Source organism: Gouania willdenowi, chromosome 1, assembly GCF_900634775.1.
Source record: "Gouania willdenowi chromosome 1, fGouWil2.1, whole genome shotgun sequence".
NCBI classification, from domain to species: domain Eukaryota; kingdom Metazoa; phylum Chordata; class Actinopteri; order Blenniiformes; family Gobiesocidae; genus Gouania; species Gouania willdenowi.
This window is the reverse complement of record NC_041044.1, coordinates 31,450,728-31,572,623: the sequence shown is the minus strand read 5'-3', so window position 1 is coordinate 31,572,623 and position 121,896 is coordinate 31,450,728. Positions and strand designations below refer to the sequence as shown.

General features: G+C 37.0%; 12 protein-coding genes, 2 long non-coding RNA genes and 1 other non-coding gene across 21 annotated transcripts in view; 11 read left to right on the top strand and 4 right to left on the bottom strand.

Annotated features, from left to right (window-relative positions):
* The first annotated feature begins 407 nt into the window (after positions 1-407).
* LOC114473448 (WD40 repeat-containing protein SMU1-like) lies at positions 408-10,739 on the top strand. The gene is made up of 12 exons (XM_028463124.1): positions 408-789; positions 2,025-2,235; positions 2,323-2,475; positions 2,570-2,686; positions 3,659-3,787; positions 5,042-5,161; positions 5,305-5,421; positions 5,557-5,684; positions 7,467-7,593; positions 8,282-8,443; positions 9,543-9,695; positions 9,847-10,739. The coding sequence occupies exons 1-12, from the start codon at positions 482-484 to the stop codon at positions 9,943-9,945; spliced, it is 1,824 nt and encodes a 607-aa protein (XP_028318925.1). The 5' UTR covers positions 408-481; the 3' UTR covers positions 9,946-10,739.
* Positions 10,740-12,928: 2,189 nt separating this feature from the next.
* On the bottom strand, positions 12,929-21,724 carry dnaja1 (DnaJ heat shock protein family (Hsp40) member A1). 2 transcript variants are annotated; one of them, XM_028463246.1, is made up of 9 exons: positions 21,605-21,724; positions 19,345-19,498; positions 19,060-19,243; positions 18,663-18,767; positions 17,201-17,428; positions 16,962-17,076; positions 16,033-16,148; positions 14,929-15,029; positions 12,929-14,644 (listed from the first exon to the last, which is right to left on the bottom strand). In XM_028463246.1, the coding sequence occupies exons 2-9, from the start codon at positions 19,474-19,476 to the stop codon at positions 14,408-14,410; spliced, it is 1,218 nt and encodes a 405-aa protein (XP_028319047.1). In that variant the 5' UTR covers positions 19,477-19,498; positions 21,605-21,724; the 3' UTR covers positions 12,929-14,407. The 2 variants fall into 2 exon arrangements, with proteins under 2 accessions (XP_028319047.1, XP_028319127.1); XM_028463326.1 differs by having other exon boundaries at positions 21,611-21,717.
* On the top strand, positions 21,440-25,579 carry aptx (aprataxin). The gene is made up of 7 exons (XM_028463437.1): positions 21,440-21,918; positions 22,497-22,543; positions 22,750-23,016; positions 24,073-24,132; positions 24,813-25,039; positions 25,181-25,284; positions 25,408-25,579. Exons 1-7 carry the CDS (start codon positions 21,780-21,782, stop codon positions 25,560-25,562), a joined length of 999 nt encoding a protein of 332 aa, XP_028319238.1. The 5' UTR covers positions 21,440-21,779; the 3' UTR covers positions 25,563-25,579.
* Positions 25,580-26,556: 977 nt separating this feature from the next.
* scpp1 (secretory calcium-binding phosphoprotein 1) lies at positions 26,557-31,899 on the bottom strand. The gene is made up of 10 exons (XM_028463536.1): positions 31,812-31,899; positions 31,571-31,625; positions 31,393-31,440; positions 30,232-30,285; positions 30,108-30,134; positions 29,972-30,010; positions 29,830-29,871; positions 29,614-29,655; positions 29,467-29,526; positions 26,557-27,334 (listed from the first exon to the last, which is right to left on the bottom strand). The coding sequence occupies exons 2-10, from the start codon at positions 31,622-31,624 to the stop codon at positions 27,059-27,061; spliced, it is 642 nt and encodes a 213-aa protein (XP_028319337.1). The 5' UTR covers position 31,625; positions 31,812-31,899; the 3' UTR covers positions 26,557-27,058.
* trnai-aau (transfer RNA isoleucine (anticodon AAU)) lies at positions 26,911-26,984 on the bottom strand. The gene has a single exon. It is a non-coding gene; the product is annotated as a tRNA-Ile (tRNA).
* A 4,229-nt stretch (positions 31,900-36,128) lies between the features above and the next one.
* On the top strand, positions 36,129-40,891 carry sparcl1 (SPARC-like 1). Its single transcript, XM_028440364.1, has 10 exons — positions 36,129-36,182; positions 36,276-36,335; positions 36,422-37,390; positions 37,763-37,871; positions 38,526-38,647; positions 38,741-38,861; positions 38,941-39,077; positions 40,039-40,187; positions 40,388-40,536; positions 40,642-40,891. The coding sequence occupies exons 1-10, from the start codon at positions 36,129-36,131 to the stop codon at positions 40,668-40,670; spliced, it is 1,899 nt and encodes a 632-aa protein (XP_028296165.1). The 3' UTR covers positions 40,671-40,891.
* Positions 40,892-42,959: 2,068 nt separating this feature from the next.
* Positions 42,960-50,185, top strand: scpp9 (secretory calcium-binding phosphoprotein 9). Of its 2 annotated transcripts, none has more exons than XM_028453646.1 (8): positions 42,960-43,235; positions 48,773-48,787; positions 48,884-49,186; positions 49,285-49,359; positions 49,434-49,493; positions 49,566-49,631; positions 49,718-49,768; positions 49,973-50,185. In XM_028453646.1, the coding sequence occupies exons 1-8, from the start codon at positions 43,224-43,226 to the stop codon at positions 50,048-50,050; spliced, it is 660 nt and encodes a 219-aa protein (XP_028309447.1). In that variant the 5' UTR covers positions 42,960-43,223; the 3' UTR covers positions 50,051-50,185. The 2 variants fall into 2 exon arrangements, with proteins under 2 accessions (XP_028309447.1, XP_028309437.1); XM_028453636.1 differs by lacking the exon at positions 42,960-43,235 and adding an exon at positions 48,550-48,694.
* A 2,210-nt stretch (positions 50,186-52,395) lies between these two features.
* On the top strand, positions 52,396-54,744 carry odam (odontogenic, ameloblast associated). Its single transcript, XM_028455745.1, has 10 exons — positions 52,396-52,427; positions 52,518-52,583; positions 52,672-52,707; positions 52,814-52,861; positions 52,985-53,230; positions 53,627-53,671; positions 53,740-53,862; positions 54,231-54,263; positions 54,365-54,448; positions 54,589-54,744. Exons 1-10 carry the CDS (start codon positions 52,425-52,427, stop codon positions 54,622-54,624), a joined length of 720 nt encoding a protein of 239 aa, XP_028311546.1. The 5' UTR covers positions 52,396-52,424; the 3' UTR covers positions 54,625-54,744.
* Positions 54,745-67,479: 12,735 nt separating this feature from the next.
* Positions 67,480-68,913, top strand: LOC114471532 (anaphase-promoting complex subunit cdh1-like). Its single transcript, XM_028460374.1, has 4 exons — positions 67,480-67,520; positions 67,605-67,678; positions 68,391-68,453; positions 68,575-68,913. The coding sequence occupies exons 2-4, from the start codon at positions 67,622-67,624 to the stop codon at positions 68,752-68,754; spliced, it is 300 nt and encodes a 99-aa protein (XP_028316175.1). The 5' UTR covers positions 67,480-67,520; positions 67,605-67,621; the 3' UTR covers positions 68,755-68,913.
* A 14,648-nt stretch (positions 68,914-83,561) lies between these two features.
* LOC114469899 (uncharacterized) lies at positions 83,562-85,307 on the bottom strand. Of its 2 annotated transcripts, none has more exons than XR_003674808.1 (5): positions 85,204-85,307; positions 85,063-85,131; positions 84,921-84,977; positions 84,753-84,845; positions 83,562-83,797 (listed from the first exon to the last, which is right to left on the bottom strand). It is a non-coding gene; the product is annotated as an uncharacterized LOC114469899 (long non-coding RNA). The 2 variants fall into 2 exon arrangements; XR_003674809.1 differs by having other exon boundaries at positions 85,063-85,134; positions 85,204-85,288.
* Positions 85,308-96,270: 10,963 nt separating this feature from the next.
* LOC114471150 (uncharacterized) lies at positions 96,271-97,389 on the top strand. Its single transcript, XR_003674949.1, has 3 exons — positions 96,271-96,420; positions 96,518-96,574; positions 96,676-97,389. It is a non-coding gene; the product is annotated as an uncharacterized LOC114471150 (long non-coding RNA).
* A 914-nt stretch (positions 97,390-98,303) lies between these two features.
* Positions 98,304-101,782, top strand: LOC114469928 (mediator of RNA polymerase II transcription subunit 15-like). Of its 2 annotated transcripts, none has more exons than XM_028457837.1 (7): positions 98,304-98,428; positions 99,160-99,489; positions 99,590-99,646; positions 99,996-100,220; positions 100,318-100,356; positions 101,454-101,492; positions 101,591-101,782. In XM_028457837.1, the coding sequence occupies exons 1-7, from the start codon at positions 98,375-98,377 to the stop codon at positions 101,765-101,767; spliced, it is 921 nt and encodes a 306-aa protein (XP_028313638.1). In that variant the 5' UTR covers positions 98,304-98,374; the 3' UTR covers positions 101,768-101,782. The 2 variants fall into 2 exon arrangements, with proteins under 2 accessions (XP_028313638.1, XP_028313647.1); XM_028457846.1 differs by having other exon boundaries at positions 98,328-98,428; positions 99,184-99,489.
* A 5,693-nt stretch (positions 101,783-107,475) lies between these two features.
* Positions 107,476-109,932, top strand: LOC114469360 (circumsporozoite protein-like). The gene is made up of 11 exons (XM_028456815.1): positions 107,476-107,555; positions 107,672-107,732; positions 107,809-107,862; positions 108,554-108,685; positions 108,799-108,846; positions 108,930-108,998; positions 109,117-109,146; positions 109,229-109,276; positions 109,381-109,431; positions 109,522-109,605; positions 109,722-109,932. The coding sequence occupies exons 2-11, from the start codon at positions 107,679-107,681 to the stop codon at positions 109,737-109,739; spliced, it is 588 nt and encodes a 195-aa protein (XP_028312616.1). The 5' UTR covers positions 107,476-107,555; positions 107,672-107,678; the 3' UTR covers positions 109,740-109,932.
* Positions 109,933-113,626: 3,694 nt separating this feature from the next.
* enam (enamelin) lies at positions 113,627-117,706 on the top strand. 3 transcript variants are annotated; one of them, XM_028456840.1, is made up of 8 exons: positions 113,627-113,741; positions 113,905-113,963; positions 114,074-114,097; positions 114,279-114,341; positions 115,249-115,287; positions 115,375-115,398; positions 115,486-115,569; positions 116,834-117,706. In XM_028456840.1, exons 2-8 carry the CDS (start codon positions 113,910-113,912, stop codon positions 117,188-117,190), a joined length of 645 nt encoding a protein of 214 aa, XP_028312641.1. In that variant the 5' UTR covers positions 113,627-113,741; positions 113,905-113,909; the 3' UTR covers positions 117,191-117,706. The 3 variants fall into 3 exon arrangements, with proteins under 3 accessions (XP_028312641.1, XP_028312630.1, XP_028312652.1); XM_028456829.1 differs by having other exon boundaries at positions 114,276-114,341; XM_028456851.1 differs by lacking the exons at positions 114,279-114,341; positions 115,249-115,287; positions 115,375-115,398.
* A 3,977-nt stretch (positions 117,707-121,683) lies between these two features.
* The window catches only part of cnga1a (cyclic nucleotide gated channel subunit alpha 1a), a 4,860-nt gene continuing 4,647 nt past the window's right edge, over positions 121,684-121,896 (top strand). The window contains exons 1-2 of the mRNA XM_028440255.1: positions 121,684-121,781; positions 121,883-121,896. The exon at positions 121,883-121,896 is cut by the window's right edge and continues 49 nt beyond it. Of these exons, the coding sequence (XP_028296056.1) occupies positions 121,684-121,781; positions 121,883-121,896 (112 nt within the window). The remainder of the gene's footprint in view (positions 121,782-121,882) is intronic.

Genomic DNA, 121,896 nt, shown 5'->3' with positions numbered 1-121,896 from the left:
TTTCAAGCAAGTAACAGTATTTCCACTTGAGTATGATATATTAGTACTCTTTACACCTCTGTTGTTTAGCACACAATCTCCATGATCTCATTTTGTTAACAACTCGCTAATGATTCACTTTCTATTTATGAGCAGCTTCATTTTGCAGGTTTATAATGAAGCCTAGTGTGAGTTAAGTGGCTGATTATCAAACAGGAATGAGTTCAGATGTAATTATACAGACATGCTGTAATAATGGCTGTGAATACTTATGAGCTCAGGGACTGAAACATAGTCAAATATGTTCAACAGCCTGCTGTCTGCATTATAGTGGGCAGGGGGGGGGGGGGGGGGGGGGGGGGAGGGCAGGGGGTGGTGTTAGAGGACGACTGGAGATGTTTTGGGGTTTGGGAACAAGGAGTCCCTGGTGGAGGAGCTGCACGCTCTGAGACACGAGGATGTCAGTGGTGCTGATGTTGCTGTTGTGGATGATGCGCCAAAGATGCTACGTCATCGCAAAGGCCTGGTGCACAGCGCACACAACGTGAACATCTCTCCCCCCTTTTGGGTCCTGAGGAGGAAGACTATGGGAGGAGGAGGGGGTGATGAAGACTTTCGGTGTGGCATCGGCAGACAAAAGAGAAGCACGTGTAGTGGGCGGTCCCCAGCACGCGGGGTTCACGTGGCTGCGGTGAGGGCAGAGCTGGAGCTTCATGAGAAACCGCGACAGTCTGGAGCAACCTCAGCTGGACGAGACACCTTCATCACCACCACCACCACCACCATGGCCATGGAGATGGAGCGCTCAGAGTAAGTGTAGTCTCTGCTTTTATTTTGTATTAGCGTCTATACATGAACTTTAATCAACAGTTTACAATTTAAAGTCGATTACTGACGTTTGCTCTCCTTATTAGAACACGTGTGACAATGTTTTTTTATTTTTTAAATTGATAAACATCTCGAACATTGAGGTGGTTTTACACCCTGTTAACAGCCAAACGCTTAGTATTTCAGACAGACTTTGTTTATCGTAGCATCTGAATTTATGATGTACTTTGTGTACATTTTGTGCTCGTGGACCCTCCCACTCTAAACGCACATGTTGAATAATTGTCACTAATTGCTATAAAGGTTACAGCTGGGGTTCTGACAGTTTTTACACTCACCCATAATCCTCACGTCTATGAAATGCACTTAACTTTTCTGCCATTTGTAGCCCAAAATGCCATAGGAAGAAAGGATCTGTTTTTTGGAATTTTCAATTTAAATGTTTTTTTTTTTTTTTTTTTTTTTTTTTTTTAAATGTTTGCAGTAGAGTTTAACCTGTACTAGTCTTTTAAATAACAGTGTGTTTATTGTGTGTATATAAGTTTGTACTTTTAAAAAAATTTTTTAAGTACTTTTCTCCCCACAATTGTACAGCTATTGGGACAACCACTTCAGTGAAATCATGTACATTTAATTGTTGCACATATGTTGTTATACATTAATGATGCCATATGAATAATAATAGTTTTTGATTTAAAATAAATAAATAAATTTTTTTTTTAATGGAACCACAAGCTACAGCTTAAAGACGCTACACATTTTAAATGTTCTTAAGTGAAAATGTTTACTTCCACATGAGAATGTGGACACTTATCTTAAAGTTTTTTTTTATTAAATTTTTTATTTATCTCCATGTGTTTTTGGATTCTACAAGCTTTCCAATTTGTTTTCCACATCGTTTATTTTGCAGTGGTTGTATTGTTCCAGCCTGGAGGACCCTGATCTATTTATGAAGAGCTAATGTAATGCTTGCATTTTTCTGCTGACTGTAATGTTGCTCTCACCTACTTATCTTAAATCATGCATCATCATCATCAAATAAACCCCAGTGAAATTGTGTCTGTAAATTTGATCAACAGAGTTAATGCATGTGTTTGTGTGTGGTTTGGAAAGGGAATAAAAAAAAGACCAAACGAGAAGATTAACAGTCGATGTGGGAAAAGTTTTGATCGTTAATTTGAATAAAGGATTATTGTGCTTCACTGTCCTCTCTGTAGCGTGATCCGCCTGATAATGCAGTACCTCAAGGAGAACAACCTGCACCGAACGCTGTCCACCTTACAGGAGGAAACCACTGTCTCGCTGAACACAGTGGAAAGCATTGATAGCTTCATTGCAGACGTAAACAAAGGCCATTGGGACTCCGTCCTGTTGGCCATTGAGTCTTTAAAGTTACCTGACAACACGCTGATTGACCTTTATGAGCAGGTAAGTGTTTATAACTGGTCAGTCATTTAAAACAATATATTTTTTAATGATTAATTCAATTGAAAAGCATTGATTTCTTCTTAACAGGTTGTAATGGAGCTGATTGAAATGCGGGAGGTGGGTGCAGCTCGTTCACTCCTGAGGCAGACTGACCCCATGATTATGCTGAAACAGACCCAGCCAGAAAGATACATTCATTTGGAGAGCCTACTAAAGTGCTCCTCCTTTAACCCACGGAAGGTAAAAAAAAAAAATGAGCCGTTTGTACATTTAAAAACGCTAGCTCGTACTGGACTCAACCAATGTTTTTTTTTTTTTTTGCTTGTGATTGCAGGCGTACGCCAACGGCAGCAGCAAGGAGAAGCGACGCAGGGCTATAGCAGAGTCTCTAGCGAGGGAGGTCAGTGTGGTTCCTCCGTCCCGCCTCGTTGGGCTCCTGGAGGAAGTTGGTGTGAGTACGCTCGTCAATATCCCGCTCAGTCCTCTCTGTAATTACATGGTAAAAGAAGTAGGGATGTCCCGATACAACTTTTTCATTTCCGATATGAGACCGATATTGTAGCCTTGCGTATCGGCCGATACTGATATTTATCTGATATCAGCTGGAATCATACATACTTTTCTTTTTTTTCCTTCTTCTTTAATTAAAAAAAAAAAAAATACTTATTTTGTAGTGTGGAATGTTAGAAAAGGCTTGATCATGTGATGTTACTCAAACAGAGAACAATAGGCAACAACAGTAGGTATGAGAAAAACTGACCCATTTTTTATTAACAAATTGGTTACACGAATTTTAACCTTCAACATAATATCTACAGTATTCTACAATTGAATAAAATAAATAGAAAATTGGAACTTCGGAAATTTGAATATGATATTCGTTTTCAGGCTGATATCGGACCAATATCGAGACACCCCTAAAAAAAAAAAAGCCATTCAGTTGATGCTCAGAACTCAAGCCTATGAACCAGATGCACTTAACCCTTTGTCTTCCAGCTGTATATCTCCTCCTTTTTTTGTGCAAACAAACAGTTTGTAAACTTTTTAAAGGCCCTCAAAAGTCCCTCACATCATATCTACAATTAAAAATGCTACAGCTTCCAAAAGATTGATACATTTAGTTTAGTTAAGCAGGGTACACATAAGGACTTTCTAAATCTCAAGAGATTTTTCAAAGATCAAATGCTGGTTTAAGTTGATTATTTTTATAACAAACTAAACACCTTCAACAGATCAGATATACAGTTGCGACACAACTATAATTCATATTTCTTCTTATTCCATGTTTGGTTTCTCAAATGTGACGGAATAGGAGAGCGACACAATCATCCTCATTTGCTAAACTGTTGATTTCTTCTGTCATGTAAAGCACATTGAATTGCCTTGTGTATAAAATAAAGCTTGCTTTTCCTGTTGGTTGCAGTCGATGAGACTGGAGCAGTTTTCAGATAATCTCTCCCCCGACATGGCCAGCGACAGTTCAGACAGCTCAGACAGACTCATGGAGAAGGAGAAGGAAAGCTTTCCAACACAACTGTATCGCCACATCAAGGTGCTCAACACTCATTGTACCTCCATGTAACCAGTGCACCTATTTGTTTAAAGGGCGTTTCTTGTCACAATACCATATTAATAGTTATTACTATAGGTGTGTATTGTCTGGGATCTGGCGATACAATTATTACGATTTATATATATATATATATATGACTTAAGAAACAACTAATCTGTCTTAATGATAACATTATGTATGAAATATATTGGAACATTTTACACTCAAAATATTGGCTTTAACATGCCACGTGCCAACAACTTCAAATAACACACAATCTGCCTGTGGCTTTTAAACCAACTTTGACTTTAGTGCAACATGACTTTAGTGCAACTTAACTGAGGTTTATGCCTAGAACAATAAATAAATGCAGAAAGTTAGTACTTTCTTTTTAGATTTTATTGAAAAAACACAAGCTGGTCAACGTGCCCAGGTTTCAGAGCACTTCTTTGTGCAGTTACAATGTCTCCTGCAGTGGAAAACACTTTCCTGGTTAAATAAAGGTAAAAATAAATAAATAAATGTGAAAAAAATCGATATGGGTGCATTTTGAATCGATCCGAGAATCGCGCGACGTAATATCGCGATATATTGCCAAATCGATTTTTTTTCAACACTCCTAGTTATCGCTATCTTTTTGGTTCATGAAGCCAAACTTTATTTTAGTGGATTCTATGCTAATATTAAATAAATCACTCTTTTTATTTAGCCTATGATTTATTCATTAAAACATATCCCAAGTAAAGCTTTATAGTTTTTCATTGTATATGTATAGTTTATTAAAAAAAAACATTAAAAAAAATGTATTATTGGTTTATTCAATTTAAATAAGTGTTTTTAAAAAAATGTTTAAAATGGACCTATATAGTTGTTTCCTTCAAGAGTTGGAAATACACAGAATTCTAGTTGGCTGCCAAATTGCTTGTTGTTGTTCTTTGTTTTTCAGTGAAGTAATATAACTAACAGCAGCATGTGTTTAAAATGAATGAAGAAAAAAAAACGCAATCAATGTGATGCGTTTGTGTTTAAATTGAACTGTTTGAAAAACTTTGCTGTGTAGTGGACTAATCCATAAGGAAACATCAGTGTAGTCAATATAGAAAAAACATTCCTACACATTATTCAAAGTGTTCTGACTCCCACAGATTACCAGATTAGAGGGGTTTTATTTCATTTTAGTTACAACTTCTCACAAGATAAACAGGAATGCTGATTGTTTAGAAGTTTATGAGCGTGTGCCACTTCATTCTACAGTTTGGACGACGATCACATGTAGAATGCGCTCGTTTCTCACCCGATGGCAAGTATTTAGTGACCGGATCAGTGGATGGACTCATTGAGGTCTGGAACTTCTACACTGGAAAAATTAGCAAGGTAAATATTAACAATTTCAATGTTTTTTTGTCTTAAGTGTCTTTTTTGAAAAAGAGTTTAGACTTGTGCATCTGAAAAGAAATTTGAAGTGTTTTCCAATGTACCATTTTGATTTCTCTCTGCGTGTTACCACTATGTAACAGGATTTAAAGTATCAGGCCCAGGACAGCTTCATGATGATGGATGAAACCGTGCTGTCAATGTGCTTCAGTAAGGATTCAGACCTGCTCACCACTGGAGCTCAGAATGGAAAAATAAAGGTTTTTTTTCTTCTTCTATGCATTTTATTATATCGTCAGTATATGTGCAGCCTTTGTGGCCTGGACCAGACGATAAGTTAGACTTCTATGTTTCTGCATTAATATGTTTTTAACTCCTTGTGTGTGTTTTTATAGGTGTGGAAGATCCAGAGTGGTTTGTGCCTGCGCAGGTTTGAACATGCCCACACAAAAGGCGTGACTTCACTGAGCTTCTCCGCAGACAACAACCAGATCCTCAGTGCCTCCTTTGACCAGACGATCCGGTGGGATGTGATGATGTTATGTGTCCTCTGATTAAAACATAGCCTGAATAGCATCTCTGTGCTCGTGGAGGCTGTGTGGGAGTGCTGCACATTATCATTTTATTGACTTCATAAATCCCTGCGTGGGTCAATCTTGAAAACACAAGGGAAAACAAAATAATGACGAAAACAATTCACTAACTTTACCTTCAGAAAAAAAAAAATCTGACTCAAAGGCGGTTTCTGGCATAAACATAGAACTATATATCTAAACCTTTAATGAGAGCCCTTATTCTCTAAGTTAATGACAACCAACTTTTCTTTTGATTAATGTTTGACAAGTACATAAGTACAAATAGTTTATTATGCAATGAATTAGAAATAATATAAATATATTTATTAATCTTTACCCAGATAGCACACACACATCTCGCCGACGTCGGCACGATGAATAAAGCTCTATCAGCGTTTGATCATTGGGCAGACGACGTCGCACAGACATTGACGTTTGGACGATGGATTAAAGATGCTCAGCGCGGCCTCTCTACAGCTTATATTAACCTTTATTTAGCTCAGATCATTCAATTAGTATAAATATCTCCATATCCATAGTCGAGTATTTACTTAAATCTGATAGGAATATGGCAATATTGCAACACCAACAACAACAAAAAACAATATATTACGACTAAATAGCATATTATGTGTGAACAAAATAGCGTCACAGTTTATGATCATACATGTATTTTCAGCAGCATAGCCAAAAGAGCCCCAGCACAAAAACAGATTCATGGACATGACATTTTACAGTTCTACAGTTTTATAAGTGGTATCACCAATTTTGGGGGAAAAACACACACAAAATGATGCATTAGGAGTAGAATATGCTGAGGCCGACATGAGGCGAGACGTATGCGTGCAATCTAGGAACCATGCTTAAAATATATATTTATTTTTTTTAAATTTTGGCTCATTGGTACAAAATGAACCAGAATATCTCTAGAATTGAATAACAAGAAACCTTTTTTTGTATTATTTGATTATTTTAAAACCACTTTCTGTTGCTTTATACAACAGAAAACTATAATCAAATCAGAGCAAAAAAAAAAAAAATCCCCCAAAACCCTCCAAAACAAAGCCATATCCATGCTATATATCTATGTACAACACTAGATGGGAGCTCACTACATCTATATCTTTAGCTAACCCTTAAACCCTCTATCATTTGACATTTTCAGTCATTACTTATGATATAAAAACATGGCTTTTTAATCAATTATTTTTTTAAAAAAATACCAAAAAGAAGATTCATGACATTAGCAAACATCACATCCATGCAATTCTGTCTAATGTGGGTGGATGTCTGACTACGTCTCATGTGTACCACAAGTTTTCTTCCTCGTGAAGGCGTCTCAGGATATTTCAGAGTGCTGGAGGGTGTGGGCTGAGCTTCTGCTGTGTTGTGAGAGCATGTGCTGTGTGGGTGTAGCAGAGATACCATGTGCTCAGGCACAAAGCTGCAACGTGTTCCTCTGCTGCAGTTCCTCTGCTCACAGAATTGCTTTTTTTTAATGCTAATTCCTTCTGCTGGGAGACCATGTGAATCAGTGCGCATTAGACCTTTTTGTCATGGTTTTTAGCTAAGCCTGTCACTCACTTGGAGCTAAAAAAATAACACAGTTTCTACTCAAATTCCTCCTACGAGTTACACTGCAGATTTTTTTATTTTTTATTTTTTTTGATGCAATGCAACTTGTACCAGTGCGGCTTTATTTATTAATTGCTCAATTTTGTCATTTTCAGAATTCATGAACTGAGATCAGGCAAGACCTTAAAGGAGTTAAGTGGCCATTCATCATTTGTAAATGATGCATCTTTTACTTCAGATGGAAAACACATCATCAGTGCTTCATCCGATGGCTCTGTTAAGGTACATATAGTTGTGGTGCAACAGTTATATAAATCTATTGAAACATAATCATACCATTTTTAAAGTCTATGATTATCGAGATAGATTTGTGTCTATTGAAAAAAATCACTTCAATCAAAAAAATAAAATAAATCACTTCAATCAAAAAATAAAATAAAATAAATCACTTCAATCAAAAAAATAAAATAAATCACTTCAATCAAAAAAAAAAAAAAATAAATAAATAAATAAATCACTTCAATCCAAAAAAATCACTTCAATTAAAAAACCCTTTTCAATCAAAAAAAGTTCAATCAAAAACATATTTTCAATCAAAGAAAAAAGTGTTAAAATGCAAAAAAAAAGATGTACTACCTACTGTATAATATGGCCCAAATACAAAAACGATGACTTCAACAAAAAAACCAAAAAACATTTTCAATTAAAAAAAAAAGTGTTCAAATGCAATTATTTGAGTCTCAATGTTTTTGTTTGGTTTTTTTTTTTGCATTTCAACACTTTTTTTTCTATGATTGAAAATGTTGTTTTTGATTGAAGTGATTTTTGTTTTGTTTTTTTTCATTAAAAAGTTTTAAATTGATTGAATAATGAAGACAAAAATCTACCTCCACATATGATGAACCATCTTTAGCATTCAACTGTGTTGTCATACACATAAATCTAGTATTATTTATTGTGTACTTCTCAGATTTGGGACACAAAATCCTGCAAGTGCATCCACACATTCCGATCGCTGTCTGCGACTTCAGAAGTCCCTGTAAACAACGTAATCCCTGTCCCTGGAAACCCGGAGCAGTTTGTCGTCTGTAATCACTCCAGCACAGTCTTCATCCTGAGCATTCACGGGGAGGTGAGAGCTCTTCATCTAATCTAAAAACACTGTGATCTTCCACAAAATTAACCTTTTCCTAGAACAGCCTTGCAGCCACAGCGCTGTCACCCAGCAACAACGTAAGGGATGAAAACCACATCAGGATGAGGAAGATTCTGTGTGTTTTCTGCCAAGATCAAAACAAACCTAAAAGTGTCATGAGTCAAGGCTGCACACTGTTGATATAATGACACCTGAAGGTCAAACAAAACACCAATGAATTCATTAAATCAGATCGTTTTCATCTTACATCCTGCAGTGACATGAATACATCATCCATAATGGCATTCACATTACCTACCATCATTTTCATCCATTTTAATAAGCCCACTTCACTGTGCAAAAGTGAAATCTTAATAAAATGAAATATATTTTAATTAAGGCAATATATGTCTATTTTTTTTTAATGCCTGATTCGATATTTTTTTTACCAGTTAGATTTTGTGTAAGAGTATTTAGAGTATTTAGACTTTTCTGTGCTTTTAACATGATAAAAGTGGGGTTCATACACATGCCCAAAGTGTTTTTATCATTGATTCCCTCAATCGTGAGTTAGAGGGTGATTTGTCTTAACTGATTTTTAATAACTTCAAACTTGTTTTTATGTCTCTGTTTTTTTAACGGTTTTAATCTCTGACCACAACTTTTTATCTTTTATTTTCTAATGTATAGCTGCCTTTGGAAAGCACTTTGTAACATGTCTTGAAAAGTGCTATATAAATAAAGTGTATTATTATTATTAGCGTGACATGGGACCTTTAAGTAGTATAGCCGTGATTTTACTGGAAATAAGCTAAATTTATCTCCCAACAGAAAAGGAAAATTTGGCCATACCAAGATTTTATTTTAAAACAAGTAAAATGTACAAAAATGTTAAAGTAAACTAACTGGTAAGAAGAAATATGTTGAAAGGAGCATATATTGTCCTAATTTAGAATATTTCATTGAATAAGAGTTGACCTTTTGCAGTGTTGGATTGAGGGATGGATAAAGACATGTCATGTAAAGCTTGACGTGTTTACTTCTTCTTTTTGTGCTTTGCTGCAGTATAATCTGTCTTCTTTTGTGTTCTCTACAGACGGTGAAATCGTTCAGCTCAGATAGTAAGGAGGGAGCAAACTTTGTGTGCTGCACCCTGTCCCCCCGTGGGGAGTGGATTTACTGTGTGGGGGAGGACTTAGTGCTATACTGCTTCAACTATACGACGGGAAGGCTGGAGAAAACGCTGACTGTAAGCTCTACGTCTAGTCTGTGGGGGGGGGCTTAATGTTAGACCATTCTAACAAGATTAAAAATTAGGAGCTGGAAATCTTCTGGTGGGGGGTCATTGAGGAGTTGAGGGTAATTTGTATAACTAAGTATGTGGTTATTTGTGTCCACAGATTCACGAGAAAGAAGTTATTGGCATAACTCACCATCCACACCAGAATCTGATCGCTACGCACAGCGAGGATGGTCTGCTGAGGCTGTGGAAGCCCTGAGATATCACCACACGTTACTCACTGAGGACCAAGAGAGACGTCCACATGGAGAAAAAGCATTTTGTGCAATATTGTGTTTTTTTTTTTTTATTATTGACCAAATTATAGACAGACAACAATAGAAATGTCAATTGTAATCAACCCCCTCCAAAGTCCAAATGTTAAGTTGATTTAAGAACAGGGTAAAGGATCTGGTAATTAGGTGTATCTACAGTATCAGTGTCATGGATAGAAGTTACTGTTGCCCAACGGACCCTCGTAGAGCCAAAATATTTAACATTAAAGCAACTTTAGAGTGCAGCTACAGTATATTATTCTTTAAGAATCATTTTTTCCCACCAAGGCAAGTTTATTTATGTAGCATTTCATACACAAGACAATTCAATGTGCTTTACACAAAAAGTGAAACACAAAACATTAAACAAGAGTTTAAAACCAATAAATCCTATACTTTAATTATGTTATTGATGCGAGTTTACTGTGCACACAAGTTGGTGTGGGACTGATACTGCCACAGAAATAATGAGGTACTAACAAATGACATGATCTACATTACAAGGATGTTTGTTATTCAAAAGTACTGAACTGATTTTGACACATTTTAACCAGAAGAAGACCTTATGACATGGAAGATTCCATTACATTTAGAAGGTGATTTAGATCAATTACCTGAATCTGAATCTGGATCAGGTTGATATCTAGGTTTTTAAGTGACTCCGTTTTGTCAGGTTGGTTCCTCAACTACCCCACAGTTTTATAAATGTGTTTATAAACTAAACATTCCATTGGGTTTTTAAAAAAATAACTGGGGTGCCCATACATTTTGACCTACTGTGTCATTAATGGGAATATGAATTTCTTCTAAGGCTTTTAAGTGTGAATGATAATGGTACCATGATAAATATCATTGATCCAGATAACTGCTAATATCTTGTAAATAGGATATTTGGCGCTGGGTGGAAGTTTGTTCTTGTCAATTGATCATTTACTTACCCAATAATCTCTCTTTGTAATGTATGTTTATTATTTGGATGGATTATTTTCCATCCAAAGTCATTGGAGCTGAGCTGGACTGAGCTGTCGCATTAAGTGCAGGAAAAAAGTTGATATTAAAAATAGATTTACAGGATTTATGTTGGGGTGGAGGTGAAAACGAGCAAAAAGAATTGTGGTTCATGGGTTTTCCTATTATTTAGTACACACAGCCCTGTACCCTAGTTAGACCAACATTCCTAATCTAGATTTAAAAAAAGTACAGTAAATGCTTTAATAATTCAGATTCACAATATTTGTGTTAAATCTGTTTTATGATCTTTCTCTCCATTCGTGTCCCATGTTATGCACTTTCACTTGTAATATCAACAGTGCAGTTTGAATCCCCATTTTCATCTCTTCTATCTTTGTTAGAAATGAAAATGCATGATAGTAAACTGTTGTGGAAATATGAATAATATGAGCCTTTTTTGGGGGCATTAAACAGTATCAGGTATATGACTTGACTGATTTGTTTTGTAATAGTTTTTTTGTAATTTGTTTTTCACTAATTTTGAATCAGGTGTAAGCATTGCTTTGTTTCTCTGCATGCTACCTCAGTGAATTACGTATATATAAATGATGTCACAGTATTTAAAGGACATTTTGTAAAATATGCATGATTATAAACCTCACTAACCCGTTGTGCATTCCTAAGTGCATATAATGAACGTGGTCACACTGTCATCCTGTGTGTGCATCAGTAGAACATGCTAGCAAAGTAGTGAGCCATTAACATGAAATCACGTACAGGATATGTGGTCGTGTCTGTTCTAGTGTATTTTTACTCATGCTTTGACACACAAATTTATTAATAAAATTCAAACTCTGAACATAACTGTTTTTGTCATATTTTCGAAACCTAAAGCATAGAGGGAATCCAATCCAACAACACGCTGTATAATATATTTAATTACATTTACGATTTATAGGCCAGGCTACTGGACTCAAAACACCACTTTGTTCTTCTTGTTGTTGTGTACATGAGTTAAAATCTCTACTGCTCTGTTATTCATCAACGGATCTGGCTGAAATTTGGTAGATATAATCTCTGGATGTGTACGCATCGACGCTTGGAGCCCGATTTCTCTTTTTTAAATTGACTTTAAAAAAATTAAAGTCAATTTCTCATTTATTTGCGAGTAAAATATTACTTTATATCGGTTGATGGTACTAAATCATTGGCACATATCAATATATAAATGGGGCCCATTACCCTGGGGCCCCATTTTTCAAACGACTACTTCTCTGTTAGTTCTTGTTAGATTGGAATGCAGTTTGGTATGAATATGTGACGACGCTCGGAGCCCTTTTTGTGAAATAGGGTAGGGGGCCCAGGTTCCACCCCCCATTTCCGGTAATTTCCAAATTTATGGGAGCATAGTCGTGTGATATATCCTTTCAAAGACAATTCAACGTAGATTACGATTTGACGTCGCACAATTTCATTTGTTTTACTCGGTGGAGTAATGTACTACCTTCCCGAATTCTCGGGAAGGCGGTACATGCTATTCGGCGTGGAGACGTTCTGCGGGCCTGGCCATAGTTCATCAGAACTTGTCCTTGTTAAGAAATTACTTAAAAATGTCCTGATTGTGGCATGAAATCTTTCACATTTCTTTTTGTCCCTTTCCTCTTCTTTCTTACTTTTTAAAAACATTTGTCTAATTATATGATCAGATCAAATCCTATGACTTAGATTAGATATAATCATAATTAAACATCCTCATACAAAATTAAATGCATTTTTTCTTCCACCTTCAAACCCCAATAACGTATATTTCTTATTAAAGCATTAACTTACAACTAAAACCTTGACTTTAATGTATTTACAGCATTAATAGATAAAGGAGGAGGATCTAGTGATGGAGGAACTTCACAGGAACTCTTTCACGTTTCAATTAATGATATTTATTACAGGAGGGGAATATGATTACAAATGACTCAGATATAGTCAGTAAGGACAGATGCACTTTATTTTAACAATTACTTTCACACCAGCACACATCGAATATACATTTCCTCATCCAATTATGAATCAATAAATTTTGTTGCATAAAAATCGCACTAAGAAAGGGTAATTTAAAAAAAAAAACAAAAAACGTGGATATTGAAGAAATCTGGGATTAGTATGAAAAGAAAAACCCTGGAGTCATTTGGCAAAATGTATCTCCTTTACTCATATTTTCAAGGTTGCTAGTTATTAAAGATAAAATACTCTAGGATCCCTATTGGTTTCAAAAAAGACCTTCAAACATTAATTTAAAAACACAGTAACACACAATAAATTCAGGCTGACATGCAACAAATGAAATTAAGACCTTACAAATCCTTATCAAAGTAGTTTGCATTAAAATCCTTTTTTTGTTTTGAATAAATACTTGAGTATTGCATCAGTTTGACAAAGACTTCTGTCTTGTAAAGGAAACACTTGATGGTGAAGAAACCTGTTGTACACAATTTAAGACAAAAAAATAATCATAATGAAGTGTTAAAGTTATAAGGCTTTTACATAGGCAGACACTTTCAGTTCTCCTGATTATAACCTAAAATGACCAGTTTCACAATAAATCAACATGTATTAAAAAAGCCAAACAGAACAAGGAAAACCTACAGGTTAAGGTTGCTACCTTGATTTCTCAATTAAATAAGATATTAATAAAAAAAATGACCCTGGAATGCTAATAAAGTAAGAAAAATTAAAACACCTTTATCATCAAAACACACACCAAGTAATAGAACTCTCTCTGCAACCCTATCCTCATAAATTGTAGGTAACACTTGGCAAATCATTTTAACCTTAAAAATGCAGTAGCTCACGTTAAAATTAGTTACACCCAAGCAGTAATGTTGAGATGAATTTGAATTGTGCATCCAAATATTATCTAAGAATTATCCAGTGGCATTGGTGGGCATCAGTTACCAATGATAACAGTAGAACACAAAAAATGTAATCATTCTCTGTTGTTCACAGTGGCATGAACCCAAAAAGAATCCCTGCAGAGATCCTCGTCTTAAAAACATTAGCCCTTTGAAGGGTAGAACACAGATGTTGAGGTTCCACCAACAGCTGTAATCTGCTCCTCACACAGATTCCATAAGTCCGTCGCCAGAGGCTTTAGAAACAAATTGGGATTGGCTTTTTCACACAGCTCTGTGATGAAATAGATGTGTCTGCCAGAGAACAGGGGACTCCACTTTCAAAACGATCTCATTTCAAGTGCCCCACATTTAACAGACTTTACGATCTGAGAAATATCACGATAAATCAGCTGAAAACATGAACTCAAGCTGTGTGATTTCAAGTGAAATAACGACATTGATTTAGGACATTGTAAGCAAAACAAAAAGGTGCTCGTAAATCCTAAGGAAGGTGCGTTTGAAATCAGGATCGGAGTTCATGGTGGGAGGAGAAGTTGAGACTATCATTTTAAGAAGTTTGGCACTGAACTCCACCGGTGCTCTCGTGCTCGTCATCGTCCACAAAGTGGTATTGATGACGCCTGTGTCTTCTCCTCGTCTGTGGGTCAAAGTCTTCCAGGTCAGCGTAGATGTAGAGGTCCTCGTCCATGCTTTCCGACTGCTCTGCATCCGTCTTCTCTGGGAAGTAGCGCTCCAGCTCCTTCAGCTTGTTCTCAGGGAGGAAATTGGCTTGTGGGAATAGAATCTGAGAGGAACAGCCACATGTGTTAATTTGATTTATCACAGTAGTTATTATTAGGTGATTTTTTTTACAAACAGAACTTAAATATGGTGTAAAAAAAATGTTACTCTACTGCAAGGCTTGGAACAAAAATGTCAAAATAAATCCCAAGGTTAATAAAGGGTTTCCTACTGTACAAAAATATCTGTTTTTTATATTGTTTTTTGTAATTATGTACGTTTACATTTTTTTGTTGCACCATTATCCTATGTTAATATTTAATATACAAAAAAAAAAAAAAGTCTTACCGAGAAGTGGATGATGAGACGTCCCTTCTCATAAGGTCTGCGATACGTGGGCATCCCTTCATTTAAGACACATTTGGTGTCACCGGGTTTGATCAACTCCCCTGAGATTAGGAAAAATAAGAAATATCAAGTCTTTAAGACATGCTCAATAGTGTGAGTGTGCTTTGGATGTAAATATCCGCACATTCGCAAGAGTTGAAAATATTGAACTCATGCGACTGTTTCGCATGACGAAAGCCAATCAGAGTCTTTGTTGACGATGACATCAGTCCGTCAACACAGACACTGGTCTGTTCACCCATTCAACCATGGAGTAGAAGCTGTGTGTGTGACCACCTGGAGCTGTATGACACGGCTTTTATAACCGGGACCGGACTAGGAAGGATTAGGCGTGGAGGAGAATCAGTGAGGAGGTGGTAGTAGCAGGTAAAAGTTCTCTCTGTAGTTTTACTGAGCTAGGATAGCATTAGCCGCTAATCACACCAGCTTTTTTCACTGGTGATTTATGTTTATGAGGAGAAAAAAAAGAGCGCAGCTCCTCGCTTTAGTAGACATTAGGTTTTCCAAAATAGTTAAACTTTTGCTTCTACAACTGATTCTGTTTTAATTTTTTATCTTTTTTTTTTTAAAGTAACCACATACATCCAGTGCCCATCATGTTTTATGAAAATGAAGTGCAAACAACTTTTAAGCTAAAATGCAATGAGGAGTTAGTTTAACAAGGTCTGATGTGGTTCATTGACACATAGTGACCGGGTATTTACGTGCTAAGCATATGTTAGCGCAATTATGTTTTGTTTTCGTAACAAAACGTGATTAAAAAACGTGATTTGAAAATTTTTTGGATCGATACGACAATCACACTGTGAAATATCGCGATATATAGCCGAATCAAATTTTTCTTACACCCTTAGATTACATGGAGATAGAGGAGAAGTGACGGTCAATCGAGGAACAGAGAAACACTCTAATGAATGAAGTGGTTTAATATATCTGTGGTATCCTCATTAAAGAAAGACTAAACTTGGATTCCTGATGTTTATCATAAGTGTAACCCTGACAGGAAGCTTTTAAGCCATGATTGGACGTTTCTGTCTGACTCACCTGGATGAGATGTGATTATTAGAGTTCTGTTGTCCAGAGTTTTGACAGGTTTCTTGAAGCCACACAAAGCTTCAACGAGCTGCAACTCCATGGACATGATGAGGTCCTGTGATCTCCTGTGGACGGTGGAAACCAGTTCAATACAAAGCGTGTATCAGAAGTTAAATACAAATAATGACAATAATATTAATCTATAGCTCAATGTGACAAAGACTAAGGAGCTGATTGTGGACCTGAAGAGAACCAAGAGGCCAGTCAGCCCTGTCTCCATCCAGGGGGTCAGTGTGGACATTGTGGAGTACATAACGCTGCATTCGATTGCACTCGGAACTCGGATAAATTCGACAGAACGAATCGGAAAAGTGCAATAAAACGGCCCTTGACCTCGGAACCCCAACTCGGGAACTCGGGCAGGATCAAAGCACCCCGGGTCAGTTGGAATTACTTTTATGTGCCGTTTAATTTGCCATGTGTGTTACTAAAAATGCAGAATGACTCTGTTGTGGTATTTCCATCCCTACTTTGTTCATTTGAACGCCACTCTGCGTAGGTAATGATACCAGTTTAATTCAATGCACTCTCTACAGTCCATGGTTCCATGAATTATGCAGGATCCACCCCGCTGGTGCGTTCAAGTCTTACTTAAAGTGTAGGACGTTTCTCTCTCTCTTTCTCTCTTACCCAAGGAGGTAATATATTTCCCCATCAAGTATTCTTGCTCCTCAAAAAATATAAAAACAACATCAGCTTGCTGTAGCCAGCCATGTTTTCCGAGCTTACTGAATAAAACACACCTACCTCAGAGGTCGGAACTAACGACCCGGATCATTCCGGGTTCCGAGTGCAATCAAACGCAGCATTAGTACGCGATTTGGAAAACAGTCCTAATGTTTATCCACACTCTTGTTTAAAATTGAAACTTTTCCTACCTTTTGAATTGATGATGTTCTCGCTGATCCAGCACAAATATAATATCACCTGGTTCAAGGCCTGGGTCCTGGTCTCCCTCGCCATGAAAAACTATCTTCTGGCCATCTTTCATTCCTGTAGCACGTGACCCAAATGTATGCATGAAACCACTTATGCAATACACAAGTTTAGTTTTTCTTTCTCTTGTTATTTAAAGTATGCAGCACAAACTTGATAACGTCTATCGCTCGCCTCTCACCCTTGTCGATGTGCACATCCAGGACTTTCTTCTGTCGAATAATCTTGCGGCCTCCGCAGCATTTGCAGCGGTCCTTGGGGTTGATTCGCTGCCCTTGTCCCTGGCAGGCCTGGCACACTGTGGACATTTGATGCACCAATCCCAGAACCAACTGCTGCACACGGATTTGCACTCCTGTGCCTTGGCACGACATGCACATCTGAGTGGCTCCCTTACGGCAGCCATGACCTGTTGTCAGGGGAAAAACAACAGTCAGCACTCTGGACAAATTCAATCTGAGGAGTGTGAAGATGAACATTTGTGAAAAGTCACCCAAAACAATAGATAAAACTAGAGTAGTGGTTCTAGTACCCCCTCTCTCTTTTTTCTGAATCCAAGTACCCCCTTGTGTCCGACTGCATGGGGTTTTATTTTGTAGGGCAGGCAAGAACTCTTGGCCTTCCTCCCAGCAGCTTTCTCCTGCTGGGCACCAGCTGCTGGTGATTGGTCACCAGCTGCAATTAACTGCACTGTGTATAAATGAGGAGGCTTTGCCTTAGTTCAGTGCTGGGATATTATTACGTTTCTCACTGAGCTGAGCTTGGTTTCATGCCAGTAATTCCTGGATTCTACAACAAGTGTTTCTTCTGTGCTTTTGGACATTATTCTTGTTTACCCTCGCTTCGTGTTCTTAGTTTTGCCTTTTTGGATACCTCGGCCTCCCTGGACTGACCACCGGTGTGCCGAATCCCTGCTTATCTGACCATGTCTCAAAAAACAACAAATATTGGTTTATTGCACCTGAGCTCCGCCTTAGTCCCTGCATTTGGGTCTGCACCTGCACGTGACACATTTTGCACAGAATTCTGTGAAAAACTATAGAGCACAATGGTGGAATAAGTGAGTGATAACACACATTTTTAAGAATCTCATTTTGTAAGTAGAATGAAACAGTATTTAGTGCCGCCTAATTAGATTTCTTTCTTCAGTTTTTAATATTTCTGGTCATTTCCAACCTGATGTGGGACCAACACTGACCGTTAATGTTTTAACGTAATGTTTCATATTATTTTTCAGTATGTTTTTCTTATTTTGTGTTTTTGGTGTTGTATGTTTCTCTGTTAGTTTCATGTATGTTGTGGTGATGTGTATTTTTCCCTCATTTATTGTCTCTGTTGTCGTTTCGTGTTGTTGGTAATAATTGGTAATTTTTGTGTCTTAGTGCGTGTGTTTTTGCTGTCATTTTGTGGTTGTTTGTTTTTTATTATTCAGTAATATGTTTCTCTTTTTTTGTGTTATTGTTTTGTGAGTTGCTGGTAATATTTAGTATGATTAACATTTTTAACTAAAAATAAACATTTCAAAAGCCCATATTTTTTATTCTTTCAATTGTTAATTTTCCTCTCTCTCAAGTACCCCCTGTAGAGCCATCGTGTACCTTATTTGAGAAACACTGAACTACAGCATATGTAGCGAGACTGACCTTGACATTTTTCACAAATGGCATTCTTTTGGACAGCAAGTTTTCTGGTTGCACCATTATAAAGATCCTCCAGTGTCACTGTGATTTGATGAACAATGTTCTTCCCTGCGGAGAAACATAGTATTGAAAACATCAGACACTGAATCCAGGAAAAAAGAAGCCAGCCAGATAACTATTCAGTCACAAAGGTATGTATCACAATTATTTCAACAGGGGAACTTATTATCCTTCAGTATGTGACTTGACTTTGTGTATTTTTTTTTTCAAGAGCAGGAAATGAAATATAATACAGAAGCTGAAGTATCTCTGTGAAATGTTCACAGCAGAACAAAAACAATTAGGAAATTCCACTTCCTTTATTTCATAGGGTCAATCTTTTGATCCATGTTGTGCATACCTTTCCGCTCTCTGTGCATCCGAGTACCGCCAAAGAACAGGTCAAATATATCCATTGGCGACGCAAAGCTTCCACCACTACCACCCGTTCCTCCTTCTTTAATGGCCTTTTCACCTCCACGGTCATAAACCTCTCTTTTCTTTGCATCTGACAACACCTCGTAGGCCTGGGAAATCTGCTTAAACTTCGAAACAAACAACAAAAACATACGAGTCTTCGGTCTGTGTTGTGGTATGCTGGAAAAGCTTTAAAAAGTAGCAAAATCAGTCGTGTTCTTAACTCTACCTTCTCCCCCTCTGTGGGATTTTTGTCAGGATGATATTTCAGAGCTAGTTTGCGATAAGCTCTTTTCAGCTCATCTGGAGTCGCACATGGTTTTACACCCAAAGTGTCATAAAAGCCTGTTTCCTTCACCATGTTTATCTTTGGCTGATAATATCTGCAAACAAAGAAAAAGATTTAACATGTGTGATCAAATTATTCACAAACAAAAAAGCAACTGGCTTCCAAACAATCTTACGGAGACAGGAATGTGTTACGTGACTGTCACTTCCAACAAAAGAATGTATTACATGACCGCCATCAAGATATGAATAGACAAAACCAACAAGTAGGCACAGAATGTCCCTTTGATTCCAAACATACGGTTAATATGCGTCACTCAACCATGAAGAAAACATTCTGACCATATATTGAAGGAAGAAAACTCTATAGTTCAGGTTTTACAGCGTCATATGTTCAATTATATAACACCCTATCATTTTAAAGTCATTACACAAGAGTTACAACATATGAACCTACAATGTAAAAATAATAAAGATAGTGCTGGGCAGTGAAACCAATAGTTCCAGCAAGATAGTTTCGGTCTTCTATTTAAGGATGTTTCAAAGTGTTGCATAACATTTGTAACATTGTGTTATGAATATAAAGTAAAATCAATTTTCAAGCTAAAATGCATTGAGGTAGTTTAACAAGGTCGTATTGGCTAACTCTGGCTCATTTACAGCATGTCTGTTTATTAATGTGCATTGTCTGCTTCTCTGGCTGATATCGGACTGCATCTAAAATTTCCGATATATATCATATTTATTCAATTGTAGAATACTGTAGATAATATGTAAAAATGTATGTAACCAATTGGTTAATAAATGGGTCAGTTTTTCTCATATCTACTGTTGCTGACTATTGTTCTGTTTGAGTAACATCACTTGATCGAGCCTTTTGTAACATTCCACATTACAAAATAAGTAATAAAAGTATGTATGACTCGTGCTGGGGTCGGATCGATAACGGCATCAGCCAACATGCAAAGCTGCAATATCGGTATCGCACCGGAAGTGAAAAGTTGTATCGAGTCATCCCGACTTTTAAATATTCAAATGTGGTGACAGGGCGTTTTTACGTGCTATGCATATGTTAATAAAATGGTGTTTAATTTTTCTAAACCATGATAAAAAAAAAAATAGATTTGGACATTTTTGGATCGATACGATAATCGAGCGGTGAAATATTGTGAGGTATCGCCGAATCGTTTTTTTTTTTTTTTTTTACGCCTTTAATAAAAACAAAAGCTTTTGATGCAAAAGCCATGCAAAAAAAACATAATACTCACATTAACAACATTTGTCTCATTGCAAGGCAAATATCAATGTTACATTATTCAAGGCTGTGAACTTGGGGATTGTTAGATAACACTGGACCGACTTCATTGTTTTTGCACATGTTTACATTAATCATCACCACATCCCATTGTTTTATTTTATAATTTCCATTTAATCATCATGAGTGACCTTGTTCATGGAATGTGGTAAAAAATAACAGATCAAAACAATCTTGCCTTCCATCCTTGGTATTTGACACTCTGTTTACTTAGAAACGAAAGTAAAAAAAATGTGATTTTTTTTTTTTTTTTTTTTTGCCAGCCACGACGCCTGTGATGAGCAGTTTCGTTTAAATCATTTGAACTTACAATAATAATAAAAAAAGTAGTGTCTATTTTACGTAATGCGCTTAGAAACCAGGTATGATAGCACGGTGTTATGGTTTAATCGGTAAGCACATTAAATGGTGACCCACTTCCGATCAGCTGGGCAACACGAGTGTCTTAATATTTAATCGTGTCCATTGTTGCCTGGTTGGAAAACGTGGGATCATGTGGTGATAACCGTGACACAGTGTCTTCATCTCCACAGTGACATGTCAAAATAATCTCCTTAACATTGTGTTGATAACAGCAGAGTTTGAGTTGGTCAGAAAATGCGACAGAAAGTAATAGATTTAAGAGGAAAAACTCTACTGTTATATTCAAACATGGACCAACATGTTGTGTCAAGATTTTTTTTTAAAAAAATGCTACAATAATTAAACATAAGCATGAGTTACGTGGTCTGTCACCAGCTAAACCAGTCTCCAGTTCAAACGAAAACTGGAGCTAAAGGTAGCTACGTAGCGTAGACGAAATGTTAAACATTTACGTTTTTAAAAACAAGCTTTGACACAAAACACGAGTTAAACATTAAATACACATATAAATACAGAACAATACCTTTACCGGAGGGCACAGTTGTAGACCTAACTGGGTTCAGACAAACACTTGTTTATTTAGCAATAGCCACCTCCGCCAGTCCACGCCAAAGCGGTCGCACACAATGACGTCAGAGCTAAGGCGACAAGAAACAGCTCATCAAAAACAAACGCATGTGTGAACAAAGATCCGTGGGATGTTAAAAATGTTTACATGTTGGTTTGTTAGAGAGGATGGCGCACACAAACCGATCCAGCTGCATCATTTGCAGACACTAGTCCTGGGCCGAGGACCACAAACTACCATTAAAGACAAGAAATGCTCCCGAGAGCAAGGTAAACACTTCCATTTGGTTAGCAAACTAGTTTAGATTCAAGAAACGTGACCTAATGAACTGTTAAGCATTTAATGGATGTCTTTTCCTAGAACTTGTGTTCATGTACAGTATATATCCTGTGTATATCACTGTTCTTATTTAATATATTGGCCATCGATTGATATCGGTTATCAGCAGATACATCGGATATCCGCTTTTATTAACCCTCAATGAGTGTATCGGCGTTGGCCTTAAATATCCTATATCAGTGAGGCTTTGTCCTCATAATTATGTCTTTTTAAAAGGAAAACATACTTCAAACCATTTAATGAATGTTGCAATAGTTGTTTTTCCTTTCCCATTGACTCACTCTAGTTTATCCTAAAGACTTTACCTTGTGCGTATGCTGTGTTGTGCATTGTCATCAGTTTAACACAGTTGTTTATTCTTATTTTCTCCATCATATGCTACAGACTTGTCCATGTTTTGTTTTTTTTCTTGTTTCATGCAGTTTAATTCTATTATTATGGTGATGAATAGCCGAGTGACATTAATCAGCTTTAACCTGTAAAAATGTGTGTTTTTTTTACTCACCAGTTGAACTGAAAGCAGATTGCAACAAAGGTTATGTCAAAGTTAAACAGGTAGGATATTATGGTTTGATTCATATCTTATTAATTCATTTTAATAATAATTCTGAAAGTCATACGTCAGATAAGCGTCATCAGTCACTTTGGCAGCGTTGTTACCGGCATGCTATTATATAACCTGTTGCTATCATTATCCTTTAATCATATGATTAATATGTTTGTGAATAATATCCTCTTTTCTTTTGTCACTAATTCCTCAGCTGGGCCTGAACCCTACCTCTGTTAACTCTGTGGTGGTGGGAAAAGGAAATGAAGTCAAAATAAAACCTGGTCAGCTTCTACATATTGTCAATGAGATGTACTCGTACACTGTGAGGTTCAGAGAAGATCCCATGGGTAACAACAACAACAATAGCAGCACAAAGCTGCAAACACAGGCTTCATCAGACCACAGGAGTTTACCTGCAGACAAAGACGATGATGGTCTCTGTCAGACAGTGAAACATGAAGAGAAAAACACAAAAGAGGTGGGTGGTAACTGTTGTCGGGGTTGGGAACAATTACATTTTTCAGTTTCAATTACGTTTTCAATTACGATTGCAGTGACCAGTATTTTTTCCAATTACAATTAAACAATATTTTTTTGTCCTCGTAAAGTCAATTACAACCATGTTCTCAATTACTAAAGTTCAATTACAATTAATCACAATTACTGAGCATGAAATAAATAAGCTAATAAAACATAACCATACTCTTGTGTTAGCTTTCTGTTAGCATCTCTTATGAGAACAGGCCCTGAATCAACTGTAAAATACACTAAAAAAATGTCTGTCATTTAATTTCCTATCTATTGGTTCCCTTATTTATTTTTAATGAAAGAATTAAAAAAATGAATGAAAATGAAAAAACAAAACAAATCACAACAAAAATCTCTATAAAACAAAAAAGGAAATTTCAATATAATACTCCCATTATTCACCATCAACAACTGCACAATCCAATAAATTAAACTATATTGACAATACTAATAAATGCTCCAATCGAGCTATTAAGAAAAACAGAACAAAAACAAACAAAACGTGTAGGTTTCAATAATTTTGGTGTGTTGGGCTGGACATTTTTTGTGTCAGTGACTCTCTCGGTTTCAATTGTTTTTAAAATGGTAAAATGTGGAAAAGTTTGATATGAAACATTTTAATAATTATTTACTACACGTGTAGAAATGTGCATAGAACTGTAACGTGGTTCCCCAGTTTTGCATTAAGTTATAGTTGACAATTTTTTTATAGAATTTTCATGGCAATTACAAAGTCACTTATCTAAACTCAATTAAAATTGAATTACGACAACAATAGAATTTTAAAATTACAATTCTAATTAAGCCATGATTGTTATTAATTGTCAATTACGTGATTACAATTATAATTGACCCCAACCCTGCCAGTAGAAATATGTCTATTTTAATTATTTTACTAGATGTTGGTCATTTATTAGTCATTTGTGTAGAATAAATTAATCAAGGAACAATATATATATATATATATATATATATATATATATATTTTTTTTTTTTTTTTTTTAAGGAACGGTTTGGACATTGGAGCCAAGGCCTCAAGAGTTCAATGCAAGATCCTAAGCTGCAGGTAACCAAAATATTATTTTTTAAACTATGTGATGTATTAAAGCAAGGTACGAGGGTAAATTGTGTATTTTGAGAATTAGTAATACTTTATTGATCCCAGGGGGGGAAATTATTTTATTCCAGAGGCTTGAAAAATATTACAAATGAAAAGAGGAAACAATAAACAAAGAAAAAAAAATGTACATAAGTAGGCAAAAGACTATTTATTAAATATGAATTAAATACAAGTGCACTGTCACATTAAATACAAGTGCGATTTTTGAAGTCATCTTGTGATTTTGATTATTTTAGTCTGTTTTTTTGTGTGTTTATTTTGGGGGGCCGCCAGTTGCACATCTGCACTAGACACTAGAAGAAAATTACCCTAACACTGTGATTAATGTGGTGGGTTTTTTCCCCCAATTGTTTATTGTGAAGTTGGTCTTAAATTTAATTTCAAATAGCAATAAAAAGTCTTGACTTTAATTGGACTAAAGCTGTAGTAGGAACCCTGAATAATAAAATGTACAAATATAATGTGGATTAATTCAGGAATCAATAAGCTGTCAGGTTAAAGTGAGTCTCTTTGCTATTCTTAGTTTAGTTTTATCTCTTTACTGCTGTAACAAAGTGATTTTTCCCGTTGTGGGGTTAATAAAGTACAATCTGCTCTAATCTAAAGGCCTTTGTTGCTACTTTTAGGTTTACAAAGATGACAAAGTGGTGGTCATAAAAGACAAATATCCCAAAGCTCGCCACCACTGGCTCGTCCTCCCATGGCAGTCGATAACCAGCCTGAAGGCTTTGCACAAAGACCACTGTGATCTGGTGAAGCACATGCACCAAGTCGCTGAGCAGATGATTGAACAGTGTCCCGACTCAAGATCACTACCTTTTCGGATGGGATACCATGCCATTCCAAGTATGAGGTACAAAACGGGGGAATTGGCTCCTGTGTCATGTTTGCCATAACTATACAAAGTAATATGATGAATAAAAAGTGATTGGGGTCATTGACGAGGTATGTCCCATTTTTCACGTTATTTAGTAGCTTATTTTCTTTCTCACAGCCACGTCCACCTTCACGTGATCAGCCAAGACTTTGACTCGTCATGTTTAAAAAACAAAAAGCACTGGAACTCATTCACTACTGACTACTTCATTGAGTCTCCTGGTAAGAGCTGCGTTAGTGAAGTCCTTTGCCTGGTTATTAATACCAAGTTATTATCAGCTGTGGTGAATTGTGGTCACTCTTAGACATTTGATGGTTGTCTGTTTCTTTTTCTGCTGCACACAGATGTCATTGAGATGCTTGAAACGAATGGGAAGGTGACAGTAAAAGAAGGCATCTGTGACCTGTTGAAGCTTCCTCTCCGCTGCCACAAGTGTCGCAAAGAGCTTCCCACTATACCAGCTCTAAAGGAGCACCTCAAGTCTCATTTTCCAAAATAAAATAAGTCACAAACATTTTTGTTGGATTTTCTGTTTTTTTTTTTTGTTGTCAATTCTACTTTATATTATGTTATGCTAAATTTATTTTACTATCTTTAATCATAGTGATTGTAAAGGAGTGACATACCTTTAGTACAGGTCCCTTGCTGCAGTGGTTCTTAAACTTTTTTAGCTCAAGTACCCACTATTTCTGAATTGAAGTACCCCCTTTATCTGTCTAGTGTCATTGCTAAAAGCCAAAATATATAAAAAAAACACAATAGTTCTTACTCCACTCATTTCACAAAAGTTTTAGTTGTGTAGCATAAGTCGTCTGATTTTCTCATTTGCTTGTTTTACAACAACTTAAAAAACTTAAAATCACCAGCACTATTTACGCTGATTCCTGAATAAGGAGGAAGGAGCTTTGCCGCCCTCTGCTGCTGTAATTTATGTAGTTCACTTTATTTTATTCTGAGATATTTATATGTACAAGTCAATACTGTACAGCACAAATTCGGCCTTGTCTTATCATTATCCAGAATCAACTTGATAGTTTCTAATGGAAATATTGTGAAAAAAAAGAAAGAAAAAAAAAATTTTAATAACCATCCTTACTGAATATTCCACCAACCAAAACCATTGGGAAATAGGAAATATAGATGCATCACAAAAAATATTGCACAATGTAAACAATGTTTTTTTCTGACCAAATTAAAGCTGCTACCCCTGATTATGTATTTTTTTATTAGATTCAATCCTAGTGTATGCCCCATAATGAAATCAAAAGCAGGGAAGAGAATTAGGGACAATTTTGATGGAGAGAATTATTTTAATAAAGTCAAAATTTAGACTTTAATCTCGACATTATATTCTAACTTTAATAACGAATTTTCAACTTTTTCTTGATCTGCCCAAAAATATTTTCTCCATCAAAATTGGCCCTAATCCTCTTCCATAAAAAAAAAAAAAGAAGTGTCTATTGATACGGAAACGTAACAATTGCCCTCGGGATTATGGATACGATTTCCGGACCTTTTCTGCATAAGCGTAATGTGCCTGTGTTTCATTTTAACAGATTTAACACGGCAAATTCCACCTTTAAAAATACACATACGAAAAAATAAACATTTTAGGGTGTTTCCTGGGTTAGGGCTGAAAATAAACGGGTTAGTGGGCTAGCTAAAAATAAATATGAGCTAACATAAAACTGACGGAACTTTAAGTTACGTGGTGCACCTATCGCGTCACCTAAACTGGCCAATGAGGTGACTGCGTATGAATAGACTGGCATCTATTGATCAATAGTTATGGCCTAAAAAAAATGTGTCAGGAGAAGGAGCATGGTGTGAATGAAACTAAAAACTGATGGCCCGTACGGGGATCGAACCCGCGACCTTGGCGTTATTAGCACCACGCTCTAACCAATTGAGCTAACCGGCCACGTGAGCTCATGCGACGGCTAGTGTATATGTAGTTATCAAAAGCTGACCTGAGTAAAAGTGAATTTGATGATTTTAAAATGAAAAATCTTTTTCGTCTTCATCTGGTACCAACAGACCATGCAGTGAGTATTGAGGGTCATCTCCAATGCTCTGAAAAAAAAACTCTTCACTCTCACAGCTTTGTGTTCCGTTCACACAGTCATTGAGTTCACTGCTGGTACTTTCTCTAGTGATGGAGCTGCTGTCAGAGTCTCTCCCCTGCAGCTCATAGAGTGCTTTAAACCCAGTGCTGCTGTCCTTCCCAATCCTCAGGATCTTCAGCACACTTTCAAACACTTGGAGCCACCTCTGTAGCAGAGAACAAGAAAAGCAGTGTTAACCAAGGTTAAAGATCAGCAAGTGTTTAGAATCAGGCAGGAATAATTGTAACCAGGGTTGGGGTCAATTACATTTTCAATTACGAGTTAATGAATCACAATTATAGAGCCTGAAATAAATAATCTACTAAAAGTTAACCTTCCTCTTGTGTTAGCTTTCTGGTAACAAATATCTATCTAACTATATATCTGTAAAACTTAAAAACAAGAATGTTCTGTATGTGTTTGTGGAGCGAATATCTGTTCGTTATCCGTTATCCGTTATTTTGGAGTAATTCAGTGTTGCAAAACGTTCATTTTAATTTTAAGATTACGGCTCCCTCTCGGTATTGAGCGCGCTACTTCCGGTTCCGGTCATGGCGTCACTGTGGCTCCAAAAACACACAAAATGACTCCATAAAACATACATTACAGACAGTGGCGGCTGCTGGTCTTTCATGCAGGGGAAGCTCATTTTCTGCCTACTTCAGAAAATGTATCTGTTTATTTAAATGTGAATTCTAGTAGAATTCACATTTTGTTGTCAACAACTATTTGTAGATTATCACACACGCACGCGCGAGCACACGCACGCACGCGCGTAGCTGCTGCGCGCTGGAGTGTGAGTGTTTGGTCAAAAGTCTCACAACACAAGCAGTAACAGTCTCCACAAACACCAAAAACAGACACTAGGTTTGTCAGAAGTTAATTCGCTATGAGAGGATCAGCAAAGTCTCCGTGTCAACACAGAGCAACGGACTGAAATATTTGAAAAACCCGCCTGTGTGCTTACAACGTCATACTCTCTGATTGGCTCATTTCGCTGTCAATCAAAATTGAATTAGCCTGAGACAGATCATCCAATCATCATCCATTATTCCAGCGTCCGGAACAGACAGATCCAGCCCACTGCTCCATAGACCTCCTGTGAAGCCCGGCGTCCGATGGGCGGGACTAAGTGCGTCATAACCGAGCATTTATCCAATGAGCGTCTAGTTTGACTGCAGTGGATCAACCCCTAAATCCTCTCCCATTGAAGTCAATTGAAGCTGAACTTCACCACTGTTTATTAACACTGTGACGCTGCGGTAATGAATGAAGAACGTCACGCTGTCACTGTCAGTTTCCTGTTATAAGAAGCTGATTCTGAACTAAACATACATGTGTTCTGTCATATATTTAGTCAATGAAATGTACACACAACACTACATATTTGACCACTGATTTTAGGGGAAGCTGAGGTTCCCTTGTAGTCTTAAAGCATCCGCCACTGATTACAGAAAAATACACCAAACGACAACAATAATATGAAAATGACTCAAAGTACACAAAACTAAATAATTATACAAAAAAATACACACAATGACAACAGAAATACACAAAATGACTTCAGAATCACACTACAATGGCAAATATGTATATTTGCCATTGTATATATATATGTACAAGCAAAAAAAATAAAATAAAAATGAGTTGATAATGTCCCATAGAATTAAACCAGGGAAATCGCACACGCTATGTTACTTTGCACCCTCAAATAAACCCCTTTATAACACTACAGAGTACTGAGTATGTACACCTCTTTGTACAGCCAACCTTTAAACATAATCATTTGGCCATAATTGACAACTCTACTTAAGCTCCCACTATATGAATACATACTTCTGACGGGCACTGTCTTTTATCATAATGGGGCCTAAATCAGCTGTAAAATACACTAAAAACATATATATCATTTAATTTATTTCCTATCTATTGGTTACCTTGTTAAGCTTCCTAATCAATGGAAAAATAATTTTTAATATTTTTGGTGTGGGTGTCTGAGACTTTTTTGTGTCAGTATAATTTATTTTTTAATGGTAAATTGTGTGAAACATATTTTAATAATTGTCAGCTACATATGTAGAACTGTATATAGAACTGTAACATTGTTCCTCAGTTTTGCATTAAATTATAATTGACTATTTTTTATAGATTTTTCATGGCAATTACAAAGTCAATTATCTATACTCAATTACAATTTAGATGTAATTGTGAAAGCAACAATTTTTTTTTAAATTACAGCTACAACTATAAATACCCCATAATTGTAATTCATTTTAAATGACCCTGATTATAACCCACCTTTCGAACATTTTCCTCACTGCTCATGCTGTCGTCCTTGGTTTCATCCCTTGAATCTCTCTGTTTCCAGATGATAAACCATATCAGTTATTAAAGCGCCAGAATAATATGATATATAGAAAAACTAGTATTGTCATTCCATCTTACCTCTTCAACTTCATCAGACTGACTATTGCTCTCTTCTGAAGTCTGTAACCAGAGAATATATCACATTACACGTATCTATCTATCTATCTATCTATCTATCTATCTATCTATCTATCTATCTATCTATCTATCTATCTATCTATCTATCTATCTATCTATCTATCTATCTATCTATCTATGTATCTATCTATCTATCTATCTATCTATCTATCTTACCGTATCATCTTCATCTGACTTGCTCTGACTCTCCTCTGTAGTCTGTGGACAGGAAGAATATTTTACCCCTCAGCTCCATTACTATTGTATATTATTATATTATGATGTATTTTAGTCATAGGACACACATGCAAAAACCCACCCTGTCTTCCGTGGTCTCCAATGATTGTGACTCTGAATGCTGCACAAAACGACACATAAAAACAACTAATTAATTAATTCTCACTTGTATGACTTTGATTATTCTGCATAAAGGCCAGTGTCATTTTGCCACTTACTGGGATCGAAGTGGCTTCCTCTGAGCTCTGGCACACAATAGAGAAAAGAATCACATAATAATACCAATATAAGAAGTCCACAAAACAGTAATTTATTCTTTATCACAATGAATGAAGCCGTTACCTCGTTCTCTGAGGTGTTACTTTCAGCTGATTGTGAAGTTGAGACGCTTTCAGTCTGGAGAAAAGGAAAATCAAAGAAAGCACAAAACATAGGACGTTTAAATACATCCCGCATTAACAAAAATGATCACATTCGTTGAAGATGTCATGCCGAAATGAAGTTTCTCCTCCCGAGCGTGTGCTTTAGCTTGTGTTTACTTCCAAATAAAGACACCCACGTTTTGCAACACAGATGGTGGCACAGAGCAAACGAGACTCAGAAGTAATGAAATAGTCTCACTGTGTAATCTGTTACTTTGAGTAATGAAGTTTCCACACCCACCTTGGGACTCATTTCTCTTTATATACAGTGGCTCCATGCAAATGCAGACAAAAACATTAATTTATTAAGAAGTTTGACCTACAGATAACTGATTATGTTTGAAAGTTTACAGAAACAACAATAAAACTTTAATGCTGAAAAATAGGGATGGACCGAGATGGTTTTTTTGGGTCGATGCCAATTTTTTTCCCATCAGTCTTAGCCGATGACCGCCGATTTTCATGGGCCGATATTTGGGGCCGATGCGACTTTTGCCCCCTCAATTTACATCATGAAAATTACTCAATGATGAAAACAAATGGTACGAGTCTCATTTTTTTTTAAAAGGAACATTTATTGAAATTAACAAAGGTGAGGTAGAATGACAACAAGCAAAAAATATTTAACAAATATTGAAAACAGGTGATGTAGACCAAGAACAAGCAAAAAATATTTAACAAATATTGAAAACAGGTGATGTAGAACAAGAACAAGTAAAAAAGATTTAACAAATATTAAATACAGGTGATGTAAAACAAGAACAAGTAAAAAATATTGAACAAATATTAAATAATGCGAATCGGCAAACGCAGCAGCCTGCATTGGCCGATGCACGTAAAAACCACAAAAATCGTCCCATCATATCGGCCGGTCGATGTATTGGTCTATCTCTACTGAAAAACAATTAAAAGGCTTTTGTTTTAATTGAAAATCAAACAAATAAAGTACAAAAACTAGTGTAAAACAGGATGGCTATCCATAAAACACAAGTTTTCTTGAAGCCAAGCAAGTCAACTATAAAAAATAAGCTGAACAAGGAAACAAAGACTGAATAATAATGCTGTCACTGATTGCACTTACTGAGTTTGAGTTGAAGTTACTTGATGGTGAAACAACGCTTTGTGATATCTGGAAGGCAAAAGGAAAAAGACCAAACAAATGTTGATTTTGCATTGGACTTATGTCGTAGTCACATTGCAATAATGACAGCGACAACAAAAGAAAAACAATGTTCTGTGTTTACTAGGTTGACACTCACTGGTTTGGCACAAACTGCTCCAATCAGGCAAAATACCACAATGATCACCTTCATTCTTGAAAAAGATACAAAACACAATTAAAGGACCAACTATAATATATCGCATTAGTCACATAATTAATACCTGGCAAAATATCCCTGATGTTTTAACACAAAAGTCGTGTTTACATTTTGCAGCTTAATGTTTAGAAAGAACAATAAAAATGAAAAGTTGGAGAACTATATTCCAGTGAATGATTACCTTTCTGCTCTTCAGATTCAGAGGATGTTACAGTAAACGTTTCAATGCAGCAGCAAACAGGAGAATCCCCTGCCTATTCTGAGAGGACGTAAAACGCAGGAAATGTGGAAATGCTGCAGGAACCTCCAAAGACTTCCATATATAAGTAGCCTCGATTAAGGGATTGCATCACTTCCTCTCATGTTAAACACACACTTATTTTAAGTCTTTAGTAAAATATAGTTTAGCATACTAAACCATAGGGTTTGTGGTTTGTTTAAAGAAAAAAAACAAATGCACCCACTCAGAGGAGATAGTCGAGACTGAGAGGGTTTTGTTTCCGGTAAACTGAGTGTTGATGTTAGTTCTATTATTATTACTTTTTGCATTTTCATTATGAAATGAAATAATCAAACAGGTCAGTTTTTATGTAAGGACAAGAATACAAAGTGAACCTTTCAGCACCTGAAAATATTCTGAAATGACTGACGAATAAAAACAGTAAGAATGATTTATTGGATGTGATCGAATGAAAGAACAAAATAATATATAATAGAAACAGTAATAATTATAATATTTGGTGCTGCTAATCCTTAAACAGGAAAACATTGTAAACCATTACAAGCCCAGTCCCAATAGTGCTATGTATTTTAGGAAGCAAAGCTTGTTCTTGGAAAGAGGGCATGTACAGTAGTACGTCCAGTAATAATTATTTCCTGCATGTCCTTATATGGCCACACTCAAATGAAGACTACAGTGATCCTTGTTTAACCTCGTTCTGGGTTTTCACTAAAATAACACTTGTAATTAGAATGCAACAGTCCCAAAAAAGGGAAGAGGGGAAGAGAAAATTGATGCTTCTTATGGTGCAGACAGTCAACAAAGTCTGCACGTCCACACCCGGGTTACTTAAGTTTACACAGTGGAACACGCACGCTCACCATATCTGCAATGTATGAGCTGCAGAGATCTCAACACACTGTGTATTCTTAAATTAACCATCAGCAAGCTGTGCATTTGGTTAATCCCGAATGATCTTTCCATGATCAATGAAAATGTTTATATTTAAAGATATAAAGTAAAATTAAAGCATATTTTTTGTGTTGTGGTTGATTTTAGTGTTTTGATAATGTGATCTTTTTTGATTTGACATTTTAGAGACAATATTTAGAGCAAGGAACATCCCCCTCCAACAGAAAAACAATATAAAATATCATTCATTCATTCATTCATTCATTCCAACCCTAGTCACAATGTATGCAGTGTCACCTCTGTTTTGCCAAAGATGCTGAAAGTCACATTCTCTCTGATAATTCAAACTTTACTACTTGATCTGTATAGGGCGCCGATTATAAAGTCAAAGTACCAACATAAAAGTTCATTTTGGGGAAGTTGCATATTAGGTAAATATTTAGTTTCACCCAAGACATTTAGATTTACATTTAACATTTAGATTTACATTTAACATTTAGATTTACATTTAACATTTAGATTTACATTTAACATTTAGATTTACATTTAATATTTAGATGTAGATTGAACATTTAGATTTACATTTAACATTTAGATTTACATTTAACATTTACATTATATTCTCACAAATCTCACTGCAAATCTGGTCAAAAGTAAGATTTAAAAAATCTTTTTAAAAAAGTTTTTTAAAAAGTGGTATGTTGCAAAACATTCCTGTATATTTTAGCATGCCCAACTTTACAATTGGCACCCCATAGATCTATTTCATTTGTTCGTTCCTATACATTTTTTTTTTTTTTTTTTTTTTTTTAACAAAAAGTTATTCAATCAATTCAATTCAACTTTATTCCGGACTCATATTCCATTAAAAAAATAAATAAATAAATAAAAAAAAGGACTAGACAAACAATTAAGATTGCATTTTAAATAGACAATCATGCCAATGTCTCCACAAGTCAGACTGATAACATGTCACACTCCTTTTTATATTTGTAAGGGACACTATTATTTCTTTTTCATTGTTTGGGGAGCAGAAGTTGTATTCAGATATACTGTATTATTATGTTATTACAATTATGCACCTAAAGATTATGTTCAAAGGTCAAAGGTCAAGGTTTAGGGCTACTTGTATGGTCTTCCACAGAATAATTTTAACTTAAAATTAAGGGTCAACTATTACCCAAACTCATAGAGTACTACATGCAACATTTACAACACTGCACTACATACATGACCAGGTTTGATCTGGTCTCAAGGTGCAGTGACATCTAGTGGTCACTGCTGTGTACTGTTACTGTCCTTCATTGTAGCCACAGGTTACTTTGACTTGGTTCAAACAGACTTATCTGTATTTCACAGACTAAACAACAGTAGGATCTACTGTAGCTGGAGGATACCACACGCCTATAGATTAACAAGCAGCACTGATTTAAAAAGAATAAGGCAATGGTTAAATATTATTGGGTTGAAGTTTTAGTTTATTGACTTTTTTGATTCATATAACATTGTGCAAAGGCGATAATTCCTCATTGCAGATCACCAAATTAAGTTGTGACACTGGATTTTTACCCCCCCCCCCCCCCCCCCTTCCCCTCACCCCCTGCTCATATCTCTGATGCCTGAAGGCCCTCCCAAAGTCGCACCAGCATCCTGGACCCTGAAAAAGTTTGTGCATTTGTGTGTAAGCGTGTATTAGCTGCATTTGAAAGGACGGAGCGTGTGCATTCTTGAGCACCAACGAACACCTTCACAGGTTCATCAGATATACGCACGTTCCAGTTACATCTGCCAGCCTCAGGTAAAGTATTTTCAGATGAGATGCCTAATTAATAACTTTTTTTTTGTAATTCCCTTAAGGAATAAACTCAATTCTTTGTGTTTTTATCATCCCATGTGTATGTTCTTGCATGTTTGATTATGGAGTTATTTCTTGTTTGCTACTCAAAACTTTAATGGTGAATAAAAACTGCACCATCTTCTGTGAAAAATGGCTCATTTTCCGCATCTGTATGTCACAATATTTTCATATTTAGTGAAATTTTCTTTTTAGATTTTTACAATTCCACTTTAGAATGGACTCACGTTAATCTTAGTCCTAAAAGAGCAGATGAAGCAGCTATACGGACAAAGAAAGCTCATGTTCAAGGTCTACATGTGCTTCCTAAAAATATTTTAGATTGTCGAGGTGAAGGGTGATGGATTTTAGAGAAGATGGGTTATTATGACTGTAAGAGACCAAATACGTAAAAAAAAATCTGCAAGGACATTTGTGACGCCTGTCTGGAGAAGCTGTTGTACTTTAACTAAACCAATGAAAGATTGGGAAGAAATCATTAGTATAAGGTATATGTACCAAGGACAAAATGTGTGAAACAGCATAGTGTGTAAAATAAATCAATAAGTGTAATTTGTAACTTGATAAAATACTTCACGTTCTTATATTTTTGGTTTGTTTTCATGCAGGGGGTGCTCCTGTCTGCATCTATTCCAGCTGAACCCTTAAGCTATTTATTCCACTGACTGACTCAGTGAGGCCTGTTTTGTTTTCATCCACACAGACAATAAGTCTGTTGACTTAGTCCACTTTTTCCAGTCTGGTAGCTGCTGATGTTGACTTTAGCTCTGAATGTGACTCTGGGGAGAGGGATGTGACTCTCAGTTCCGTAACCGTGACAACAGAAGAGGATGGTCCCATCCCATAGCCCTGCTTGGAGACCAATGCATTCATTCTCAGCTTTTATTAATTGATGTCTTTATTTCAAACTTGTACATTTATACAAAAATTAACAGTTCAGAAAACGAAACAACAAAAATGATGAATTACAACAGCAGGAATAGACCATCAACTTACATGTGCGAAAACAAAAGGAGTAGGAAGAAGTGTAAACTTATTTAATCCTACCCCTTTAATCGATGTTGCTTTTTTAAGTACAACTAATATTACAATGAATTACCCATACATCATTAAACAAACAATCTACATACTCACAAATAGTCCATAGCTAATCATCCAAACAGCAAAAAACAACAGCAAAAAACAACTTTCTGTTAGTGATCAGATTCATTCCTGTACCTTGTGAAAATAATTTCTTTATACCTGTTTTTAAACTGATTTATGTCTGAACACTGTGGAACAGAATGAGTGTGGAGCTAAAACAATTTTATTCCACAAATTGACAAACAAAAACTTTTCAAAGTTGTTCGGACCCTTAAAACCTTTACATTTAACTTTCCCCTTAATTTTTGTTTTCTGTTGGTGGGCCAAGTCTGTAAAAAAAAACCCCCATACAGATATATACCCCATCATGTATCACATACAGTCATTGCTCATCTATTCACAGTGTAACTGTTCATTGTATTACAGGTATGAGGGTCTGCTTGGTTTACCTTTGCGTACTAGCGGCAACATTTGCCTCATTTGTGAGTAACAACACTATGTTCATCACAAACACCAATAAAATGACAAATATATTTTTGCATTTGCATCAAAACAATGCCCTTTGTGTTCAACAGGTAAACAGTAAAGCTCATATAAAACATCATGGATTGCATAAGGCTACAGCCGAAGAAAAGGTACAGCCATGCAATAAATAGCATTGAGATGGAAGTTGATTCCCATTAATAAAATTGTCATACAATACATTTTTCTCTTATTGTAGGATCTGACCAAAGAGGAGGTCAACAAGCCAGATATTTCTCCCACTTTAATGACATTTGAAGATAACAGCCAGGAGCCGGAGGACGAAGAACTGAGCTCTGAAGGCAACATTGATGCCAATCAAGAAGGTGGAGACTTGGCCCAAACTGAAAAAAACACTGCTGTTCTATTGAGTGAGAGGGAACTCGTAGATCTATTGAAAAGTGATGCTAAGGATGACCAAGAAGAAGAAGTAGAAGAGGAGGAAGAAGAAGAAGAAGAGGAAGAAAAGGAGAAGGTCAACCAAAGTAAAGTGGAGTCCATTAAAGATGTGGAGATTCCTCAAGACAAGATTGATAATGAAGGAAAAGAGAGAAATGAGAGGGAGGAAATGCCAACAGATGAAAATGAGCAGATGGGAATGATTGTAGAATCAGACGACAGCATAGAGTCAGAGATCCCAGTAAATCTTGACGACACCACTGACAAAATTCCCAAAGCTGGAATGGCTGTTTCAGCTAAAGTCCAAACTCAGTCTGATGGTGAATCAGTCGATTCCATAGTCATCAGTGAGGAGAAACCAGCAAGTATTTCTCATGGTTATGAGCAAAACATGCAAAACATGGAAGCTGCAGACAGCGAGAAAGAATTGGATCTGGACAACGACAAAACACTGAAGGTCAAACTGCGAAAAACTAGTGAGGATAAGACAGATGATGAAGCAAACCTGGACCATCTGGAAACAAAGAGCAGCATAGATCATGACACACAGTCGTCTGAGAAAGAGGAAGAAATGAGTAAAAATGAGAGCGGAAGTCACATCAAGAGAAAAACGAGGAAGCAAAAGAAAAACCATAGAACCAGGAAGCACTCTCCTCAGAAGGACGAAGCACATCCTGAACCTTCACAGAAAAACCAGAAGCCAAAGGAGTCTGAGGGCAACACTGACAGCTTACCTCAGAAAGCAAAAAGGAGAAGGGCAGGAAAATGGGTAATGCTTATATTTTGATAATTCTTTCTCTTCCAATGAAAGGTAAATCACATCACCAATAAACTCTTCTTTCAACTTCCAGAAGATTTCAGTATCTTAACAGATTACACAAAGCTGTTGTCCAAATTTATTGACAGTGAAGGAAAATGTTCCCTCAACTCTTCCAACTGTGTGCTGTGAGTTAAAGAAAACTTCCCAAAATCCCTTTGTAATCATGACCAATCAATATTAGAAGAATGTGTTTTCAGCCCCAGAGTGACCACTAAACCTGCAGTCAGTGTTGTGAAGTAAAATGGCCAACAAGGGATTTAAAAAGCTGACAAAGCCAGTCAGATACCTAACAACATTGCTTTATTTTTCATATTTTTCCAGGGTCCTCTGGTTGGTGTGAATCCAGTGCAGATAAGAGCTACAGTGGATCTGTATCCCAGGTCCAGGCCCTCATATGATACAGGAGCTCACATCTCAGAAAACCCAGGTTGTTGTTTTTCTCTCTCTGTGTTTTATTAAGTTTTAAATTATCATTTACTTCCCAAGTTATATCAGAAAATGAAGATATTAGGATTATTTTTGTATTCAAACCAAACAAGGTATCTTAACCACAGATACAAGGCAGAGTTTAGATGACCTCACTTATTTGATGCGTAGGTGCTTTATGCGACAATATTTCTTAGACTTGACTTTTGCCTCTGGTTAATTAATGGTTTGTTATTAGGCTTTACAAGCTAACAACTTTAGATAATCTAAATGCAAAGCAATAAAAAAAAAAATATATTAAAAAAATAGCAAATCTCCAAATCCATGACTCTGGACTATAGCTGGAGAAAGTTTCCCAGCACTTTCCCAACTGTCCACAGAATCTGCTGACAGCTTCATTTGGTTCAAACTTCTACATGACTTGTGCTGTTCCACCAAAACAGAGCTCTGAGGTATTAGGGGAAGAATAATACAACTCAAAGTTGGTTTAATCACTGTAAAAACTCCAGTGACAGAGGAATTTAGAGGATCACTGGAAGCGCCTGTATCATCAGCTCATTGATTCCTACAGTTATAAAACACATCAAACCTTATAAATATGATGTTATTTTTTTTAAATGGCTTTTGAAGAAAATTTGCAATGTTCTTCTCACTTTAGATCCATGCGATAACTTCCGTTGCAAGCGTGGAAAAACATGCAAACTGAATGAAAAAGACAAGCCGAGCTGTGTGTGTCAACAGGCGACAGAATGTCCTCCCAGTGTCAACGACTTTGATCATGTGAGTGCACAACACAACCTGTGCTAATGAAAGAGTTGGAATGCTTATCTTCTACCTGCTTTCATGTATTACTATTCTTTGCTTTCTTTGTAGGTTTGTGGAACAGACAACAGAACATATGACACCTCCTGTGAACTGTTTGCCACTAAATGCAATCTGGAGGGCACTAAGAAAGGACACAGACTTCACCTGGACTACACCGGCTCATGCAAACGTAAAAGTTCTCCACTGTATAAAACTAAACATTTATTTATGTGAATGCAATGAATGCTTGACCTGCACTTGCTTTTTAGTGATACCTCAATGTGTGGATACTGAGCTCGTCCAGTTTCCTCTGAGAATGAGAGACTGGTTGAAAAATGTACTCCTGCAGCTCTATGAGCACGACTCTGTCACTCCTGGCTTCCTTACTCCCAAACAGCGTTTCAGGGTAAGACATATTTTAAATTGTTATGAAAAAGTATTTTCAGGATATAGCTTTTGACCAACTTGTTTATGATAGTTTTCGGCACCAGTTTACATTATTTAAAATGCTCCTGTTGTTATCTGACATGGGTTAACCTTAATGATGTCTAAACTCAAGCTGTGGAAATAAATTGAAGGAAATGAGACAGGGTGAATTCATTTTTCTTTATATCGACCTCAACACAGAGTGCACTTTGTTTTTTTTGACAAAAGGCTCACATTTTCATTAGCATGCAAGTCTGTAAAGAAGAGATCATCAACTTAAATTGCCCAAGGGCCAAAAATAGGGGACGGGACTCGGAAAAGCAACCTGCTTCTCTCGTCTCCTTTTTCGGCATGGACAAAAAAAAAAAAAAAAAAAAAGAGAAAAAGAAAACTTCTGTGAATGCAACCATGTCGGAAATAAACTGAATAAATAAATAAAATAAATAAAATAGGTGCCCAAAGGTTTCGGTAACACTTTACTTGAAGTTTTATACATAAGGCTGACATTATGCTGTCATTATTATGACATGATACCTGACATTAGCATGAACAAGGTGTCATGAAGGCTATCATTAAGTGTCATTAGTTACCCTAACCCTACTTAATCCCTCTAGATCCCTCCACCTAACCCAAAAATGCCAACATAGCTCCAAAGGTATCATTCTTTAGCGAACAACACTTAATGACATCCCTCATGACACCTTATTCATGCTAATGACATATAATGACAGTGTATGTCAGCCTTATGTATAAAACTTCAAATAAAGTGTGACCAAGGTTTTCAATACTACTACAAATACTGTTTCAAAAAAGCACTGTGTTGTTACAAACTGTAGAATTTCACAATTTCATTTAGCATTCGTTTTTATCCAAAGTGACGTATAACACAAATAGTTTTACATGGTGTTGAAGATAGATGCAACAATTGAATCTTTTTTCAGGTAAAGAAAATCTTTGACAGTGAGCGGCGTCTTCAAGCTGGTGATCACTCCGTTGAGCTGCTTGCTCAGGACTTTGAGAAGAACTACAACATGTACATCTATCCAGTGCACTGGCAGTTTGCACAGCTGGACCAGCATCCTTCAGACAGGTAATATTGAACCATTTGTTTTAGGCAAACTGTACAGAAATCATTGAAAAATCCCACAACAACCTTCTTGCTGAAGGAGAGGTGATATTTTACCAGTGAAATAATTCTACGTCTTTTAACGGGTCAAACTATAGCACCATGACAGGATCTTTGTGAGTGCTCACAGCAATCAAAATGTCCTTTATGTTTATTCTGTGCAGGTATCTAGCCCACTCAGAGCTGGCCCCGCTCAGGGTCCCTCTGGTGCCAATGGAGCACTGCACCTCTCGCTTCTTCCAGGAATGCGATGCCGACAAAGACAAACAGGTTTCTTTTAAAGAGTGGACAACCTGTTTCGGAATCAAGAATGGTGAGAAGAAGAAGATGCATTGTAGAATACCATATTCATGGGCTTGCGTTAATATTCCCCTCACAGATTTGACTGAAAAATGTTTTTTCTTTCGTGTGCCTACAGAGGATATGGATGAAAACTTGCTTTTCTGATCTCAAGATCATCCATTGAAGCTCCAGGAAGCAGGAACTTGAAAAGGAAGTTTCCAACAGCTCCTCGTGCTTTGTTATAATCTACGCAGACAAATACAGACAATAGAAAGTCTTTCTTTTAGCAGAAGTGCTGGTAATAATTCATTTGCGACGAGTCACAGGAACATAATCTCTTCCCTGTAATTTAGACTTTAATGTTTGAATCTATAAAAATCAATGTTTTCTTTAGTAGCATTTATCTTATGTCTTGTTTTATACATATTCTCAAACACAGGGGGGGGTTACAGCTTTTTATATACAAGAAGGTACCATACAGTTCACAGTCCTATCCTTACAATAATGATTTGAATGCAGAGATGCTTCAAAGATAATAACTGAGTAGATGATTTTGAATGCTTATTTGTTAATCGTAAATGTAAATCAGTATTCATGTTGCGTTTTGTGTTAGCATGTGTTGTTTTTCTTTTGATGACTTGCTTTTTTTTTTATGACTGATTAAAGTTTTTTTTTTTTTTTTTACCAGCCAAGATATTGTCATTTTTTGTCCCTTTTTACTTGTAAATAAGAGTCTGTCCTTTTATTTAGAAAGAAATTACACTAATCAGCTACAAAATAATGAAAGCTTGCTCAATATTTTATTAGTCTCCTCTTGCTGCTAAAGAAGCCCATAGGTTTGGACTCCATTCTACAGCTGTAATATGTTAGTGCAGTGGTTCCCAATCCCAACCCTTTTGACCACATTTTGATTTCACAGATTTCTGGCAACCACAAATAATTTTTAATTTTTTTTGTTGTAGTTTCTGGAATTATAATTATAATCATGTTTTTTATACTGTGTTACAAATGCGAAGTATTCATATATTCCATATTATATACTGCATTGCATTTGAACTATATCTATATTTGAGAAAGTCAAAGTGTAGAATAGTGGTTTAAGATTTTAATTTGAAAAATAATCAAAATTTTTACAGTTTTTTACTGAAAATAATTCATTTCATTGTGTCATTGCACTCTGACGTGTGTGTGTGTATTTATTTATTTCATTTGAATTAGGACAATGCATATTCATCAACATGTCAGCATAGAGCAACAACGTAAATATGCCGGAGTTGATTTTCATCCTTTGTCCTAAGGCACGTTAGTATAGTATACATTCAACAAGACACGATACAAAGAATACATAAATCACAGGACATTACACATTACAAGTAGACCATAGACAAGTTACATATAGGTTAAAATTAAGACTTTGAGTCCCAAGGTAAAAAGTGAATAATCTGTGAGTGCATGTCTGGTTAGTTTTCAACCATTGTTTCAGCCAACACGGTGCCTGTTCGACCGCAAACTTTGCCAACGGCTTCCAAATACCCTGAGTGTGTGCATCCGTTATTTTGGAGAAATTTGGTCATTTCCAAATGTGTTTATTTTCATTTTATTTCACCTAGACCAGGGGTCTGCAACCTGCGGCTCTGGAGCCTCATGTGGCTCTTTGGGTCCTTTGCCATGGCTCCATATAGCTTTAAAAAAATACTGAAATAAAGAGTTATTTTCTTACAGAGGCTATTAATGATTAATGACAAATAAAATCATATAAAAATTTGTTAACTTAAAAATAAATCACACTGTGTACCTTCCTACTTCATCTGCTGCAACATCTACAGACCATCAACTTTCCTGCACCTCTGGTTAACCTTAAGTTTTAAATCCCTGGTAAGATAACTAAACCAACAAAAACACTATTCTGGAAGAAAACAGAGATTTTAATTGTGTGGGAACAGATTTTTTTTAACTACCAATGTGCAGGTTAAATATACATGCTTTATGTGTGGCAAGAAATTAGCAATTAGCATGTGTTGATCACATGATCATGCATTAATACATTAAATACATTAACATAAAAAATATTATTTATATAAATTGTGTTCATGTAAACTGAAATGGGTAAGAATTTGAAGATGCAAGACACGGTTTTGTTGTTATTTTTTTTATGTCAATTCATTTTATTTTATTTTAAACTGTTTTTAAGTTGCCATTTACTTGATCAAATCAAATTAAATCAAACATTATTCTATATAATTTTAATTGTATAGAATTTAATACACTGTATTGTATACATTGAGGCGGTATTTTTCCGGCTCCAGGAGGACTTTATTCGGGGTGAGATGAAGTTAAATGGCTCCTTTGAGAGTAAAGGTTGCAGACCCCTGACCTAGACGTTAAGACGGGACCCGGAAGTTAAGACGGAACCCGGAAGTTAAGACGGAACCCGGAAATTATTGACGGGCGGCAATGGCCGCGGCTGTGTTGAAAGTTGCACATTTCTCTGCGGATACTGCATTATAAACGTTGATATTTTCACCACGTGCTATATAACCAAAATGCGCACCTTGGATGTACATGTTAAATGCACACAGAGCTGTTTAGAGAGAGTTCCTGAAAGTTTCAAATAGTTCCAGCGGGTCTGTTATTTTTTTTTCTCTTTACACGCATTTCAACAATCTGTGACGGAGAATGTGCTGATGCGCGTGCGTGTGTGAGAGAGATGAGTCCCACATGTCAACGCAGGTAGCGAGACACACACACACACACACACACACACACACACTATTTATAATAAAAATATTCTAAATGTGTCAAATAAAACAAAAAACTAAACGATATTTATAAAAAAAAAGTACACAAAACTATAACAGAAAAGCACAAAAATATACTAAAAGGCTCCAAAAACACAAAGTGACTCCACAAAACATACATTACAGAAAAATATACCAAACGACAACAATAATTTGAAAATGACTCAAAATACACAAAACTACATATTTATACAAAAAATACACAAAATGACAACAGAAATGCACAAAAATGCACCAAAAAAGATACAAAAATACACAAAATCACTCCAGAATCACACTACAATGGCAACAAAAAACAATTATACAAAAAATGCACAAAAAGAAAACAGAAAGATACAAAAATACACATAATGACTACAAAAAACATACATTACAGAAAAATACACCAAACGAAAAAATATATAAAATTGACTTAAAAAAAAAAAAAGAACAAGCGCATTTATCGTGTGCATGTCCCATGAAATTAAACCAGGGAAATTGCACACGCTATTGTACTTTGTACCTGCAAATAAACCCCTTTATAACACCACAGAGTACATAATATGTACACCTCTTTGTACATCCAACCTTCAAACACATACTCATTTGGCCATAATTGACAACTGTACTTAAGCTCCCACTATATGAATACATAGTTCCAATGAGCACTGTACTAGTAGAACAATAAAGCAATTTGAGTTGAAAAAGAAATGGTGGAATCCATGAACAATACTGTTCATTTGATGCTCATGAAGGTCTGGTATCACAGTGTGTTCCAACACTGCTTTTATGCAGACAGAGGAGGTTGTAAGTAACCAAGAAAAGTTGGAACACCTGTCGGAATTAGTAGCGTCAGCTTTCAAGGCTGATTCAACCTTCATTGCTGAAGAACTGCTTTAAATTATTAACCCAATTTGTGTTCCCTTAAAAAGGCCCCTGAATTGTACATTATTTTTCAGTTTTGGGTAACCATTTTTTTTTTTTTTAAGCTTTGGCTGTTACTGTGTTCAGTACTTACCTTTGTACTATTTTAAGCTATTCATTGGATTAGCATGACTTGAATTGCAATAAATAACTGGAAAAATTAGGGTGTTCTAAAACTTTGATCTGGTAGTGTATATATATCAGTAGTTTTTTTTTTTTTAAATTAATTGCTAGGCTTTTCAATTAACCCCATTTAAATTCCAGGCGACCCCAAGGTTGAAAAACCCTGAATGCCTTTACCTTTGTGCCAGAGGCAGAAATGTGTAAAATGACCATATGGAAGTATCATTGATTTTAAGTGTAAAACAATGCTGGTGTAGCTGATACGTGTCAAGCAACATTGACAACATTTACACCTGCACCTAATATTTTTTCAGACAGCTTTTCCAACATGGCCTTCATCTACATCCAATATCCACCTTCTGCATCACTTTGTTTAAAAGGTTACCATTGTAAGCACTTTTGGCAAAGCTCTCTGAGTAGTTTCAGACTATCCAGACACCTTTTTTCTTTTTTTAACAAACTTAATCACAGCTACCTTAGCTCTTTTATTGTTTAAAAACATAAGAGCAGTAATAACCAGTGCAGAGGTGGACAGCTCTGCTAGATTGAAACACAATATTTACAATTCGACCAACATTACCCTAACTGAATTCCTACACATGGGTGTGCTTCATTACATAAACTTTGAGGAACTGAATGATAACACCCTGTATGTTATTTACTTTCCAGCAATCAATGTTTTTCAGTCATAATGTTTTTGGCTGTTGAGTGTTTTCTCTAACTATGAAGAAATGCAAGTCACTGCTGCCTGGTTTTGGTTTGCCACTTAATCCCAAATAATGATCCTGTGTAAAGCAGCAAAACAAAAATAGCCTGAGCCTGGTCATGGTAATTGTAACCTGTTGTTTTGAGGTCGGAGCTCTCATCTCTGATTGGACTGTTTGTGGTCAGTAACCTATCAGCTTTTTCTCTATATAAAGGTTGAAAGGAAAAGGTAGAGCACACACTGTCTGCTGTTATCGAGACTATAAACATGTTCTGCATGCTTTGGGTTATCTTTCAAACCCTGGCGGTGGTGGTGGAAGGAGGTGTATCTTCAGGGAGTGTTGAGGCTCTTGTCAATGGGGGAGTAAATGGTAACAGAGCAGCAGCTGGAAACAATGCCATAGCCGGTGCGCAGAATGGAGTGCCACTCAATGGTGAGGCAATAGTTGGCCGGTTGGTCCAGGTCGGTGGTTCTTATTTCATCCAGCCAATTGGGAACCCTGTGGGTCAGGCTGCTCTGCAACAACTACAACAACTGATCCCCATCACCACGCTCCAACAAGGTGGAGCTGCAACTGCAGGGCAGGGAAATGGAAATCTGCAAGCGCAGCTGGCCCAGCAAGCTGGAGGGAATCCAGCGACCCTGTTTGCAGTGTTACCCCAAGGAAACAACGGGGCAACACCTCAGCTCTTCACGATGACACAAAGACAACTGCAGATGGTCCCTGCGCTCAGTAACCAGGGAAGGGCCGGCGGTGTTGGTGCCAGGTTTCTGCGTTCGTTGGCAGCACAACCAAGAGGGACAGAGACTCCAGTGCTGACGCCAATGGGAGCCGAAGAAGAGGAAGAGGAAGAGGAAGAGGAGGAGTACTCGGGAGATTTGACCGAGGATAACCAAGAGAACTAATACCATGCAGCACTCACAGCTGTTACATGCAGTCCTACTGAATACAGACTCCTGATGTTTATTAGCCAATGTGAAATGATAAATAAAACAATGATTGAAGTTCAAACTATATTGTTTTGCTTTTATAAGAGTATTTGAATAAAATGACTAAAATACAAGGTGAAGCACCCCTTATACAAGTTCTACAAAGACATCATGAAAAAACAAAAAGTGCTTATTTCAAGTCTAAATAAATGTAATATATATAGTTAATATATAATACTTAAAATTGGGTAATGTATTAAGAATTTTGTACATTATATATATATATATTTACAAAAATAAACTTTAAACAAGAAGAATTGAGCTCCCAATCTGAGCTGGGTGACAGTGTGTAATTAGGGTAAATCTTCCGGCTAGACCTCCATACAGGGTGTTTAACTGGTCTGCCCAGTCAGCAACATGAAATCCATCCTCAGTATGTGACAATAAAACCAGCCAACCACTCTGAGTATGTGGGTATGCGTTGCTTGAAAACATGTTGGGGAACATTTGTTAAGGAAACATAACATGCTTCTTCTCTCCATCTCTCAGTAACTAAAGATCTTAGTACCGTATTTTTCGGACTATAAGGTGCACCGGATTATAAGGCGCACAATACGGTATAAGAATGTTTCTTTCTTCAGTTCCACACACTTGTAATCCTCCTGCCTGATTCGTGTTTTTTTAATGTTCATAACTACAAACCTTGCTCTTTTGAATTAACATTAAATTGCTCGGTGCTTTTTCTACTTCATTGTTTCACAACAGCTTTTGCTAGCTAGATAAAAAGGGGAACTACTTCACATTAGGAACACAAATCAAGTATACAGATTAAAGTTATTTGTTCATCATGGAACAGTGTAGGGGTATGGCTGAACAATATATCAAGATTCAAGATACAGTATATTGAGTTTTTTATTTTGGCAATATAGAAAATGACAACATCGCCTATATTGATGTGTTTTTTAAATATATATATATAGCTTTTTTTGGAATAATAATACTCATTTTAGGAGTCGTTGCTTTCACTACTCACACAGTTAGATGGCTTGCTGAGTGCGTCCTAACCCAGGCCTACTCCTAAACAAGCCACACAACAGAACTCACTCACACGTGCTGTCCCTTAAAGGAGAAAAAGCCAAAAGTGGCACACTTTTGCAGCTGTTTGTTAATAATTGTGCCTGTTTTTGCATCAGCAAATTCAACCCAGAATTGTCTTTCTGGTAAGATTTAATTTGAATTTAAAAAAAAATAAATCGAGATTTATATTACATGTCACTTTTTTGAAAATATCTAAATATGAGTTTTGGTCCTTATCCCGATATAGAGGTATGCTGAAGCTAAACTAGACTAGATTCCGAAGGTCTATGCTGAGTTTGCATGTTTTTCTTGTGCCTTACTTTCTCCCAAATATCAAGAACTTGTACATTAGTCTGTTTGGAGTCTCTATATTGCCTTTAGAAGTGACAGACTGGTGTCCTGTCCAGTGTGAACCACTGCCTTAAAAAAGAGGGAGTTTTTTCTTCCCATTGTCGCTAAATGGTTGTTCATGTGGATCTTGTTGGGTTCTTTCTTTCTTACGATGGACTTTATATTTTGTTCAGCGCTTTGAGATGAATTTGTTGTATTTTGCACTATATAAATAAAGCTTAATTGAATTAAATCAGAAAGAATCAGAAAGTATTTCATTCACCAGGTACAGTTAAAAAACAGCACAAGGAATTTAACTTGGCAGTTGGTGCGAAGAACGTGCACACCAACACACAGAGGCAGCCATCTGCGGCGCCATCATGTGTAGATGAGAAATAGGAAAACAGGAGGAAAGGAGATGGGAAAATGGCAGATCCTAAACTATTTCCCCTTAGGAAAGCATAGTGTAGGACTAAGAAAAAACTCCTCAGCACATAAGCCCACAATTACAACAAAAAGCTGCAGTATGTAAGTTTTTTTTTGGCGTAATTTGGTAAAAAATCCATAATCATCTTTGAGCATTGTGAGTTAGAGACAAATACTCTAAGTGCAGGAATGAGCAAGTATGCAACATGAATGGATGAATTGATGAAACAGTTATTCACATTTTGGCATCAATAATAGAGTTCCCTGTTTTTTTGATGGCTAAGGAAAGCCCATGCCATTGGGAAAATGTCCCCAGGTCCACATTGGGAGTCAAAACCAGGTGCATGTTGCTGTGTAGCAGAAATGTTAACCACTTTACCAATGGGCTTGTCTGTGTCTTCGCAAAGTCTCTACAGTGATGTCACTTGTTTGCAGCCCTTAACCACAATCCACAAAGATTCAGATGCTTTACACTACTTTTGAGTCAGAAGCCTTCGGAAAGCTTCAAAAATCATCCACTCAAAGCTAACCAAAAGCAACGGTCAGTCTCCCTCAAAAACAATGTCACATGGCTGATGAGTGTTTTTAAAGTTTTAAGCTCACTGCTTAACTTTTCTTTAAAACTGATATTTAGAAAAATGAACCTGTCATGTCCCACATACCGATGACACACAGGTGATGAACACGCACGGCCAGGTCTTTCTCCTTCTCTAATTGGCTCTGAATAATCTATTTGACCGATAAAAAGGTGCTCAAACTAGCAAGAGTGACTCTTGATCTTTGCTTGGTACAGGTCGTTTGAATTGACAGCAAAACGTCAAGGTTTTGTCTATTCCTGCATTGGCAAAATGAAGGTTTTTCTTCTTGTAGCAATTGTGGCTTTAACTTACAGCAATGTGAGTACCTGTCCCTTAATAGCCCATCCAACTGTCCATTCATCAATTGTAACATTTTTCTCCTTGTTCATTTTTCAGGTTGCTGCAGGAAAGGTAATGATTGATCCTTTTCATATTTATCCATGTTAACTACAATTATCTGTATTCTACCTTGTTCAATAAAAAAAATCTAATTTGATGACTATGCAGACAAAGAGATTGCTGGCGGCTATAAATGCAGGAGTTTTACCAGGCATTAATGGAGCAGTCTTGCCAGGCATTAATGGAGGACTGTTGCCAGGAGTTAATGGAGGACTGTTGCCAGGTGTTAATGGAGGACTGTTGCCAGGCATTAATGGAGGACTGTTGCCAGGAGTTAATGGAGGACTGTTGCCAGTTATGAATGGAGGACTTGGAAATGGCGTAAACCCCGGGCTCATCGCTGGAAGGCTGAACCCACCTATGGTAGCTGGTGGTGGGGCAGGTTTTATGGGACAGCCCCAGTTTGCTCAGGTCAGTTATCTTTTAATTAATTCATAAATTAATTAAGGAAATGGGTCACATCATTTACAATCTGCCTTAAATCGAGATCTCATGCTTCTTCACCTCAGTTTGTTCCTGCTGCTCAAGCCTTTGCACCTCGTCCACAAATCCCCAATCCGTATTCTTTCCCAGCATTCAACGTGGTAAGTGTTGCACATAATTAAACACTATAAAACAGGATAACTGTGACTGATTTCTTTTGTTGTTTCAATACAAGCCACTTTTCAATGGAGTTCCTCAGATGGGCCCTATGAATCCAGCTCAGCAGCCTTTGATGGTAAACACTCCTTCTGTCTGTTACAGTTTCTGACTCGTAGTCACTGAATATCATTATTTTGCTGTTATTTAGGGATTTGTTGGTGGTGCTGTGCCACAGCAGCTTCCCCCTCAGCCTGATGTTGTTCAAAGATTCAGGGTAAAATGAACAACTCGTGCATGTTTACAGACTGAATACATGAGGAATGCAAATTGTATCAGTTAAACATTACTTTGTCTTTGCAGCGTGACACAAGGATGTCAGAGAACGCCCTGAAGAGTAACGTGGATACCCAGGTGAGATTTTACAAATGTCTTTAATTTTATACCATGTTTTTCTAATCTTAATCACAATCTTTATCTAGTCCAGTTCACCTCACAAACGTAGCATAGGAAATAAACTGTCTTACATTGATGATTGTTTTCATCTGGCTTTTTTTAGATGTTGCTTTGGAAACACATGTCATTTATTCACTCAACTTTCTTTAACTTTTCTAACAGATCCCTTCTCCAAATGGACCGATGACAACACCTCCACCACTTCCTTGTGTTACTCATCAGGACAATAATCAAGTTTAAAGTGCCTTGATTATTTTTACAACAGCACAATCACTTAAATGCTGAGATAATGGAATATACATGGTTTAATTATCTACAGAGGGAAAGAAAATGTGACTCATTTTGTTTCTGATGAATAAATTTTACTTCAAATGATGGCTTGTTTTGGATGATTCCCTTCATGTGCTTTATTCATTCGTTCATTCATTCTTGAATCTTTTGTGCACAGTTTCTCATGTACACGATGAACACTATGAACATTCCACCCAACATGTTTTTTAAATGTGTGAGGAAATCAGAGAAAATACAATCTATACAGTATCAAGCGATAGGGCAGAGCGGGTGGAGAGAGAGTGCTAAACTCAGGACAACAATTAAGTGACAGCAAGCTGTTAAATGTGTAAACACTCATTGAAATACAGTCATTGAAGCACAAAACATATATGCAAGCATATGAATAATAATAAAAGTTAAAAAAAAGACAGCTGCAGAAATAGAGAAATCCACTTTCCTGATCATTTTGTGCGTATTATTTTAAAAATAATAATAAATAAAAAACTGCAAAAACACAAATCTAGATAAGACAACATACGATAAAGTGTTATTACTGTTCTTTGTTCAGATTTTTAAATATAAAGAAATAAATAAATTAAAAGCATTTGTTAGTGCAACCAGTACCTGTTCCCACCTCTAGGGGGCGGGGGACTCATCCAAAATTATTCAATCATAAAAAGTTTAGTCCAACCAAAAATAAATATTTCCAATCAAAGCAAAAAAGTGTTAAAATGAAAGAAAATATTTGAGACCCAAATAATTGCATTTGAACACTTTTTTCTTTGATTGAAAAAGTATTATTTTTAATTAAATAATAAAGACTCAAATCTACCACCATAGAGCTGTACATTTTGTATTCATGAACATAAAACAGAGTAAAAGTCCTAGCGTTTCAAAAGATGATATTTGTTTTTATGTTGTTTTCTCTGTGTGCAAACTGGAATAAACCAGTGTCCATCAGTGCATTAATCTATTGTCTTTTCATCCATGAAAACAAGATGAACAAACAACAAAACACAGAAAACTAATGTTCCTAGCAGACTCAGGGCAACCATGCATGTTCTAGATTGAATCAGTTACTTTAATACTTTTGCTCATTACAGTATGCAGCAGGTAACAAAATATACTTGCTTTATCTGTTTGAAACCTGGACTGACCTAACTCACCTAAAAATACACACATTCTGGATTATTTATTTGCACTCACTGCAGTGAGATGCTAATTTTATTATTATTATTATTATTATTATTATTATTATTTTATTTTATTTTATTTTTTACTCAAGTTTATGAGACTAATAACTAAGGTGAATAAGAAAAAAAAAAACACAATTTATCATTGTAATCATTAAAAGGTTGAAAGAACTTAATAATTAATTAAAGATAATTAATTGCTCAAATTATTCCACAACATTTCCCTAAATTAAATGAAAAAAATTGTCAAAAATATAAAGGAAATTTAAGCGAAATTCCTGCAGTAACTGATGTCTTTCATTGCTTGGATATTCCCGGGGGCCTTACGTACTTCACACATCATTTATACTGTACGTGGAAGTGCAAACTAGGGCACATTATATTGTGTAGTGCTTGTTTTCTTTGCCTATAATCTGTGGCCCCGCTTGAGATTGAACTGGTCCTTGAAATAAAATTATTTCAAAAGTGGAATATTTGGATAACCAGTCGATTAAAGCAAAGCTATCTTTTTCGTGATCATCATAGATTACTTATCTAGTGTAAATATCACTTTGTCTTTTAAGCACACACAGGTTACCAGCCATTTAAGTCATCGAATTGCAAGAAAACACCCAAACATATTTACAAGGAGAAGACAATGCATAACTGTAAATAAATATCCTTTATTCTGATATTTACCATAGCATTAGAAGTGAGTGGAAAATAGCTGATCAGATGTCTGATTTGGATGAACGACCTGTGACAAATGTCTGATTATACCCTTCAGAAATCCTCTCGCTCTGATCATTTATAATTATATGCTGAAGTGTAGGGTGTGAACTGAAGAGTTAAGTATTCTCGCATATCCAAGTCAGACGGCTAAAACCAGGCGACTCTTTAGCTTGTTTGTTGATCAACACACGTTCAGATCGAGTTTATTCTGAAAGGTGTTAAGAAATTTGGCCCAAGATCATGTCATGGTGTTCAGACATGACTTATACCTAATGATATAGTGAGCAGGCCTGTGTTGTAAGAGTCTGAGTCTGATAATATGAGGAACGTCTGTCCCACTGACCGCACGTTGTCTGGACAGGCTGGTGGTGGAATACAGTTCGTATGCCGAGAGTTTAAAAGGGATGTGAACCGAGTGAGGAGACACAACCAGAGAAATGGTAAGATGAGGATTTTTTGCGTTTTTTGTTCAGATATGTGTGATTTTAGCAATTGTTAAAATGTACATTTGTATTTCTTACCACCTACAGGACATGATGAAGCTGCAAACTGCCTTTTTGTTGCTTTGTCTATTTAAGACAAGCTGTGCTTTACCGGTGGGTTACATATTATTGATCTTTTAATATTTAGCTTCTTAATGCACTGTAATAGATTTGAAAATGAGAATTTTGTGTTCTTTTATAGGTGCAGATTGGGCTTATTGCAAGCAACAGCAATGAGGTAAAATATATTAAAGATATACAGTATGTATGAGAGGTTTGACATTTGCTTGGTTCTGAAAACAATGTTTGAACTGAAAATTGAAAATGTTAACTTGTTTGTTCAGATCCTTAGAATAAATGGATTAAGCCTTGCAACTCTTGCACAAGCACAGGTAACTGTCGGATGACTTCAGCGTTCATGTTTTTAACTTTTCAATCTGTCAATCTGATGCAACTCATCTTTTTTCTGTTATTCTTTTCCTTTTTTTTAAAAAAAAAAAAAAAAAATTATCCAGGGCTCCTCATTACTGCCGCAGTTTGTGCTACAGCAGCAGCCTGAGGTGCTGCTCACCCCACAGTTGATGAACCTGAACCCTCAGTTGGCCGGTCCGTTCGGTGCCCAGGTGCCGCAGCTGTTGTTCCCCAACCAGGGAAACCAGCAAACACCTGTGCTCATGCCCAACGCCCAACAGGAGCAGCTTGGGCCTGCAGGGAATCCCAACTCCCCTAACATTGCTCAGCAGGACCAGAATCCTATGCAGGTGCAGATGATTTTGCCCACTTTTAGCATGAATGGAGAATTCAAAGAAGCCTCACAAGCAATTATCACATGATTGAATTGTTTGTTTGTTCTAGTGAGATTCATTGTGTCTTCTTTTCGAATAGTATATGTTTAGTTGAGGTTTCGACTTTGCCAGTCTTTCATCAGAGGAGTTCTGCTGATCGCCTTTGATGGTTCTTTTGAAGTTTCACTTGACCTCAATTTAATGTACTGTTCAAAAAGAAGACAAAATGAATCTCGCTACTATTCCATGGAAGTCAAGTGAAACTTCAAAGGAACCATCAGTTGAAACATGTCAGGAGATAAAAAATAACAATAATAATAAACGAAAACCTCAACTTAACAATTGTTTATTTATGTATTTCCCCACATGCAGTTTCAGTATCCAGCTTTTGCATTTCCCCAGTTTCACAGACAGCAGGTATGGAGTCAAATTTGCAAATGTAAGAAAAAGAAAAGAATGGTGATTGATTGATTGATTGTTCACAGGGTTTCCCTTACTTTTATTCACCGTATGGCTACCCCCAGCAGAGGAACACTGCAGTGCTGCAGCCCAACATCGGGCAGCAGAGCCTTGACAGAACCACTCAGAGACCCCAGCTTCCTCTGCAGGTAGAGACCCCTAGAGCCATTGTAAAGGTCTTAGTTCAATGCATTCAGTATGTTTTAGGTTAAGTGAAAGATTGCCACAGACATTGACTAAGGGATAACAGCTTTCCTGGAGATAATGAGTGTGTGGATGTGAAGATGACAGTACAATGACAATCCAAGTATTTGTAGTGTATTGGTATTGGTAAATCCTTGTTCAGGAAAATTGTTAAACCTGCTAAAGCCATTCACAATGTCTAATTAAAGCATCATTTTTAAGTTCTCAGTTTTGTAGCTATAGTATCTAATGTATTCAGTTGTTATGTTAAAAACATGGCACTTCTGTTAATGGCTGACATGTTGTTTTTTTAAAAAAAAATAAAATATTTCAGCAGGCCTCTAAACCAAAACCAAACACAGAACAGGTGAGTGGCCTCAAATGAAATATCTACAGGAGATTATTGAGCACAACTTGTCTATTGAGTATTGATACATAACTTGTGCTAACTACTGTGACCTGTTTCAGACTTGGCCACTGGGAACTCAAAAGGAGTCCACCACTATCCCTCCTAATCCCCGTGGTGACACATCTGGTCCAGGAGTTGATGAGGTAGGTTTTTTTTTTCTTTTTTTTTTTTTTTCAAATGCACGTACATAAAAAAAAAAAAAAACATTCACACACACACACACACACAGCTTCTTCACAAATTATTTGATTCTGTCAAATTGAATTGCTTGTTTCCTTTCTAGGGTCAAGCCAACTTCCCCTTCCTGTTTGAACCTTAGACGCCATCTTGGAAAATGATGAAGACAAAAGATTTGTGTTTAAACAATGTAACCTGCAAAAACATGTTCCTTTTTGTTGTTGCTTAAGACAAAGAATTAAAATAATTAACAAAAAATAAATCTGATTTTCTTTTTTATTATTGTAAAGTCACATGGATGCTGCCACAGTTCCATAATGTGTGTATGAATTTGTTGTCTGCATCAAAGATGAGGTTGATTTTATTTCAAAATATGGTGGTTGTTTTTTTCCCTGAAAAACAAAACAAAACAAAATACTTTAATGTGACACAATCATTATTCATTAGTCACCTGTTGGAATTTGAAGCATTACCTTTAAACACCACCAGGTACCAGAAGACCCTTTTCCTTCTGAGGATTGTACTTTTTCTGAATAAATAAATACATTATTAAAATAGAAATAAAAATTGAAAAGCAAAAGTAGTGAAAGTGATTGAAGCCAACCATAACCATTGTGCAGATATATAATTAAAAACTAATTATGAAAAAAAAGAAAAGAAATGTCAAAGGTCTAAAGGCAATAGCTAAAGAAATTAAATGACCAGTAATGTTGAAAGTAAATAATAACATCCATCCATCTTCAAACTCGCTAATTCCCGTTTTATCAGGGTCGCAGGGGTCTGCTGGTGCTAATTAAGCAATAACGTGAATGCTAAAAATTTGCAACATTACAACATCGCAAGAAAACAAGTCATTAATTTTAAAGTTATGTAAAGGTATTGAGTAAAGAAACGCCCTCTCCACTTTTTGAAAAAAATGCACATGCTCAACACTCTACCTGCTCCCAAGAAGGAACGCCTATTAAACGTGTGCAAGAGAGCGTGCACGAGCCCAGGTTTCCTCGTGCACAGCTCTGTTTACAAGTTGATGTCGGCATTGCTCACACAAGCTTTACTTTCCAAAACAAGATTTGCACTTTTCCCACTATGTCAGACTCGCCACCGGTAAGTGAAAAGTGCGCATGCGCTGCAAGCGAAAACTTGCTCGGGAGGAGCACGTACGACGGCCTTACGTAAACATATCACCAGAATGATTGACAATTAGGAGGACCAATACTCTTGATGATCCACCTGGAATTTGTAGCCAAAGTACCATCCTCCACAATACCTTTAAATCTATTTCCTGTTGTCTGAAAATTGATGTGGAACACGCTTTTTTTGTCAAGTGGCAAATGCCATCGTTGATTAGAGGAGATAGAAACAAAAGGCAAAAGGCACATATAGGGTGTCACAAAGGTAATATGAAAAAAACAAACAAACAACAAAACAAAACCTTATTTGATGAAAGCCTTTTTAGAAGTATCCAAATATGAGTAGATGGGCCATATAATTATAACTGCATACTTACAGGCGTCATTATCCCATACTCGATGGAGACAGTGCTCTGTGGAGAAAAAGAAAAATGTTTTGGTTAGATTTTTTTTTTTCTTACAAAGAACACATGTTTGGGGAATAATACAGACATTTAGGTACATTAAACACTGACTCCATTTCAGAGAAGATTGTATGTAAGAAATATGAAAGAAGACGATAATTACCGGCATAGAGGCATTGTAAATGAGCTTCACATATTGCTGAAATAAAGAAACATGTAATGGGATTAAAAACCCAAACAAAATGAAGATCAATACACATGAAATTGCAAGGCCACTTTCAACAATATTCATTTGCGGGGGTAAAACTTCAGTTTTAGACAACTAAAGATAAGCAGTTAGCATACCTTATTATCTGGGGGTCCATGTTTTCCACCCTATCAGAAAAGTCAACAAATAATGAGAATCTAAATTTTGATGCAATATATCATTTAAGATATTAAAAATTGTCATTCTAAACTGAAAATATTGGTGTTAAAACTTGCTGTGTGTATATGCCAGCGATAAATCCCTCTAGGGATTTTTTTAAAAACTCTTTAAATAATCATAAAAAGTAAACAAGATTATTCCATTAGGATGTTTTTACCCATCTGCTAAGGTCTTAAATTAGTTTTAGTAAAAAGAAAAAATCTTATTTTTTTTGTAAATGGTCTTTACATCTGAGGGAAATGAAGCACACATATATTGATCCTGACTGCAATCTGGAAATAGCTGTCTATACCTTGTGGTTGTGTGTTCCTCTTCCACTGGGCTGCAGATAAATGACTATAGATGTTAATATACATTGTACAGCTTAAATATTCATACCATCTTTTCTCACTCACCTTCAAAATCCCAAACACAGTCTCACCCTGCAAAATCCACAAAGGTGCAATAAGTTCAAATTGTAAGTAATATTTTTTTTGGTTTTCATTGCAGTCGTGCACATGGCCTTTGCTGAAACCACCATGATAGATGTCAGAGATAGATTAGCAGTTCAGCAAAACAGTTTTATTGTTTCGTTTACCACCAAAGTGGGAAGAAAATGGGCCGTGTGCACTTTAATTGTTCGACAAAGTGACTAAATGAACACTTTGAACTGCAGACAAACGCTTTGACTATGACTTTGACGATGACCACCTTTAGACCCCTAACTGGAACAAGCGGGTCAGATGATGAATGAATGAATGAATGAATGAATGAATGAATGAAGCTTTCAGGGATTCCTCAAAGGACTTTAAAACATTGTTGTCCATTAAATAAAAGATTGAAATGTCAATTAGGTAATTGTGCTTACCTCTTTCAAGGGTACATTCGTCAGATTCTATGGAAGAAAAAAGTACGCTCAATAAAAGAATGGGTACTATAATATAAATGCTAATTATCTATTTGTGTTACCTGAAATGTTGCGTTGTCAACCTGGATAGAAACATTTACAGGTATATACAAAAAGGTACCTTTAAAATATGGGAGATTTGTATTTGAAGCAATACTTAAAACTTACCTTAAATATGGGAGAAAACAGCATTTTGACCTGATGCACAGAAGATCAAACCTCAAATCAGTTTAAGGGAGGGAAGTTAACCATTTTTGATCAAATTTGGTACTAAATGTTATAACCACTTAGTATTCAGTGATCGATACACAAATAGCATTAAAAACAATTTGTATGCATTTTTTCATCAACAATTAACAAACACAATTTTTAAGACAAGATAAACTGATTTAGTCAAGTAAGAAAATCTGACAACAGTATGTTGCCAATATAATTAATGCTATACTTAATCAGTACCTGTCCTCTGCCTCTGGTTAGAGCGGTAGGTTTCCAGTCCTTCATTGGTTTACCGGTCTCTCCATTCTCTGGTTTTTTAGGGCGGCCACTTGGTGGCAGTAGTTGTCTCATATTAGGCTTCCCAAAACAAATGAACAATCTTGTCACTTTCCATCCAGCTTCACATTACCATCAATAACTACTTGAAACCTGACATACACTTGTTGAAGGTCCAGAATCGTGTTCTGGATTCATCCCATCATCCCCAGCTTCAGGAGTTTGGAGCAGCACCTTTCAAATAAAAAAAAAACAAAATACAAAGTCAACTGAGCTGTTTTTGCAATGACGTAGCTTAGGATTGATGATTGAAAACTTTTGGTGAAAATGCTTCCTAATATTAATGGATTTTCTAAGCAGATAACAGCTGTTAGCTCCGCCCTTATGTCACGTTAAAATTAATAGCTCCGCTCCTTGTGTCACTTAACAGTTATTAGCTCCACCCCTTATGTTACAATACAATTAATAGTTTTTTATTATCTTCATATTCGTAACACCTTTTAACCTTGAGGTCAATCTGACTCCAGGGATATTTGCTTCCACAAAATGATTTTCATAAAATTGTTGAGCAAGTTTTTGTGTCAAGCACTTTGTTTATTTGTTAAATACATAAAAAATCCCTAAATAATTAAACCATGACCAGTTCTCTAGCACCACCATCAGGCCAAATTTTTAAATTAGAATTAATTTATCTTGAATAATTTGTATCCAAATCTTCTCTAATTTACTGACAACGTTAATGACCACAGGAATATGAACCCTATTGGTTGTGGTGATGATATGACCTTTCCTGCAGTGTCACCATCAGGTCCAGTTTTCAGTTTGTATCTTGAAAATCTTTCCTCTAAATCTTTTCTAATTTGGTGTACAGATTCATGACTCTCACAGAATGAACCATATTAATTGATGTTGGTAACCCCCTTTCCTCTCATAAACATATTTATTTACTTATTTTTACATAACATACTTGGAGTTATTCACTGTACACATCCTTTGTCTCAGACACTGAGACACCTCTATGTCACTTTCACTGTGAAAGAGCTGTTCCATGTAATGCATCAACTCAAAAGTATCAACTCTGCACCTGCAGGTGTGGCGATGTAAGGTCACACATGGGTCACACACATACAGACATGTTTTACACAGCTAAAACAGTTTGGGGTCAAATTGACCCCAGAGCAACACCAATATGCATTCAGCTCATTGAAAAAAAAAAAAAAAAAAAACATCATGATGATTTTATGCTAAATTGTAAACATCATCATGAAATATGAAGCAAAATCGAATGGGATCAAATTGACCCTAAAGATAATAGAAGGGCTGTGATAACACCACACAAATGAGATAGTTAGCCAGGTCGCTAGTAACTCACTGCATAGACTTGAACAAGAATTAAAAAAATAAAATTTATGTTTTTTTTTAATTAATTAATTTATTTATTCAGTTTATTTCCGACATGGTTACATTCACTTTTTTTTTTTTTTTTTTTACATTTTTTTTTGTACGTGCCAAAAAAGGAGACGGGAGAAGCAGTTTACTTATCTGGGTTTACATGTCTCTCTGGTCAAACATCCTTTTTTGTGTATTCTCATCTGTAGTCAGTGTTGTCTTTTTTTGAATTTTTTTTATTCCTCCTCTCTATCGTTGTTCGTGTTGGCCTTGTTCCCTGCCAGACGTTGTTAGCATTCTTCCAGTTCAAGAATAATTCCTCTTTCGAAGGTGTTTGGAAGGTTTTTCCCTTTTCATCCATAATGTCACCACTCGAGAATGTCTCTTTTGGACACACAAGTTTGCAGCTTGTTTTGTCTCTACATCAAGGTTAATCCAGCTGTTGTTAGTTCTATTGGCAGTGTTGTATTTTCCACTGTTAGATTTAACTTGTATAAACACATTATTATATCTTAGTTCATAAGCAAGGTAGTAATTTCATTGTACAGGAAAACGTGTTTCTAACTGCACATATGACAATAAACACTTTGAATTTAAATTTAATGTAATCCTTAATCACCCCACCACCTAGCAATTGAAATGAATAAATGACAGACCTTTTTTACTCTTGGTTTCCACATTTAATTCAGTCTCCGTAAAATAATCACAGTCAGAGTTTTGTTTCCAGTGTTTATATAGATCTGGGTCCATGTCCATGATTACCATCAGTAATGTTGTTGTTTAGGTGGATCCTTTGTATTTTCCCAAGTCTTCCATCGTTTTGATAAGGATTGGTTTTCCGTTCTCTTCTCCCAGTGGTGTGATGTAAATCCTGCAGTTCCTTGTCCACGTCTTTAGAATCTTTCCTCTTTTTTTTTTATTTGGCGTGCCTTCCATGCAATGCTTGCATTTTTTTTTGTCAGGCTTTCATTAATAAAAACCTTCGTTTCCTTCAGCTTTCTTCCTTGCTTCAGTAGTTCTCCTTTGAATTTCATATTCGTGAAGGTTATTTTTACAGCTCTGTTATCATTTTTCTTTGGCAGGAGATGGTAGGAGTTGATGTTGTCAGGGTTCAGGACAATGTCCTTCGACTCCAGGTAGTCAATGACCTGTTGTTCAATCGATTTTGTTTCTTCGTCACTCGCGTAACTCCTGGGTGTTATCTTTCTCTCTTTCCTTTTGTTCCAGCTGTTCAACCCTGGCGTTCAACAATTTTATCTCTTCAGCATTTCTTTCATTCTTTTCTTTCAGTACCTTTGCTTCGCTTTGTAGGTTTTCCAGTGAGTTTTCCAGCGTCTATTCCAACGACTTTTTCTCGACAGATAGGTTTCGTAGACCCTCGCGTATCATCTCCTTGACCTCTTCCAAACCCGAAATGGGTTCTGAAGGGCATCCCTGCGGTTTTTTCACCATTTTCCTTCAGTCTTGGGCCCAATTTTTCAGGCTGTTCAGCTGTAGCCAGCTGTAGCCAAGGTCGTGTTATCGGAGCGAATGAAAACACGTCTGCTCTCTCCAAAGACCAGAGAGTTTACGAATACAATTTCTAATTTATTTTAAATGCACACACAGGAAACTATATACATACATTTTACCTATAATTTAAATTTAAAGCATGACTCACCTGAGCAGCAACAACTGACACCAACAAGGCTGTAACACAAAGGGCCTGCATGACTTATTTTCACTACAAAACCTGAAAAATGCTTCAACACTAAGTTGATTAGTGCCAGTCTTTGTCTCTTGGTCCTTTTGAGTATTCTGTGCTGCCTGTCATTGATCATTTACATCATGCTTGAAGTATTGAGACACAACTCAGTCAAAACAAAGGTCTCTCCAGTTTTGCAAAACAAACCTCACTGTTTATTTATCAGTGCTTTAATGGTAAACGTGCACGCTAGACATTTACACACAATGGATCAGTGACAAGTTAATAAAACAATGAATTTACTAAATACACTAATATTTTAGTGCCTTAACCAAGAGGCAACAAAAAAAAACAAAAAAAAAAAAAAATGAAAAAAAAACAGATACCAGTAAGTTATGAGTCAGTGGGTGGTGCCTGTTTACTGCTAAAGCCACTGACTCGGCTTATTAGTAATTGTTAAAGCCATATGTGAGGAATTTGTTCACCAATTAGCAAATATTAAAGGGTGGAGTTACTGTAAGCCAACTCACCTGTTGCAATACATGTTTTCAGCTCTATCATTGTTGCTGTTGGGCAAGGCAGGGCAAATATTTTCAAGTATTGCCCATTTCATACACAACGCAACTCAATGTGCTTTACAGGATTAAAAGTTAAACATTCAGGTGGAGATGATAAAATCATAAAAGAGCACAAGTTTAAAAATCAGTAAGTGTAGCTCCATTGTAAACAAAGATTAATCGACTGGAAAATGTTTTTTTGGGCCTGATTTAAAGATGCTGATTGTTTTTGCCAACTTCAGATGCTCAGGAAGTTTGTTCTACAAGTGTGGAACTATCTAAACACGGCGTTGCTGTTTGGACCTGACTATCTCTGGTGCCACACAGTAAACCTGTCCTTGATGACCTGAAGGTTCTGGATTCCTTGTACAGAACTAAAATATTGAAAATGTATTTAGGTCTGTGGCCATTTAGGGCTTTGTATACTGTAAATTTATTGCATACCGGGGATCATCCCAGTGGGCCGTTAACCCAAAGTAGGCCGCTCTGGTCTGGTACAATTTTTTTTATAAGCGATTGGAGGCAAACATGGTAACAGGTGGCCAAAAATGGTCCAAAAGTGGTAAAAACGTGGCAAGAAAAGACTGGATACTGACTAAAAATGGCCAAAAGCAGTCACGAGTGGCCAAAGAATTGGGCAAATAAAGAAGAACTAGGTAATATAAAATGGCAAAGAATAGCTTAAATGGGCAAAATGTAGCAAACAATAGTGAAAAAGGGCAAAAATGTGGAACAAAAAGAGGCAAAATGTAGGGGAAAAAAAGGAAACAAGTGGTATTTAGAGTGCAAAAGTTAGCTCATTGGGATGTAAAGTGGCCAAAGATTTTTAAGAAAGGACAAAAATTGAAGCAAAGTGTCGAAAAGAACTTGTTAAAATGGACAAAAAATAAGGAAAATGGGGTATTTATTGGCAAAAGGAGCTAAAATCTGAAAAAAGTGTCAGAAATTTTTGAAAAGTTGCAAAAATGGGCCAAAGGAAAAAGGTAAAAAGGGGTTAAAAAGTTTACCCCTTTAAGGTTTTCTGGGGAAATAATAATTAAGATAAAGACATAAAAAGCCACATATTGAGCATCACTGACTTACTAACGGTGGTAATAGGCAGACGTGTTTATAGCTTTATAATAACAGTTGAAATTGAGGTCTGAGGCAATGATTACACTGGTTATTACCTTTGGTTTGTACCCTTTGATGACATGGATTTTAGGTGAGTACTGATCTTTGACCACTGACTTTCGGGGGCCAAAAAGAATCCCTTCTGTCTTGTCAATGTTGAGCTGGAGAAGGAATTACTGAATGTTTGGATTCTTGATAAATCTTATAGACTGTGATTCATCATATACGGCTGAGGGATGAGTTCTACCACCTTCATGTGGTTTTGTTTCTTTCATCCACCCTATGTTTTTAACATAGGGTGGATGACACACAGAGCGACACTTTAACATCCTACTTGAACACCTGACGAATTTCAGAAACTAGTACGGTAAGAAAATCCAAAAGGTGTCATTATTTGTGAGACTCTTTTCCTTATTTTTCTAATTTTTATTTTATTACATTCTTTCCACAGGTCCCATCTCCGAAACCATGATGAAATTAGCGCTTGTACTGGGATGCCTCCTGAGCCTGACACTGGCTAACCCTGTGAGTGACAACCTTGTCATGCAAGACCAAAATATCACACCAATATAGCCGCTGGAGCAAAGTTTCATTATTGTTTTTGCAAACTTAAAACTTGTGTTTGTTTACAGATGGATGAGGAACGCAAGCGATTCGCTCGGTCTGACTCCAACTCCAACTCCGATTCAAATGAGGTAAACAAAACACATGCTTGTCACACTGTACAGACAAAACATCCAAACGTGTCTTTGTTTTACGAATTGAAAAATTACTTTGTTGGATTTAAATTATTCTGTCAAAGTGTTGTACATCATTGTTGTAATTAGTTTTTTTTTTCTCCCTCAGAATAGGAATAATGGTTTAACCACCAGCCAGATTATTCAGCTTCTCATCGCTCTCCTTCAAACTACTACTACTACTACAGCTGCTACAACTACTACAGCTGCTACAACTACAACTGCTACCCCCTAAGCCGAAATCAAACTACATGAAAAAGCAGCGATTTCAGCTTTTAATAGTCATGAAATGGCTTGCTTGACTCATTATCACAAGTTTAAGTTAAATAATAAAATAAAATAAAAGCTAATAATTAAGAATGATTTGAAGTGAGTGTTTTTTTTGTTTTTGTTTTTTGCAATATGGGAACTCCAGGTGATTGAATCATGATTGCTGGGCATAGGAATCACAGGATATCTCACGATATAATGGTTCACCCTGCGGCGGTTCTACAATGATTAATAAATTGCAAGAAAATCTCACAATTAATTGCAATATTTGTCTCAAAGATGTAAAATAGCCACAACACTGTCAAATACAGATTTTCTCAGGTAATTTACTGAAATTTAGAGTCAGTTTCACACAATTTAATGCAGACTGAGATAAAAAAAAAAAACCAAGCACATTCAACAACACCCTCCCACATAGTTATATCTTATATATGTATATCAAATATGAAAGTATCACGTATCAAGCCACATATTGAGCATCACTGACTTAATAATGGTTTCTACGTAGTGTCCACTGATAACGTAGTTGACAGAGCTGATTTTTTGTCCCAGTCCACCCCTTCCTGGAATCATATTATTACAGTAATTTACAGTTTTTCTCAGGCGCTTTGGAACATTTCTCAAATCATCCTTTGACAGTTGCAAAACAGTAAGTGCATTTCTCAAAACAATTTGTACACATAGCAAAACACCATGGGTTACTTGCAAACATCATATTCTGGCTCAAAATCCTGAGTTAATCTCTCAAAAGTAAATATCCGTGTCAATGAGCATGTCAGTGCCATCAGAATGACAAGTCCTTGTGTCACTGTGTATGAATAAGACAGTCAAATTGCTTAGTCATGTTGTCATTATAGCTGTGTACGAGGAGTGTGACAATATTTCGATACGGCGATATATCGCGATATTTTTTTCCGCACGATCCATTATCGATATGCTCCCGTGAAGTAGAGATTTTCATTTTTTTTTCAAAACCTTTTCTGCTTTTTCACTAAAATGTGCAGGTACGTCTTCACAGACATTGTGTCACTGTTTGTTGAAGGAACCAATATATTGTTTACTGGAATATTGCACTATAATGGTGTCACTGGTCAGAAATATCCTATTTATTGTTTACAGAAAGCACTATTGGAGATACTTATTTGTTTACATTGGTATGTTGACACTTATTTACAGAAATGTTGCACTAAAATAGTGTCACTGTTCATAGGACACGTTTTCAATTTAATGTCTTTCAGAGATAGAAAATAGAAATTGTATTTTTTCACTTAATCTTTTTTTTTTTTGTTGTTTCATTGATTATCGTAGATTGATTTCAGACCAATAAATCGCTAATCGCACTATCGCCATATCGTGAGATAATCGTTATGGTGAGCTTTGTATCGCGTATTGTATCGTATCATGAGGTACCCAGAGGTTCCCGCCCCTACTGTGTACTTTGGTGGGATGCTCTGATGTAAACTATGGCTAAAGTTTTGATGACACTTATTGTAAATTGGAGGTTACACCGTAGTGTATGCGGGAGTTTGATTGCGAGAGACTGGACAAAATTCACATTCACGCTTTTACTGTTTGTACTGTATTTTGTTGACAGACCACGTCATTGTGATACAGAAAGGAAAAGACAGCACTGCATAGTACAAAGAAGAAAAAAAAAAGAAACAAAACATGGGACAATCTCCCTCAGTCGCTTCCTCTGTTTTTTGTCTCCCAACTCTTCTGCCATGCAGCCTCACTCCTCTTTCTCTTCTCTCTGGCTGTTGACCCCGTCCATTTCTTTCTCTTTCCATTGTCAGAAATCTAACATTATGTTGTGCTCCGCCTATATATATATACCTGTCAGCTGATTGATTCGATAGAGAAAGTCAAGATTCACATGGGAGCAATTTACGAAGTCAGGACAGAAAAAAAGTAATAAAAATATTCTATTGCAGTAATTATCAGTCGCTTTGGTGTTTTTCTTACATCACTATGAACATTTGCACAGCAGTTAGTGCATTTCTCAAAACAATTAGTACAAACTGCAAAACCTAGTGGATAACCTGCAAAAGTACATCATCTGCTCAGAACGGATAGTCCCTTCCTCAAAAGCAAGTATTCATGTCAATGAAACTGCCAGTGTCATCACAATAAGAAGTCTTGACAACATTGTTTATGAACAATGTTGTCAAATGGCTTAGTCATGTTTTCATTATGACACTTTATTCTCTCATTGTTTTCCAATGCAAAAAAAAACTAGGAACTCAGTGACACTACCTGAAAATGCTCAAGAAAGCACTATACACTACTTATACAGCCATTTGAAAAGTACAGTAAAGTTACACATTACTGGGGAGTAAGTGAGTACAAAACACTGAATATGTACATTTTACATTTTTACTGTATATGTTATTTGCAATTCTACAGCATTGTGCAAAAGAAAAATACACTACAGTCACTTATTTTGAACAAACATAAGAAACATCCTTTTGGTAGAGCTGCGCACAAATGTGAACAATATACTGTAACAGTACGTACAGTAACTGAACATAAGTAAATCATTCTGGCACATCCAGACGTTCCTGTCTGTCTGGTCACATATTTTCATCTACATCACAACGGATATCATCCTTTGTTCAATTTAGGAGACATTTCCAGGAAAACATGATAAAGAAAGGTATAACATTTGCTTGGCAGAATTTGATAAATAGTTCAAGAATTTTGTATGTAATGACTATTAGTTTTATTGGTAACATTATTCAGCATCCATAAGTATAGTTCAGTTTGACTGACATGACATAAGCAAATCATAATGTAAAACAGCAGAGAATTGTATGAAAGCAACTGATACATGTGCAAAAGCATGTGCAATGTGTTCAGAGGAAGGAGAAATTGTAACTATGATGTGCACAAATAACTAAATGTTGTGGAGGTTGAACTTATGGTTATGAGAATTTTCATTCTGATCTGAGAAAAACACCAAAGTGACTGAGAAAAACTGTAAAAATATATATATTATGACAGCGTGTTTAATCAATAAGCATGTAAAGACTGATGCAATGAACTAATGCCTAAACGTTGTGTGGGGAGAGACTATTCAACAGAGACTCATTACAATACATTTTGATCAACATGACATAAGCAATTGATAATGTAGGAAACAGCAGAGAATTGTACATAATCATTTGCAAAGCATTTGCAAAGAAATGAGAAACTGCTTTTGTGATGTGCACAAGTGACACAATGATGTGAAGATTGAACAGATAGTTTTGACAATTTCAATTCTGATCTGAAAAATATACCAAAGCGACTGAGAAAAACTGTAATCTGCTGAAAATGAATGCATTGACAAGCTTTTCTACATCTGGTTAGGACAGAAAACTTTTGCTTTTTTTTTTTTTCCAGGTAGTAATAGGCAGACGTGGTTATAGCTTTGTCCTGCGATGGACTGGCGCCCTGTCCAGGGTGTACCCCTGCCCAGCGCCCAATTAGAGCCGGCAGACCCCCGCGACCCTGAAAAAAACAGGAATAAGTGGGTCTGAAAATGGATGGATAGATGGATGGTTATAGTTTTATAAAAGCAGTTGAAATTGAGGTCTGAGGCAATGATTACTCTGGTTATTACCTTTGGTTTGTACCCTTTGATGACATGGATTTTAGGTGAGTACTGATCTTTGACCACTGACTTTCGGGGGCCAAAAACAATCCCTTCTGTCTTGTCAATGTTGAGCTGGAGAAGGAATTACTGTATGTTTGGATTCTTGATAAATCTTATAGACTGTGATTCATCATATCCGGCTGAGGGATGAGTTCCATTGATGCAACTTTAACCACCTTCATGTGGTTTTGTTTCTTTCATCCACCCTATGTTGAAACTCTCACTCTAAGGTGTATATAAGAGGAGTTTAACACACAGAGCGACACTTTAACATCCTTCTTGAACACCTGACGAATTTGAGAAACTAGAACGGTAAGAAAATCCAAAAGCTGTCATTATCTGTGAGACTCTTTTCCTTATTTTTCTAATCTTTATTTTATTACATTCTTTCCACAGGTCCCATCTCCGAAACCATGATGAAATTAGCGCTTGTACTGGGATGCCTCCTGAGCCTGACACTGGCTAACCCTGTGAGTGCAAAAATATATAATAATAATAATAATAATAATAATAATAATAATAATAATAATACACTTTATTTATATAGCACTTTTCAAGACATATGTTACAAAGTGCTTTCCAAAGGCAGCTATACATTAGAAAATAAAAGACAGAAGCATAAAAACAAGTTAGAAGTTACTAAAAATCAGGGAAGACTCTCTGATAAAATTAATGTGGGGGTCCGGACTGAAAAGGCTCAGTCCCCTTTAGTTTTCAGCCAGGCCCGTGGAGCAGAGAGCAGATCTTTGCCCTAGGATCTTAAGGTACGTGCAGGTGTATTTGGTAATAAAAGCTCTGTGAGGTAAGTTGAGGCAATGCCATTTAGGGCCTTCAACGTAATCAATGAATACTTAAAATCAATCCTAAAACATACTGGGAGCCAGTGTAAAAAGTTAATATGGTCATATTTCTTGTTTTTTGTTCAAAACCTGGCAGCTGAGTTCTGGACAATTTGCAATTGGTTTATGGAATTTTGTGTCTGTTTTGTGGAGTGATAAGAAGATATTCATTTTTTTCTGGATTCAGCTGTAAAAGATTTTGGGTATCCCCAACCCACTGTCTCAATCTTTCCAGCAGGATATTGTGGTCAACTGTATCAAATAATTACCATCACAGCTGCCGGAGCAAAGTTTCATTATTGTTTTTGCAAACTCATAACTTCATAACTGTGTTTCTTTCCAGATGGATGAGGAACGGAAGCGATTTGCTCGATCTAGCTCGAACTCGAACTCCAATTCAGACGAGGTAAATTAAACACATGATAGTGACAAAACACGGAAAGTGTCTTTATTTTACATTTCCTTTGATTTCATTTTTTCTTTTTATGTTTGAATCATTTAAAAAAATATTTTTGATTTTCTTTCAGAATTCTTCCTCGACCAATAACCTGCTTCTTCAGTTGCTCGTCGCTCTTGTTCAAGCTTCTCTAACTACAACTACTCCTACAACTACAACTACAACTGCTGCTCCTACGACTACAACTGCTGCTACGACTACAACTGCTGCTACGACTACAACTGTGGCTACTGCGGCTCCTAGTTCTTGAGCCGCTCGTCCATAAAAAACCATGAAAGCAGTTAAATTTCTTGTGTTTGCTCCATTTTACAGAAATAGCATGCTTAACTCCTGATCATAAGTTCAAGTAAAATGTCTGATTCAACTTTGTGATTAAAAGAGTGTTTCAATAAAACTTAACACCAAAGAATTCTTCTGAGTGAGTTGCTTTTTTTAAGGACATATGGGAAACAGTTATTTGGGGGTTTACCTGCTAACTCCAGGTGATGGGATCATGATTATTGTGAAAAAAAAAACAAAGTGTCATAAAGGTCAAGGAGGCAAAAAGTTGTGCAAGAAGAACTTACAACATACAGTAGTTATATCCCAACCCATCAACCTGTACCTGTTAGAAAGCACTGCTGATCACTGCTATGTGATCATTCTTTAACAATATATTAAAAAAAAATCTATAATTTGCATGTGCTTTTCACTGAAAAATCTTTAGAGTGTGAAGTGTGTGTGTGTGTGTGTGTGTGTTAATTGAGCAGGATGCCCTCTGCAGTGTTTTGTTACGCACTTAAACCATCTTCTTTTTGCCTTCCCTCCACTATATAAGGTGTGTTTAGGCCACTGTTGTTTTGTATGTCCACTGTGAACACTCCTCTCTAAATCTGTTCCCCTGAATGCGTTTGTGTGTGTGTGTGTGTGTGTGTGTGTGTGTGTGTGTGTGTAGCAAGACTATAAAGATTCACTAAACAACACTAAACAAATCTAAACGCACCCAAAATTCCCCTTCAAGAAATTCATCATGAGTGGCGAAAAAATTACTCTCTTATTTTGAGCCACGCACAAAACTGTATGTTAACAGTCTCCTGATTTCTGCAGAGAATGTCTGTGATGTTAATCCCGTGTGGATCGGCCATGTCAGTAATTTGTAAAGTAAAAATTCCTACGATATTTTGCTGAACTCCGAGGTCCTGTGATACTACTAATGCAATGCGAATAGGCATCTCTGTGATTTGGACAGAAATGGGCGGGATCTGATGCGTGATTATGCGTTGTTTTGTTTGTACGGCAACAAAAAGGGATGGCTGAAGAGAAGGAGCAATATTAGAAGCAGTTGGTCGATCATCTGCTCAACTGATCCGGGTGAAGAATATCTTTTGCTTTTGACAAATGAACCACTACCACACCTACGTTAAAGGAAAATCAAAGGTTTGATCCAGAAAAAAAAATGAGCCAGTTCATGCCAAATTTAAAAGCTTTACAAGTGATGCTATTTGTATTTCAACTCAAGGAACAATATTAATCTGTGATTTTCTTTTTTTAGATTATACTTGCACTGCTACATGGCTGAGAAGGACTGCTTCTCCACATGATCCATCTGCTATACGTGCAATATTAATCAAATAAACCAGAAGCAATGATGATTCAATATAGTTTGTTGAACAGCTTTTTTTTCTGATGAAAGATTTTACAGAAGTTTGATAATGAATATGAATGCTCTTTTATCATGAGCCCAAGGGTCTTTGTGAGCTGTACAGATGCTGCGATTGCCCCGCTGAGAAGGCGGGGCATTCACTTGGCCACGTATCTGGATGATTTGCTGCTTCTGGCCTAGTCGGAGATGGAGGCTTGGGCTGATACACGCATCCTGCTGCGTCACTCATGGTGAACTCGGAGAAAAGAGTGTTATCCCCTTCCCAGGAAATAGTCTTCCTGGGCCTGTCCCTGCACTCTGTGCCTTTTACCGTGTGCCTGTCAGCAGAGCAGGTGAGGTCATTCAGAGCATGTCTTGCTCTGTTCCGACAGAGGAGCTCTGTTCGGTTCAGATTATGTTTTCGGAATTGCAGCAGCTGTGGGAGGCCTCATTTGGGCTCAATCCCGTGCGTCATGGCGCACAGAGAGTTTTGGTTATGCCAGAGTGCAGCGCAGCACTACGTCACTGGCGGGCCCCCGGCTTCCTTATGGATGGAGTGCCCTTAGGCGCTGTCACAGACAAAAGGTGATCTCCACAGACGCCAGCATGTCAGGCTGCGGTGGGATTCACCAGGGCAGATCTGTGAGGTGCCGCTGGAATGCGGCACTCCAGCGGTCTCACATAAATTACTTGGAACTGTCAGCGGTGTTTCTATGCTTATCCACTTCCTCCCATCTCTGAGGGGACATCATGTCCTGGTGAGGATGGACAACACCACAACTGTGGTGTATATCAACCGGCAGGGCGGGTTACACCCGTGTAAGTGGCTTTCATTCACACCCAGATTCCACCTGTTATGGAAATTATTATATTCATCATCATATCATCAAATGTGTGTTCATGTGTACAATTTGTCATGTTTTAATACATGATGACTGCATTACTCTTTGCACTTTTGAATAGCTGAATCATGATAGATTAAACAGTACAGATTGTATTGTATCCACAGTGCAACACAGAGTCTCTGCTGAAGGCCAAACTCAAACTCACATGCAGATATACACGCACACACACTATCAAGGACAGATAACATTGGCGCCCAACCTTCCTCATAATATACACGTCTTCATCATCCTCAAACGTATCCACTGTTGGGCATCTGACCCCCTCCTTCTCCTCACCTCATGGTGGAACTTTTTCTGTTATCTGTATAAAAGATTAAGCTGTGAAACTGTTAGTTAGTGGGTCTTGCTTTTTGCTCTACCAGGAGCCTTTTGACCATCCTTGTTGGGGCCTGCTTTTCATTCTTTCAGGATGGAAGCTTCTTTTTTACTCCTTTTTTATTTAATTTTATAATAAATCCTTTTTATAAAATCATCATGCTTCGACTGGACTCCATCATTCAACCAGAGCAATAAATCATGTCTCCAAATGAGGTCAACCGCAAATTTGCCGTGACACACCATGGGATCTGGCGGTGGTTCTGGAGAGTCTTAAGGGACCCCCGTTTGAACCGTTGGGTAAGCTGGACCTGAAGTTTGCCTCCCTTAAAGCTGTTTTGTTGCTGGCTCTGGCTTCTGCCAAAAGAGTCAGTGACTCTTCAAGTCATTCATGCGCTCTTGGTTCACCCGTCGTGCGCTCAGCTTTCCCCAAGTGATGCGAGAATCATTTTGAGACCCAACCCGGCCTTTGTGCCGAAGGTTGTGGGTTCATGTTCTCCCATTGACCTGCTGGCCTTTTCTGACTCACAGAGTGAGCAGCGGCCTCATTTGTTGTGTCCTGTTCATGCAATCCGCACTTACATGGACAGGACGAGGGGCATCAGGATGGGCGATCAGCTGTTCATCTCCTGGGCCAACCCCCATAAGGCAAAGCCTGTCTCTAAGCAACGCCTGTCACACTGTGTGGAGGAAGTTATTGCTTTGGCTTACTCGTGTCAGGGTCTGCACCCGCCTACGGGTCTGCGTGCACACTTGACTCAGGGACTTGCTTCATCTTGGGCCTTGTTCAGGGGAGTGTCTGTCCAGGACATCTGTGCGGCGGGGAGCTGGGCCTCGCCCCTCGCATTTGTTCACTTTTACATGCTGGACGTATCCGCCCGTGCGTGGCAGGGTCAGTCTTACTGTCCTGATGTAAGCAGATTCCTGCTCCCTGGGAAGGTGACGCTCCGTAAGAGAATGACACGCACCCGTTTGTCCTCTCCTTTTATAGGAGGTGGGAGGTTCTCCCATCGAACTGATGCGCTTCACTGGCCAATCAAGATTTAGTGATATATAGTCTTTTTGCCTAAAATTCTTCTTCAAAAAGCCAAAACTTAAGTCAAAATGCAATCCAAATAACATTTTAGTCAACTAAATATGTTACTGATATAGACAGCTACAGTTGTAATGTGCATTAACCATTAACTAAAAATGTAGGAAGTGGAAGACAATAATGAATGCCAGCAGTTTAAAAACAGTGACCGGTTAACAAAAAAATTAACTAAACAAAACAGTGAAACAGTTAATTTGAGAGTATATTAGGAAATGTCCTCCTCAGTAATTTAAGGTCAAATACATTTGATAAAAAAGAAGATTTTTAAAGGATTTAATTTTATTTTTATAAAGTATGCTGTATTATCACATAATTGTAATTTGAATGTGTTTTTTACTTTAAGTTTATTAGTTATAATGTGCATTTTGAAATAAGCCAGTTAAGAAACAACAGACTATACTTAGAACTCAGATTAACAAGTTAACAATTCAACAAACTCAAACTAGATGATGATAATGAACCACTAAATATAAAAAGTGCAAATCAAACTTTTGGTTAGCAGTCAGGCCTCAGAACCCACTAGTAATGGATCAGTGATAAATAATAATAAATAATACAAAATATCACAATCGGACAACGTAAAAAGTAAAGATTTACCAAATCAGGAAAGGCTACTACAGAGGGGATTATTGCAAATAGAAATTTAAGTCAATGTTACATGTTACAGTCGTAGGTAATCACTGAAATGTTGGGCTTTTAAAACGTACTGTATGTTTTCACTGTCTACGGTTAGAGGTGAGGAAAAATAATGGGCAGTTATATGGATAAATTCCTCTAAACAGCAGTCAATAAGGTAATGGACACCCCTTAGTTATGGAAACATTTCTTCACATATACTGAGTATTCTGAAAGCCTCTAAATATCCCAAGCATGTGACTAATGGTGGGAAACTCCCTGTGTTTTTTTATGGTTAGCAAATTGGTTTTAGGTTTTGCCTGGACAGGAGACAGAAGGTTTCTAGGATTATTTATTTAAATGCCTTCATCCCAGTGAAAGATTGAACAAAACTTTGAAGAGATTATTAAATCCTTTCAGGCTCACTCATTTTATTTCTTCATCATTTTATTTTACAAGCAGAGAGAAGATAGGCACTGTGACACAATGTCAGACTGAGGTAAATAAAACACATTTAATAAAGTTTGAGTCATGTCTTTTACTGATGTCCTGTGTAATGGGGCAGGCACATCAGGGTTTGTCCAGTTTTCTTGACTTCGTGTGTGGTAATAACATTTGTTTATTATGTTTCCCTTATCCTAATCATATGCTCCAACCTCAGCATATAAGGAATATGATTAATGTCAAAAATGTTTTTATCAGGTACCGTAAATTACCTTTTCAATGTTGTTTTTATGGCTCAAATTTCACAACAAATAGATTGTTTGGTTCTAAGATAATCTTTTAAGACAACCACAGCAAGACAACACCCTATGATGTCTTTGGGCAAGCTTTATTATAACATCAGTAGGTGATTCTATGTGTTTCCTCACCTTATTGTCTGTGGTTGAAGCATTCACTAATAATTGTACTTTCCCAATCATACATCACACCCATATTTCTATAAAAACCCAGTTTACCAGAGCAACCCCACAATCTTCTTGTTCATCTGAGCTGAGACACTCTGCTAAAGGCAAACAGTAAGTATGATGCTTTTTTTACTCTGCATGTTTGCTGTGAAACAACTTTTCATATGATTGTTTGTTCAGCAGATCACCATGACCATGCTGAAGGTAGCCGTTCTCCTCGTGTGCATCATGAGTGTCACTCTGGCCAAACCTGTAAGTGTTAAACTCCAAGACATTATTCTATTATTTTGAGTCACACCCAAAACTGTATGTTATTAACAGTCTCCTGATTTCTTAGACTGGACCCAAAAGAGTTGCACGTTCAAATTCAAACTCTAATTCTAATTCAAACTCTGATGAGGTATGCTACTGATCTGTATCATAATGTCATTAATGGGGGAAGCTTTGACAGGTTTGTTAATGAATGCATTTGTTGCTGTATTTCCTGCAGGCTACTACTCCTACTACTACTGCAGCAGGAGCCACTACCACCCCTGCACTCAATCTTGGTCAACTTAATACTGCCCAACTTCTCCAGGTGAAGATTGTCTTATGCTTTTGACAAATGAACCACCACCTCACTTGCGTTAAAGTAAAATCAAAGATTTCGTCCACAGAAACCAAATGAGTCTGCTAATGCCACATTTAAAAGCTTTAAAAAATGATGCTAATTGTATTACAACTCAAGGAACAATATTAACATGTGAATTTCTGTTTTAGATTTTACTTTCAGCGCTACAGGGCTGAGAACGACTGCTTCTCCACATGATCCATCTGCTACACATCTTGCAATAATAAACAAATAAACCAGAAGCAATGATGGTTCAATAAAGTTTTTGTAACAGCTTTTTTCCTGATGAAAGATTATTATTATTTTACAAAAGTTTGATCTCATCCACTTATTGGTAATTCAGTCTAGAGTTATTCAAATAAACTAAATTAATGTTATTACCAAGTATGTCTACTGTGGGATAAAAGTATTTAATTTTAAGGCTATGTTTAACATTGAGGAAGGAAAATATAAAGCACTGTTTAAGTGAAAAGAATTTAGGGGTTTTATATATTAAAGGTGCAATAGGTAACTCTTATAAAAGTGACTTTTTGTCATATTTGCTAAAACTGTCACTATGTAATGACAGCATTACATGAAACTAGTAATCTGTAAAAAAAAACAGGCTCATTAAGTCCCGCCTACTGCTCCTACTGCAAATTGCCAGAATCCACCACGACCAAGCAAAAAGAACCAATCAGAGCCAGAATTGTGTTTGATGGACTGTCTGACAGCTGTCGATCACAGCTCCCGCCCCCTTCCTCCTCAGCTAGCGTTAGCATCAACAGCTTACACGGCAAGGGTGCATTCACACCAAATGCGACTGTAGTGACTGCAGTCACTTCAATCGCCCCTGATGAGTCGCTTGAACATAGTTGTGCTTTTTGGTCACTCCATCGCTCCAGTGACACGATGACCAGGGAACAGTGTGTGTGTGTGGGTGTGGGTGTAGATCCGGTGACAGGGGAGAAAGAGGGTTGATCACTTCTTCTCCGGCCGTATATTTACAGCACTTATCCTAGACAGCTCTGCTTTTACGGTTTAAATGATCACTTTACGGAGTTACTAAAGGATGAGTTTACTCAGACTGTAGGCTTATTTAAAAAGTTAACCGCTGTAATTTTGCCCCGATAAATTGAGGAAGTGTAGTACAGCCCTCCGCTGCAGCCTTCTCACTATAGCAAAATGGAGGAGTTGCTACCTCGGCTCTACAGTCAGTGAAGGACGGAGGAATTGTTGCTTGAAAAGTTCAAATTTTTCAACTTTTGAGTGACTACACTGCACTTGACCTAATCACTCAAATCATGCAAGTCATGTCGCTTGAGTCATTTATATTGACTTGAATGTAATCTAGTCGCTTCAGTTACTTCAGTCGCGTTCGGTGTGAACGCACCTTTACCCTCCTCTGGGGGGAGGGACTTTGGAGGCAGGGCAGTAGAGCAGTGGAGAGGGAGGGGGAGGGACCTGAAAGTTGTACTTGTTCAAATTTAATGCTAAGTCCTCTCTCTCCTCTATGTTACCGACTGCACCTTTAAGGGAAAATCCCCAAATAACATCAGCACTTATTTATTCATTCATTTAACAGGGGCCATGCAAAACAAAACTGTCAAGCTAGCGTTTGCTAAAAAGCTAATTTTCATCTGTGGTCCCTGGGTAGGAAGATGTAAAATCTTACACGAATGACGTGATAAGATAAAACAAACATTAAAAACAATAGTGTCACAATGTTCAAGCTCAGGTTCATGATAAATGTAAGTGGGGAATTGCCAGCAAACAACATTTTTTTTAACGTAACAACTTAATGATGAACACAGCCTATAATGACACAAAAAAGGCAACAAGTGGCTACAATTTCAAACCAGGAATAGCAGCTAATCAACTGATGGTCTTCACCAGATTTATTAGACTCACACCTGAGAGCAATGCTTCATCAGGCCCTACAGGGAGGGAGAGGAGAAGACACACAAGACACCATGAACACAAACAAACACAAACAACCGCACCGAATTAGGGTTGTCACTATACATATTCAACAACAGTCAATTATTAAAAACAACACATTTAAAATGACAGCTTATGGCCCTAGCATTGATGAATTTAGAGGATTAATCAGTGATCATATGATGGTTTTTCCTTGAGCCATGTTTTCAGTTTACTTTTAAAACAACTTGTACAGTCTCTGATATGGGGAGGAATTGAGTTCCATGAATGAATGAAGTCATTTTGTGGAGCTTTTAAAAAAAACTCACCAAAGATCTGCAAAAAAAAAAAGGAGTCAAAAAGACTTCTGTTCTATTTAAAAAAATAAATTAAAAAAAACACTGCTTTAATGTGGTATTTTGAAAGGAAACAAAACAGAATATCATGGTAAATGTCGATACAAACACGATAAAATCATTGTCTTCTTAGGTGTTTATGTATGATTCTTTTGAATTGCAAAAAAAAACCTAACTAGTCTTTTGCTATGGTCTACTGCCGGTGGTCATTCATATACATTAATGTATATAAGTCCCTCCTTCGTCCTATAGACCCCTATACAAATGGAAACGATCGTTGAGTGCACCCAGCCAATAGGCTTCAACTTCCTGTTTTTGAGTCTGTCAATCAAAGTGAATGCAGAACTGTGCATGGAAACAAGGCCGCGCGTCACAACAGCAAACAGGTAAATATGATTTTGGCTCTTACCTGACCCATAGACCTATATTAATGCAACCTGTTGCAACTTTGTTATGTTCCGCGATGCGCGTGTAGAAAAGTAGAGGCGTGGCTTCTGGTAGATTGGCTGACACAGTGGAAGGAAGTGAGGCTGTTTAGGGCGGGACATTGAGACGTTTCTCAAAAACTCCGGATATCAGCTTTAATACCGTATTTTTAATGAGATGATCACAATCTTCATGTGTTTAAACCATCAGTACTAAGCCCGTAAAAGGATACATGCATATCCATCGCCTCTGTTTAGCGTACGCTATATATCCATTTATTGAGGATCCAGTGATTAATAATGAGAAAGTTCCAAATATACAGGGAGGGAGAGGCTGTTCAGAGACAGTCACAGGGCGGAGCGAAGGCTCCCTGAAGAAAAACTCTCTGAACACTGTTGTGTTTTTTGGGAGGACATCTGAGCTCACACCTCCCGTGCACTGTGCACCTGTACCTGGAGTGTATGCAGTGTTGGACGTGACATCCAACAGCGTCACATAGCACCGTTGCTCCCTCTGTTCATTCAGATTTAATGTTTTGTGCTGAGTTCAATAAACTATTCATCAAACACTCTCAAATCTCATTAATTACATATTATTGAATTATGAGTTACAGCATCGTCTTTTATTAAACGCTGCCAGGTGTTAAAAACTCATCAAACTCACATGATCAGTGTGTGATCTTATGTTTCAGTTGTTCTCTATGATAAATTGACTAAATCACACCAACTTTAACTCTTACTACCTTTAAAATGTTCAAACACAGAAACGTCTTAAACGTGTTCATCCTTTATTCCATTGTCCTTGTCTCACTGCTCAGTAAAAGATGATGTCACTTCCTGTTGGTCTCAGCATTGGTTTCTATTGGCTGTTCATTCAGCGTAAAAGCTTCAGCCCTCAAGTTTCATTAAATCTGTTATCGATCGTATGGGTCTTATGAAAATGTGCACTTAAAGCTGCAGTATGTAGAATTCTCCCTCCGCTCCGTTTTGAAACTGAAACTGAAAATTAATCTCCTTTACTGATGTCTTTGTGAACTCTTTTAGCGACTTTTTTTCCCAATAGAAATTAGTGACAAATGTAGGAACTTCATCTTTTGTGTTTGTGGAGAGTTTTCTGATGTTTTAGAGACTCTGACATGAATATACGTATCACTCTGTAGTTACTGCCCTGAGCAGCGGCTGCTGCTGTCAGCTCGTCCTCACTAGAGAGCTCACATAGGCGGCTGTGTTCCCAGCTGCCTGCCGCTCAGAGCGAACTGACAACCACCACTACGCATCCAGACTGTAAAATGACTTGCGTCTGTTCTCTTCACCTTAAATAAGCTTCTCTTAGGTTTACACACAATTTATCCAGTCTGTTCTCATTCTACCTCTGAAACCAGTACGTGGGGCAGACCCTGCACAGTCACGGGGATCCGCGGTGACGCAAAGCGGTCCGTTCCTCCCGAGTATGTTTGTGACTTTGGTGATGGAGACTTCTGCTGGAACGTCCACCATTGCACTTCTACTTTCTATGGTACGTGAATTTTTTTGTATATAGCTTCATGTGACACCAGCCCCTTGTAACCCAGCCCTGTGTGACCCCGGCCCCATTTGGGATAATGGATGGAAATTAGCCACTGTCTACAATCTGGCTTGTTTACATGAATGTATTTTTTATTCATGTATGTTCATTAACAGGCACTGTCCCAATCAAATAAATAAAAATAAAATGCGCCTGAATTCAGTCGAGCAGCAAACAGTAACGCCTAAAACAGCTCATGGAGCACACGTGTTTGTAGAAAGATCTCTGATTGGCTGACATCCAGTGTCATGCTCCTGGATTTCTAAACTTCATTTACAAGGCCAGGGGAAGGAGAATAGATTCACTGTACACTCAGAACACTTTGGATTACAATATGCTCAAAGATGAATATGGATTTTTGACCAAATGATGCCAAAACAAACCTTCCATACTGCAGCGTTAAGCTGAACATTGAGAGCTGGCTTGGCTCAGCTGGGGAGGTTCAAACTGAGGAGAGTTTGATGAAATGGGAAAAGCCAGTTTGTTTAATCATGTCTATTGTATATGATTTTACATCTTCCCGCCCAGGGACCACAGATGAAAATGAGCTTTATGACTAATGCTGGCTTAACAATTTTGTTTTGCATGGTCCCTGTCAAACAAATAAACAAGTGCTGATGTTATTTGGTGATTTGGTGACATCCGTTAATCTATAAAACCCCTAAATTCTTCACTTAAACAGTGATTTATATTCCCCTTCCTTAATGTTAAACATAGACTTAAGATTAAATAGAAGAAGATCACAACAACACGAGCCAGTGTGTCCAAAAGAGATATTCCCAAGTGGTTACGTCGTGGATGGAAAAGGAAAAACCCAAATGCTGTGCCTCTCAATCCTCTCAGTGGAAGATGTGGAGGACCTCTACCTGTTAGGGGTCATGATCATTGGCCTGCTAATGATGGGATTGTGTTCCTTTCTAATCCTTCGCATGCTAAGACAACTTTCTGAAGATAACAAGGAACTTCGGAAGAAGATGAACTTTTCTTTTGCACTGGAGGAAGGCAAACAACGGCTGGGAATGAAATCTGCAGGGAAGAAGGACGACGCGAACAACGATGGAGAGGAGGAGGAATAAAAAAAGACAACACTGACTACAGATGAGAATGAATCATACAAAAAAAAAGGACAAAAAAAAAAAAAATTTTAAAAAATTAAATTTTCTGTGTTTTAAACAGGGGACGGGACCTAGATAAACAAGCTGCTTCTCTCGTCTCCTTTTTCGACATGTACAAAACAAAAAAAAAGAAATAACAAAACTTCTGTGAATGCAACCATGTCGGAAATAAACTGAACAAATATCGTGTGATATGACTTACGCAATATTTTTTTATTGGTCGATTTATTGATGAAACATGACAAATCACCCTCTGAGAAAACACACAGAGAGTGTGCTCAGATCTAACGAGAGAATGTGAGCGGAGCGCGTAGAGAGCAGTTCTTAAAGCCTGGATACTAGCCACCATATTAGCCCTATGTGCTATTTTTATGCCCGTTTCTGCTCTGTGCGCGCTCGTGTAATTAAGGAAGCTAAGAAACACCTTCATTTTCTCTTAACTGTTGTCAAAATGTATACATAGTATTTTATGGTATATCTATCCAATTATTCTTTACATGTCAATTGTAAAACTAGATTACCACATACAGACGTCATTGGTACACATTTCTTCACAACTGAAATTAATCTAAAGAGCTTTTTAAATGAACACAGCATACATACAAATCAAGTCCAAGCTACAAAACCTGCTAATTTTGCACGGAAAGACCAGGAGTCACAATTTTTTAGTTGAGCAGAAGCAATGGCACCATCTTAAAACCAAGTGAGCAAAGTGTTGTCGCTTTAATTTAAGAGCAATATTTCTCTCCTCATATATGCTGTTTATTTATAGTAAGTCAGTGCTCACCGCTGAAAGTCACATGTTTATTATTTACATAATTTTCATTATTCACAAGACACAGTATGAATATCTTGGTTTATATATTTATGGTTTGGAGATTAACAGACAGTAGACATATTTTATGGTAATCACATATATTTAGTTTATTTGAATAATTGTACATTGAATTACAAATGGTTGGTGGAAAAGATCAAAATTTTGCAAAATCTTTCAATCAGGAAAAAAAATATTGAACCCTGATTGCAAGTGTAGCAGATGGATCATGTGAAGAAGCAGTCGTTCTCAGCCCCAAAGCAGTGTAAGAAAAAGCTAAAAAATTTTTTTATTATTATTAATAATAATAATTTTTTTTTATTTTTATTTTTTATTTATTCAGTTTATTTCCGACATGGTTACATTCACTTTTTTTTTTTTTTTTTTTTTTTCTTTTTTGTACATGCCGAAAAAGGAGACGAGAGAAGCAGTTTGCTTATCCGGGTCCCGTCCCCTGTTTTACCATCGCAAATTTACATGGGTTTACATGTCTCTCTGGTCAAAACATTTTTGATTTCTTCTGAACGTCCTTTTTTGTGTATTCTCATCTGTAGTCAGTGTTGTCCTCTATCTTTGTTCTTGTTGGCCTTGTTCCCTGCCAGACGTTGTTAGCATTCCTCCAGTTCAAGAATAGTTCCTCTTTCGAAGGTGTTTGGAAGGTTCTTCCCTTTTCATCCACAATGTCACCTTGTTTTGTCTCTACATCAAGGGTAATCCAGCCGTTGTTAGTTCTATTGGCAGTGTTGTATTTTCCACTCTCTGATGATGGGATCAGATCCAACTTGTATAAACACATCACCACATCCCAGTTCACAAGCAAAGTAGTATTTTAATGTAATATATCTTAGTTCATAAGTGTGTTTCTAACTGCTGTTGTTAGTTTTATTGGCAGTGTTGTATTTTCCACTGTTAGATTTAACTTGTATAAACACATTATTATATCTTAGTTCATAAGCAAGGTAGTAATTTCATTGTATTTAAAAAAAAAAAAACGTGTTTCTAACTGCACATATGACAATAAACACTTTGAATTTAAATTTAATGTAATCCTTAATCACCCCACCACCTAGCAATTGAAATGAATAAATAAATGAGAGACCTTTTTTACTCTTGGTTTCCACATTTAATTCAGTCTCCGTAAAATAATCACAGTCTGAGTTTTGTTTCCAGTGTTTATATAGATCTGGGTCCATATCCATGATTACCATCAGTAATGTTGTTGTTTAGGTGGATCCTTCGTATTTTCCCAAGTTGTCTCTCTGATGATGGGATCAGATCCAACTTGTATAAACACATCACCACATCCCAGTTCACAAGCAAAGTAGTATTTTAATGTAATATATCTTAGTTCATCGTGTTTCTAACTGCTGTTGTTAGTTTTATTGGCAGTGTTGTATTTTCCACTGTTAGATTTAACTTGTATAAACACATTATTATATCTTAGTTCATAAGCAAGGTAGTAATTTCATTGTATATAAAAAAAAAATGTGTTTCTAACTGCACATATGACAATAAACACTTTGAATTTAAATTTAATGTAATCCTTAATCACCCCACCACCTAGCAATTGAAATGAATAAATGACAGACCTTTTTTACTCTTGGTTTCCACATTTAATTCGGTCTCCGTAAAATAATCACAGTCTGAGTTTTGTTTCCAGTGTTTATATAGATCTGGGTCCATATCCATGATTACCATCAGTAATGTTGTTGTTTAGGTGGATCCTTCGTATTTTCCCAAGTTGTCCATCGTTTTGATGAGAACTGGTTTTCCGTCCTCTTCTTCCAGGATGTAAATCCTGCAGTTTTTTGACCACGTCTTCACAATCTTTCCTTCTTTTTTTATTTGGCGTGCCTTCCATGCAATGCTTGCATTTTGTTTCGTCAGGTTTTCATTGATGTACACCTTCGTTCCCTTCAGTTTGTTTCCTTGCTTGAGTATTTCTCCTTTGAATTTTATATTCGTGAAGGTTATTTTTACAGCTCTGTTATCATTTTTCTTTGGCAGGAGATGGCAGGAGTTGATGTTGTCAGGGTTCAGGACAATGTCCTTCGACTTCAGGAAGTCAATGACCTGTTGTTCAATCGATTTTGTTTCTTCGTCACTCCTGGGTTTTATCTTTAGGCCTGTGATGATGACATCTTTCTCTCTTTCCTTTTGTTCCAGCTGTTCAACCCTCGCGTTCAACAATTTTATCTCTTCAGCATTTCTTTCATTCTTTTCTTTCAGTACCTTTGTTTCGCTTTGTAGTCTTTCCAGTGAGTTTTCCAGCGTCTTTTCCAACGACTTTATCTCGGCAGATAGGTTTTGTAGACCCTCGCGTATCATCTCCTTGACCTCTTCCAAACCCGAATTGGGTTCTGAAGGGCCTCCCTGCGGTTTTTTCACCATTTTCCTTCAGTCTTGGGCCCAGTTTTTCAGGCTGTTCAGGCTGTTCAGCTGTAGCCAAGGTCGTGTTATCGGAGCAAAGGAAAACACGTCTGCTCGTCTCCAAAGACCAGAGGAATAATAATAATGATAAATCACAGATTAATATTGTTCCTTGAGATGAAATACAAATAGCATCACTTTTAAAGCTTTTAAAGGTGGCATTAGCAGCCTCATTTTGTTTCTCTGGCCCAAACCTTTGTTTTTACTTTAATACAAGTGTGTTTGTTAATTTGTCAAAATCAAAAGATAATCTTCACCTGTAATGAAACGTTGAGCAGAACTGAGTGTAGCGGTGGTGGTGCCAGTACCAGTCGTGGTTGTTGTAGTAGTGGTAGCATGTTTTCACATTTATGGTTTTGGAAATGAACAAACAGACAGTAGACATACTGTACTTTATGGTAATCAGATTCATTTAGTTTATTTAAATAATTCTACATTGAATTACCAATGGGGGGAAATGATCAAACTTTTGTAAAATCTAACATCAAGGGAAAATAAAGCTGTCAGAAACTTTATTGAACCATCATTGCTTCTGGTTTATTTGTTTATTATTGCAAGATGTGTAGCAGATGGATCATATGGAGAAGCAGTCGTTCTCAGCCCTGTAGCAGTGGAAGTAAAATCTAAAACAGAAAATCACATGTTAATATTGTTCCTTGAGTTGAAATACGATTAGCATCATTTTTTAAAGCTGTTAAATGTGGCATTAGCAGACTTATTTGGTTTCTGTGGACGAAATCTTTTAAAATTTTACTTTAATGCAAGTGAGGTGGTGGTTCATTTGTCAAAAGTAGGGATGTAACGATTCACTCAACTCCCGATACGATTCGATTCACGATACTGGGTTCACGATACGATTCTCTCACGATTTATTTTACAAAATGGGACTGTAGACAAATTTTTACTGTATTATTTTCCTTTTATTTTTCATTGTCAAAAGAATTCTTTGATAAACTATTCAAAACAATGCAATTTAACTAAAAATAAATCTTGAATGAAATAAATAAAGGAATAATACAAATGAAAATGAAGCCTATTAATTAAAATTCTGGTTCTATAATAAACAATGCAAAACTGCATAATAGTTCTTTTTCTTTTAAAAGTGCAACTGAAAATGTATTTTGTGCCTTAACAATTGGACTTTAAAAAAACAAACAAAACAGTGATTGCACTGATTTGCATCATATTTGTTTGGACCAGCAGAGGGCGCTGGTAACACAGTGGTCGGTTGGCATGCAGATATCTTGCAGTGAAGAAGAGAAGCTATGCTAGCAGACAGAGCTAATAGAAAAACGTGACTTTTACAGATATTCAAGTAATATTACAGATATTCTTTCGGTGCTAAAGGGGTAATGAATCATTTATTAACATATTTAAGAGTAGAAGGCGGCCAGAAAGAAAGTATTAGCAGACTCCGCCCGTCGCCTACACTTGTGGATAGCGCCCTCTGCTGGTTAAAAAAATACTGCGATTCAATTTTCAGAAAATTGATATCAACTGTGATACCTATGAATCGATTTTTAACTGCCTTACGATTAATCGTTACATCCCTAGTCAAAAGCATAAGACAATCTTCACCTGGAGAAGTTGGGCAGTATTAAGTTGACCAAGATTGAGTGCAGGGGTGGTAGTGGCTCCTGCTGCAGTAGGAGTAGCCTGCAGGAAATACAACTACAAATGCATTCATTAACAAACCTGTCAAAGCTTCCCCTATTAATGACATTATGATACAGATCAGTAGCATACCTCATTAGAGTTTGAATCAGAGACGGAATTTGAACGTGCAACTCTTTTGGGTCCAGTCTAAGAAATCAGGAGACTGTTAATAACATACAGTTTTGGGTGTGACTCAAAATAATAGAACAATGTCTTGGAGTTTAACACTTACAGGTTTGGCCAGAGTGACACTCATGATGCACACGAGGAGAACGGCTACCTTCAGCATGGTCATGGTGATCTGCTGAACAAACAATCATATGAAAAGTTGTTTCACAGCAAACATGCAGAGTAAAAAAAGCATCATACTTACTGTTTGCCTTTAGCAGAGTGTCTCAGCTCAGATGAACAAGAAGATTGTGGGGTTGCTCTGGTAAACTGGGTTTTTATAGAAATATGGGTGTGATGTATGATTGGGAAAGTACAATTAGTAGTGAATGCTTCAACCACAGACAATAAGGTGAGGAAACACATAGAATCACCTGCTGATATTATAATAAAGCTTGCCCAAAGACATCATAGGGTGTTGTCTTCCTGTGGTTGTCTTAAAAGATTATCTTAGAACCAAACAATGTATTATATGCTGTTGGGAAATTTGAGCCATCAAATCAATATGTAAAATAAGGTAATATACTATACCTGATTAAATTGAGAAAATAGGATACACTATGATAAAATTAAATTACCAAATGGCCAGCACCTGAAGGCTCGTAGAAGACCCATTAACACACTTAAAAAAGAACCTTAAAATTGATCCTGAAACACATCAGGAGCCAATGCAGAAATGTAAAAATGTTTTGTACTGTGCTCCCACTTTCTGTTCTTCATCAGGACACGTCCTGTATTAAACTTATAAACCTGATACTCTTTTTTTTTTTTTTAGTAACATCATAGAAAATCTGCAAAAATAACATAACTTCAGCTTGTTTTGATGCCATTGGATATCTTTCCATTCATATCGTCATTCACTCTAACATAGAACATTAGTTGCTACAACTAAATGTTGTATATCAAAATTAACTGATTTATATCTATCTTTTAGTTCCAATGACTACATCCACTTCCGTTTTCTGCTATAGCCACTAGAAATACAGCAGCAACTGTAACTCTTTGGTTGTCAATCATTACATAAATCATTACTGAAAGATTACAAACAGCTCAAAGTCATATAATCTTGAATTTACAAAATCGCCTGTTAACAATTCCTAAATAAAGTTCACAATAAGATACAAAATGAGAAATAGATTTGGAAGCAACAGAGACAAAATCATACAACCATATCATTGGAAATAGTTATTATTACACGTTACATGACAGGAGTCAGTTAAAAAGGGATTCTTTATCTCTATTTTTAATGATCTATTTATTTATTGTGGATAAACAAAATAAACAAAATAAAACACAAAAAAAATTCAAGGAATACAATTTATAATGCCATACAAACAATGAATAAAGCATTTCAGGAGTTCATTTTTTTTCATTGACTAAAGTATATCTAGTTTAGTCATATTGCTCCATTTTAATGTCTCTTGTCTGCTTAATAAAGCAGTTTCACTATTGCAAATATTTTTTTCAAATATCGGAACAAAATATGAACTTCACAATGGCTGAACGTGTCTGTCAGAGTTAAGGTTTTTAATATTTTTATTGTTAAATATGGAGGCCACAACAATGCGACTAGGTAATTCTCAGGTGTTAAAAAAGGGATGTGATGACATTTTTGAGAAAGAGATAATCCAAGAAAGCAAGAAATAAAAATTGATGAAACAACCAAATATAACCAGACTATTATTAAAATCAATTTGATAAAGTGCATCACATTATATCAAAAGTGCCCAATTAATTTGTACATTAACCAAATGGTGCATTGCACATTTCCCTGTTGTTGAAAAAGCTGTAATTTGTCATACTTACATTCATTTTTTTAAACAATACCTTTATATTGAAACAAAAATAATAAGATAAACAAACTAACTGGTGAAAGGAAGATATAAAAACATGGTTTTATTAAGTGATCAGAGCACAAAACTAATAACACTTTACTTTTTTTGTTAAATAATATTTTAATTCATCCACTCATTCATTCAAATCAATATTATCATTGAATATTATTAAGCATTATTACCGTTCTACTCAAATTTAAAGTTTGAAAGGTACTTAGTGCATTGAAAGAAAGAAGTCCATCTTGCATGAACGTGATTAACATTTATTGATGAAGCAAATAAAATATTTGGAGTCTGAAACATCAATGGTCTAGTGAAGCAATCATATAATCCACACTAAGTGTTGGTGCATGTGTCCCCAACAGGATTAAACTCAGCATATTAGGGATTATTGTAACTAAACATGGTCTGGAGTCTGGACTGATGAAATGTTCCCGCTTGTTTTGGTTTTGCACCCACAGGCTGCCATGACACCAACCACAGCCAAGGTGAGGTAACAGCTTTAAAGGGCGACGGTATTGTGAACACACTGAGCAGGCGGACTTTGACTGCAATGGCACCATCTTAACACTAGAAGTCCCAGGGATTTCTATATCCCCCCAGAAGTCCCAGAGCAGGGTCAAATGAACTCTAGGACCAAACTGACGACTCTGATGGCTACAATTTGCATCTATTCATTTGTAAATGCTCTTTTCGGCCTGGGGGGCCTGGGGGGCCTGGTCCCTGGGGGTGAACCTTAACACCAAGCCTAGCTCAGCCCAGTGGCCTCGTCCCATCCAGGGCGCCAGGGGTGCTCTTTTCGGCCTGGGGGGCCTGGGGTGCCTGGTCCCTGGGGGTGAACCTTAACCCCAAGCCTAGCTCAGCCCGGCGGCCTAGTCCCATCCAGGGCGCCAGGGGTGCTCTTTGCTACCACTGAGGCCAGCCTGGGGGGCCTGGTCCCTGGGGGTGAACCTTAACACCAAGCCTAGCTCAGCCCGGCGGCCTAGTCCCATCCAGGGCGCCAGGGGTGCTCTTTGCTACCACTGAGGCCAGCCTGGGGGGCCTGGTCCCTGGGGGTGAACCTTAACACTAGAAGTCCAAGGGATTTCTATATCCCCCCAGAAGTCCCAGAGCAGGGTCAAATGAACTCTAGGACCAAACTGACGACTCTGATGGCTACAATTTGCATCTATTCATTTGTAAATGAATCACCTGAGAAATCAGCAGGGGGGAGAGCCTGACTCTAACAATGGAAGTCTGGAATGTTAGGGGGAAGTGCCCTGGAAGCTAAAGTCACAATGCCCCGTTTATTAACTCGTTCTGCTTGATGCTGGGGGAGAACAAACACAGACTACAAACATTGAAAGAAACAGAGTCACCTCTCCCAACACACCTGATTCAAATGATTATCAGGCTTCTGCAGAGCTGGATGATCATTTGAATAAGGTGTGCTGATTAGTGGCCCTCGAGGACCGGAATTGGACACCCCTGGAATACCATGTTGTCATGCAGCCTTTTGTGCTGTGGGGAATAAATAGCTGGCTGCTTCCACCTGCTGACACTCCACACTTATTCTACTCAAAATGCAGAGAAGATTTACCACTCAAGAAGCGTTGGAATTGATCCTGAACAATGCAAACCCTTGTGACTCAGATGGGGAGGACATAAACCTTCAGCCAAATTCGGATTCGGACTCTGAGCTGTCTTCAGGTTAGATTTCCCAAACATCCTATTTTCCTTTCCTGACTTTATTTTTATTTAAAACCGAAGAAAAGAATAATTTGAATTTGTTCACATTGCAGATGACGAGACTGCTCCTCATCTGGAAAAGAGAGCTCGGTTGGAGAGTGAGCCCACAGAGACGGCGAAAGAGGGCACAGTGTGGCATGAAGAACATGTGGGTACAATTCTCCGTTTCACTCCAATGGAACCGTACGCTGCAGATGGAGAGCCAACAGCAAAGGCCAGAAGAAGAATCAGGAGTCGCCTTCAGAGCTTCCTCTGTTTCATTACTGTTGGCATGCTCCGTCCCATTCAAGAATGGACTATTCAGCATGCACGGCAAACGGAGCAGACGGACTGGTTCATGATCCTCCATGAACTAATGGCATTTATTTCTGTTATTATTTTGAGGGGGGTGACCAAGGTTCCATCTCTGCGTGACAGCTGGTCAGCATGCCTGGGAAACCCACTTATCACTGGAATTATGTCACGAAACCGTTTCCAAGACATCATGCGTCACCTACGATTTGATGACATGTTTACGCGCAGTGAGCGAGTGCAGACAGATAAGTTTGCTGCAATTTCGGATGTGTGGGGATCGTTTGTTACCAACTGCATCACATGCTACAACCCTGGTCGACACATCACAATTGATGAACAGCTTTTCCCATCGAAGACTCGCTGCTGTTTCCTGCAGTACATTGCAACAAAACCCGACAAATTTGGCATAAAGTTTTGGGTGGCTTGTGATTTGAAAACAAAGTACATCTGCAATGTCCTCCCATATCTTGGAAAGGACCCCAGTCGTCCCAGTGAGGAGAGACTTTCTGAGAGTGTGGTGATGAAGCTGATGGAACCATTTATGGACAAAGGCAGGACGGTCACCACGGACAATTTCTTTACATCACTGACACTTGCACGACGACTGCTCAGCCGGAAAACCACCATCCTCGGGACAGTCAACAAGATTCGCCGGGAAATTCCTCAGTCAACTAGAAAGATGGACCGCAAGGAATTCACCACTCAGGTATGTTGTTGGTCTTTTTTATTCCATCAACACCTCTGAGTGTGTCATTGTGTTTAAAACCGCTATAATAACAACAATTTCTTCTTTTTTAGGTGTTTTCCACCACTGGTGCCACGCTGACGGTGTATGCGCCCAAACGAAAAAAGACCGTCAACATTCTCAGCAGCATGCACAGCGTGGTTGAGACTGAGGAAACCATCAAAAGGAAGCCAAACACCATCACCCAATACAACACCACAAAGTGCGGAGTGGATGTGATGGACCAGATGGTGCGGGAGTACAGTGTGCGCACAGGAACACGGCGATGGCCAGTCGCCGTGTTCTACAACATGATCGACATGGCGGCACTCAATGCACATCTGCTTTATCAAGCATGCACCGGGGTGCAGGAGAGACGGGTGGACTTCCTGGTTCAGCTAGCAAGAGAGTTGGCTAACTCTCATGTGAGTGAAAAGAAGGCACTCAAAGAGCAACTGCGCCAACAACAACCGCCTACACCTGGCCCTGGGAAAAGGGCTAAGTGTCAGATCAACCATTGCTGCAAGAGCAATCGCGCAACTGTGCGATGTGTTCATTGCCACAAATACACATGTGGCAAATGTAGGAGAGAGATACCGTGGCAGTGCCAAGTATGTCACGAGTCTCAATAAGAGGATGAAGGAGATTCTTCTAAATATGTGCACAGTTGCTTTGTTATTATCGTTATTTTTATTTATTTTGTTTGTTTGTTTTTTTACACAAATAAAAACCATTGAAAACAAATCACAGTTGTTCTTTTGCACATTTCTCACACCACACTGTCATTAAAAATAAATAATTTTTGTGTTCTCTTTGGGTCAAATGACACCTCTCTGGGTTTTATAGGTAAAAAGTTCATTTGACACCTCTGTGGGACTTCTAGTGTTAAAACCAAGTGAGCAAATACATGCTGTTTATTTATAGTAAGTCAGTGCTCACCGCTGAAAGTCACATGTTTATTATTTACATAATTTTGATTATTCACAAGACACAGTATGAATATCTTGATTTATATATTTATGGTTTGGAGATTAACAGACAGTAGGCATATTTTATGGTAATCACATATATTTAGTTTATTTGAATAATTGTACATTGAATTACAAATGTTTGGTGGAAAAGATCAAAATTTTGCAAAATCTTTCAATCAGGAAAAAAAATATTGAACCCTGATTGCAAGTGTAGCAGATGGATCATGTGAAGAAGCAGTCGTTCTCAGCCCCAAAGCAGTGTAAGAAAAAAGCTAATGAAGATTTTTATTATTATTAATAATAATAATGATAATAATAATGATAAATCACAGATTAATATTGTTCCTTGAGATGAAATACAAATAGCATCACTTTTAAAGCTTTTAAAGGTGGCATTAGCAGCCTCATTTTGTTTCTCTGGCCCAAACCTTTGTTTTTACTTTAATACAAGTGTGTTTGTTAATTTGTCAAAATCAAAAGATAATCTTCACCTGTAATGAAACGTTGAGCAGAACTGAGTGTAGCGGTGGTGGTGCCAGTACCAGTCGTGGTTGTTGTAGTAGTGGTAGCATGTTTTCACATTTATGGTTTTGGAAATGAACAAACAGACAGTAGACATACTGTACTTTATGGTAATCAGATTCATTTAGTTTATTTAAATAATTCTACATTGAATTACCAATGGGGGGGAAATGATCAAACTTTTGTAAAATCTAACATCAAGGGAAAATAAAGCTGTCAGAAACTTTATTGAACCATCATTGCTTCTGGTTTATTTGTTTATTATTGCAAGATGTGTAGCAGATGGATCATATGGAGAAGCAGTCGTTCTCAGCCCTGTAGCAGTGGAAGTAAAATCTAAAACAGAAAATCACATGTTAATATTGTTCCTTGAGTTGAAATACAATTAGCATCATTTTTTAAAGCTTTTAAATGTGGCATTAGCAGGCTCATTTGGTTTCTGTGGACGAAATCTTTTAAAATTTTACTTTAATGCAAGTGAGGTGGTGGTTCATTTGTCAAAAGTAGGGATGTAACGATTCACTCAACTCCCGATACGATTCGATTCACGATACTGGGTTCACGATACGATTCTCTCACGATTTATTTTACAAAATGGGACTGTAGACAAATTTTTACTGTATTATTTTCCTTTTATTTTTCATTGTCAAAAGAATTCTTTGATAAACTATTCAAAACAATGCAATTTAACTAAAAATAAATCTTGAATGAAATAAATAAAGGAATAATACAAATGAAAATGAAGCCTATTAATTTAAATTCTGGTTCTATAATAAACAATGCAAAACTGCATAATAGTTCTTTTTCTTTTAAAAGTGCAACTGAAAATGTATTTTGTGCCTTAACACTTGGACTTTAAAAAAAAAAACAAAACAGTGATTGCACTGATTTGCGTCATATTTGTTTGGACCAGCAGAGGGCGCTGGTAACACAGTGGTCGGTTGGCATGCAGATATCTTGCAGTGAAGAAGAGAAGCTATGCTAGCAGACAGAGCTAATAGAAAAACGTGACTTTTACAGATATTCAAGTAATATTACAGATATTCTTTCGGTGCTAAAGGGGTAATGAATCATTTATTAACATATTTAAGAGTAGAAGGCGGCCAGAAAGAAAGTATTAGCAGACTCCGCCCGTCGCCTACACTTGTGGATAGCGCCCTCTGCTGGTTAAAAAAATACTGCGATTCAATTTTCAGAAAATCGATATCAACTGTGATACCTATGAATCGATTTTTAACTGCCTTACGATTAATCGTTACATCCCTAGTCAAAAGCATAAGACAATCTTCACCTGGAGAAGTTGGGCAGTATTAAGTTGACCAAGATTGAGTGCAGGGGTGGTAGTGGCTCCTGCTGCAGTAGGAGTTGCCTGCAGGAAATACAGCTACAAATGCATTCATTAACAAACCTGTCAAAGCTTCCACCATTAATGACATTATGATACAGATCAGTAGCATACCTCATCAGAGTTTGTATCAGGGGCGGAATTTGAACGTGCAACTCTTTTGGGTCCAGTCTAAGAAATCAGGAGACTGTTAATAACATACAGTTTTGGGTGTGACTCAAAATAATAGAACAATGTCTTGGAGTTTAACACTTACAGGTTTGGCCAGAGTGACACTCATGATGCACACGAGGAGAACGGCTACCTTCAGCATGGTCATGGTGATCTGCTGAACAAACAATCATATGAAAAGTTGTTTCACAGCAAACATGCAGAGTAAAAAAAGCATCATACTTACTGTTTGCCTTTAGCAGAGTGTCTCAGCTCAGATGAACAAGAAGATTGTGGGGTTGCTCTGGTAAACTGGGTTTTTATAGAAATATGGGTGTGATGTATGATTGGGAAAGTACAATTATTAGTGAATGCTTCAACCACAGACAATAAGGTGAGGAAACACATAGAATCACCTACTGATATTATAATAAAGCTTGCCCAAAGACATCATAGGGTGTTGTCTTCCTGTGGTTGTCTTAAAAGATTATCTTAGAACCAAACAATGTATTATATGCTGTTGGGAAATTTGAGCCATCAAATCAATATGTAAAATAAGGTAATATACTATACCTGATTAAATTGAGAAAATAGGATACACTATGATAAAATTAAATTACCAAATGGCCAGCACCTGAAGGCTCGTAGAAGACCCATTAACACACTTAAAAAAGAACCTTAAAATTGATCCTGAAACACATCAGGAGCCAATGCAGAAATGTAAAAATGTTTTGTACTGTGCTCCCACTTTCTGTTCTTCATCAGGACACGTCCTGTATTAAACTTATAAACCTGATACTCTTTTTTTTTTTTTTTAGTAACATCATAGAAAATCTGCAAAAATAACATAACTTCAGCTTGTTTTGATGCCATTGGATATCTTTCCATTCATATCGTCATTCACTCTAACATAGAACATTAGTTGCTACAACTAAATGTTGTATATCAAAATTAACTGATTTATATCTATCTTTTAGTTCCAATGACTACATCCACTTCCGTTTCTGCTATAGCCACTAGAAATACAGCAGCAACTGTAACTCTTTGGTTGTCAATCATTACATAAATCATTACTGAAAGATTACAAACAGCTCAAAGTCATATAATCTTGAATTTACAAAATCGCCTGTTAACAATTCCTAAATAAAGTTCACAATAAGATACAAAATGAGAAATAGATTTGGAAGCAACAGAGACAAAATCATACAACCATATCATTGGAAATAGTTATTATTACACGTTACATGACAGGAGTCAGTTAAAAAGGGATTCTTTATCTCTATTTTTAATGATCTATTTATTTATTGTGGATAAACAAAATAAACAAAATAAAACACAAAAAAAAATCAAGGAATACAATTTATAATGCCATACAAACAATGAATAAAGCATTTCATGAGTTCATTTTTTTTCATTGACTAAAGTATATCTAGTTTAGTCATATTGCTCCATTTTAATGTCTCTTGTCTGCTTAATAAAGCAGTTTCACCATTGCAAATATTTTTTTCAAATATCGGAACAAAATATGAACTTCACAATGGCTGAACGTGTCTGTCAGAGTTAGGGTTTTTAATATTTTTATTGTTAAATATAGAGGCCACAACAATGCGACTAGGTAATTCTCAGGTGTTAAAAAAGGGATGTGATGACATTTTTGAGAAAGAGATAATCCACTGTTCATGCAACACTTTAGTCAGGAAATGATTCACTCAGACTGACTTAGTGTCAGAGCTTCACAGTGTCTGCCACTCTGGAGCAGATAAATACGTTCTTTTTTTCTTTATTTCTATTGTTAAACATTTTGCTATGCGAGCTTAAGTGCTACCAAATAAATATTTGTATAGTATTTCATCAATGTGATAAATAAACACATCTATATTGAAACGATGTATGTTTTGTCTATGCCACATTTTTTTGTAAAACAAAAAAAGATAGTTTATTACTATATTACTATTATCATATTACAGACATTCCAAGGAAATATATTATATTTAGAGGTTGTGTTTTATGAATCTAGCATCAAAGGACATGAAACCCATCATCAATTACATTAAAAAACAAGTATTCCCAACACCGTGTGCACTTTGAATTGTTGGTTTAAACATGATCCATGTGAAGACACTACCCCTTTTGAATATTGACTATGAGAAATTGCACATCATGAAATCTACTCTGCATTGTGACCTTAACTGGCAAAAGCGGAGGTGGTGTTTTATTTCAGATTTTAGATTACAGTGTACACCATTGGTTCTCAATTGGTCTCACCCTGAGACCCAATTTTGCCACCGTCATTAAATCGCGACCCACTTTTTTTTTTTTTTAAGATTTCAACCAAATTTAATCGATATAATCTTTTTTTTTTTTTTTAAACATAAATATATATATTTGACTGTGCAACAAGCATTTCACAACAGGCCTGTCTAAAGAAAAGTTTATTTCAAAATAAAAGAATAAAAGTCCAACCCAACATTAGAGGCATTAAATATTTATTCAATTTTGACCCGCTGTCTGCGACCCACCCAGTACAGGTCCGCAACCCACTTTTGGGTCCTGACCCACCAGTTGAGAATCACTGGCGTACACCATTGTTTTCAGTTACAAAAATGAAGAAATTCAAAAACTGCCAGCAGTGCAGATCTTCTTATTATATTATTGTTTTGACATTTTTTTTTCTGTTGTATTGCTTTGTATTGGCTTATTGTTTATTGTTATCTTTTTTTTTCTTCTAAAACCCACATTGCCACCAACCTGCCTGCAAATGTACACTAACCATTTCAGATTCAGTTATTTATAAAAGGGACAGAACACAAGTACGCATGACAGAACATAAACCTGCAAACATGGAGGATTATAGAGCTAGTTTCCATCTTTAGTGCCTCATAATAAAACATACCATGCATTAAAAAACAAAGTACGTAAATATTAAGAAAGCAAGAAATAAAAATTGATGAAACAACCAAATATAGCCAGACTATTATTAAAATCAAATTGATAAAGTGCATCACATTATATCAAAAGTGCCCAATTAATTTGTACATTACCCAAATGGTGCATTGCACATTTCCCTGTTGTTGAAAAAGCTGTAATTTGTCATACTTACATTCATTTTTTTAAACAATACCTTTATATTGAAACAAAAATAATAAGATAAACAAACTAACAGGTGAAAGGAAGATATAAAAACATGGTTTTATTAAGTGATCAGAGCACAAAACTAATAACACTTTACTTTTTTTTGTTAAATAATATTTTAATTCATCCACTCATTCATTCAAATCAATATTATCATTGAATATTATTAAGCATTATTACCGTTCTACTCAAATTTAAAGTTTGAAAGGTACTTAGTGCATTAAAAGAAAGAAGTCCATCTTGCATGAACATGATTAACATTTATTGATGAAGCAAATAAAATATTTGGAGTCTCAGTCTGAAACATTAATGGTCTAGTGAAGCAATCATATAATCCACACTCAGTGTTGGTGCATGTGTCCCCAACAGGATTAAACTCAGGATATTAGGGATTATTGTAACTAAACATGGTCTGGAGTCTGGACTGATGAAATGTTCCCGCTTGTTTTGGTTTTGCACCCACAGGCTGCCATGACACCAACCACAGCCAAGGTGAGGTAACAGCTTTAAAGGGCGACGGTATTGTGAACACACTGAGCAGGCGGACTTTGACTGCAAGAACCATCTTGATAGTAGAGCTTGTCATTTCATTATTAACTTGCTTTTCACAGACTTTTAAATACGGGTCGATTAATTTGAAAGATATATTAGTTACAGCTTGGTGTGCAAGATGACTTTTTCTCCTCTGGTGATTATCTTCTTGTTAAGTGTCTTCTTATCTGTAAGTAAAACAAACAAAACAACGTTTCTCTTACTTTTGACTTTATGAAAAGTTGTCATTTTCCTAACACCAAGTGAAATGTCCATACTTTTTACAGAATTGTGACAGCAGTGCTTCCAGTAGTGGCTCTAGCAGTGAGTCTAACAGTCATGAAGTAAGTATCGTACTCACTTCTTTGAAGTATATTTTAACTACAGTGGAAGTGATGCAGGTTTCTTGAGTTATTTCTGAGTCTTTTGTTTTTGGACTCTGCAGAGTGGTCGTCCTGGATTGAACCCTAACTTGATATCGCTTTTGTGTCGCCTGTGCCCGAGTCTGTGCCAGCAACCACCACCACCACCACCACCAACAACAACAACAACAACAACAACAACAACCACAACAACAACAAGATCCACAACAGTGACCCCCAACCCACTTACCACAACAGAGGAGCCTCGAGGAGACAGCTTGTGATGAATTCAATAGTTTGTTTTAGTTACGTGACAACAAATGGATTCACCGTGGATTTAAAAAGTCTATAAAGACCATTTTTAACTTGGAGAAGTCAAACCAATGCTTTTTGGCACATTTTTTTTTACATAGATCCAGTATTGCTTCAGCTGTTTTGCGGAGTTCACTTTTTAAATGTATCTGTAATTACTAATTCTCGGCCTCATCTGTGAAGTCTGCTTCACTGTATTGCACTGTGTTACCTCTGGCTTTCTCACAAACAACAAATTCAGTTCATCATTTTTTTAATGCAGTTTACTCATTGTAAAAGTTTGATTTGTGATGTTTGTTTAAAATGATAATAATTCTTTATTTATCCTTTTTTGTATCAAAGTATTTTTGCACACATTTTACTTTTTATTTAATGGAGGGCTCTACTTTATTATGGCATTATTTTTGTAAATGTATTTGAACATGATTAGGTTGGAAATGCAACAAAATTTGATTTATTATTCCTTTAAAAATGTGTTAAAAATGTGTTAAAAACAGACCTCCTTTGTATTAGCTGATTAAAGAGTTGCTTAAAAGTTAACAGTATTGTATTTTATCATTCCATGCATTACATGGCTAAGATAGTAAACCTACTGATATAGCCAAATCTGAATTATTAAGCAAAACTTGAAACTTGCAAAAAAAATGTGATTTTTCTTCTTTTCTTTTTTTAATTACAAATGTAATTCTAAAAGTGTTGCCAGCACATTTTAATGGCATATACATTGTTAAACCTGCAATAACATTTAATCTAGGTTTAAATGTGCTTCTTTGAATTAAACCTTCCAACATTTCAGTTAATTGTGCATTTACAGTTTTTCCTTGAACTCATTTAGCAGATGCTTTGCTGACTGTGCCAACACACAACACCTGGAAATAAATCAACTGTGTATTATTTACATTCTGTTCATATTTCTTTGGGTTTTTGGTTACTACTGTTCAGTATTAAAATTCAAGTTTTTTAGAATGAAGTTTGAATTTGTGAATCAGCAGTTGTGTGTGTGTGTGTGTGTGTGTGTGTGTGTGTGTGTGTGTGTGTGTGTGTGTGTGTACAAGGTGGCAGAAATGAGCGATTTAAGTGAAATCCATCTGTAATGACACACGCAGGGTTATAATTACGACACTGAGACACTGACACATGCAGCCGCACCCTCGGGTGCACTGAGTAGCAGGAAATCCACAAGACTAAAGCGTTTCTTGGTTTGTTTATTCATTTCCACAGACATTACACCAATATAATAGAGCAAAAAACATGCAGTTCAGCTAATTCTGTAAATTTGGTTTAGTTTTGCAGTCTCACAGGCAGTAATTACATCGATTTCACGCTCATTCTGCTACACCATTGGTTGTCTCCCATTGTGCAGAATGCATAAGTCAAAGCTGCGTTCGATTGGACCTCAGTGAATTTAGCTGCTGGGAACTAGAGGATATTGCTTCCAAGCTAGTGGTGAATTTACTTTGAATTGTCGAAATGATTGCTGTGTTGATTATGTTATGTTGGACTGTAGAGGTGTCAGCAGTGCCTGTGAGTATGCTTTGATTTTACATTCAACTATTCTGTCCTATTTATCAAATCTTCCCAATAATAACACCAGAAAAGTAAAGTGTACTAATATATGTTCTGAAGTAAAAAGTATCTAAATCAAATAGTATTCAAAGTTAAAGTTACTAGTTACGTTCACAGTACAGTAAACAGCTCATGTATAGACATAATAAGGAAGAGACCAAATCTTGCACAATTGGAACTTAATGTATTTTCCACAAAGGCATCTGTACCAAATAAATGGTTTGTCAAAATGTACAATTCTTTAAATAAATGAAATAACACTGATGAATTAAATAAAAAAATAAAAAAATCAGGCTCTAAGTATAGCTACATTTATGAACTCTAAACCAGAAAATAACCAGCATCCAATGCTGTTTTGGTGCGATGCATTACGTGTAATCTGATTGGCTATGATGTGATGCATTTGATTGTTGTCTGGTCACATCATTATTTGTAGTTTGATAAAGTTCGTTGATCATTTTGCTCAGTAACAGTTGGGTGTGGAAATGTAACAAATTACTTCTTTTAAAACATACTTAAGTACAAGTAAAATGACTGATTTAGAAATATACTCAAAAAAAATTTCAAGTACCCATAAAAGCAACTCAGTTACAGTAACGTGAGTACTTGTAATCCATTACTTTCACCTCTGAATAAGCCATCATTTTTTTGGTAAGCAATCTGCTTTGTGTTTCCTTTTCCTCTTTTAGCTCAGCCCTATTTTTCCTTCTCAGCTTCCACAAGCTGGAGTCACTCAGCCTCAAATTGTTCCTCCTGTTAAAGCTGAAACTCAGAACCTGAATCACCACACGTTCATCCCTCAATCGCCTGCACCCGTTCCGGAGCAACAACAACAACAACAACAACAACAACCTCCATCACCTCCCCAACTGGATCCCAAGGCTGTCCCTCCATACAATCCTTTACTTCACCACTACACCTGGTCTCAGCAGGGTGGCAACCCAATGATGATCCCCCTTCAGCAGAACATGCAAGGATCTCAGACCACTAATGTGCCTGGCCTGCCTCTGCATTCATTTGTAGGACAAAAAGAAAAAAAACAAAACAAATTAATCTCAATTTGAAATGTTCTTTATTCTATTATGTTAAAAAAAAAAAACTCACCCCTTTTTATTGCAGATATTGACACCCCTTGGATTACTGCCTGTGTTTGCGTCACCATACGGAAGTCACCTGGTGAGAGATCTTAAGAAACACCTTCCAAAATATGTTCCAACTACTACAACCTCTAACAGCTTGAAATCATTTCACCATGGGGCTCTTTAACATGATGGGATCCAAGAATAGAGTAGAAATCAGCCTGCAGCACGGGAGGTGGTGCATTAAGATGTTGGTTTGATGATATATTGGAGTTGTTCATTTACAACGCAAAGGGGGATAAACAAGCGCACTTTTGTCTGGCAATGATTTTTTCCCCCCAACATAGATATAGCCTTATGATATCATATACTTACTAAAGTTTAAAATCGGTGCACCTTGATGTGTGCTCACAGCAAACATCTGTAATATATCATTCCTTCCCCAGGCGCCTCAACAAAGATACCCAATGATTCCGGAATCACCGCTTCCACAAGTCCTTGCACAGCAGCTCCCCAACAGTCCAGCAGCACCTGTAGAAGATGCTGCAGCTCTTGCTGGGGATGCACCTCAAACAATGCAGCAACCGCAACCGCAGCAGCAACAGCAACAGCAACAGCAACAGCAACCGCAGCCGCAACAGCAACAGCAACAGCAACAGCAACAGCAACAGGTAGCTTTTAAAGTGACTTGTGTTTTAAGTCAAATACCTAATAACCAACTTTCTACATTCAACTTTCACAATAATAATGCTGAATTATCTCCAACAGACTCCTCAACAGATTGTTTTAATGCTGCAGCAGCCAATGGTAAGAGCCCTTGAATATATTGACACTCCCTGCCAGAGTTGTTACTGTAACTGAGTGGCTTTTTTGGGTACTTGTACTTTTTGAGTATATTCCTAAATCAGTAATTATACTTCTACTTAAGTATGCTTTAAAAGAAGTAATCAGTTACATTTCTGCACCCAACCATTATTGAGTAAATCATAATTTTTTGTCTTAAAATGATCAACAACAACGGACATTGTGAAACTACAAAAAAATGAAATGACCAAGCAACAATTAAATGCATCACATCATATCCGACCATTCAGATTAAACGTAATGCATGATGCCAAAACAGAATTGGATGGAGGTTATTTTCCTTGGTTTTAGAGTTCATAAATTTAACTATACTTTTATTTACTTTGTTTTTTCTTTATATATTTTTGAATTGAATTAATTTGTTTTATTTTATTTAATAAAAAATTGTACATTTTGACAAACTTTTTATTTTATACGGATGCCTTTTTGGAAAATAAATTAAGTTCCAATTGTGCAAGATTTGATCTCTTTGGTCTCCCATAAATAAACGTGGGGAGTGAAAGTAACTAGTAACTTTTACTTTAAGTACTATTTAATCGAGCTACTTGTTAATTGTACTTCGGTATTTTATGTATGACTTACTTGTACTTGTACTTGAGTACAATTGCAATCAAGTAACTACTTCGACTTGAGTATAGGATATATCAGTACTCTTTACACCTCTGCCCCTTGCTTTGTGATGTGAAATACACTATCTTAAGATTTTTTTTTTTAACATCGTTTGACTCAACAAAAAAAATAAATACAATTACATGTTAAGTTGTGTTTTGTGAAGTAATCATGTGTTGAAGTCTGTCTCTGTGTGTTGGATGATAATCCAGGTTGAAATTCTAGCTACTATTTTTTATTTCTTTTTTGTCTTGTCACCACTAGTAAACTGTGAAATCTATTAATCAAATATATTATTGTACCTTAGAGATTGTGCAAAGATGGGAATGGTTATTTGTTTGTGTATTTATGTCTTTAGCTGATATAGGACATCCCCCTTGCTGTCCCGACACTGTTTTTTATCTCATATTTTATCTGTTATTCTTTCCCAGAGCTCTCCTACTGGTAGCCATAGTTCAGAGGAGCTCCAGGTAAGGGATTTTATTTGCCTGTCTGCTTCTTCATAACTCAGTGATCCCAACAATGATCTGTCTCACCTCCTACTGTGTCCATCTTTGTGCACCATCAGGTGGCAGATAAAACAAGGCAGATAGAGGTGTACATACCACCTCTGCTCACAAACCAACGTGCTGGAGCTGGTCTACCTGAGAGTCAGGCCGGGGGACTCTTGAACCCTGTGCAGCGAGTTGTTGGATCAAATGTGGAAGCAGTAGTAGCAGCAGGAGGAGGAGAAGAGCCTCAATGATGCTATTGGTGTTCATACGGGGCCACAGGCACCGTTTAGAAACCTGTTCAAGTAAAACTTCAGCCAACCAGAGGAATTCTGTAGAAGACACATGCTATTTGATTATTTGTCCCAAGATCTATAATAAACATTGACAATTATTATTTTGTTTGTGTGTGATTTGATGTAATTATAGTATTTTCCAAATATACACCTATCCCTGTGTACACTGTAAGACCTCACACCAAGAGTAAATAAATACATTAGCTATGTATAGCTTGTTATGGAAATATTCAAGCATACACTATATGTCTGATAAAATAAAGTCAAAAATGGACCAAAACAAGAAACATAACACTGGGGAAACAGAGCTCTGAGCATGCAGGGAGGGAGAAATATAAATATAAGCATCTATATTGGCAACTGTAATCTCAGAATTATAATGTAGATATAATTCTAATAATACAATTTCCAATTATAATTTGTAAGGCCTCACACCAAGAGTGAATAAACGTATCGGCTATATAGAGGGTAGCTAGACACAGAGTTTCAAGATGCAAATGCAGAGCAAAAGAGGGGTTTATTTTTGTTTTTTCAAAGTAAGGCCGGAATTTCAGGAAAATAAAGGCAGTAAAATAATAGTAACAATAATAATGCTTTTCGTCATTGTGGTGAAATTCTAATTTCAATAAAGATATAAGAGACTGGAAAAAACACCAACAGCAGATGGATAGAGCGCATTCAGGGGAACAGATTTAGAGAGGAGTGTTCACCTTATATAGTGGAGGGAAGGCAATAAGAAGATGGTTTAAGTGAGTAACAAAACACTTGAGTAATAAATGGGCAGAGGGCATCCTGCCACACACACACACACGCGCACGTGCACACGCACACGCACACGCATACGCACACGCACACGCACACGCACACACCTTTATTTATTGTAAGTGTTAGAAAATGGACCCATAAAGATAATTATAAAAACATGCTGAATAAACTGAAGGCGAAATGAAAGTACTATATATCAAATAAAAGATTCAGAAAACTTTATTTATCCCCGAGGGGCAATTCAGTTTCAGTGACATCCCGACCAAAAAACAGAAAAAACAATAACATATCACATGGGGGGACAGGTACGGGAGAACTGGGAAGCAGCCACAGCAGGGCGGCGCTCCGTTTCTTAGATGAGTAATATGGAACAATGGGTAAGAAGAAGTGGTAAAAAAGGTAAAAACCAAACTAGGCTCTTATAGAGAGGGGCGGAGTTTGAGATCATGAAGAAACTCTTCAGCAAACATTCCAACAAAAACCAACAAACACAACATTCAATTCAATACAACAGCATGTTAGCACAGGGAATGGGTCTTTAGGATGGATAGTTCACAGGTCTGCCACAGGATGGCGATGCCCTTACGGCTCGCCTCCTGCTGCCAACTGCAGGGAAGGAGGAGGTTTGGGGCCAGAGGAGATGATGAAAAAACAGGTTGTGTATGTGAATGTGGGAGTGACAGTGTTCAGGCACGGTGCGAGTTAGACCTGAAACTCGGTCAACGGGTTCCAAAAACCCCGAGTGTGTGTATCTGTTTTTCTGGAGTAATTTGGTCATTTCAAAATGTTTATTTTAATTTTATTTCACTTCTGGACGGCCCCGAAATGAAACCCATTCAACTTTTGACCTCAGGGTGTGAGGGGGCGCTAGCGCACCATCTATATTTATATCACTGCACAGCTCCTCACACGAGCAAGAGTCACGTGTGCAGCCAGAGCCAATCGCTGCGCACACAGCCAAGCGGACACGGACTGTAAACATGAGTGAGAGAGAAGAAGATAGTTTTATACCGGAGAGGGGGGAGGAGCGTCTAAGCAGCCATGCTTGCACTGATAAACTAGCAAAGCTCTTAAGTCTCACTTATTGGGCCTGATGTTAGTCACTGATGTTCGTGTGTGTGAGCCACTCCTCCTCCACTTCCATCTGTGCCATGCTATCGTTAGCTTCTCAAACACGGGAGCTTTCTGAATAGATCATTTGAAACCATCAGCCACTGGTGAGTCTTTTGCAGACACGTTTCCCATTGTTTAAACCATATAACTGTGTTCAATAACGCACTGTTTCACTAGAGTTGGTATTGACCGGTATTGACCATAATACTTTAATTTACTTACTCACTCATGTAGTTTGGAGCTTTACGTTTTGTTTTGCGCAGTTTTGTTACTTTTCTGATTGGCGCTACAATGTCTATGGAGTTTGGTTATCAGCGTCTCAAACATTTCACGGGAACACACACACACGGTATTTATTTATTTAATAATACTAAATGAGTAAAATAAAACACAAAAAGACAACTGAAAGAATATAAAATACACATGACTCCAAAAAACATACATTACAGAAAAATACAACAAAAATATGAAAATGATTCAAATACACAAAACTAAATGTTTATACAAAAAATACACAAAATGACAACAGAAAGATACACAAATGCCCATAATGACTCCAAAAAACATACATTACAGAAAAATATACCAAACAAAAAAATATAAAAGTGAGTAAAAAAACCCAACAACAAACATTTATCATGTTCATGTTCCATAGAATTAAACCGGGGAACTCGCACACACTGTTTTATTTTGCACCCGCAAATAAACCCCTTTATAACACTACAGAGCACAGAATATGTACACCTCTTTGTACATCCAACCTTCAAACACATACTCATTTGGCCATAATTAACTCTACTTAAGCTCCCACATGAATGCATACTTCTGACGGGCACTGTATCTATTTCACTGCACAGCTCTCTTCCAGTGCGTGCCAGCTGAGTTTGGCCCTGATCACGCTCCTTTGGACTTCTCTTTTGAGGAAAAATATTTTTTTACTGTTCCTTATTTGGTGATGATGTCGTTTCAAAACGTTAGTTTGACCGTACGCTATTTAGACCGGACGGACCTCACCCGGAAGTGATTGACGGCAATGGCTGCTGTATTGAAAGCTACAAATTTCTCTGCAGCGTGCGTGTGAGAGAGAAAAAACATATACAGTTTGATTTAATTACAGAAAAATACACCAAACGACAACAAAAATATGAAAATGACTCAAAATACACTAAACTAAATACATATACAAAAAAATACACTAAAATGGCAACAGAAATGCACAAAACTACATCAAAAAAACCAAACTAAAATACACAAAATTACTCCAGAATCACACTACAATGGCAACAAAAAACAATAATTATACAAAAAATTCACAAAAAGACAACAGAAACATACAAAAATACACATGACCCCAAAAAACATACATTACAAAAAAAAATTTTAAATAAAAAAAAAAAAACAGCAAACATTTATGCACAAAAAGACAACAGAAAGATACACATGACTCCAAAAAACACATGTTACAGGAAAATACACCAAACAAAAAATATATAAAAGTGATGATGAAGTCATGCACATGTCCCATAGAATTAAACCAGGAAAATTGGACCCACAAATATAACCCTTATGCTCCCACATGAATGCATACTTCCGACGGGCACTGTACTAGTTGAGTATAAACCTGTTTACTGAGACTCTGCAGCTGTCTCTCTCACAGTTCGTCTCAATGCCGATGACATGGGATGGCGTTGCCGTAGAGATGACCTCAAAAGTTTGTTAGCCGAGCCAGATCCCAGGTGTTCATGGAAAATGGGGGAAAGATCAGAGCGTCAAATCAACATCCATCCATGGAGAGTGTGGAGAAAAAAACAGACCTTGACAGGCTGTTCATCTCGGGGGTCCGAATGAGATGAGAGAAGTTGTTTTCAGACGGGCTAGCCACAACACGTCTGCCATCCCTAATGTTCCTGGTCATTCGATCCAATAATCCGGCCACTTCCTTGAGACAAACTCATCACTCCTCTTAAAGTTCCCCAAGGTGGAATCCATCTGAGAGTTCTGAGAGATCGCCTCCTTCCGTTGATGACTAGCGGTTTTCCAACATTGCTGCCAACGTAATCCGAATTTTACGATAAATCAGGAAAATACCAGATCCAATCAGCAGAAGACCCATTATCATGGACTCCAATCTGGTGGATGTCTTCCACGTCCTCAGGACTTACAGACTCTCCCACTGCCCGTCCTCCTTGTTGAGAAATTTGACCGAAAACTAATGAAAACCAGCTGATCAATTGATTGATTTAGATTTAGGATTGAGATGCAGATAGGGGCTCCTGTTAGATTAAAACAAGACAAAAACAAGACAAAGATCAACAAGCAGGAAAAAAGGAGGGAGCGAGGGAAAAAAGCGTCCTTCTCCTCTGAAGGCAAGCAGGAAAGTAATTACAGTACTTCTTGAAATAAATCAGGCATAAAAACTACTGAAGTAAACTATAATCAGAGATAGTTTCCAGTGTATCATGGAGCTAAGAAACAAGTATGTTTACTCACTGAACTTGAAGCTAAATGGTCTTCTCATCTGCATAATAAGCTAAAATCATTACAAAGAAAACAAACAGAAAATCAGCAGGGAAACGGAAACAAAAAACTACTTTCTTCACTGGGTCCAGTCCCTTGGTTGTCTTGTCTTGACATATATTTACATCAGTTTACATCACAATCTATCTATCTATCTATCTATCTATCTATCTATCTATCTATCTATCTATCTATCTATCTATCTATCTATCTATCTATCTATCTATCTATCTATCTACCTACCTACCTACCTACCTATCTATCTATCTATCTATCTATCTATCTATCTATCTATCTATCTATCTATCTATCTATCCAGCTTGTGTGCTGCAGACAGCTGGTGAGCAGTGAGTGCCCCCCTGTGGTATTTGAGTGTATTTGATCTTTAATCTCTTGTAAAATTGGAATATATATATATATATATATATATATATATATATATATATATATATATATATATATATATATATATATATATATATATATTTTTTTTTTTTTTTAATTATTATTTATTTGAAATCAAATAAATATGATATAAAAACATATTCAACATATTGTATTTGGCTGTTCTAGGCAATATTCAGTGTGGGATGGTAAAGAACTGTTTTATAAGTTGAGAGGTTGCTTACAGAATTTAAAAAAAATACAACAGACACTGATTAATGGTTCATCACTTATTTCATATTATTATTTAGATTATTTAGATGATTTCTTCTGTTCATGGATGAAACCTCTAAAGATAAATTATTATTTTGACTTTACATATTTTGCAATGAGGGAGTAAATCTGTTTAAACATATGGGAAAACATGTAAACTCAATAAACATTTCAATCTATGAGAGAACAATTCTAACCTCTGACCCACAGAAACACCCTTGGATAAACATCTATACTTTACTATATCTTGGCTATGCAAATAAACTCATTTCTTTGAGTTTTGATTATCAATTTTATACATTTGTCCCTAAAGATTAATCAACGTTTTTATTGTCCTATTGACTCTGCAGCCATCTGTTTTAGTGACGTACTCCATTGATTATAGGCATTAAAATGTTGTGATGGCAGAAGGAGAAATGAGCAGCTTGGGTAAAGTTGGGACAGTGTAATCAGGCCAACTCTGCTATTACTAAGATTGTGGATTTGACCACCAGTCATTTAGTAAAGCTGGAGACTAGACATCCACTCTGCACCTACTCATTGCTAACATCACTCATATCAACTGTGATTGGTTGCCGAGTGAGCAGGTGCCCTATAAAAAGAACAGGAGATTGTTGAGCAGCACAACACAATCGTAGCTGCCGTTCTTCATCAGCATCTCCTCCATCGTTTCTCCTCCGTGGTGTCACAGCAGGTGAGTGATGAAGACCTTTGACGATCAGTTTGCAAAGACGATTCTCATCACATGTAGAAAACTTGTGGGATTTTGGTAGAGTTTCTTCCTCATGTAACTGAAGTTTGTGTTTTCAGGATCAAAATGAAACTCGCCATCATCTGCCTCTGCTTGGTGGCCACAGCATGTGCTGCACCAGTAAGTTACAAAAAATAAGAGTCTGATGTGGCGATCGTTCTCTGCTTGATCCAAGGCTTTCTGTGTTTGTCTATAGTTTCAGTACCTGCCTCATTACACAGCTTCCAGGCCACACACTCCACTTGCACAGGTAGTTCTTCTCATTTTCTTTTGCTGTTTATGATACAATACTATATATTCCAACAATCTATTTGGGTCAATGACATATACGGATTATCAGCCCATGATATTTCATAAAATGAGTGTCATCGAACATCGAAGTTTGGACTAATATTATGATAGAAATAGAAATTTAAATAGTTTGTAAGGGGATACAAAACACATAGGAAATCATGCCAAATAGGGCCGAAAATTAATTTTAATAAATTAAAAAAAAAAACTTTAAAGATGTTTTTAACACAGCAGTCATATCCAGGCAGTTGCACCATATGATATTTTGACACTTTGAATAACAGAATGATGCATGATATGATATACTGCATGATATTTTGTTTTATTTTGAACAAATGCAATAATACAAAAACAATATTACAATAAACAAAAGATTGAATTCAGAAGGCTTCCCTCCAGAAAAAAAAACAAACAAAAGCTCAACAATTACATACAACATTACTGCATACACATACATTTTGTATAAATTAATAGAATAAATTAGAGGTAGGTCATGTTTTTGAAAATTCAAAGTGAATGCATATATAGGAGAGGTCCTACATGCATTCAATCTTTTAATGCTTTTAAACTTTTTTTTTTAACTTAATGAAATGCATTGGAACAGAAAATGTATACATTTACAAACGCCTCCACTTCTTTCTTCCAATAAGATAAATAATCCATTCACTGCTGGATTCCCACAAGCTCCAGGATTCCCACAAGCCCCAGGATTCCCACAAGCTCCAGGATTCCCACAAGCTCCCGGATTCCCACAAGCTCCTGGTGCTTATAGTGTAGAACTGGTATGTGTTATTTTGGAAGTGTGTCTTTTTTGTAGTTGCTGCTATTGTGACATGAAATCATCCATTGATAGTTTATTTCCAATGTATGTTCTAACTGTTTTATTTTGCCAAAGATTTATCCACACAGGATTGCAGGAGCTGCAGGACCAAATATAGCTCAGGTCAACATACACACAAATACAACATCTCAGACTAAGGCCAGACATTTTGAATAACTTTGTTTGTATTATTTGTGCCTCCACAGCCCTTTGCCTCATATGGTTTCATCAAGTACTCAATTCCTCAGCCGCCAGGCCGCCAGAGTGTGGAAGTTGTAAGTGTTGTTCGCGTTCTGTTTGGCTTGGTCGCATTACAGACAATAGCTACAAGAAAGGTTCAGATTATTTTGTGCAATAATGTATTTTCATTATTTTTGTATTTTACATTTGCAGTACTATCCCTATGACTTTACTCAGCAAAGGGTGAATATGATTTATTTTTAAAATTAAACGGTATCGAATGGCGCCACTTGAATGATCACATTTTGTTCTTTTTTCGTTGCAGATAGTACCGAACCTCCCTCCGATGTCCAACAACCCTCCAATGGCTGACGTGAGACACAATCTGTTATTCACTGCATGCACTTGTTTTTGTTAGGACAAGGTTTTACATACCTATTATTATTATTATTATTATTATTATCTTTTTTTACACAGGCTCTTCCATTTGAGATTCCTCCTCAAAATATCCCTCAGCAAACCTTGAATGTAAGGGGAGCACAATAAAATCTGTTTGCCATGTTGGACCAACAAATGTAAATATTTGGGGTTTTGACACATGCTACTTTGTTCTGGTAGAATCCCACCTTTGATGCCAACACTCTTCCATCTGAGAAACCTCTGCAAACACTGCAGCAGGACCAACCGCCACAGACCAGCCAAGTAACTATAGATATATAGCTTCACGTCAAATAAAAATAAATATTTGGAAAATAACTTTTAGAACCGATTGTGAATGTAAAACCTTTGTTCTAAACTGATTTTCTTTTCCTTTTCAGATGCCAGCAAAGATTTGAGGGTGTGGAAAACTGCAAGAAATCAACATTGTAGTCTGCATTTTTTAGTGCTAACTAAATTTTATATATATATATATATATACAGCAAACTTCTTAGGTAATCTAATTTAACTAATTTAAAAGAAGACGGTGTCATCTGCAAATAATGAATGAAGTTCCTGTCTTTTAGAAATTAAAGTCTACATTTGATGCATTTTGTTGATTGTGTCACTTATTTTTAAAATTGAAGAGGTTGAAGCAACCAATCTGGGTCTTTCTCAGTTTTTTCATATATTCTTTCAACATTTTCTTACTTATATAGCTGTAACAGCAAAAGAATGTATTTGTCCGTATGAGCGTAAACTACTTATGACACTAGCATGATATACTTCCAAAATCAGGATATTTGTTTCATAAACAAACAAATAAACAAACAAATAGTAAGAGTAATGATGTTTGCATGTTCAGTGAAAAAAACACATTTGTTTCATATATACACTGCCATACAACGGGCTTTAAAGATAAGGAATAAGTACATAAGAAGATGAGGAAAAACAAAAACATTCCAATGCGGAGACAAAATTTCCCCTCAGTGAAACATAAGTGCCTTGCTAACATAAATCCTTTAGTTTAAAGGCATATCATTGTGATTCCCTAAAGGAACGCCTGTCCCAACACGACTTCACAGATGTACAGTAACACACGTCCTCTCACGCTATCACTCTCTCCTCTCAAGATTTCCTTCCTTTGTTAAGTCAGTGAGTGTTGAAAATCACCTAAGCTTCAATTTAAACGATACTGACAAACATAAAAGGTATCAAAAGAAAAGCGAGGATATATTCTAACTAGCTACCATACCCCCCCCCCCCCCAAAAAAAAAAAAACACTAGGAAAAAGAAAAGAAAATCTTAATAGCACACTCAATCAGGCTTTGGTTGACTTGGGAGGGAAATGATGACAAATAATTGATAGTCAACAGTTATCAACTGATCTATCAATTATAACAAAAATATATCAAATCAAATCAATTTTTTTTCCATTTAATCTTGTTCACAATATCAGCATTATAATTTTTTTGTTAAACAAAAGAATGTCCGCGTGGAGAGTCACCAATCAATTGTGCAATTTAAATATATATATAAAAGCTCTTCCTCACCCTCCGCGGGCGGTCTCTCTTTTTTCCTCCAAGCTCGGGTCCTCTACCAGAGGCCTGGGAGCTTGAGGGTTCTGTGCAGTATCTTTGCTGTTCCTAGAACTGCACTTTTCTGGACCAAGATGTCTGCTGTATTTCCTGGGATCTGCTGGAGCCACTCCTCCAGTTTGGGGGTCACTGCCCCGAGTGCCCCAATGACCACGGGCACCCTTGATGCCTTCACCCTCCAGGTTTTCTCCAACTCTTCTCTGAGCCCCTGGTATTTCTCGTGTTCCTTTTTCCTGATGTTGAAGTCGCTTGGTATTGCTATGTCGATCACAACGGCTTTCCTCTGCTCTTTGTCCACCACCACAATGTCTGGTTGGTTCGCCATTACCATTCTGTCCGTCTGTATCTGGAAGTCCCACAGGATCTTGGCTCGGTCATTCTCTACCACCTTTGGAGGTGTTTCCCACTTTGACCTTGGGGTTTCCAGCCCATACTCTGCACAGATGTTCCTCTACACTATACCAGCCACTTGGTTATGGCGCTCCATGTAAGCTTTCCCTGCCAGCATCTTACACCCTGCAGTTATGTGCTGGATTGTATCATTGGCCTCTTTGCACAGTCTACACCTGGGGTCTTGTCTGGTGTGATAGATCTGGGCCTCTATTGCTCTGGTGCTCAAGGCCTGCTCCTGTGCAGCCATGATGAGTGTCTCTGTGCTGTCCTTTAGTCCGGCTCTGTCTAGCCATTGGTAGGATTTCTTGATATCCGCCACTTCAGTTATGTTTCGGTGGTACATCCCGTGTGGGGGCTTGTCCTCCCATGACGGAACCTCCACCACCTCATCTTCTGTTCCCCATTGTCTGAGACATTCACTGAGCACGTCATCTGTTGGAGCCTTGTCCTTGATGTACTTATGGATCTTGGATGTTTCATCCTGGATAGTGTCTCTCACGCTCACTAGTCCTCGGCCTCCTTCCTTCCGGCTAGCGTACAGTCTCAGAGTGCTGGATTTGGGGTGGAACCCTCCGTGCATGGTTAGGAGCTTTCGCGTCTTATATATATATATATATATATATATATATATATATATATATATATATATATATATATATATATATATATATATATATGGATATATATATGGATATATATATATAATACATTACAACAGGTACCACATTATTGAATTAATTTTGTTTGTTACGAAAAACTTTTTTGTTTGTTACTGATGTCAATAGTTTAACATATTGACAGATGTCTGTAGTTTTCAATCATCAACGTTTAATTTGAACATACCATAGTCTATGGGACAAACTAAGCTTTGTTTACAATTTTTATTCAATACAATGTCATAAGTGTGGATTTGTGAGTCTTATTTTTGGTTTAGAAAATTTAGTGTAGTCTAGTTCAGTGATTCTTAAACTTTTTCGAAGTACAGCACCCACTTTCTCTTATTTCTGAAACCAAGTACTGTACCCTCTTTGTCCGACTACTACATTTTGCTTAGAATTCTATTAAAAAACATCTATAGAGCACAATGATGGAATGACTGAGCGATAACACACATTTTAGAGAATCACATTTTGTAAATAAGTGGAATGAAACTGTATTTTGTGCCTCCTGAATAGATTTGTTACCATAGTTTTTATCATTTCAGGTCATCTCCCGCCTGGTGTGGAACCAAGTCTGACCCTTGTATTGTGAGTTCATTTTTCTTTTTTTTTTTTTTAGCTAAAAATAAACATTATAAACCCCCACTCATAAAATAATCTATCATTTGAACACAATTAAAATGTTGGCAGTTTTGTCGCCCCAACTCAAACAAAGTACAATTTATGCAATTCATGTTTTCTAATCAGTCCAACTCGATTTTATGAAATTTAGCTAAATATCAAAGTATAAATACTTTAAATGAGTTGAATTGATTTATATTTGTCCAACTCAAACTAACATGACTTAAATGTGTTGGTGAAACATAACACCATATATTTATTTCTGTCTCCTGACCAACAGCAGAACTTTTTATAGACCAATGAAAAGGTTGTGATTTTTCAGCTCAGCAGATTTGAAGCCAACATGTCTGGGATGTAGATTACAGGGTACATCCTTCATTATCTAAAGTAGAACATGGTACTAAAAAAAAAAACCCCCCCCCCCCAAAAAAAAAAAACAAAAAACCGAGACCTAGGATGTTTAAAAATACCCCGACATGCAACCACAGCAGCTCAAACATACATTCAGTGAGAGTGGAAAAAGTCCAACACCACATTAGAGGTTGTTCCTCCTTTGGCTACATGTGTATGATATTTATATTTATTCCTCAATATGGCTGTATATGTTGTTTAAAACACTGCTAGGCTTTAGTTTAGTGACACAATGATTTTAGATCCTCAACTCATTTTAAACCACTCTAAGGATGATACTTTGTAATTACTAAATTCCTGGAGCACATTGTACGGTTCATTGATGAGCACATTTTTTATACCCCTCCATCATTTAAAATGTGCAGGCCAAGCATTAAACTTGTTATGTTTTATACATGTTTTACATCCTTACGTCAGTTGCATGCCATGTTGTTTTTATTCCCTTCTATGTTTGGTTTCAGGGCATTTAAGACTAGAATGTGAGCTGAGCACAGTTAGACAACATATAATTAACCATATTAGAGGCCTCAACCCCCACACACCCCTTTTTTTTTTTTTAGCTTTGACTTGCAGAAGAAGTGTTCTTTAAATGCTTTGCTTTGGTAGTTTTGCTGAATGTGATTGGCTATGAGAGGGTTTTCTCCTGTATAAATGACATCCTTGTAAGACATGAAGTAGCACATTTCTTTGCATCCCTGAAGAGACGGCTTCTCATTTTCGGTGCAGCAGGAAACAAAGGTAAGAGGACAATTATTATAATTCTTTTCAAATGCAGTGCGAATGTTTATTTATTTATTTTTCTAATCTGAGGCTAATTTAAATTGAATGTTTTAATCTCACAGTTTATTTGTTTTATTTCTAATTATGCAATTGTTTTTTTTTTATATATATATGTTAACAGTTACGATGAAGCAGTTTGTGTTGCTAATGTGTCTGCTGGTCGCTGCTTTGGCCGCCCCTGTAAGTCTTGCCTTTCCCAAAAAAGTGCTTTTAAGCTTTTAAAGACAGTTTTTTTTACAGCATTAGTGAACTGTTGAATGTTTACTGACTTCCCTTTTTTCAAATTCCAGGTTCCAGACAGTGAAAGCACTGAGGTAAGAAAAGGCTCTTTATCTTTGCTTCACACTGGAGATTTGAAGTCTAGGTGTTTTATCTGCTGAGGCATGTTTTTGTCATGTCATCAGTTGTGCAGCATGGATAAGGCTCCAGACTGAAAGAGGATAATTGGCTCGATTGCCAGTTGTGTTTTAGGGATTTCTGGTATTTATTCAGCAGGTTGCAGCACATGCTAATCAGGCTCTGAGGTGGATGGAGATGTACAGGCTGTACCAGCAGCAGGTAGTGGGGGTTTACTGATGCTTATAGATAGCCTAGAGCAGACATGGGCAACTGGCGGCCCCGGGGTCACATGCGGCCCTCGGTCTAACGCTATGCGGAACCCCAAAGTAAACGTACAAAATGACAGAATTGAAAAATACACAAAACAAAAGCAAGAATACATTAAAAAAAAAAAAAAAAAGAATGAAAAAATTGCAGGAAAAAACACAAGAAAAATTACTCCAATAAAATCACAAAACTACCACAAAAACAATAACAACAGTATTACATAGAATGACTCCAAATAACACAAAATGACAACAAAAATATAGAAAATGACTCAAAGAAATCTATAATATTACAGAAAATAAAAACAAATGTACACAAAAATACAACAAAAGTACACAAAAATACAAGAAAAACACACAAAAATGACTGTAAACCCATAGTACAAACAAACAAGTAAAACAACAGAAAGACACAAAATCACTCCAAATAACACAAAACGACAACAAAAATACACAAAATGACTCAAAGAAATCTACAATATTACAAAAAATGATGACAAAAGTACACAAAAATTACTTCGCAAACCCACAGTACTAACAAACAAGCAAAATGACAACATAAATACCCAATATGACTAAAATAAAAATGCCTTTTTACAGGAAAAATACACAAAATGACAACAGAGTACAATCATAATAATGACAGAAAAACACACAGAATATAAAAACTCTTTCTTCCTAACACTGAAGTTGGTCATTATTCTAAATGCTGCGTGAATGTTGATAATGTGGCCCTTCGATCATACAAACACATTTCTGTGGCCCCCGCTGTGATAGAAGTTGCCCACCTCTGGCCTAGAGTTTCAACTGGTTTTACATTAATCATCAGTCAAAATCATAAACGTGTATTTTTCATGCAGGGACTAGGAAACCCCTTCCTTCCTGCTGCTGATGCTCCTGTAAGTTTCGTATTATGAAGATGTAACTTTAGCTCCAGTAAAGTTGAAATAAAACAAACAGAAAACTGAACTCATCCATCTGTTTAGGTGGATCCTGCAGTGGTTGCAGTGGTAAGAAGGCCCCAAACAGATGGACTGAAAAACCAAGATGATCCCTGCAGACCATGTGAACCAATGTGTGTGTTTTTCTTAATGCAGGTGGAAGCAGCAGCAGCTCGGCCGGCTGATGTCGCCGCTCCTGCTCCCGTCCCTGTGGGAGACGCCTCAGAGGAGGAAACAGAGGTGAGCAGAAATGTTCCTCTTGAAAACACAAATATTTGCTGATATCACAGATATTTGTGCTCGAATAGAATCTACGTTGTGTTTTTTTGTTGTTGCAATGTTGTGTTTTCTTCTACTTTCCACATTTACATGCATGAATCGAAAATCTTACTATGCGGTAGGTCTCATACTAACATAAGAACTTCTTTTTCAGTGAATTAGATGGGACTACATGGGCGGAGGCTGCTTTGGTTAACCACAGTGAAAACAAGCAGCTGGTGGAGTCATATATTCACAGCAGGGGATGGGCTCTTTGCCACAGATACATTTAGCTCTGAAAGCCAAAAACAAATTCAGAATGTACACATGCGGTGAAACACATTGATGTCAGTTTGCGACATGCAAAACATGAGAACACAATCGACTATGTGTATCAGAAAACGGATGGCATTTTTACTCTTTATAACATTAGCATGTAGCTACAAATCCAAAGAGGTTCAAATTCTTTCTCAGAACTATTGTGTTTTCTTGTGTTAATTCTTACATCTACCCAAAATTTAAACTCATAAATAAACTCGTAAATACAGAACTACTTTCCATCCATAGTCCTCATACAGTTTATTAAAGACAATGACAATAAAAGATACAGACATGGACATAGTATACACACAGACATGGACATAATATATACATTACATACAACCAACCGAAGCAATTTCGCATTGGAAAAAACTACTACAGATCACTGATTTGCTTTTAACCATATTTGCAGCTCTTTTTTAAAAGCTGTAAAGGTGGAGCAGTCTCGATTGGAAGACTATTCTAACTTGTGCATCCTTTTACAGAAATGGTGTTTTGTCCAGTGGTGATGTGTCTGAACTGTACATGGTCAGTTCTGTTCAGACTGCCCTAAACAGGCCAGATACCATCGTACACTGATAGCATTTACCAAGGTCTCTGCCTGAGGAGGCTCTGCTATGTTATGACTACCGCTATCAGCAACATGCATCACACTGAGAGCACTGAACAGCAGCAGATTCACTGAGGCACACATGCTGACAACTGGTTTACCTCCGAATTCCAGACCGGTCTGTTCCCCCAAAACCCTTAGACATAATAAACCCTGTGTCCACATCTGACCAGCAACCCTAAAGCTCCACTTCATTCATCCAAACCGCCACATGTAGTATTTCTAATTTTCTTTGGGAAATCAAATAGTTTTGTGCTTAGATTTGTATTCATTCATTATTTACTGTACATATATTTATCTATTTCCCTACTACAGGATGAAAACCCTGCTGCCAAAGCGGCCGCTCCGGCAGCTGCTGCTCCTCTCAACTCAGATGAGGTAGAGGAGGCTGAAGAGGCCGAGGCAGCTGAAGTTGAACCAGCCGCTGTGGATGCAGCACCAGCAGAACCTGCAGCACCAGCGGATCCTGCAGCACCAGTAGAACCCGCAGCGCCAGAACCTGCAGCACCAGCAGAACCTGCAGCACCAGTAGATCCAGCTGTGGTCGATGTCCCTGTTGAAGCTGCTCCAGTTGATCCTGCTGCTGTGGACGTTCCTCCTGTTGAGGTGGCTCCTGTTGTTGATGTGGCTCCTGTTGACACTGTCCCAGCAGCAGATCCTGCTCCAGTGTAATAACTTGTAATAACATATGCATAATCAATCAATCAATTTTTATCTACATGAAAGCGCCTTTCATACAACAAGAGTAAACTCAAAGCGCTTTTACATAATTAGAAATACACCCACCCTGCACAAACCCCGTCCACCGCACACAGACACACAGGTTAGGACAATGGCACATGGCTGGGCACAGAGGATCTAGTTAAGGAGACATCACAAGGAGCCGTCTGCACCAGGAGCACTGAGACAGAGCCCCCAGTCCAGCAATACAGCAAAGTATGCCATAAGTAGCCATATACTGATATAAGCCATATCAGTAAATGAACACATTCAGATAACCCTGCATGGAAAAGAAAAAAAGTGCATACATCAACAATCATCATCATTAACATTTGGTAGAAAGGTTTCATTCCTGTGCATATTTTTGTGTGTGTGTGTGTGTTTGTGTGTGCGATGAAGATTTGTGTTAATATGTTTAACAACACGTTGTTTACTGACTTTGGCAGCTCTGTATCTCTTTTTTTTAACAGCAGGTATCCAAATTCACATCAGAGTTCCATATGTGTGTGAAGACTTTTTTAAAGGCTTAGGATCTTTGTATGACTCTATTATGTTCTATCAAACAAATAAAGAAATCAGGTACCATGAGGTAAAATGGAAACCAGCTGTTTTTTTTTTGTGGTAGTCTTCTTTACCTTGGGAATTAATGAGGATTTTGCCAACAAAGAACCAGATACGTAACAAGGACCAAAAATGTAACCAGACCCGCATTGTTATGTAAAAAATGTATATCCTCCTTTTAATAAAGTGTTTCTTACCCTTACCCTTAGGAAGGGCTGGTGATGGTTACAATTATGCAATAAAATCATTGATTTAATTGCAATAACAAAACATGCATTGCTGTCTTAAAAAAAACTGCACTTCTTGTAGTGTTGACCTTTGACAGCATGTGCAGACAAAGTAAAAAAAAAAATGTTAGAACTGGTCAATAATGTAACAAGCTGCTGAGCCCAAAACATAAAAATGTGTTTGCCTTTGTTATATTAATATGTTACATTATTGACCAGTTATTACATTTTGTTTATTATTATTATTATTATTATTATTATTATTATTATTATTATTATTATTATTATTATTATTATTATTATTATTATTATTATTTATTTATTTATTTATTTATTTGTTAAATAACAATTCTTTTCTTGTTAAATTTTGGGTCATTGTTACATATTGGGCTCTAACAGGGTTTACTTGGTGATGTCAATGCCTCTAAGAGCTCTTTGTACTTTAATTACGTCAAAAGGAATACAACCAAAGAGCTTAGTTTATGTGGCTGATGGTAAAAGAGTCTCTGGTACTCTCTGCTAATGTATGCAAATATAAGAAGCCAACTAAGTGCACTGAAAAAACCAAATCTTTATAAAACAATATTTTACTGGGACCAGTAAACTGCTGGTATCACACCAGCCGACAGGGCGAGCCACCAGTCCAGTCTCTAGGGTGCATAATGTTTCACAGTGTAATAATGAAGGGTATTATTACATAACATACAAGAGGAGCAGGTTCAGCTTCACTTTCATTCCTTCTTCATTTGAAAGCCTGAACTGAGAACTGTCCCGTGGGCTCCAATCTAATAGGATCAGAATGGGATATGACTAAGAGTGCTGACAGTGCACAAGTGTGTGTGTGTGTGTGTGTGTGTGTGTGTGTGTGTAATCCAAGTAATACTCATGAGGACCAACTCTCCAGTCAGTCATGCTCCAGAGACCAATTCTCAAACCCAATCTGCCTCCCAAAGCACTCACATAAGATTCAATGGATTTATTTAAAGCCTACCTACATTATTTAAATGATAAACACACTAAGTCGTCTTTAGTGATTGAACCTTGACTGTGTGTGTGTGGAAGTGTGAGTTACAAGCAGAGAAAACCTTCTCTGGTTCCGCAAATGATCAGGAAAATGACTCCCTGCTGAAATGTGAAAACCTCTTCACCTTTTCAAAAGGATTTTCAGATTAGTAAATTCTCACTTATCAACTTCCCACAAGCTTTCCCTGAAAATATCTCATCACCCACTCCAGTGGACAAACAAGGAGGACCAACTCTGCCGCTGCTCATCTCAGTCAACTCTAATCCTCAAATCCTTATCAGGGTCACTGGACTGCATGAAACCTCAGGCAGACTCACAAGTGCTCATGGACTGGTGACATTTTATTAGGATTGAATGAATACTACATTCATACCTGTCTCTGGATGCTGAAATTCCAATCAAAGAAAAAAATACATGGATTTATTGGGAATGAACATAACATCAACGTAAGGCGTGGTAAAGGTAAGTCAAGCAAAAATATAATAATTCCCCCCCCCAAAAAAAACTATAGCTTAGTAAGAAAAATCCTTTTGCAGTCACTTGATCATCACTTTTAAGTGTGTTTTAGAGAAGCTTCTCTTTATTCTGCATGGATTTCTATCATGTGTCACTAAACAAGGTATGCTACATATGTTGGCTTCTCTGCCTTAAATACCAATGCAGACATAAAATGACTCAAATTAGGAAACACAAAGCTTATGTGAGACATCACACAGTCTTGGAGAAATTATTGCAGTGTAAATGACTGTTACAGTAAGAGTAAATACAGTGTGCCAAATAATTCCCAGAGTTAATTTTGTGTCACTCATTTGTAAATATGCATTTCTACAAAAGCGGATTATGGTCATTTTTAATGGATAAAGAAATTCAGGTAAATCATTAATAAAGTCGAAATTTCAAAAATTAGCTCAAAATACAATACGTTCGATAATAAAGTCAAATCTACGGAAACTGACGATGTCCAATTCAATATATGGCAACAAACAGCAGATCGTGGACTTCTACAAAATGCTGTGTATTGATGAATGTACTAAAATATACTTCAAAGTTGGGTTTGATGACCAAGAGATTCTATCTTTTTTTAGCTCATAAACACAGCGTTGTAATCTCTTTAAGGACTTTGAAACGATATTGCCAAAAATGTAATCTGTTCAGAAAAAAGAATCAGTCTCGTTTGGAAGAGGTGGAGCATTCAGTCCGTCTGTGGCTATAGAGGAGCTACGGAAACAAATTAGGGCCAGTTTTGATGGAAACTGTTGTCGTATATGGTGAATTGGCCATAATCCGCTTCTGTAGATTTGACTTTATGAGCAAACCTTTTACTGCATATAGTATTTTAAGTTTATTTTTGTAATTTCAACTCATCTTTTCAACTTTAATCTCGTCTTTTCTACTTTATCCTTACTTTGCCTTCAAGATGGATTCTCTTGGTGTTCACAAACACCAGAATCCATCTTGTGCTGTTTCCGCCTTTACCTTTCGAAACCGAACCGATTCGAACCAATCATGAGGCAGTGTTGTGGTTTAGGGCGGGACATCTGGGTGTGACAAAGGCAGATGCGCCGAAGCAAAACTGGTGCTTGCGCAGTTGCGGGGAGAGGAACAAGCTGGGCTACCGCTATTAGCAGAGCTCTGAATCAAAATAGAAAGATGTCGAGTTAACTCACATACTCGTGTTGCAAAAACGCCAAAAGTCACTCAATGACATAATGACCGCAGCGGAGCGTCTCTACGCTGCATGCCGATAACAACATCATCATTTGTTACCGTGTGATTGGATAAAACAAATCATGGTGGACAGGCGCTTCACCCAATCAGCTTCAAGCATTCTGTTCATGTCCCTCTCTGGTTCAAAAGAATTTGCCAGACACAGAAATGTACGAGAGATTTGGTTAATCGTAAAATAATCAACCTAAATCAGGGGTCTGCAACCTCTACTCTCAAAGGAGCCATTTTGCTTAATCTCACTGAGATTAAAGTTCTTCTGGAGCAGAAAAAAATTAATGGATTTGGAGTTAATGGATTTGAAATAACTTGAATTTGATAACATATGATCATGTTGGTCAACATATGCTAATTGCTAATTCCTTGCAACATATCAAGCATGCATATTAAGATTTCCCCACACAAATATAATCTCTATTTTCTTCCAGAGAAGTCTTTTTGTTAGTTCAGTTATCTTACGAGGGATTTAAAGTCACAGGTAGAGGTTGCAGGACGTGAAGTAAGAAGGTGGCAGAGTTACTGCACAATGTGATTTATTTTTAGGTTAACAAATTGTTTTATCATAATTTTATTTGAAGTTAATGTAATTAATCGTCAATACCATCTGTAAGAAATAAAAATGCATTATTTCATTATTTTTTAAAGCTATAGGGAGCCATTGCATAAGAGTGGAAGAGCCTCAGGTTTCAGACCCCTGACCTAAATGAACACTGGTTATATACATTTTTATCATATGGTATTTCCTATTTAAAGAGATTGTGAGACAACAGTAAGTTCATTCCTGAAACATAAAGCCTTGTGAACTTTTCATTGACTGATTTTACCTTGTCACCACTAATCCTACCTGTAATGCATCTCTCCCTGCGTCTCCACCTGTGGTATTTATTCCTGCAGGTTGGACTGTTGCCATGACCACCTCTTCCACTGGCCTCTGTTTCACAGTGCGGCGACACAAGATCGCACCACAACTCGACGTACAATGTGAAGAGCGCGGCGAGGATGAGATGTCAGTAAAACAAAGGGGGAAAAAAACCCAAAGCACTCATGATGCTGATGAATAGCCTGTAACACATGAATGTGATATGAGATCTGCTTTGTTTCCTACAGAAAAGGGCTTCAAG

Bases quoted from the DNA above. Each gene is read 5' to 3' on its own strand.
- sparcl1 (XM_028440364.1), top strand. From the start codon at position 36,129: ATGAGGGTCTGCTTGGTTTACCTTTGCGTACTAGCGGCAACATTTGCC. The intron at 37,872-38,525 runs GTTGTTTTTCTC...TTCTCACTTTAG, and splicing joins CATCTCAGAAAACCCAGGTT to ATCCATGCGATAACTTCCGT. The intron at 40,188-40,387 runs GTAATATTGAAC...TATTCTGTGCAG, and splicing joins GACCAGCATCCTTCAGACAG to GTATCTAGCCCACTCAGAGC.
- dnaja1 (XM_028463246.1), bottom strand. From the start codon at position 19,476: ATGGTGAAGGAAACAGGCTTTTATGACACTTTGGGTGTAAAACCATGT. The intron at 16,149-16,961 runs GTAGGAAAAGTT...CACCGTCCACAG, and splicing joins GAACATCATCAATTCAAAAG to GAGATCACAGGACCTCATCA. The intron at 15,030-16,032 runs GTGAGTCAGACA...TCCTAATCTCAG, and splicing joins AATAATCACATCTCATCCAG to GGGAGTTGATCAAACCCGGT.
- enam (XM_028456829.1), top strand. From the start codon at position 113,910: ATGAAGCAGTTTGTGTTGCTAATGTGTCTGCTGGTCGCTGCTTTGGCC. The intron at 113,964-114,073 runs GTAAGTCTTGCC...TTCAAATTCCAG, and splicing joins TCGCTGCTTTGGCCGCCCCT to GTTCCAGACAGTGAAAGCAC. The intron at 115,288-115,374 runs GTAAGTTTCGTA...CCATCTGTTTAG, and splicing joins TTCCTGCTGCTGATGCTCCT to GTGGATCCTGCAGTGGTTGC.
- LOC114471532 (XM_028460374.1), top strand. From the start codon at position 67,622: ATGATGAAATTAGCGCTTGTACTGGGATGCCTCCTGAGCCTGACACTG. The intron at 67,679-68,390 runs GTGAGTGCAAAA...GTTTCTTTCCAG, and splicing joins GCCTGACACTGGCTAACCCT to ATGGATGAGGAACGGAAGCG. The intron at 68,454-68,574 runs GTAAATTAAACA...ATTTTCTTTCAG, and splicing joins CGAACTCCAATTCAGACGAG to AATTCTTCCTCGACCAATAA.
- LOC114469928 (XM_028457837.1), top strand. From the start codon at position 98,375: ATGATTGCTGTGTTGATTATGTTATGTTGGACTGTAGAGGTGTCAGCA. The intron at 99,647-99,995 runs GTGAGAGATCTT...TTCCTTCCCCAG, and splicing joins CACCATACGGAAGTCACCTG to GCGCCTCAACAAAGATACCC. The intron at 100,357-101,453 runs GTAAGAGCCCTT...ATTCTTTCCCAG, and splicing joins TAATGCTGCAGCAGCCAATG to AGCTCTCCTACTGGTAGCCA.
- LOC114473448 (XM_028463124.1), top strand. From the start codon at position 482: ATGCTACGTCATCGCAAAGGCCTGGTGCACAGCGCACACAACGTGAAC. The intron at 5,422-5,556 runs GTTTTTTTTCTT...GTGTTTTTATAG, and splicing joins CTCAGAATGGAAAAATAAAG to GTGTGGAAGATCCAGAGTGG. The intron at 7,594-8,281 runs GTACATATAGTT...TGTACTTCTCAG, and splicing joins CATCCGATGGCTCTGTTAAG to ATTTGGGACACAAAATCCTG.
- aptx (XM_028463437.1), top strand. From the start codon at position 21,780: ATGTTAAAAATGTTTACATGTTGGTTTGTTAGAGAGGATGGCGCACAC. The intron at 22,544-22,749 runs GTAGGATATTAT...CTAATTCCTCAG, and splicing joins GTTATGTCAAAGTTAAACAG to CTGGGCCTGAACCCTACCTC. The intron at 25,285-25,407 runs GTAAGAGCTGCG...TGCTGCACACAG, and splicing joins CTACTTCATTGAGTCTCCTG to ATGTCATTGAGATGCTTGAA.
- scpp9 (XM_028453636.1), top strand. From the start codon at position 48,647: ATGAAGGTTTTTCTTCTTGTAGCAATTGTGGCTTTAACTTACAGCAAT. The intron at 49,187-49,284 runs GTCAGTTATCTT...TCTTCACCTCAG, and splicing joins GACAGCCCCAGTTTGCTCAG to TTTGTTCCTGCTGCTCAAGC. The intron at 49,769-49,972 runs GTGAGATTTTAC...CTTTTCTAACAG, and splicing joins AGAGTAACGTGGATACCCAG to ATCCCTTCTCCAAATGGACC.
- scpp1 (XM_028463536.1), bottom strand. From the start codon at position 31,624: ATGAAGGTGATCATTGTGGTATTTTGCCTGATTGGAGCAGTTTGTGCC. The intron at 30,286-31,392 runs GTAAGTGCAATC...CCTTTTCTCCAG, and splicing joins GTAACTTCAACTCAAACTCA to ACTGAAAGCGTCTCAACTTC. The intron at 29,656-29,829 runs GTAAGATAGATA...CTCTGGTTACAG, and splicing joins AGTCAGATGAAGATGATACG to ACTTCAGAAGAGAGCAATAG.
- odam (XM_028455745.1), top strand. The intron at 52,862-52,984 runs GTAACTGTCGGA...AAAATTATCCAG, and splicing joins CAACTCTTGCACAAGCACAG to GGCTCCTCATTACTGCCGCA. The intron at 54,264-54,364 runs GTGAGTGGCCTC...GACCTGTTTCAG, and splicing joins CAAAACCAAACACAGAACAG to ACTTGGCCACTGGGAACTCA.
- LOC114469360 (XM_028456815.1), top strand. From the start codon at position 107,679: ATGAAACTCGCCATCATCTGCCTCTGCTTGGTGGCCACAGCATGTGCT. The intron at 108,847-108,929 runs GTCAACATACAC...GTGCCTCCACAG, and splicing joins CAGGACCAAATATAGCTCAG to CCCTTTGCCTCATATGGTTT. The intron at 109,432-109,521 runs GTAAGGGGAGCA...TTGTTCTGGTAG, and splicing joins TCCCTCAGCAAACCTTGAAT to AATCCCACCTTTGATGCCAA.